This window comes from Pogona vitticeps, chromosome 3, assembly GCF_051106095.1.
Source record: "Pogona vitticeps strain Pit_001003342236 chromosome 3, PviZW2.1, whole genome shotgun sequence".
In the NCBI taxonomy this organism is placed as follows: domain Eukaryota; kingdom Metazoa; phylum Chordata; class Lepidosauria; order Squamata; family Agamidae; genus Pogona; species Pogona vitticeps.
This window is the reverse complement of record NC_135785.1, coordinates 243,450,764-243,552,814: the sequence shown is the minus strand read 5'-3', so window position 1 is coordinate 243,552,814 and position 102,051 is coordinate 243,450,764. Positions and strand designations below refer to the sequence as shown.

The 102,051-nt window shown below is 39.8% G+C and overlaps 2 protein-coding genes and 1 long non-coding RNA gene across 3 annotated transcripts; 2 read left to right on the top strand and 1 right to left on the bottom strand.

Annotated features, from left to right (window-relative positions):
- The first annotated feature begins 15,124 nt into the window (after positions 1 to 15,124).
- Positions 15,125 to 78,060, top strand: IFT88 (intraflagellar transport 88). The gene is made up of 26 exons (XM_020802049.3): positions 15,125 to 15,561; positions 16,945 to 17,040; positions 17,577 to 17,639; positions 18,800 to 18,856; positions 20,321 to 20,374; positions 21,825 to 21,888; positions 21,966 to 22,035; positions 23,971 to 24,061; positions 25,466 to 25,570; positions 26,020 to 26,122; positions 27,145 to 27,259; positions 27,940 to 28,171; positions 32,226 to 32,296; positions 33,654 to 33,740; positions 34,926 to 35,025; positions 50,812 to 50,898; positions 52,501 to 52,687; positions 55,021 to 55,129; positions 55,390 to 55,540; positions 57,631 to 57,746; positions 62,361 to 62,413; positions 64,726 to 64,791; positions 65,922 to 66,028; positions 69,956 to 70,016; positions 76,679 to 76,780; positions 77,795 to 78,060. The coding sequence occupies exons 2-26, from the start codon at positions 16,951 to 16,953 to the stop codon at positions 77,914 to 77,916; spliced, it is 2,463 nt and encodes an 820-aa protein (XP_020657708.3). The 5' UTR covers positions 15,125 to 15,561; positions 16,945 to 16,950; the 3' UTR covers positions 77,917 to 78,060.
- On the bottom strand, positions 36,594 to 40,427 carry LOC144588056 (uncharacterized). Its single transcript, XR_013543384.1, has 2 exons — positions 40,295 to 40,427; positions 36,594 to 36,712 (listed from the first exon to the last, which is right to left on the bottom strand). It is a non-coding gene; the product is annotated as an uncharacterized LOC144588056 (long non-coding RNA).
- Positions 78,061 to 84,276: 6,216 nt separating the features above from the next.
- On the top strand, positions 84,277 to 99,817 carry IL17D (interleukin 17D). Its single transcript, XM_072993693.2, has 3 exons — positions 84,277 to 84,488; positions 88,691 to 88,986; positions 99,260 to 99,817. Exons 1-3 carry the CDS (start codon positions 84,474 to 84,476, stop codon positions 99,579 to 99,581), a joined length of 633 nt encoding a protein of 210 aa, XP_072849794.2. The 5' UTR covers positions 84,277 to 84,473; the 3' UTR covers positions 99,582 to 99,817.
- Positions 99,818 to 102,051: the final 2,234 nt, after the last annotated feature.

Below are 102,051 nucleotides of genomic sequence, written 5' to 3'. Positions count from 1 at the left end.
ACAAACTACTATGCAAAATAAAGAACTTGTTTTTAAAAGAATCACTGAAAGTCAAAAATTAATTCCTTATTCAACGGCATAGCTAAAAATGAAGAAAGAAGCCAGAGTCCACATCTGTTAAATATAAATAGAATGGGTTAGTTAGTGATTACTTCTCTAGATTGCTTAATACTGCCCAAACCATCCACTCTGCTGTAACCCTTGATGGAAGGTGTTCGGAAAGCAGATTTCAGATGATGCCAATTACATTACATTGATGGAAGCAGCAATAATTTAGCTTTAATATGGAAAGGGTCTCTTACTTGAAAACTGATATAGATGTAGAAGATTTACTTTGGAGAATTGAAGTCTAGCAAAAGAATTTGCTAGACTGAGCAAAAGAATTTGGAAGGCTGCCAGCCTTCTACTTCTAATATCATCAGGCTTCTGACAAATAATTGAAATGCTGAGTTGTAACCCACAACAAGACTGTGTAGGTCTACACTGCATAAATCATTAAATTTTATTTATTTATTTATTTATTTATTTATATCCCGCCTATCTGGTCGTGTTAGGACCACTCTAGGCGGCTAGCTTATGGAATGTTCTGAATGAAATGTGAGTGCTGCAATATTTTGATTATCCTTATGTATGACCTGTACTGTGGTCAAGAGACTACTATTAAGGCAATATGGAAAGACAGAACAGTTTCTAACAGACAAATGTGTCAAAGATTTATGTTATCTCCCTAGTTATTCAATTTATATGCAGAACATACTACAGTGGGGTCTTGACTTAAGAACGGCTCGAGTTAAGAACATTTTGACTTAAGAACTACTCTCATAGGAAAATATTGACTTGACTTACATACTTAGATTTGAGTTAAGAACTGAAAAAAAACCACGTGGGAGGCAGGGAAAGTGCAAAATTTGAACTTTCAGTTAACTGTTGGCCAGTGAAAAGGGTGCCTGTCTGCTTCCTCACTCCTCCCAGCATTTAGAGAGTGGATTGGGAGACAGTCTTCGGACTGCCTGGTACTGTCCTGCCTGGACTGTATTTTCCCTGCCTTCCCTGAACCTTTCTTGACCTAAGAAAAAAAGAAACAAAATATCCCCCTCTAGTGGTCGAAGGCGGAATAGCAGCTTCCCATTAGTTTCTATGGATGGAAAAGAGCAGATACGGATCAAATGGTTTTCAATGCATTCCTATGGGAAATGCAGATTTGACCTGAGAACTTTTTGACTTGATAACCGCCTTCCAATACGGATTAAGTTCTCAAGTCAAGACCCCACTGTAGTCAGAATCTTACTGGTGTTCACACAAGGTGCACCTAACATGCTGTGGTTAATTACAACCAATTGATGAGCTAATCATATGCCTGACTGTACAACTTGAGAATCATCATGATGTCTTGCCCATTGGCCATACGGAAGCACTATAGGATTCTAACCTTCATTGAGCAAGATCAAATAGATTCAGAGGAGGAAGTGAAAATTAGTGGAATTACACCAGTAATTTAAAATATGCAGATAACACTGTATTACTGCCAGAAACTGGCAACGCTGTAAAACAACTACCTATGAGGATTAAAGGAAAAGGTTCAAGAGAAGGCTTCCAGTGGAACACTTACATAACTCTTACACTGACAATGAAGAATTTGAAACAGTTAAAGATTTACATCAGTTCGGTCAGCAATCCAAATGGAGACTGCAGCCAAGAAATCAAAAGAAAATTGAGTCAGGGAAAAGCTGCTATGAAGTAGAAAAGATCCACAAGTGTAAAGATATGGCATCAGAGACAAGGCTTGAGATAATCTATACTTGATTACTATGTGATATATTGATTATATTATTGATTATTATGTGCAGATGTTAAAGCTGGACAGTGAAGAAAACTGACAGGAACAACATTGAAATGTGATGTTGAAGGAAATTTTTATAGATAGCACAAATCAGATCAAGGGGGAGGCCTTTCTCTTGTTCCCACCATCCTTTGTATTTGGTGGGGACATGGGAGAGGGCCTTCTCTGTCGCTCCTGCCAGACTTTGGAACTCTCTTCCACAGCAGGACAGGCTGGCTCCAACATTGCTGCCATTCTGCAAGCCTACAAAGACAAGCAGTCTCCTCTTCACACAGGCTTACCTTTAGTGACTGGCTGTCTCACAGATTTTTTAAAAAATTGATAGTTAAGCCTTGTTGCTTTTAAATGGGTTTTTAGTATTAATTTTATTTACTGACTTTAATATAACATTTTAATACTTTTTAAATATGTGTATACTTACTGTTTTTGCTTTTAAACTTTGTCTTTTTATTTATGTAAACTGCCTTGGAGAAAGGGAGGGAGATGTAAAAATATTTTAAATGAATATATAAATAATAAACACTCACCAGAAGCTAAAATAGTTATATAAGACATAAGACATAAGAAATTTATTTGTCATTGCGCTCACAAGTGGGTGCAACGAAATGAGGTGCTCTTTCCCAAGGTAAAACTGGACAACACTACAAAAAAAAAGTTAAAATATACACAACTTTCACCATCCAAATATAGATACCCCGTTTTCTCTCAGCAATTAAAATTCCACCAAAAACCTATGGCCCCCGCATTTCAACTCAATACTGCACTTGGGTAAAAACTGTTCTTGAATCTGCTTGTCCTTGCTTTCAATACTCTGAATCTCCTTCCTGATGGTAATAGTTTAAAGAGCTGATATCCCGGATGAGAGGAGTCTTTCAGTATGTTAGATATCTTCCTCTTACATCTGTTCTTATACAATTCTTCCAAAGAGAGGAGTGAACAGCCAATGATGTTTTGGGCCGTCTTAATCACCCTTTGAATTGCCTTTTTCTCTGCAGGTGCAGCTCGTGAACCATACACAGAGACAGTAGGATAATATGCTCTCAATCGAACTCCGATAGAAGGTGATTAACAAACTCTCAGTCAATTGTTGCTTTCTAAGAATCCTTAGAAAATACAACCGTTGTTGTGCCTTCCTGATTAGCGCAGCGGTGTTTGCACTCCAAGTCAGGTCATTTGTTATGATAGTCCCAAGAAACTTACATTCAACCACCTGTTCCACACAAACTCCATCTATATACGGTGGCTGAATGTCTGCTCTTTTTTTCCTATAGCCCACTATGAATTCCTTGGTTTTTTGGATGTTAAATAAAAGATTGTTTTTTTTTGCACCAGCGGGATAGCTGTAATACCTCGTCTCGATACGCAGACTCATCATCCCCAGAGATACTGTAAGTCCTACTAGTGTAGTATCGTCTGCAAATTTGATAATCCTATTACTGGGATGGTTATTGGTGCAATCCGATGAATAAATGGAGAACAGTAGTGGACTAAGGACACAGCCTTGTGGAGTGCCAGTGCTGAGTATCTTGTCAGTAGAGATGTAGTCATTCAGTTTAACCCTTTGTGGACGATTTGTTAAAAAATCCAAAATCCACAGACAGATAGAATCTGGAAAATCAAGATCTTTAAGTTTGTCTATTAATCTGTGGGGTATAACGGTGTTAAAAGCAGAGCTAAAGTCCGCGAACAGCATTCTTACATAATTCCCTTGTGTTTCCAAGTGGGATAAAGCCATATAAAGCACAGTATTGATCGCATCCTCGGTTGATCTATTTTCTTTATAAGCAAACTGAAGCCCATCAAAGGGATCAGGAAGGCAGGAGATAATATATTTCCGAACTAACTGCTCAAAGCACTTCATTAAGATTGAAGTTAGTGCCACCGGCCTGTAGTCATTCGGACTGTTTGTAGGCAACTTTTTAGGCAGTGGAACGATGACGGAAGCCTTGAGACAGACGGGAACTGCGCATAGTGTCAGGGATCTATTAAAAATTACAGTCCATATCCCGGCTAGCTGATCAGCACAGTCTTTTACCACCCGACCAGGAATTAAGTCGGGTCCATCTGCTTTTCTGGAGTTAACCACTTTCATAGTCTGTCTCACATCCTGCTCATTCACAATGAAGGGGGGACTCTGCTGAGTAAATGATGGCAAACGAACAGTTTCAGTTTGATCGATCTCGAATCGAGCAAAAAAGTTGTTCAACTCCTCAGCCACCTCCACACCTCCACCCGAGGAAACCTTTTTTGCTTTGTAGTTTGTTAGTTGTTGAACCCCCTGCCAAACTTGCCTCATGTTATTGCTGAGAAAGCAGTCTTCAATTCTCCTCTTGTATTGGGCCTTAGCTTGCTTAATGCCTCTACTCAAATTCGTTCTTGCTGCACTGTAGTCTAGATCATCCCCAGACTTAAAAGCCTTATTTCTAGCATACAACAGGCGTCTAACCTTCCCGGTCATCCAAGGTTTTTGATTTGGATAAACCCGGATATGTTTATCCACTGTGACCGTGTCAATACAGTGTGCCATATACCCTAACACTGCAGCTGTATGTTCTTCCAGATCAGGATGGTCAAAAACTTCCCAATTCGTTTGTTCAAAACAGTCCTTTAACTGCTCCATTGCTCCCTCCGGCCAGCTTTTCACTGTCTTGACTACTGGCCCTGACTGTTTTCTCAGAGGAATATACTCCGGAGCTAGAAACAGGGACATATGGGCAGACTGGCCCAAATGTGGCAATTGTAATATCCTGTATCCATTTGCAATATTCGTGTAGACCTTATCTAAGGTGTTCAGCCCCCTAGTAGCACGAATAATACGAATATGAATACCACCATCTCTAATCAAGGTCATTGTATATTGGACCTACCATGAGATAACATACTGGAAAAGACAAAATGCTAGAAAATAAGGGAGACTGAATGTGGGATGGATTGAGTCAGTTAAACCTTTTGTTTGCAAGATCCAAGCAAGGTTGCTGATATCAGAACTTTTTTTGGAAATAATTAATTCAAAGGATTAATATAAACTGAAAGTAACTTGAGACTACACACCAAATAAGATTAGTAAACGAAATTATAAATCAGCATATATTTCAGATTCAGTCATGTTACTTTTTTTCTACCCTGTTTGCCCAAAAATAAGACCTAACCTGAAAATAAGCCTTAGTAGGATTATTCACACCTTCACAGATTGCTGCCTTGTCGTGGCAAAGGGGCTTGAGTAATTCAGAGAAGCTATGGGCTATGCCATGCAGGGACACCCAAGAAAGACAGGTCATAGTGGAGAGTTCTGACTAAAAGCAATCCACCTGGAGGAGGAACTGGCAAGCCACTCCAGTATCTTTGCCAAGAAAACTCCATGAACAGAAACAAAAGGCTAAAAGATATGATGCTGGAAGATTAGCCCCTCAGGTTGGAATGTGTCCAACATGCTACTGAGGAAAAGCAGAGGACAAGTACAAGTACTGTAGCTCCAGAGCTAATGAAGTTGAGCTGAAAGGATGCTCAGCTGCGGACGTGCCTGGAAGTGAAAGGAAAGTCTGATGCCGCAAAAAAAAATATTGCATAGGAACCTGGAATGTAAGATCTATGAACCTTGGTAAGCTGGATGTGGTCAAACAGGAGATGGCAAGAATCAACATTGACATCCTGGGCGTCAGTGAACTAAAATGGATGGAAATATGAATCAATACGACCTTTCAACATCACAGTAATCCAAGTTTATGCACCAACCACCGATGCTGAAGAGGCTGAACTTGACCAATTCTATGAAGACTTACAATACCTTCTAGAACTGACACCAAAGAAAGATGTTCTTCTCATTATAGGGGACTGGAATTCTAAAGTAGGGAGTCAAGAGATAAAAGGAACAACAGGTAAGTTTGGCCTTGGAGTTCAAAATGAAGCAGGGCAAAGGCTAATCGAGTTTTGTCAAGAGAACAAGCTGGTCATCACAAAGACTCTTTTCCAACAATACTAGAGGTGACTCTACACGTGGACATCACCAGATGGGCAATACCGAAATCAGATTGGTTATGTTCTCTTCAACCAAAGATGGAGAAGGTCTATACAGTCAGCAAAAACAAGACCTGGAGCTGATTGTGGCTCTGATCATCAGCTTCTTATAGCAAAATTCAAGCTTAAACTGAAGAAAGTAGGAAAAACCACTGGGCTAGTCAGGTATAATTTAAACCAATGATGGTGAACTTTTTTGAGCCCGAGTGCTCAAACTGCAACACAAAATCAACATATTTATTTCAAAGTGCCAACACCGCAATTAAAACCCGAAAACTGAGGTCTTAGTTTAGAAAAAACAACTGCTCCTGCGCTGCAAGGGTTAAATGCTTATTTGTGTGTTTTTCCTATGGGTGGTATTACCAAAGAAATAATTACTGGTCCTCCAATCCCCCATTGCATCCCTCCGCTGGACCACTGCAACAGCAGAGGAGAGTGCCAAAATCCGGGATCAGAGGATAGATTAAGTATTTCTCGATGGCGACTTATGGCTCGGGTGCCCACAGAGAGAACTCTGCATGCCAGCTGTGGCACACGTGCCATAGGTTCGTCATTGCTGATCTAAACCAAATCCTTTATGAATACACAGTGGAAGTGAAGAACAGATTTAAGGAACTAGATTTGGGGGAAGGGGAAGATATGGAGGCACTGACAGATTTTACTTTCTTGGGCTCCATGATCACTGCAGATAGTGACAGCAGACACAAAATTAAAAGATCCCTGCTTCTTGGGAGGAAAGCGATGACAAACCTAGACAGCATCTTAAAAAGCAGAGACATCACCTTGCCAATAAAGGTGCACATAGTCAAAGCTATGGTTTTTCCAGTAGCGATGTAGAGCTGGACCATAAAGAAGGCTGACCGCCGAAGAATTGATGCTTTTGAATTGTGGTGCTGGAGGAGACTCTTGAGAGTCCCCTGGACTGTAAAGAGAACAAATCTATCCATTCTAAAGGAAATCAACCTTGAATGCTCACTGGAAGGATAGATCCTGAAGCTGAGGCTCCAATACTTTGGCTATCTCATGAAAAGAGAAGACTCCCTGGAAAATACCTTGATTTTGGGAAAGTGTGAGGGCAAGAGAAGGGGACGACAGAGGATGAGAAGGTTTGACAGTGTCATTGAAGCTACCAATATGAATCTGACCCAACTCTGGGAGTCAGTGGAAGAGCCTGGCGTGCTCTGGTCCATGGGGTCACGAACAGCCGGACACGACTTAACGATTAAACAACAAGGATTTTCCAGGATGCTCATAATATAAGCCCCACCCCCAAAATAAGCCCCAGTAAAGTGAAACCCCGACCTCCACCATTGTCCAGCAAGCAGAAGATGATATGACTGTATTTGAATAAATGTGGATTGCTGTACATGAAAAAAATAAAACATGCAGCAACAAATTGCTGACTATATAAGCAGTCTTCTGATTAATTATAGCCACTGCAATTCCATTCCTACCATAAACTTCGAAGCAGAACACAAGCATCCAAATGAGTCTACACCCATTGATCTAATACTGTATAAGAATGTTCTACTGTGCTCAGGAAATGTTAAGAACTTTGAACAAAAGATGCTGCCGTATGATACACTGAAATAACACCATCCCATTCCATCCAAAGTATTTCAGTGTTTCTAGTTATTCTAAAATCTCCAAAAATGCAAGTTAGGACACCAGGATCTGCCCATTTCTAATATTTACTTGATTCAGATTATGTCAATCATGCATTTTTATAGATAAATCAACATACCAATACAAAAGTCATGCGAAAAATGCTAAACTACATAAACTTGTGATAGCTGTATTAAGCCATACTGCGAGCTTCGTTAATATCTTCATAATGCGGGAAGATACTACAAATCTAAAATGCAAGCTATTTCCCTAATCCATCCCATTGCCACCCCAACCCCAGAATAAAGACATGAGACAGTAGATTGGATTAAATGCGGGCCACATTTTATTTAAATAATGAATTCAGGAAAATTGCCTTTCGGCCAGTAAAAGAATATGGGGGCCTGCTGTAGTGCGGAAAGCCGGTTAACTGGGGGTATTCCCATACCCCCTGATCAATAAATGGGCGAGTCCCCGGCCCCCAAGCTCCGGCGGTCCCGAGACCACAGGATCCTGGCTAGCCGCTAATAAACACCCCCAGACCTCAGGACATCTTTGACTGATGACTGTTGGTCCTGAAGTGGCCCAGCGCATCCTCCCCCCACAGGTACTGTAATTGCACGATTCGCAGCACCGGAAGGTCAGATGTGCTGTTGGCTTACCTGATTTTACAAATTGGGACACACCGAAATACCGGTTATTTCCGCACTACCCGCCACAGCATGCCAGCTAGCCCAGCTATGTCGCATGCCCGCCACTGAGCCCCTTGAGCTCAATAAGCAGGCCCCCTTTGATATCATCCAGAAATATTTCCAGACCTGCCTCTGACAGGTGCACACCATTGCTTCGAATTAATTCAGGTTTTGAAACTTGGATCCAATGATGGCTTATCACCGATCCGAGGCCGCCGCCTCAGACGCCTCTACAAACTTCTTTATTAATGCCCCGCTGGGCCTTATTTACCGCATCAGTCCTCCCTGAGCCTCTCCAGGCTAACCGAGGAGTGATATTGGACCATAAGATCCTCAGATGGACACCATCGCATCGAAATAATTCAGGTTTTGAAACTTGGATCCAATGATGGCTTATCACCGATCCGAGGCCGCCGCTGCAGACGCCTCTACAAACCTCTTTATTAATGCCCCGCCGGGCCTTATTTACCGCATCAGTCCTCCCTGAGCCTCTCCAGGCTAACCGAGGAGTGATATTGGACCATAAGATCCTCAGAAAAGGATACTTGCCTTTCAGCCGCTTCAGATCGTGGAGAATGTTCAGTATCAAGGCCTTACCAGCAAACCTGGGCAAATCATTGCCACCTCGATGCAGTACCAGCACGTCCGGCAGGGATTGTCCAAACACTGGCATCCGGTTGAACTGTATCCACTGCATCCCACGGAGCCCTTTCCAGGTAATATGTGCCCAGGCTCCGAGCCCCAAATCACTCCCCCATGGGGAGATGGCAGCAAAATGCTCTGCCCAATAAATATAACTATGACTGATGATCAAAACGTCCTTTTGCCTTCCTGGCTTCCCAGGACCTGTAAGACACAAGTCATGCCCTACCTACACGTTATGTAAATTCCTAATATATTTCTTATAACTCACAGCTGACCATCGACCTAATTTCTTCAGGGCTGTAACCCAGGGCCACTGCAGAGGATGCCTCCCCGATTCTAAAAGAATGTGTGCCAAGCCTTATTCCCTGCACCCCTACTTTACCTAAGGCTAGATCTGTCAGCTTCCAAAATTGGTACTTTGTTAGTGGAGACTTATCGGCGTGTTGAAAGAAATATCCTTCCTCCTGTCCTTGGTGATTTGTATATACCTTCGCTGCCCTTACAGGTCGTATATCTTCTATACCGCATTGCCCCAATACCCGGCACTTCCCTTTGCCCATCTGGTCCGTATTAGAACGTCTGATAAACAATTCCAGCCTACTGTCCAGGACTCTGACGTCCCTCCATTGTAAGGCCAACTTTGATTTGTCCTCATTACCACCAGCTAATTCACTAATCCAAAGGGCCCCAAAAATGCTATTAACGAGGCAGCCTTAAATAGTGCTCTTTCGTATTCGCTGTTGCACAAGATCATCCATTGCTCGCCTAATCATTCTAATAAAGGGAGAGAAATGGGTGCCCTGGAGTCCTGCACTCTCCCTCTCTCCTTGGACCAACTCTCCAACATTTCCTTAACCCTATAGTCCCTCAAGAAATCCCTAAAGCCATTGACTTTAGAGTGAAATGCCAGGGACGACAATTTACCCTGGATAGTCCCTGGAGCTATCCCCTTCCTATGTAGATAAACCATAAACTGCTGCAGATGTACCACAGGCAGAGGCCACACCTGCTTCAATTCCACCACTTCTAATCTCTAAGAACTCTTTACTCATGGCTGAGTATCCCTTTCTTGTCCTTGCCGCCAAAGCCAAACCTATTGCTTCGGATGCGTCATGACGCAAATTTGCCAGACCTCTGGGAGCAGAATCTTTGGTAACTCCCTGGCCTCTGGCGCCAATTGCCTGAAACGGTCCATCTGCTGATGTGACAAAGTATCGACAATGCTATTATCCAAACCAGGGATATGCCGTGCATGTACTAAATTATTATATTAAAGCGACGTTAATGTAAAGGCCCTAACCAGGCCCATAATCCACTCTGACTGTGATGTGAGACTATTTATAATGCATACCACCGCTTTATTGTCACACCAGAAACGGACGACAGAATCGGCCCATTCCTCTGCCCACATCCAGAGGGCCCCACAATGGGGAAGAATTCTAAAAATGTAAGGTCTCTTGTTATACCTTCGCTGTGCCATTCCTCCCATGAACCTGCATACCACCTTCTTCGATGATAGATGCCAAAGCCGTAAGCTCCGGCCGCATCTGACTGAATTTGAAATTCGACCTGTACACTTCTTTTGAACCTCCAAAAAGAAGATCCCATGAAATCCTGTCAGAATTGCATCCAAACCTTTAGGTCCTCCTTCACACTCCTCGTAACTCTAGTCCTGTATAGCGGACGTTTCAAACCTGCCATAGCTGCACTAATGCGCCTGATAAAGGCCCTCCCCGGAGCCACTACTCTACATGCAAAATTAAGATGTCCTACTATCCCTTGCAGCTCCCTAAGTGTCATCTTAGACTTTTCTAATAAAGATCCTATTCTCGCCTTCAGAGCTTCCAGTTTCTCCAATGGCAACCTAGATGTTTGCTGTACAGTATCTATTTCTATACCTAAGAATGTTAGCACCATGGCTGGCCCCTCGGTCATCTCCTCGGCTAAAGGCAACGCCAGCTTCATAGCTAATCCCTTGAATGTATTTAAAATGTACTGGCACCTTCCTGAATCTCTCTCCTGAAACTTTCCGAAGGCAGCACACACCACCGAGCAGCCCCTGGGCAAGGCCCTGTCTACATAATATGAGCCCTCAAACTGAAATCCCAACAAATTAAAATCCCGTGGGTGAACTGAGAAGATCCGAAATGCAATCCCACACTTCTAAACCATATCAACTGCTTCGTCAAATGACTTGTACCTAACTGTGCAAACCTCTGGAGGAATAGCGTTTTTAACTGACTCCCCTTCTGGAAAAGACAGGTGGTGAATAAGACGAAATTCACCCTGTGCTTTTTAATGGGGAAACCCCGAGGTTCTCAATGGGGGGGGGTCAGGGAAGGGGCCTAAAACCCGCCCTTCCTTCACCTCCTTGCTTATTTTCTTCCACACTATACTCTCCATTCCTTTTACTGACCGCAGGTTTGCGCAAAATACTCTGTGTTTGCCTACAGCTGGTATCCTAAAGCCATAGTTAAAACCCTCTAAGAGATATCTAGCTTCATCTATCATTGGGTACTGCTCATTGCTCCAGTACATCCACCTTAATTGGGCTGGGCCCCTTTTCCAGGGTTATCCCCGCCCCCATTCTGCTTCTTGGGACCTCCGGCCCCTCTATCCTGCCTCTGAGCACCTGCTTTGAAGCAACTTGAGTTTAGGTGCTGCCCCCCGCAGGCAAGGCACTCGTGCCTAAATTTACAGGGTCTTCTTGTGCAAGAACCTCTGGCGTTGTGTTGGAAACACAGCAAACGGGGTTGAACCACCTGACCTGCCGAAGGGTGGGCAAGTTGTACTTGCCTCAATTTCCAATTCAAATGACCACTGTTGAAGCTGTCGCCTAAGTCAGACTTAGCTGGAGTCATATGTTGAAGCCACAAACCAGGATGCAGTTCATCCCAACGAAGGTTAGGTTGAATAGCACTCCTCATTCGCAAAGCTCCGTCGTATCGCAAGCAGGCTTGGCCTTCAAAGTCCGAATAAGCCCTGATCATGATATCTAAATATTGAAATAGGGCAGGTGCCTTCCATGGTTGCATTTTAATCAAGACACCAGCATAAATCACCCTCCTACAGGTGTTGAATAATCGGCATGCAGCAAGGATCCCACCGACACAGTATTATAGCCGGTTGCTAGCCTGCCACGCTATCATAACTAACAGGCTGAGGCGGGGAAGTTATTACTCCCCATGGCATGCCCCCAGACTCCCCATTGAGACCTCTGTATGGCCAGACTGTGTTAGGGACCCCCTCATCCTATTGTTTGTGGTTTGTTCGTGTATGATGTACCAATCGCTCCACCAGCCAGGGCCAAGCAGGCAGAGCTGATTGTACTTGTGGGGCTTCCACTTCCATCTGAAGTGGAAGCCACACAAGGCTCCAACGGGGCGCCCTGCCCCTCTTGTCCAACTGTAGATGGGTCCATGGCCTTGAAAGATGATGCAGCCCCTTTCTCCCTGTTCCTTGACCTAGCGCAAACCGGCGACCTGGCAACTTCTGTCCTCTGAACTGTGTAGACTTAGTAGAAAAGCTTCTTTCCCGTGATGGAGAAGGAAATGTTAAATGTTAATCCAGAGAATGTTTCAAGGCTGGAACCACCTAAACCAGTGGTTCTTAACCTTTTTGAAAGAAACGCCCCCTTGAGCCATTGAGTAAGTTATCATCGCCCCCCCTCCCCGCATTGATATTTGTTTGTTTGTTTGTTTATTATTTAAGACACTTAAATCCAATGACACCTGAAAACAAAATTCAATTCCAAGAAAATGAAATGCCCCCAAAAAGTAACATTTAATGATTTAGTTGCAAGCGAATTTTAAGACAGAAAAAGAAATATAAAAAAGCATAAAAACAAACCGCAATGCAGGAACTAAAAATTTCAAGATGAAAACTCTGAAACTAAATTAAGATTGGAGGAAAATATATATTCATGCATATTGTAAAAAGGTTGCAGCCATCTCCACAGGTTTGGCTTGCTCCAGTGCCCCCCTTCCACCCCCCTTCTGCTCCAGTGCCCCCCTGCTGCCCCTTTTCGTTCTACCGCCCCCCTGAAAAATGAAATTGCCCCCTGGGGGGCATTATCGCCCACGTTAAGAACCACTGACCTAAACTATGTCTTGAGTGAACTGGTAGAAAAACAAAAGGGGGATATTAGACATTATGCTGCTAGTTATGTAAAATTGTCTGGTATGATGACTATTTTAGTTGTCCTTTGAAAGAGTACAGCCCTCCTAACATAGTGTATTAGATTGTAAAACTTTTAACCCTATGTGCAGCATTTGTATGGCCTACATAATAAAGGAAAAACAGAAACATTTGGCAGTATTTATTTTTAACATTCTCTCCTTTCAGGCTCTAACACCTGCATGGGCTGTTCTGACTTTTGCTGCCATAGCTTAAACAGTGATATTATATTGTACCCAAACAATTATCTCAGCTTCACCTTTCCCACAACTTAATTTCTTTCTTTTAAATATATATATATATGTGTGTGTGTGTGTGTATTTTTACTGTGAATGATCAGCTGTAACACTCTGTACTTTTAGTTCCAACTAAGTGGGTTACATAATTTGTACTATGTGTTTTGTGATTACATGGAGTTTAACCATTTCATATAAAATGCTTGAACTCCTATAGTAAAAGCTGTCTTTTTAAAGAATCACACCCACTTAATGTAGCCTAGACCAGTCTGCTAACTTCTACAATATGTGGAGCTTATTCTTTTATGGATTGGGCTGAAGTGCCCTAACTCTACAACACAATATAACAGTGTTGTCACAAAGGGAACATGACTAAAGCAACCCTACAACTTAATAATAGGACATAAAAACTCCTGGTGGTAAAAGTCTTCACTTCCCGAAGCTACCACCCCGAATAAACAACACAATTGTACATTATTAAGACAAACCGTTCTGGCTTAATTCTCCCACTTATAATAAACAATTCCAAATTAATTGCCAGTTAATTAATTTGAACATCTGATTAACTTACTATATAATAAAAATTTGATTGATCAGATAATTAATTCAGTGTTTAAATTTAATGTGTAGTGTAAAATATTGATTCCTACTGTAAAATATTGATTCCTGGATAATGTTGAATCAATTGGTGTATATAATACTGATAAGTTATCAATTTTATTACCTATTATTAAATATTATTTAATATGGTTCAACTATAATTTATTATATTTATCTTATTATATTCCAATAGATTCATTTTACTTAATCCTTATTTCGTTGCTTATTTTACATATATGTACATATCTATAAACACATATGCATATGTATATATACATATGCATACAATATCCCTTTGATTTTAGTTTGTATTTTTATTATTAATATTTTTTACATAACTTTGTCTAGGCCCCATACAAAATGGGCCCTACCTATATCTCCCCTCCCTTTTCAAGCCCACCACCAATGCAGAATGTGGTGCTAGCTGTGAAGGGGAGGGAAGGTGGGGGATGAGGAGAGAAGCTGGCCTGGTTTCCCTTTACTACCAAGGCCTTGCTGACGCACCTAGTTCTTTTCCCGGCAAAAGTTATCCCAGCCAGGAGGGGGGGAAGGGCTCAGGACCAGCCAAAGTCTGCTAAATGCACCACTCTCCCACCCCTGATACTCTTCTTGAAAGCAAACTCTGCTCTGTTAATCAGAGTTTGCAGCACGGCCAGGCAAGGCCAGCTACACCCGCTTCCCCTTCAGTCCAGGCACTTTAATAAAATAAAATAAAATAATAATTTAAAAAAAAACAGCAAAAGGGGAGAGGGGGCTGACCCTGCAATACAATACAGTAAGTGAATGAAAGAGGAAGAGAGCTGGCTCAACCGGCTGAGGCTCCCTTCCCCCCAAAGCCCTCTACGAGTTTAAGGAGTCATAACAAAAGGAGATAAACATCTAAAGTAAACAAAGGAGACAAAGGCAAAACCCTGGGAGAGAGCTGCTGCTGCTCTCCAGTCCTTTAGGAACACGGGAGCCCTTGTGACGCAGCTGAGCTAAACAAGGGAGCGAAGACCTGTTTCCCTTGCAATGCCCGGAAAGAAGAGGTTTCTCTCTCCCCCTCAACCATCACGTGTCCCTGTGATGTCTCTGCCTTTTCTGGGGTGGGAGGCAAACCACACTCACTTGCTCAAAGTCTGCAGACTTAGCAGCGAGCTAAATCTTCCCTAACTAGATTTCACCGCATTTTCATTCCTTTCCCCTATTTGCTATGCTTCCCCCACACCCCAGAACTTTAGCTTTCTAACCCATACATTCTTAACAGCTCCACCCCCGACTTTGGCTCGCTCAGTTCTTCTACTTAGAAAAGCAGGATATGACGAATCACCTAGTGAGAATAAAAGTCCTGCGACCTCGCGGATGGTACTACGCATGCTCAGATTGTTCCCTGTTGTTGTTTCCCCACCACCAAGCGTTCCGGTCTCTTAGCAACCCGAAGAGATGCATTATGGGTTTAAGGGTATAGGCCTTCACAGTTGTTAGCACCAAGCGTCTTTCCTCTTGAAATCTTCCCCATCTCTCGCCCATCTTCCTCGGAAAAAAAAGAGAACGAAGAAGCTTCGCTGATGGGAGGGAGATTAGCCGGGCAGTGAAGACAGCAGGACGCCCCACTCATTCCGCGTATACCTGCCATAGCTGTCAATCGTGTAGCTTAAAAAAAGAATTAGAATTATTTTACGTTTCTGGTTTTCTCGGGATTTTTTAAACAGATACTGTTAACCTGAGTACTAGTTTTAGCTCCCGACTGTAAACGGCCCAGCCATTTGTTAAGGTAGGCACTAAATCGAAATATATTATCGATTTTGTGGTGTTTTGCTTTGTCAAAATGTCAAATAAATGGATTAATATAAGCGTGTGTCTTAATGCATTCAAGCAGGGTTTCTAGCTCTGTCTCTTTTTCTCTGTTACAGTCATAGCATTCTTATAGTTTTAGAAAAAAACATTTTCTTTGTGGTTGCAGGGAGTGGGAAGTCAGCAGATCTAGATAAAATCAAAGCTAATTCCCCTTGAAGGAATGAGGTTGTATCCTAGGGATGCTTTCAAACTCATCGGTGCCTGGTGAGTTGAAGATAGCAGCAGGGATGGCCAAGAGTACAGTACTTGAATCCTTTTTAGGAGAAAGACAGGAGAAAAAAAATATCTTAAATAAATAAATACAAGTTGTGGCTTACACTTGGCTTTATTTTTTTCTTAAAGAATCTCTGTGCCTTGCTTTCCCTGGCAAGGATCTCTGGAAAGCGTTAATACAACTCTGAAATCTTAGTATTTTTTTAGTAATGGCATCCAAACTATGGAACATCCTTCCAACTGATTTGTACCTTGTTACTTCTGTACAGATGCAGAGGCAAGGCTTGAAGTCTTTACTATTTTTAACTTTCAGGAAAGGGGGCTTCTCAGTTTAATCTATGTTGCTTTGTGTGGGTATAGCAACTCAGTGTGGTGTAGTGCAGCCATTCTTAACCTTTTTATTTGGTCAAGGCCATAAATACAATATGAAAGAAATATAGGCTGAATCGTGATTGTATAAGTTGCATAGTGAACCTTAACAAGGTGACGGATTGTTTCCAGTCGGTGGCTCCCTTCAAATGTGTCATATGCCTCCCCCCCTTGAGAATAGCTGGTAAATAGATTGATAGGAGACTGGATTCAAATACAGATTCCCTTCCTCACTTTACCCACTTGTATTGGCCTTTGCAGCCACACTAGACACTGTTCCAAGTCCTCCGTACAGAGCACATTACCATAGTCTTGAGACTGAAGGATGCCTAATCTAATCTAATTTAGAATTCCATTTGTTAATTCCTCTGAGGAAACAGGTGCCTGAACTGATATGGCTGATACATAGATCTTGAATTTCCTGAGAAGTTGGAAGCAATTGGTTTGCAGCCTTCTGAAGTCAAAGAACTCTGGATTGGAGCACTTCTTTCATGGCTGTTAATAGTCTTGCTTTCCTCCTTAGCCAATTAGGTGAACTGTAATTTAGATGCTTATCTATTGGGCAGTTAAAAGTGAGCACAATTTATGTGTTTTTCGTGAAAAGAGATCAGTTATTGTTCTGTTTGTAAGTAAAACAAAGCAAAAAAGCAAATATAGATAAATATTTGGTAACTGGGGGACACAAGGCCAATGTTTGACATATTCAATGTTTAACTAGGTTAAAATGATGAAAAATGTTCACCTGGCACCTGAAGCAGATGAAGATGATCTTTACTCTGGTTACAATGATTATAACCCCACTTTTGACACAGAGGTAAAATATATGTTTTGTATCATGTTTGTATTATGATGACTTATTATTTTGATGGTAAAGACGATTCAGTTAACAATATCCTCAACACATTGTATTTTTAATGTAAGTAGAAATGTAAAGAGAAGTTGGCTGGATAGCTCAGTGAGTTAGGTATCTGACTGTGGAGCCAGAGGTTGGAGTTTGATTCCCTACTGTGCATCCCAGAAAAGCTATCCTGTATGGCCTTGGGAAAGCTGCACATCCCAGGGTACACCCTGAAGAAAGGAATGGTAAACCAGTTCTGAGTAGACTCTGCCTAGAAAACTCTGAAAAGGATCCCTATAAGTCAGAATTCACTTGACAATTGTCATTATAATAAGTCTAAACATTCAGAGCAGTTTGTATCAGTTATTCATATTTGTAATATGAATAATCTAGATGTACTAACAAAATATGAAATTTCATGATTTGCATGAATAAGATTTTAAATATGGAAATGAAATACCTGGCTTATTATTTAGCTCCTACAGTGTTTATATTTTGTTGTTTTACTTTAGGATTTAGAGAATGATCCAGCTTTTCAGCAGGCTGTAAAAACAAGTCATGGTAGAAGACCTCCAGTAAGTAAATGTTTATTATATAAAATTAAGCACCTATGAACACAGTTGGGAGTGGTTCTTCCATTGCAATACTTTTAGCTTAACTTCACATATGCTTATTTATAAATAAAGACTAATTGAATTTATTGGGCTTTACCTTCTGCTTTCTTCACAACAACAGAAGTAGTATTTGTTTATGCTCTGAAGGTTCATTTCCGTTGCCCTGTATGTTACTGAAGGCTTTTATAAGGGAGGTTCCAATTTTTCTCTTGCTGTTGCTGTCTCCATTCCTCTGTAATTTTACTCCATATATGAGACTCTCAGTTGTGTCTAGAGTTTCTCACACAGAAAATTTCTAAATTATTGAAAGTATGTAGAATGCAACAGAAGAAATAGATAAACAAGTGCAATGAAAGCTTTCTTAGCTGCACATAAGTAGCCCTCTGGCATAGCACTATCAATATTGATTAGCAGTAATTCTTAAATCCAATTCCTGAAGGTGTAGAGTGGATTTCCCCCCCAAAATTTGTTGTTTCAGATGCCTTAACTGGAGATACCATACTGGGATGAAATCTGTAGCTTCATGCATGCAGTTTATATACTCATTTGCTGAGCAATAGATGATTTTGCATTTAGTCTTGAATCTGATCAAGTAATTTGTAATACAGTGGCCAGAATCCTGTAATATATACCTACCTGCAAAAATTGAATAGTGTAAATATCAATGATGAATTGCTGTTTGTTAAGAAATTGTCACTTGTCATGTCATACACCAGTCTTGTGACTTGGTGTACAATACAAATGCAAGCATTGACTTTTTACATAGTGACAATTCACTGCTCAATTCACTGTTAACTTTAAGGTAGCATAAATATTCAGTTGGATTCTGGCCAGTAATTTTTCAAGTCCACCTAATAAAGTGTTCTCCCTTTTGACCAGTAGGAGACAGTCTTGTCTGAATTCTGAAGACGATTCACCCTTTCTTACTGTCTTGTCAGGAGGTTGTATGTGATGATAACATTAAAAAGCCATTTTTATGTCAATAATAAAGGGAAAATATAATGTTATATAAATCTATATATAGCTTTGTTGTAATTTTTGTGAAAATTGCATTTAAAATATGCTGGTTTCTGTTAAGTAATGAATAATTCTTCATTAATTCTGAATTTTCTTCTTACAAGCTTACAGCCAAAGTTCCAGGTACATCTAGTACACGGACTTTAGCTACTGGATATGGGGTAGGTTTTTATTTATTTGATTTATATTTTATTTTTGCTCAACACACCTTTCTTTGGCTGCAGTGACCAGTAAACAGTGCTTAGTTTTGAAGCTTTTGATCCCAGACATTGTATACTGTCACTTAACGTGGGGGACATGTACACTTGGATGTGACAAGGATCAGGGGGATTCTGTGGCTAATTTCATTGTGACTTGCAGATACAGTGGTGCCTTGCTTAACGGGTGCCCTATTTAGCGACAAAACCGCATAGCGATGATTTGCGATCGCAAAAGCGATCGCATTGCGATGTTTTAAATGGGTTTTTTTCGTTTTGCGATGATCGGGTCCCTGTTTTGCTTACCGATCATCGCAAAGCGGTGATTTTTTAACAGCTGATCAGTAGTTCCAAAATGGCCGCCGGGTAAAAAAAATGGCCGCCCGCTGTGTTTAGGGACGGATTCCTTGCTTAAGAGGCAGCGAAAATGGCTGCTGTATGGAGGATCTTCGCTTTAAGGTTAGTTTTTTGCCCATAGGAACGCATTAAACAGGTTTTAATGCATTTCTATGGGCTTTTTAAAATCGCATAGCGACAAAATCGCTTAGCAACGATTTTTGCTGCATGGATTAACGTCGCTATGCGATGCACCACTGTACAGTGGTGCCTCACTTAACGGGCGCCCCGTTTAATGATGAATCCGCATAGCGATGAAGCTTTTGCGATCGCTTTTGCGATCGCATTGCGATGTTCCCTATAGCGAAAAATCGCTTTGCGATGATGGCTTCCCCCCCAATCATCGCAAATGCCCCATTTTTGCACAGCTTGCGATGGGGGGGGAAGCCATCGTCCCAGAAAAGAGCCGGGAGCCATCTTCCCCGCTGCAGCCCCTCCCCGCCTTAAAGCTGATCGGCTTCCTGGGGCTTTTTCAGCAGTGCAAATGCACCTCTGAAAGCCCCACTTTGCCGTGGGGGGTCGCGTGGGGGTGGTGGCAGGGGGTGACAGGCTTTTAAAAACTCTTAATCTGTGTTTATTTGTTTTTTTAAATGTGATATTTATATCTTGTTTTTTAAATCTGTAGTTTTATCTGCTATGAGCTGCCTTGGATCCCCTATAGGGAAAAAGTTGGCATATAAATAATATAAATAAATAATTATGTCTAAGAATGAAGGATAATGAAAAGTTGAGGCAATTTAGGAGAAAAAACCCCAAGACTAATAATGTGGTCTGTGGAGTTATCCCTACTGAAGAAATTGTTTATGGATACTGACCTTGAATGGATCTTTGGCAGCCTCCTTGCATAAAAGAAGTTTCCATTGAGCTCCTTCGAATCAATGTTAATTTTTATAGCAATAAGGAACCTGATTTTTTTTTCCTGCACGACTAAGTCTGCTATCTGAAGTGAGAGTTCCCATCCTTTTCACTGTTGTAAGGAGTGTTCCCTTGATAGTGTTTATTGACTCTAAATATTTTCTTACATTGTGATAGTCAAAGACAACACTCTCTTCATCAATTGGCAGACCAATGACAGCAACAACACAGGTAATATTCTTACAATTATTTATAGATTCATAGATGACCATTAATGTATTATATAGAACTAGTCAAGAGACAGGTCATAGTGGTGTAGAATTAATACTAAAATTAAGGAATGAGATGCAGGTGGAAAATAAAGATATACTGCCAAGACTTCAGCCTTAGCATTAGTAATTATTTCTTCAGAAAACCATAATTTTTATGTCAAGCTGTGTAAAGAAAATTGCAGTGTGTGAAAAAGACATACTTTTATTATTTTGTATATGTTTTCCACTCTGATCAGTGGGGCTTGCTTTATCATGGGATTACACTTTTAACAATATAATGGTATAATTAGTGAAGGAGAGTTCCTTCTGAATGCAATCCTGTTCTCACTTACATTGGAGTAAGTATTACTGAATTCTAGAGGACATATTTCCAAGTAGATGTGCATGATTACACTGTTTCGCTTCTTAGCCAAAGACCAAATACTGAAAATATTTGAATGTTTAAAAAAGGGAATAGATAATTAGGTTTAATTTGAAGGACTTCTAACATTTGTGTGAAAAGGTCTGTAGACAGCAATAGACATAGTGTTCCTTTCAAATGTAAAAAGCTGGTGAAGCAGTGACCTTTCAGATTCCCTCAAAATGATTCAGAAGAGCAGAAAAGTATTCCATCACATGATTCTAATGGCAATAGATGACTGACTGTCATTGCCATCTTCTCCCATTCAATTGCCAGAAGATGCTCTTTGGCCCAGAGCTAATGTCATGTTGACACTGCAGAGTCAGTGCAATGCAATTCTTCCTCCCCTGTCATCCTTCAGAGCAACCTGGAAGATTTCCAAGTACTCAGGAACAGGTTTTGTCAGAATATGTTTGGCTCAGTTGGGACAAAACATTGCCTCCTCCTATATTTATGATATAAGCAGTTTCCTCAGAAAATATCCCTCATTATATTTAAGCCATACTAACATATTTTTGTGACTTTATCTAATATAAGCATCATCAGTATCAAATATAGTAAATATTAGAACAATTTAGAGAACATTACAAGGTGTTACATGTATGTGAAGAGCTGATGCATTTTAGTAAATTGTGTTACAGAGCACTCCTTTGAATACTTACTCGTCTCACTGTATTCCATGGGTGTTACTTTCAACTAAATGTGCACAGTAATGCACTCTTCATAATTTTTATTCTGAATTTACAAAATAATACAATTTAGTGCAATCAAACTTCATCTCTGACTTTGGCCAGAATCCTGTTGGTATTTGTGGCATAAACTGGAAAGGATGTGATACATAGCAGGCAAAGCATAAAATCTGTTTGGGTGTTTGCCCTTATGCATATTTCATTTTACAATAGGATTTTGGTCTCTTGTGTTCCGTTATTTAACATGAACATTGTTCTGCATTCTAATGCTTGTTGCCCCATGGTCATCAGCATAACCATGTCTTTGTTTTTCCCTTAAGGATGGGGTTGCTCGACCTATGACAGCAGTACAGGCAGCGGGTTATACCAAAGCAGCTTCACGAGGTACATCTAATTAAAATCCTTGGCTATATTGCAAAAGTGCTTTTGCACAGTTCTCAGGAATATTTGTTCATCTGCAGGTTCTGCATTTGATCCTCTTGGTCAAGCAAGGGGCCCAGCTCCTCCCCTGGAAGCTAAAAATGAAGATAGGTATGTAGACAATTTTTGTATGAATATGGAAATCGTTGTACAACTAAAGTTTTGTGATTTTAAAGATTTGCAGTAATATTTAATCAAGATCCCATCATTTATGATGTTTGGAGTAGGAAAATACAATTAGTTTGGAAGAGTTTCTTTGCTGGATCTGTCTTGAATGTGTCATGTATGCTATTTGGTTTTAACCACACATCACTATAGTTCAATCAAATTAACATTAATATTGTGGAAAAAAATGCATTGTTATCACAGGATATCAGTACTGTGTACTTTCATAGGGCTTGGATGCACATTGTTCATTCATTGATTTAAAAGGACAAACTGTTCATGCTTCCAGCAGAAAAAAATGGAAACTTTGAGAAACAGAAAAAACTCCAGTAAAATTGCTGTAATTTGAAATGAGTGAAATGCTTTTTAATACAGGATTTTAATTGCTCAGAATGCCTGAAGCTGTACGGTGAGAAGATTTGTACAGAAATATTAATATTTATTGAATATTTAAATATATTGTGTGAAGGTATAAAGAGCTTTATGTAGAAAGAATAATACAGTGATGCCTCGCATAACAATGTTAATTGGTTCCAGAAAAAAAACCGTTATGTGAAAACATCGTTATGTGAAGCACCATTTCCCATAGGAATGCATTGAAAACCGGTTAATCCGTTCCAATTGGAACGGATTATCCGGTTTTCTCTCTCCCCCCGCGACTTGGATCTGACCCACGGTGGCTACCTCAGCCATGGCTGGACTCCCTAGAGTCCGAGAACGGGCTGGGTAGGCGGCGCGGGGAGGCTTCAAGCATCGGGGACAGGCTGGGGGGTGAATCGGGAAGCTTGAAGCCTCTCCGCGCTGCTTACCCAGGCCGTTCCCGGACTTCTGGAAGTCCGGGAACGGCCTGGGTAAGCAGTGCGGAGAGGCTTCAAGCTTCCTGATTCACCCCCCAGCCTGTCCCCGGAGCTCGGAAGGGAATTGTCGGCAGGGGACGGTGGCTTCGGGGTCCTTCCGAGGCCACAGCCCACTGCCGACATTTTCCCCCAGCTGAGCAGCGGGGCTTCAAAGCTCCCGCCGCTCAGCTGGGGGGAAATGGTGCCTATGGGGAAAAATCGCAAAGCGATTTTTCCCCATAGGCAAGATCGTTGTGCGATCGCAAAAGCGATGGCAACAAAGCCATCGCTATGCGATTTTTTCGTTAAACGGGGCACTCGTTAAGCGAGGCACCACTGTATATGTTTGTTCATAGGTATGATGATTTGTGTGTGAGACAATCTGTAGAATTAGAGGGCAATAGTTCTTATGTATTCTTTAGACATATACAGTACTCACACCCAAGATACACTTCTACACCTAGTGTGTGCAGTTGGCAAATTTCATGGGAGGAGTGTGAGTTGACCAGCTTCTTTGCTTGTAGTTTGCTGACTTCCTTCTAATAGCACTCTTTTTTCAACTTTGATAGAAATGATCACAGTAAAAGTACAACTGTTTCTGTCCAAAGAATACACTGAAACACTTGCTTTTTTCATTATTGTTCCTACTTCTTGGATTTAAAAAAGCAAGATACATGTGCCACGGTACCGCAAGGCACAGCAGTTTCCAGTTCTCTTTTTACTGTTGGGTATAGTCACAGTTTTTGTGTACAAAACTCAAGGCTTTTGAATATCTGAATTTGAAAAATATGCCAAATACAAATAGTACAATTAAATTATGAATGAAGCATTTTATGCTGTTAAATCAGTGTAGAAAATAAGTATTGCAAATATTTAAACTTTCTGCCACATATCCAAATCTGGAGGTTTTCCAGAGAAAAACCTGAAAAACTCTGTCCCCCAATAGGCTTTAAAATTTCCATTTATTTTACTTCTCTCATCTTGATATTTGTGGATCTGTGTCTATTATTATGACGTGTGATTCTATTCGGTATTCTAACTTTAGCCCTGAAGGAAAGATTAAACAACTGGAAAAAAAAGTAAATGAGTTGGTTGAAGAAAGCTGCATTGCACACAGTTGTGGAGATTTAAAATTGGTAAGTCACTGACTTTAATTTGCGTTTTGGTCTTCTGCTTTTATAGTTTTAAAACTTCCAGCCTATTTGTATATTGAAGATTGAAAGAGATTGGATGACTTCCCCAAATAAAATCTTTGCTAATGAAATTGTTTTATGTACATCATAAGATATACAAAAGCACCTACTCTATGAATTAATACATTTGGGAGTAGAATTAACACACTGATGCTAACACACCTACTGGGGCACCTGTGAATATGCTGATTCACGTAGCAAGAATACATAATAGGTTATGTGTGAAATATTAGTTAAGTATAACCTTTTCTTTCTGGCCACAATCCCGTGCCTAATACAGATTCTTTGGGGGAAACTGAACTGGTAAGGACAATTGTAAATGCTTACCAACAGATAGTGTTACCAACAGTCTACCAGCCATTGATTTTACATACAGTAGTTGCATGTATACACTTATTCTGCAAGTGGGTTTGTAAAGGAAGAAAGCTTTAGGGTTGAGAACCTAACTTCCTATGAATCTCGATGCTCATACTTTAAAAACAGCAGTGCCTTAGTCTGTATGTCTGCAAAGACCTATTAGCAAAAACATCAGAAGGCAGTTCTATGAAGTGTCCAGTGGTTGTGGGCACAGCTTTGGTGTTATACATGGACCCTGTTGCTTGTCACTTACCAAACCCAAATTAATTATTTACAATAAACCTGTTTTGTGCATTTTTTCATTCTGGAAAAAGCTTAAAACTGGTTATAGAATGCGACTTCATTCATTCATTCATTCATTCATTCATTCATTCATTCATTCATTCATTTGGTGCAAAATGCCCCACTGTTCATATTTTAGTAACATTGCTATTAGAATTGAGTCAACTGTTCAAAAGCACTTGGAGATTTTGCCCAGAGTGCCTTGTATAAAACAGTAGTGGTTTGGATGTAGCTGCATGAGCTGAAATATGTTTCTGCTCATGCAAAGGAGGGTGGAGCAATTTTCAGTTAGTTGTCCCCTTTACCATGCCCTGCACAATTGCCTAATCTGATTATTGACTTTTGACAGCATGCTAGATGTTGTAGTTGGAAAGAAATGGCAGGAATAGCCTGTTCCATGTGTGGTTCATAGTTCTTCTTTAGCACCCAAGCCATCACAAATTTTGGGGCCATTATTGTTGCTAAATAAATGTTATTTGTTTACATTATGGTTTTCTGAGCTCTATTGGCACATTATTGTAGGTCTTTCCTCTGAAAGTTGTGTCACTAAACTGAACTGGATAGTAAACTTGTAGCCCCTACTTACTGCAGTATGTCTGTATGTGTGTTGTTGAAATAATTTTGGATATGTAGAAAGAATCTGTTTTCTGTGTTGTTTTCTAAAGAACTTCCAAAAGTGCTACTTAAAAGTAAGAATTTTTTTTTTAGGCTCTTGAGAAGGCAAAAGATGCTGGACGAAAAGAAAGAGCATTAGTAAGACAACGTGAACAGACCATGTCTCCTGCCAACATCAACTTAGATCTTACGTATACTGTAAGTGATTATACCTTATAGTTCAAATATCTACCATCTCTTCTCAAGGGCCTGGGAATCAGTTTAAGAAAACAATATTCATGCTGTTTTGGAATACCACGCTGTGTAATTCCATACACATGCATGTTCAACATTTGAAGAATGATAATAATCAAATGCTGTCTTTTGCAGGAAAAAAATTGTGAATACGTGAAATAGGACATATACATTTCCCTACTTTTCAGGCATCCATCTTTGATATTTAGATGACTGTTAACTTTACAGTCTTTTTGTTTTCAGACCTTTTCAACGATTTGATGTTTTAGATATCCATTAACTAATTTATGTAACTGTTTTCTTCTGCTTTGCTGGGGGAAGCTCCCCTCTTCTTATTTTGCTCTTTTAATGAAGCAATTTTAATTCATTTGCTTTTGTCTGATTGGGGAATTTTCCAACATGATCTCTTTCAGGTGCTCTTCAATTTGGCTAGCCAATATTCTGCTAATGAAATGTATGCTGAAGCACTAAATACCTATCAAGTTATAGTGAAAAACAAGATGTTTGTCAATGGAGGTAGGTTAAATTTACAAAATCAAAATATATGAAATGGGAAATTTTCATCATTGGAGTTTGAAATTTTCAAACTCCCTTTGAAAGCAGTGGAAGTTGAGGATCAGCTCTGTCTCATGAGCCAAGCCTGAATTCTGGTCATTTCTGTGTGATTTGTCTGAAGTCATACTTATTTGTTAACTTCATGACAGAGGCTATTGATAGATATTTTCAATTGCACCTTCTATTACTAGTTTTCACTGTTTCAAAGGTAGTTTTTATCTGCTACAAAAATAATTTGATATATAGTCAACTTCTCTCCTTTTTCAAAGCAATGTTTATTCCACACACAAATGCCCCCTCTAATTATATTCTTAGGGTTACCTCAGACAGCTTGAAGGCCTCAGGATTATCTGTACCCTTCCCTTCTGTATGTGTACAAACAGCTGGAAATTAGCACCTGTTCCAGCACAGACTAGGTTAGTCTGGATTTCTGTTTCCCCTGAGTTCATGTTACAACAGAAAGATAAATAGTCATGGCAGATTCAGGGGCAACCCAATTGGGTCAGTCATCTACCGCATCAAATCAGATTTTTTTTTCTCATGTAAAGGGGTCAAGGGGACAGTCCACCAAAGTCTTCTACTGTACTCCCTACAGAAAATGCTAAAGGTCAGACCTGCGGATTAGAAGTAGCTGTGTTACTCTGTGCTAGCATATCAGGCCAAAAACAAAAGAAAAATAAAAAATAAAGAAGACAAAAACATAGTTGCACCTTAAATACGAACTGCTATATTTTAATATGAGCTTTTTTGGACAAAAAAGGAAAATGTCCACAACAATTATAGTTCCTGTTCAAATTATTTCATAATGATTTCATCAGGAACTTGGCTTCACTTACCTTTTAATTCCAGGAATCAAGAGATTTATTTTTACCAGTATACTTATAACTCAATTAGTTTTCCTTTTTTATATATTCTTCTACATTCAGGGGATAGATATTCTATATGTGTCTGTGCTATGCCTCATTCTGTGTATTGTTTGGTAGGCATGCTAAAGGTGAACATGGCAAACATTTATTTGAAACAGAGAAACTATTCAAAAGCGATCAAATTCTACCGAATGGCTTTAGATCAGATTGCAAGTGTCCATAAAGAAATGAGGTGAGTCCAGTAAAGGGAGGCTCTTTTTATTGTTTGCTTTTATGATTTCCTATATAGGAAAGCCTGCTTGCTATTTTTCAGAAACAGTTTAGGACTTTTCTATGTTGAAGCAGTTTTACCTGATTTCATTGCTATCTTAGGTTTATCTTCACTGGATGAAAGCAAGTATATGTCATATCTGTCTGCTGTTTTCACATTTGGAATAAGGATGGGGAATATATTTAATTTAAAAGTGTGAATGGGTTGGGTGGGTATGTAGCTCTGTTCTGCTTCTTTCATCTTATTATTCCATGTTGTGTCAAATGTGTATTTTTATCTCTCTGCCTAACTCTGATATAAGAAGACAGCCAGGCTGGGGATTACATTATTCAAAAGGCAGAATATGGGGAGATATAGTAGGGAAAGACTGAACTTCACTCTTGGTCATATCCCTTTTTGGTGTAAAACAAAAAAGTCTTTGCTTTCCATCTTAGTTTATATAACGGAATAGGCCCATGGCTTCTGTCAGTGTACCTATTTAGACTCCTGATTGATTTGTGTTCTGTTGTTTAATGTTATTTAAATTTCATTTTAGTTCTTTTGTTACAATTGTTTTTGCTGTTGCCCATGCTGTTAGTTAAAGGATGAACATTTTTAAATGTAATGTAATATAGGACTTTAACCTTGATTTATTTCTTTAGGATTAAGATAATGCAGAACATTGGAATTGCTTTTATTAAAACTGGCCAATATTCTGATGCCATTAGTTCATTTGAGCACATTATGAGCACATCACCAAACCTGAAAGCAGGCTTCAACTTGATCCTCTGCTATTTTGCTACGGGAGACAGAGAACAGATGAAAAAAGCCTTCCAAAAATTGATTGCAGTTCCGCTAGAAATTGATGATGATGATAAATATATTTCACAAGGAGTAAGTATACATAAAGTTATTGATTTAATTTGTAGAGCAACAGAGTTTGAAATGTTGGGACAAATTTTGCTTTTAATGGTGTATTACTGTTGCAATTATGATAGGATACCTTACAACAACATGTTTGCAGCAGCTGAAGACTAATGCTGTCAAATGCTGTTTGAAGCAGGATTTCTTTGCCCAGTTAGTGGGCAAAATCCTATTGCATAACTTTGTGCCAGCATAACCCAGATTGGGCTTCAGAATCATTTGATTTACATTAATTAAAGCTTCCTATCCTCCTCTTTTTAGGTTCCAGTGCTTACTAGGGCTCCCTTTTGCCCTGGGGAAGCCTTTGGGAGTTTGAGATATGGAAGTGGTAAGCTTTAATAGGTAAAAAAATCACCACTGAATCACCATTGGCAGTCCCAGTTTCACTGATGACAATCTGACAGTGATTTTTCACTATTAAAGGCACTCTCCCACCCTCATCCTTAGTCTCTCAAAGGCTTCTTCACTGTGAAAGGGAGCCCAAGGGAGCCTTGAAACCTAAAAGGAGGGCGATAGGAAGCTTTTAATTGTAAGGTCAGAGATTCTGATGCCTGAACATCTTCCCAAGAGACATATAGTACTTTATAGACTATGGAAAAATCAGAAGCCTACATTAATCACAGCTGCCATTTTATCCCCAAGAAAGGGTTAATTCCACAATTAAACCAAACAATATTTGATGATCATATCAACATTGATCTATCACTATTGCAATAATTCCAGGCAACCTTGGCTTGTCTAATTCTACAGCCTTTATTTATCTACATTGCTTCTTTGTTCCATATGCAGAAAATACTTCAGAACAGTTGTAAAACTACAAGTCTTACAGCTACAAAAAAATTGTAGGCCAAATGCTTAGACAGAAATCCATCCTTGCAATTTGTGAAATTGTATGATTTCCATCAACATTCTTACAACTATGAGAAGCTGCAAACAAAAGTGCATTCAGCTTGAGTTGTAGGCAGAACTTAAATTGTATTTGAATCAAAAATACAGGAGCTTATTATTGAGGACATTAGCAGAGTTAGGAGATATTAGTTTGCATAGACAGTATAACACTGTGAGGGTAAAATATCAACTTAGTCTATTAATATATATAGAGAGAGAATAGACATTCATCTGGCAGCATAACATGATAATGATACAACACATAACAAAGAAAAAAGTGACCTGACTTACAGCAGATATACATGGCTTATATACAGTTCTGGGACCAATCAGAAAATAGTTTACTTTATTTTCCAGTTACATAAAGTTTCATCATGTATCACAGCTGTACAACATTAAATCTCAAACCTTGATATCCACACCTGAATACAATCAGTACATGACTCAGGTAAAATCAGCCATTTATACTTTCAACTATACAACATTTTGCTTTCAACTATACATATTCATATCAAAATCTCAGCACTTATAGCCTAAAACGTATGTTTAAAAACAAAAGAATCCTTCTCCAAACCACCAACATTCTTAAAAGTAAAAATAATTTTTAAAAAATAATAATGTTCTTAGACTCTAAGCATATTAAGAAGACAAAAAAATTACTTTTGGTAATGTTCTCACCCACCCAAAGCAGACTTGTGCACTTTACATATAGAGAGAAAAATCCATGTTGACTGTTGTTTCTGTCTGGTGTGTGTGGTATAGCATGGAGCTGCCTTGTGATGATGAATTGAATTCCTAAATTTATGTGCGTGTGTCTTACTTCCTTTTATTTATAATTCAGTTGTCCACATCTCCCCTGAATATGTAAATAATTTCTTTTCCAGACGACTGTTTGTTATGCCAAGAATAATTTTTCGATAGGAAATGTTATTGTTCCTGAAATCTTTGTAATCTCATATGTTTTGTAACCTGATAACACCATTGTTATGACTAAAAACAATTTGGAACTTAGAATAATAATGCTCTGTACCATTAAGCATTTTTTCTGCTGGGATAAAAAAAGGTAAAGGTTCCCCTTGACAATTTTTGTCCAGTTGTGTTCGACTCTAGGGGGCAGTGCTCATCCCCGTTTCCAAGCCATAGAGCCAGCGTTTGTCCGAAGACAATCTTCCGTGGTCACATGGCCAGTGCGACTTAGACACGGAACGCTGTTACCTTCCCACTGAGGTTGTCCCGATTTATCTACTTGCATTTGCATGCTTTCGAACCACTAGGATACTGTCACCCTAAAATTCTGAAACACTAAACCAGTGGTTCTTAACCTTTGTTACTCGGATGCTTTTGAACTGCAACTCCCAGAAACCCCAGTCAGGACAGCTGGTGGTGAAGGCTTATGGGAGTTGCAGTCCAAAACTCCTGAGTAACCCAAGGTTAAGAACCAGTGCACTAGACCATTGTGAACTGAGAAAACTATAATCACCAAAAAGGTGCACTAAGACTTAAAGATGCCACTTCATGTTTGCACATTGTAACATAAACAAGTTCATTATAACATAAAAAGTTCAGTTATCAGGAATGTTCTTGCTCAATGACCCTGCTCAGCTTGAGAGCTAATTGTTTTGGAACAACTATAGTAAACTATTACTCAAACATCAAGCCACTTTAAATTTCAGGGCTACATTCAGGGCTACTTTTTCAATACATTTTAATTATTTTAACATTTTATATTCACCAAAATTCAAACCTTGACATAATTACTTTAAATTAAATTGTCCCAATGACTAATCCAAGCTGCGCTACACAAAGTTGCCCCAATAGGATTTTGCCCAGAAAATGTTACAAATAAACATAGTCTGTGTCATCCAATATAGTATATTTATATATAGACCTAAACATATATTTATGTAGGGATGAATTAAGAAATGATGAGGTGATAAGGTATTGCAAGTACAAGAAGCCCATAGTAATATAAAAAGTATGTTTTTAAAACACCACTAAAATATGTTTTCATTTTAAACTCCCCCTCCCGGAAAAAAAGCCTTTTCACGTTCTAGTGAAAATTTAATTAAAAAAAATCAACATTGGACATTTGGGGTCAGGAGCCCACGGGTACTGCTCAAACATGGCAAAAATAACTCTTCATTCTCTAGAGCAGTGGTCCCCAACCTTTTCTGAGTTACGGGACCACTGAGTTGGGGGAGAGGGGTCCATTTGCAAGGAGGCACCCCCCTGCACTCATTGGGGATGGAGGGCCCTTGGGGAGGGGAGGGGCACATTTGCATGCCTGTGCAAAGGTGCAGAGTGCGCTCGCAGAGGGGCGGGGCACCTGTTCGTGCGGGTGGCGGGCCGTGCGGGTGGGTGAGGGGAGTGCGTGTGGGTGAGAGGAATATGTGGGGGGGGGGGCGGGAGATCTGTCTCTGCAACCCAGTACTGTCATGGCCACAGACTGGCACTGGGCCGCAGACCAGGGGTTGTGGACCCCTGCTCTAGAGTGTTCCCTAGAGTAAAATTCTTCTTTACAGTGGGGTCTTGACTTAAGAACGGCTCGAGTTAAGAACATTTTGACTTAAAAACCGCTCTCATAGGAAAATATTGACTTGACTTAAGTACTTAGATTTGAGTTAAGAACTGAAAAAAAAACCACGTGGGAGGCAGGGAAAGTGCAAAATTTGAACTTCAGTTAACTGTTGGCCAGTGAAAAGGGTGCCTGTCTGCTTCCTCACTCCTCCCAGCATTTTCGGACTGCCTGGTACTGTACTGCCTGGACTGTATTTTTGCTGCCTTCCCTGAACCTTTCTTGACCTAAGAAAAAAAGAAACAAAATATCCCCCTCCAGTGGTCGAAGGTGGAATAGCAGCTTCCCATTAGTTTCTATGGACGGAAAAGAGCAGATACGGATCAAATGGTTTTCAATGCATTCCTATGGGAAATGCGGATTTGACGTGAGAACTTTTTGACTTGAGAACCGCCTTCCAATACGGATTAAGTTCTCAAGTCAAGACCCCACTGTAATTGTTATTTTTTAATTGTATGAATTCTGGTGGACCGCCAGCATTTTTTGTATGCACGTCTGTGTGTCTATGCATTCATATCTGCTGTTTATATAATTGCCATGGATTTTCTTTTCCTTATTTAGGATGATGCACATACAAACTTACTAATAGAAGCTATTAAAAATGACAGCTTGCGGCAAATGGAGCGTGAAAGGTAAAAGTGAGCATCATTCTTCTTGCATAACCTCAAAGGATCTTACGTTTTATTAAAATGTTTTAAAAAAAGCTGAACAAAGGTGTGATCTAATTCAGTGAATGGGAAATTCAACATTTTCTCTCTTTCCTTTATGTTTATGTTATCTACCCCTAGGCAATCAGACAAGATCTTGAAGCATGACAGCAGTCAGCAAATGTTTATGGCAGGCTTTATCTCCTCCTCTTAAATCATAGTAACATTCTCTGGCGATAAACATTTGTCTACTATCAACCCACACACATATGCACACAATCAGTTTGCTCTATATTTTAATTTGTGGTTTTTGTATCGCTCTTTCTGACCAAAGTAAAGAAGAGTCTGTGTGATAAAATAGGATAAGGAGGATCTATAATAAAGCATTGCACTGTGGTGTGCCCCTGTTCAAAGCTCCTGCCAGACACATTCAGTTTTCTCTCCCTCTTGGATCTTTTATTTCTCTTCTTTCCATATTTCTCCCTAGCAGCATTCCTTGGCTACTATATGTACTCTGTCATTATTAGGTTATTTGGGTTCCCCAAAATCATTGGGGATTTTTGTATGTATATGCTTGGGGGCTTAATTCTTTCTAAAAAACAGAGGAAGGGAAATTTGCTTGTGAAGATCTCTCTGGAGAGAGGGCAGTAACTAGTTTTGCTTATATAAGAATCCATGCTTATAGAATGAATTCTGTATCAGTATACAGCATGCACATGTTGCTGCTTGTTTATATATCTGATGAGACGGACTATACTGCACAAAAGTTTATCATAGGGGGAGGATTTCTATGATATGTCATATTTTTTCTGTAACCTGTGTTTAAGCTTATGGTGTTTTTGTGTGTGTTTAAGTAATCTGGTGAGAAAGGCCAGATTACTCATAAACATGTTTGAACTTGCTTGTGGGTTCAAATGTAGGTTGCAGAGAAAATGTGAAATGTCATCAAAATCCTCCCTGTACAAGTTACCATATACAGTTTGTAAAAGGTTGCAGGGTTTCTGGTGGTTTTCCCTGCTAATAATCATAGAAATCATAGAAAAATGAAGTTGGAAGGGGCCTACAAGGCCATCAAGTCCAAATCCCTGCTCAATGCAGGAATACAATGGCCGCTATCCTCTTAGATTTTCAGGTTGCAGAGTGAAACTTGCAGAAGTAGATGCTGCTATTTGGTGAAGTGCCAGTCATGTGACCAAATAGCCATAATTCCATAACTGCAGTTCTATGCCTGGAAAAACGAATAAGATAATGTTGAATTTTTTTAATACCACCTTTGTCATGTTCAGACACTCTGTATGTGAGAGGTTTTTTTTCTCCTGAAATAATTCCTTGTGTTTTTAAGGAAAACTACAGCAGAAAAGTATATCATGACAGCTGCTAAATTAATTGCACCAGCAATTGAAACATCATTTGCAGTAGGCTATGACTGGTAGGTGGCATTTTTCAGTTGACCTGCTATTCTCAAATCACATGATCTGGAATAGTCCCATGGAAATTAGTGGCTCACAACTACATGCTGAACTTGCCCGTTCCTACTTTTTTTTTTAAGTCTTACATTTTAAAATGCCATATTTTCAAGTATTTAAACATCTTTTCTTAATTATGCATCCAAATGATTTTCTCTCTCGAGGGCTGTGGTTCCCACCATTTTTGAGTCACAATCCCCCTTTATAATAACTGAATAACCCCTACCATGTTTGCATAAAAAGGTATTTTTAATGGGGGTAAAGTTATCCCTTCTCAGAAAGTAGAGGCTTTTATCTCCCCCAAAGGGTGTGTTTATCATACATGCACCTACATGCTAACTTTAATATATGTCTCCAAAAGGTCAAGAAAGAAATAATTTATCAAGGGCTACAACACATAGAAGGTGACCCATGACTCCCCAGAAAACACTTTCTTGACTTCCTTGGGGATCATGACCCCCATATTGGCATACCATGCTTTTGGGTCACAGGCAGTGCCTGAAATTAAGTGAAAAACCTAATTTATTCATTGCACATATTGTTTTCAAAGCTTCCTAATCTTATAGGTCAGTGGTTCCCAACCTTGGGTGCCCAGATTTTCTTGGACTACAGCTCTCAGAAATCCTGACCAGCACAGCTAGTGGTGGTGGTGGCTTCTAGAAGTATTAGTCCAAGAACATCTACAGACTCAAAGTTGGGAACCACCGTTATAGGTGATCCAGTTAGTGTCTAGGAATATAAAAGTCGCTGATTCAAGTTCACCATGATGTAGAAGTTCCTAAATGGTCCTTGACAATTGACCAAGCTCAACCTCTGCCTCTGTCTGCAGTATATAAAATGATACTGAGCTGCAGTATAAAGTAGTTGTGAGGCAGGACTACGCAATCTTTACTTTGGCAGGAGATACTGGGTTCATCAGTTCCATGTGGTAGTCCAAGTGCTTAATGAGCCTCCCCATTATCTGTCTTGATCTTTGAAGGATAAGGATTTCTCAGGGACTTAGATGGCTTCAGTGCAAATTGGATCCTAAAACCAGTTCATACAACTAGCTGTTAATGGATGCTTGGCAAAGACTAAGCAGTTGCTTTCTTGACTTGCAGAAGCTCATTTTAACAAAGTTAATGTTTCTCTTTTTGATTTTGTCACAGGTGTGTAGAAGTAGTAAAAGCTTCCCAGTATGTGGAGTTAGCCAATGACCTGGAAATCAATAAAGCAATTACATATTTGAGGCAAAAGGATTTTAATCAGGTATAGTGTTTTCATAAAATCTTGGTAAAAGATTGCACAGAAGCTTAATCAAAACAATTAGAAGAGTAAACTATCCCTCAACAACTGAGAGTAGACTGTACTGTTATGACACTGTAAAACAGAGAATTCAAATGTTTGCTTTTCCCATTTTCATTGGCATTTTCATTGGCATTTGAATTTTTACTGAGGTATGGACCAAAGGTTAATGACAGAACTAAATCTAATAACATTTCAGCATGATGAAGAAAATATACTTGAGTGGGATAGTAGTATTTATTTATTTTATTATTTATTTTATTTTATTTTTTTGATTTATATCCCACCCATCTGGTATATCATACCAGTATTGTACTTACAGCTAGATATGGAGCTGCTACATTGTTCTGTCTTCACTCATTGGGAGTATTTACTGTTCCCTGGATGGAGTGGGAATACCCACAAAATTTAGCAGATGTTTTCTGTAGCACTGGGAGGGCAGCCACCTCTTTAAATTTAAAGCTAATTTAAAACAATTGCTGTTTTCTAAACTGTAGAAATGTTTAAAAGCTATTTAACATTGTTTTTTAGAGAATGTAAATATTTGCTAAATAATTGGGGCCTTAATAAAATTGTTAGTCCCAATTATAGTAGACCCACTAGGCAGAACCCTGTTAGATCTTTACATATACTGGAGAGATTGCAGAAGTTGCAATGGCTGATAGATGAGTGCCAGCCCTATGTCACTTACATGACTGGTCAAACCCCTGCACCTTCTCAATTAGCTTTGAAAACTTCCATGATTCGTCTTGCCTGTGTATAAAAACTCAATAGGACTCTGCCCATTTAATTGAGAACTTTTGACTTACCATTCTGTAATTGATCCGGTAGGTCTGCTCAAATGGAGATTAGCAACTAGATTTATGCTTAAGAGTTTCAGCTTCAGAAGGGATAGATTTATTCACCCAAACAATATGACTGGAATATTCTTCTTCATTAGTTCTGACCTGCCCTCTATAAAGGACACATGGCAATCAACATTCCTCCTTCCCAAAGAGAGATCAGCCTGTACTTCCTTTTAAAACAACATTTATATGGTTTATTCTCAAAGGCTTTCATGGCCGGGATCCAGTGGCTGTTTTAGGTTTTTCGGGCTGTTTGGCCATGTTCTTCGGAACAAGGCTAAACAGCCCGAAAAACCTACAACAACCATTTATATGGTTGTTTAATCCTGTAAAGAGTAGAAGAACCAGAAGACTTCTAAGACTCAAGAATCTATGGCTTTTGGCAATCGTAGTCAAAGATAATCAGAAGTCCCAACATTGGGAACCACTGCTTTATAAAAGGCAGCTTATCACTTCCAATTACTGTATACTACTTCTATATAACACTATAAGAAACTTTCACTGAACATATAGAAGATACCACAGAACTTGCTATACCATTCCAAGTGGTTACCGAGCTTGTATTGATCAATTCCTGTTCATCCAAATCAGTTCAAAAGGTGTGTCAAGAATTTAATCTCCCATGATTAAAATTTGAAATAATGTTCTTTGGAGCAAACCACAACCCAGCAGCCTTTGTGCAAGATGACGCTGGGATGATTTGTAAGCATTTCTCCTAAAGTTCTCTGCATATTTCAAAAATGAAAAAAAAACTTACTGTGAAGGCCAAGTGAAACTGCCCATTCCACAGCTGCCTGTTGATCTGCCTTTTTGAATGAAACAGAAAATAACATGAAAAAGAAACAGGTCCCTAATCCAAGGTGGTGCTTTTGTAGTTACAAAATTTGGGGGAGGAGAACTGTGCAGTGATATGTGCCCTTTGCAGAGAGTAAACAGATTAATGTTTTAGTTACCGCATTCTCATTTTTAATTAACATGTTAAGTACATGTTCTGGGCCGGCAAAGCAAGAACCATCTAACTTTTGAAGAAGACAGAACTAGAAATAATCCTCCTTCAAAGCATTGCTTGCTAGCAGTGATATTAATAGGAGTAGCCAGGAGGTTCTTGAGACACTCAAATTAAAAACATCTCACAAAACACTCCAAATGTCAGTAATCTTGTTGGGCACCTATAGTGGGCTGATGGGCAAACTGCACTCACTCCAGCTTTAGCGAACAAATTATACCATAAGAAAAAAAATTAAAAACTAAAATGATCCTTGGGGTCCCTTTCAGACTTACATTTCCATGTTTTTATGATTCTGTTTGGCAAGCTCATATTCTTGAAGCATCTGGCAATAAGGTAATCAGTATACAGTATTAGCCAATTGACAATACTGTATTTGACTAGTCAGCTGACAAAATATGACTGTTCAGTTGACTAGGGTTGCTAATTGGATAGGTTTAATTAATATAATGTTCGTGTCCTAGATGTTTCTCTTCTGTTCATGTATTTTATTTCTTATTACTCAGATCAGTTGTCTCTGTGTTTAAAAGTTATTCTTTCTTTCCTTTAATTATTCTTTTCTTCTTTTGTACTGTCTTTCACATTTCTTTGGTGTTGTAAGTATGATGAGGTAGGTACTGAACCAATATTAATCACAATAACAGTTTCCCACAGGTTTAGCATAGGGGCGCCAGCACTGCAAGGACAAAATATACTGATGTGATGTGTATAAATGGATAGGCAAGTCACTGGGAACTTTCCCCCCTACAACCCGAAACCAGCTTTCCCTGTCTAGTGAACTGATTACTAATTTACTCATTTGTTTGTTTTTTCGTTTCATTTATAGGCTCACAACATTAAAAGAATATAATGAAAAACATAATGAGATAAACATAAAAAAACAAACTACAGTGGTGCCCCGCATAGCGATGTTAATCAGTTGCAGGATTAATGTCGCTATCTGGAAACATCGCTATATGGAATGTAAAACCCCATAGGAATGCATTAAACTCCGTTTAATGTGTTCCTATGGCGTGAAAACTCACCAGTAAATGAAGATTCCCCATCCGGCCGCCATTTTCGCCGCCTTGGTAAGCGAGGGCAGGGCGCGAAAATGCTGCGGGCGGCCATTTTATTCTTCCGGCGGCCATTTTGGAACCATCAATCAGCTGTTTTTAGATCATCACAAAGCGATTTTCGCTCATTGGAATCATCGCAATGCGATCGCATTAGCGATCGCAAAAAACACGTCGCTATGCGGATTCGTCTTTAAACGGTGCGCTTGTTAAGCGAGGCACCACTGTACGGTATACTAATTAAAATACAATTGAATAATTAAAGACATTAAGAATGATAATAGAAAAGGCATTCAGGGGCTCAGTCAAGATTGCTAAAAGCCTGCCTGAAAAGATGGGTTGTCAGCTGTCAGCGGAAGGATAAAAGGGAGGGGGCAGGCTGATCTCCCAAGGGAGAGCATTGCATAATCTGGGAGCTACCACAGAGAAGGCCCTGTCTCTTGCCCCCATCAACTGTCCCTGTGCTGGCATTGAGACCTCACATGAAGTGTGTTATAGTAATCCAGGTGGGATGTAACTAAGTCATGTGTCATTGTTGTAGCCAAATTAGACATCTCAAGTGAACGGGTGCAGCAGGCACACCAGTTTTAATTGTGTAAAAACACTCCTGGCTACTGCCGAAACCTGAACATTCAGGGTCAGGGATGAATCCATGAATACACCCAAGTTGCAAATGTGAAAATTTTTAGGGGGAGTGTAACCCCATCCAGTCTGACAAAGTGGTCTTGTCCATGAAAGCTCCCATTAAAAATATAAAAGCTAGTCTTTAAGGAACCACCATGTTTTGTCTATTTTTTTAACTCTTTATTTTTATTTTGTTTTTACGTATAAAATATACCATGTATCTTTATAATATCAGATACCATTAAAATAGAAATGTGGAGTCACAGAAAAACCACTTCAGGGAAGGTAAAAGGATGTGGAAGAGAGGCCAGTGATAGTAGCCATTTGCAGGAAGTGAGCAAAGTGCACTTGGCTGTAAATAAAGAGTTTCCTCTGAGTTCAGTCACAGAGGAAGCCTGGAAATACAACTAAAACATTGTGCAGACACAGTGAGGAAGCCTTAATAGTAAAATAAATAAATAAATAAAAATGATCAGCACTGCCAGCAGTGATCCAGTGGCAACCTTTTACTATGAGAAGTTTCTCCCTCTGTCCCGAGGCTCCCAAAGGCTTCTCCAGGGCAAAAGGGAGCCCAAAGGAACCTTGGAAGCTTTAAATTGGCTTATAGTAATTATTTATGGTGCCTGGATCCATTTAACCCTGGTGGAACTGTGGCAATAGGATTTTGTCCACTATGTGATATATTTACTGTCCACACTGCTGTTGTTGTTCATTATGGACAGTTCTCAGCAAGATAAATCAGTGATAATCTTAGAATTGCACTATTGCATAGTAACCTTTTTCAGGATGGCCACACAGTGATGACAACTGTCCTGTTGCGTTTCCTTTTTTTAAACTTTATTTATTTTAAGCTTACACTCAGGCATTTCTATTTACTCATCATACTATTGGGGTGTCCTGAGGGTATCTGAGTTTTAAACACCTTGATTACTGTGGATTGTTGGAGCTCAGAGAACTGGCATAATGGGGAAGAAGAAGAAACGGCAGTGGACTGCTTCTAACTCTCCTCCCAAGGTCGCTAAACAACTGCGGCTAGATCAGATGGGCCTATTTGTGATGGAAATTTCAAGTGAGTCAGTTATAAACACCACTCGAAATAAGTTCTCTGTTTTGGCTACAGATTCCCAGGAATCTAATGAGAAAAAGTCTCAATTATTGAAACCCTCTCTTACTGACTTGAAAACAGCAGGGCCAGCCATGAAACAAACTGTATCTATTCAAGCTGGTGAAGGGTTAGGAACCACAGAGGTGGGTGAAGATTTATTGACCCTGGTGGATAAGGGGGCGATAGATCTCCAGCTATTGAGACTATTGGGAGAGCACTGCATAGCTATGGGGAAGATAGTGAAGGCTATTTTTTCAGAAAATCCAGCATATTGCTGATCAGCTGGACTCCTTTCTGGACTTACTAAAACAAACGGGAAAAGAGTCTCCACATCTCCACATCTGACAGCTCCAGGCACAGGGGAAAAGTAAGGGTGCCTGTCCCAGCAGAGGGGAAACAGCACAAGACTCCTTTAAATCAAACATAGTCAAAACAACCACTTCTCAACGCCTTCTCGTAACTCAAATAATCATAGAAGATTTGGACAATCATATAAATAAAGGAAAATGGACAAACAGGCAAAAGGTTCTCACCTCCCTGAGTAAATTGTTGCAAACAGAGGTAAGCCAACTTGATCTGAAATCTATTGAACGCTTACCTGCCCCTTGCTGTATACTAAGGCTACGGATGGAGTTTTACAAGCCCATGATTCCCCTCATGCTTTGCAGGATGAAAAGATTTCTGAGCACCTTCTCCATTGCAACAAAAAGAGTCTTTTCAGATGTGTCTCCAGATCCTGTGTCTTATAAAACAGACACAGCAAACTTCTGTGGAGCAAATAGTACTAGCTACTCCTCCACTGACCACAAGGTCACAGCTAATGGGCTCTCTGCCAAAACACAATGTAGACGAAGGTCAGCTTATGGCACAGCAGCAACAGGAAAGATTACAGCAGCCACCAGCTCCATCTCTACCAGCAGTCAGAGAACTAGTCTCCCTGGATAAGCTGGAGTGCCTGACCAAGTCTTTGGAAGAATCTCTAGTAAATTTAAGAGGTTTCCCAGCTGTGCATAGCTCAAAAATAATGCCAGCAGGTGGGATGATACAAAAACCTCAAATTGAGTCTACTCTAGAGCTCTTTAAGGTCCAGAGGAAGACTCCCAACTCGGGTAGTGTTGCAAAGCGGGTAAACAGTATTACTCAGATGGTAACTGGACAGGACAAATCTGAATCACCATCCAAGGACTTACTGATGCAACTGGATATTGATGGAGATGAACTTGTGGAAGAAGCCTCGGCCACTTTTAAAGATTTACCCAGGGAGGAACAAATGAAAATTATTACTAGCCTGAAGAAAGTGAGGACTGACTTAATTAACATCACAGAAGTTCCTATATCACATTCGATTCTTTATGCCACAGAGGGCACCACCATGCTGGCTGATCCTTCATCGATCATTGAATTTTCCATGCCACTCTCCATTCCTTTAGCTCCCTCTGGTCTGCATCAGCCCCTAGTCTGAGCATCTACTCACCTCTTCTCCATTCCCAACATTATAGGAGTGGCACAAACTCATCCAGGAAGATCCACCGTGGATGATCTGCTATTTCATGACCCAGTAAACTCACTTCCAGAAGCCACAAATCTAGACCTTCTTACAGGTCTGAGAATTGACTGAATAACATCTCCTTAATTCCTGAAAATAGAACCTCATTTAAAATTCTTTCATGGAACATAACAAGCTGGAAGGGTAAATGTAAAGATAGCTCATTTGTGAATTACATTAAAAATTATGATATTATACTATTACAGGAAACATGGGCTGTAGACCAAGTACTACTAGGAGAGTATAAGGTGTATTGCGAACCTGCAATTAAGGTAAATAACAAAGGGAGACCAACTGCTGGCCTAGCTGTAATGGTTAAAACTTGCCTAAATTCAGAGTATATTGAATTGCCTACCTCTCAGTGTCATCTATTGGTTATTAAGATTTGTACTCCTAATATAGTATGGATTCTAGTCAACATACATGTACCCCCCGGGTCTTAATAATCTACAGCAGTTTAAACAAATGCATAGAGGACCTTGAGAAGAGTTTCCCACTGGCTGAGTTCATCTTGGCAGGTGATTTCAATGCCCACGTGGGAAAAGATCATTGGATATTTCTGAAAACGTTAGATGTGGGCTGCAATACTTCCCTTCCCACCTGTTGCACCTTCAGAAGACAGTCCAAGGACCATGTCAGTAATACAGCAGCAATTTCATTAGCTAACCTGAGCATCTGATTCAATTTAATTTGGCTAAATGGTTCAGCAGAATTCCTGCATGCAGGGGAATACACACATATAGCTACCCAGGGTTCCAGTATTATTGATTATATTTTGATATCACTTTCTCTGAAACCATGTGTGGCACATCTTGGGATGGGTGATTTCACCAGCAATGATCACGTCCCTTTGTTTGCAGAGATGGCCTTAGGAGTCAATATGAGGGCTGCCTCCCTGATTCCACAGAACAAGTCAGCAATTGGAATCAAAATTAACTGGAGTAACCTAACATTACAAAAGTTCCAAAAATTACTATCAAGGAATGAGTGTAACAACAGTTTGATTTCTTTAATGAATGTGCCAGAACCTCTTGAAAAAATCCAAGCTTTCAATGATTTTATTTAGCTCCTATTCTCTGAGTTAGGGTGTACACCAACCACCTTAAGGTGTAGTAATCCTACACATAAAAGATCCAGGTTTTATGTACTCGCAAAGGCTTTCACGGCCGGGATCTAATGGTTGTTGTGGGTTTTTCAGGCTCTTTGAGTGCTGTCCTCTGAAGATGCTGGCCACAGAGACTGGCGAAACGTTAGGAAGAACAACCTTCAGAACATGGCCAAAGAGCCCAAAAAACCCACAACAACCATCCTGGTTTGATTCGGATTGTAAGATCCTAAAAGAATGTATCTGTAACTCCTATAGAACATATAAACAGTCGGGCATCTCTCAAGCACTATTTAAATATCTATCCCTAAAAAAAACATTTAAAGGACTGTATAAAGAAAAAAGGCAAAGCTTCATTTTAGTGCAATGGAACAATGCTATTACAGGCAGTGACCCTGAAAAATAACAATTTATTTTATTTATTTATTTATTTATTTTATATCCCGCCTATCTGGTCGGGCAAGGACCACTCTAGTTTTTCTGGGCCATTGTGGCTGGTTCCTCTAGGACGGAGGAGCACGGCCCTGCCAAAATATTATCTCAAAGATGGGTCCAATATTTTTCCAAGCTTCTCTTTAACAAAGATATATAGTGGTGCCTTGACTTACGAATGCCCCTACTTACGACCATTTCGAGTTATGACCGGCTCCGGCCGCAAAATTTTGTTTCAACTTGCGGCTGGAGCTTCGACTTACGAACAGAAAAAAGGCAGGGGGAAAAGGCGGGAAATTCAAACCATAGGTGGTGAAGAGGCTGCTTCTTTGTAGCTCTTTCGCCCCAATGGTTAGGGAAAGGGATGCGGTAGTGGCGACGGCTGAGCGCCGGGAGGCTGAGCCTGGCCAGGGTGCTCACCTCGTTCCAGAGCTGGAGGCGGCATCGGGCACCACCACCAGCAGTGGCATGGGCTTGGGACTGCCTGGTAAGGTAAGGTGCCGTTTTTTAAAAGCTGTTCTGGGTCAGTTTTGCAGGGTTGGGGGGGTTATGTTTCTGTGGTGTTTGTTTTTTGGTGTGTTTGTTTTCAGTCCCAGCGTGGGACTTCCTCTGTTTATATATATATTTAGTTTTTGAGGTTTTTTTTGGGTGGAGGCAAAACAGATTAATCACATTCCCATGCATTCCTATGGGAATGCATGCTTTTACGACCATTTCGACTTACATTCCATCTTTTGGAATGGATTATGGTCGTAAGTCGAGGCACCACTGACCCCTCCACCTTTTCCACAATCAAACTCACACTCTGGCCTCCAGCATCTACTGATGAGGTTAAAGAGCTAATAACCCAATTAAAAGCAGGAAAAGCGGCTGGCCCCGATGCTATTCCACCAGACTTAGTGCAGTGTGATCCGGATTGGTGGGCTTCAATATTTGCCCCTCTCTTTTCTGCTATAGACAACACTGGGTCAATTTCTAAAGCCTGGACCAATGCCATTGTGCCCCCATTTTATAAAAAAGGGGATTCCTCCCTCCCAGAAAATTATAGGCCAATTAGCTTACTATTAGTGATTGGGAAATTATATGCAAAATACCTATTAAACAAACTCACCTCTTGGACTGACAATCAATCTATTCTTGGTCCTGAGTGAGCTTGTTTTAGGAAGGGCAAGTCCACAATCAACTCTTGATACTCTCGCACATTATTAATAAAACATTAAAATATGCTAATGCTAAACTGTACGTGGTCTTCCTTGATTTAAAGGGCAATTTTGATTCAATAGACAACTATTATGGGACAAATTGGAAAATTTGGACATTGATAAAAGACTGCTCATAAAAGGTTTATACTCTGCTACAACATGCCAAAATCGACTTTCTTGAAGAGGGGAAGTAACCAACCAGGTCCCAACTAACAAGGGAGTGAAACAAGGCTGCATCCTGGCTCCCTTATTGTTTAACCTTTTTATGAAAAATCTCACTCCCTTTTTGACTAACTGATGACCACCCTTCCAAATTGGGAACTCATCCCATCCCAATACTATTCTATGTGCAGTCATCAGTTCCTGCACTCATCCAGGTCTAAAACACCCAATTAATGGATGTGCAGAGTATCTGAGCAAAAATAAAATGCAATTAAGTTATAATAAATAAAAATACTGTTTTTTGCCAAAACATGGAAACAATTTCAATGGAACCTAAATGGAAATCACATAGAACAGGTTAAACAGTATAAATACTTAGGTGTTCTTTTTCATTATAAACACTCTTGGGTCCCACATCAAAAAATGGCTATAAACGCAGCTAGGATCACTACTCAATCTATTTTGCGTTTTTACTATAATTCAGGAAATCAGTTTGTCCCAGCAGCATTACAAGTTTTCAAGTCCAGCATTATTCCACAAGCCCTCTATGGTTTCCCAATTTGGGCAAGTGCTATGGATCGATCGATTAAACAGCTACAACCCTCCTCCTTATGCAAAGCCTTAGGACTATCTAGATGTGTGCCCTAATCGGTACTCTGCCTGGAATCCGGAGTATCTTTAATACAGGCTGTAGCTTGGTTGAGATCGTTCAAATTTTGGTTCAGTATCTATTACAATTCAAATATGGACAGTTTATTATACCAGCTTCTGCAGGACTCTGTCCCTCCTTTTCAGTCAACGGTCCTCTTGAAAAAATTGAAATCAATTGGTATAGATAGCGACTACTTTGGAGCTCTAAGTCAAGAGCTAGCTTTCCAAACTATTAAAAGAAGAATTTTGGATATTGAATTTCAGGACCTTTGTAGTGCTGCCACTAAATTCTGTTCACCATTGTTTTTCCATATTCCTCTTAAAATGGGTAAACCTGCTGCCTACCTTTCCTTGCTCAAATGCCCCCCAAAACGTAGGGCCTTTTCTTTGGCCAGATGCAATGTCATGCCTACTGCTATATTATATCGCAGATTTAATGCAGTTCCCTATTCTGAAAGGCACTGGCCATGTGAACAGGGGGTGCTGGAAACCCTTGATCATCTGTTTCTGCACTGCCCGCTTCACTTGATTGGCCCAAATTTTATTAAACCTGGAACGGAGGTCGGATCTGGGTAAAGTTCGCTATATGCTGACGGCCAAGATGACTGACATTGTAGAAAGAGTCACAAACTTCCTTGATACCATTGTTAGGAGATGAACCGTTGTCCCTTTAAGGATGTCTAACACTTTTCTGCCCTCTTGATGCCAATATATGTAGTTTCCCAACAAACCACTGTGACTATGTCCAATTTTTACTTATGCCAGTAAAGGTTTTATCTATCTATCTGTCTATCCGTTTGTCTCTCCTATCTAGCTTGAAGAGACCTCATGTTACTGAAAGCAGAGGTAGTATTTCAGCCCATCTCACTTTACTGTTGGAATATATAGTGGTGCCTCGAAAGACGATGTTAATTCGTTCCACAAAAAAGTCTTGCAAAAACATTGTCTTGCGAAACGCAGTTCCCTATTGGAAACATTGTCTTGTGGAACGTGGTTCCCTATTGGAATGCATTGTAATCTATTTAATGCATTCCAATGAGGAAAAATCGTCTTGCGAAAATCGTCCATAGAAAACATCGTCTTGCGAAGCGCACCAGTGATTGCAAAAAACAATCTTGCGGATTAATCGTCCTGCGAGGCAATCATCTTGCGAGGCACCACTGTACCTAGACATGATATGATCACTTCATATGATACAAAGTTTTGTAAAGATTCTTACTTTCTAATCCTTCTTGTCCTGTTTACTTGAAAACAAGCTTTTTGGTTTCAGTGGAATTTATTTGGATAAGTGTACATAGGGCTACAGCCAAAAAAATAATTATGATTTACAGAAATCTGAGTTCCTGAGATTCCGTAAACTTTTTATACTATTTGTGCCCATCTTAAATGTTTTCCCATTCTCTCTGAAATAATCGCTTCTGTAGATAATTCATCATAATAAGAAAAATATTCTGATGTAGATTTAGCATGTATTTCTTAAGTGGGGTGCTGGGGAGCAATAAACTTGAGCTCACTCCATGTGCTTTGCGTATATCCTCTTTCGCACTTCATAAATTAAGACAGTAATCCACTTGTGCTGAAACTGTAAAACTAAAATGCACTTCACATTCTTGGCTTGGTCCTCTCAGGTACAGAAACTTTATAATAAGTAACTAACATTTTGTGCTTCAAAAACTTCTCTGTGTGAGAAAACAGCCCAATGGATTGTAACAAGTATTTTTATATGGCGGGGAAGGATCAAGTTTCAGGTACAAATTAAAAGAAAGGTGTAAATTTCAGTAGATAAAATACAATGGCAACAGTGTGTGTGATTATGATCAATATTCTTCCATACCACAGAATACTACACTTTCTCTTATAAAATATGTCCCTTTTATTTATCTTTGCAAGCTAACATTATTTAAGACACACATATTTTAAAATGTAGCACCTCCTTCAATTATATTATTTTGCTAGAGTAAACTTGGAACCAGAAACACTTTTTTATAACCACATAGATTTCTGCTGGTACGATCTTTGCTGCAAAGTAAGATGAGAGTAACTGTTGGTCACTTTGTTTTTGAAAGCAAACAGCTGTATAATACAATACCAGAAAAGGGGTACACACAGGTCTCAGTTATTTTAAAATTAAGAATGAAGTGGTGATGCATGCTCAGCACCTAAAGAAAGAACATGAAAATCATTTGAACACTTGAAAAAATAATAAAATGGCATGGGCAGGAAAGTGAGACACATCATAGGTAATGCCATGGGTGCTGTCCAAGAGATTTCCGTAAGACCTCTATAAGCACATACCATGTGGCATTCACAATTACAATGGAAGTGCCTCTAGGAGAGAATAGTCCTTTTCCCAGTGACATATAAGCAAATTTCCTGCTGCTTAGCATAGTAAATCACACTAGAGTAAGCCCATTAAATCACTGGGAATTTAGTAAGTCAGCTCCACCATAAGTTCCAATGATTCAAATAGTACTAATTGTAACTTACTATGCTAAAATAAGTTGCAGACAGAGTAGGTGCATTTGATGGAACTTACAATGGAATTGGCTCACTAAATCCTCATTGATTCAGTGGGCCTACTGTAGTGCAATTTCCTATGGTAAGCAACAGGATTTTGGCCATAGTGTTCAAGAGGTGTCCCAGAGTAGATGTAGGATGTATTTCAATCAATGGAATGGGGCAAGTGGGGAGATATTGTTTCAGACATTGAAATATGTGATTTCCAAGCTGCATAGAGAGTTTGATGAGTCAACTTGTCTGTAAGTTCCAGTGATGTAGTAGTCATACTTTAGTTGCAACTTACTACTGGATTTCAACCATTGTGTTCTGGGTGCTGGGAAAATGTAATAAAATAGGACCCCTATGCCTGCTGTGGATTGGTTCCAAACCTCCCTGGTGGTTCTGGAAAACCGTGGATAATAGCAAACTAGATAGATAGATAGATAGATCGATAGATCGCCTATAGGGAAGCCATTTTGCGAGCGCCGATCAGCTGTAAAAATGACTGCCCTGTGAAGCATGGGTCCGGAAAACACAGGGCAGCCATTTTGCGAAGCCGACGATCACTGGAAAAAATCATCATCTTGTGAACAAACGGTTTGCGAAGCACAGACCTAACTGATATCCAGCGAAAATCCCCCATTGGAATGACTGTTTTGCGAATCTCTATAGCAATCGCAAAAAGTCGTCGTAATGCAGATTTGTTGTTTAGAGGGGTCAGCGTCTTGCGAGGTACCACGATAGACAGATAGAGAGAGAGAGAGAGAGAGAGAGAGAGAGAGAGAGAGAGCATGGTAAGAGGGGAAAAACAGAAACATTATTTTCACAAACATTACCAGAACAGGCCACTAGAGGATGCCATAGACATCTTCTAGTGGCCAGTTCTGGTAATACATGGGAAAATAGTATTTTAATTGATTAAAAAAATATTTTTAATATTTTCAGACCATGGGTAAGTGACTCAGTGGATACTGATCCCGTGGATAGGGGGCCCCTACTGTATATCCACAAGAGACATACTTCCCGTATTTTTCTGTTTATAAGGCGACCCAATGTATAAGACGACCCCCCCTTTCTAACCCCCAAATTAGAAAATTTGAAAGTTTACATGTTCGCATCTCTTTGATCCTGTAGCCCTTTCATGGCTGCTTCAGGATCAAAGGGGTGCGATCCTGCTGCCCTTACACAGCTGCTTCACCCTGTGGCTTCACAAAAGGCAGGAAAAGTGGCTGCTTTCATAAAACAACCCTCAAGTTTTTGTCTAAATATTTAAGTAAAAAGTGTCATTTTATACACGGAAAAATACCGTACTGGAAGGACAGTGTCTGAATCCACAACACTGAAACAACCATATTGCACAAATGGTGTTGGAAAGCCTGTATATACTGTATGTATGTTGGCACTCATTTATATGGTTCTTTGGACCTGCTGTGTACTTTCTCCATAGTTATTGAGTCACATATATTCAGAAAAGTGAGGCTTTTGGTAATTTTTGTTAAAATGTATAGAACAGTTAAACCTTTGCATGCCCACTTTTTGATCTCATTTGCTGTTATTTCCAGTTACTGAACCAGTGATCTACAAATACACACATTGCTAAGATCCTAGCAGTGCAGTTCTACGAGTGATTTGGGTTAATTCAAAGCTAGAAAAAATCTTTCCCCCTCCCCACATATAATCATTCCCAGAATCCTGCTCAAAGGCAGCATTGATGGCCACTAGCCAAGGTCGTTGTGGAGTCTAGGAACTGGAGTAAAAAAAAACTAAAAATGTCAAGGTCTTGGTTAATGTACCTCTAAGAATATTAACTTCAAGGAATGTCTGTTTGATTTCAGTGGAAATACTTCTTGTGAATCGTTTCATATACTGGTTTTAAATAGTTAGTGTAATATCATGGTTTGACGTTGCACTGTCTATTATGCCATAGAATCAGGGAATAATGGAATTGAAGAAGTCCTATAAGGCCATTGAGTCCAACCCCTGCTAAGTGCAGTAATCGAAATCAAAGTCTATCTGATGGATTGTAGTCTAATTTTCTGTTGAATGCCTCCAATGTTGGAGCACTGATAATCTCCTGAATTGGGTCCATTCTCATACTCCTGTAACACTGAGGAATTTTTCCTTGATATTCACCCAAAATGACTTCCAGTAACTTCAGACCATTATTACAGTCATACCTTGGTCTACGAATTTAATGCGTTCTCTGGGACGTTATGTAATGTGAAAAATTTGTAAACTGAAATGCGGTTTGCCATAGGAACGGGGGCGGTGCTATAAACCTTCAGGCACAATGCGTCCTGGGGAAACTTGCTTTGTACTGTGGAAAGAAATAGTAAATTGAGGCGTTATAGTATTTTCAATAGATTTATGTTTGTAAACTGAAAATTACGTAAACCGAGGCACTACTGCATGTGTCTTGCAGTTTGTGATGATTGACTATAGATCCTGCCCTCCTCTGTATGACAGTCTTTCAAGTATTTGAAAAGTGCTATCATATCTCTCTTTTGTCTTCTTTTCTCAATGCTAAACATGTCTAGTTCTTCCAGTTTTTTCTCATAGGGATGGGTTTCTCTGCATCCTTCCTAAAGTGCAGTGCCCAGAACTGGCCACAGTACTCAATATGAGGTTTAACTAGTAGCAGAATAGAAGAGAACTAGTACTTCATGAATTTGGAAACTACTGTTAATGCAGCCTAAAACAGCATTTGCCTTTTTTGCAGCCACATTGCACTGTTGGCTCACATTCAGCTTGTGGTCTACAATAATTCCAAGATCCTTCTCACTTGTAGTACTAGTGGGCAAAGTATCCCCCATTCTGTAACTGGGCATTTATTTTTGCCACCAGGTGTAGAACATTGTTGCTTATCCCTTTAAATTTCCTTCTATTGTTTTCAGCCTAGTGCTCAAGCCTGTTAACAACATTTTGAATGTCCTCTGAAGATGCCGGCCACAGAGACTGGCGAAACAGAGACTGTTAGGAAGAACAACCTTCAGAACATAGCCAAAGAGCTCGAAAAACCCACAACAACCATTAGATCCCGGCCGTGAAAGCCTTCGCGAATCCATTTTGAATTTTGTTTCTGTCTTCCGGGGTATTAGCTATTCCAACCAGTTTTGTGTCATCTGCAAATCTGATAAGCATTCCATGTACCCCCGCATTCATGTCATTAATAAAAATGTTAAAGAGTACTGGGCCCAGGACTGAGCCTTTTGGTATTCCACTTGTTATCTCCTCCCGGTTTGAGGAGGAACCATTGATAACACTCCCTAAGTACAATTCTGTAGCCAACTGTATATTCCTTTGACAGTTGTTCCATCCAGCACTCATACCTTGAGAATCAGAGTATCACAGGGCACTTCATCAAAAGTTTTGCTGAAGTCAAGATCTATTACATCTACAGCATTTTCTAAGAATTTTTTTACATTGTTTCCCACTGCAGGAAAATAACATTAAGTTCTGGGTTGTTGCTGTTGTTTTAGTGGTTTCACAATATGATTGACTTCATTATTTTCTTCCAGGCTGTGGAGACTTTGAAAATGTTTGAAAAAAAGGATAGCAGAGTTAAAAGTGCAGCTGCAACAAACCTTTCATTTCTTTATTTCCTGGTGAGTAACTATTTAGACTGGTGGTTAATTAATCTGACCCCAAGGGCTTATGATCTGATCTTTCCTTGTGTTTTCTCTTAAATTTAGTTAATAGTAGCAGAGAAAACAAATACATTTTGAATACTTTTTATTTATTTGAACTATTCATTATCATGATAGTGCACTCTAACATCATTTTTTTAATTTCCTAATTTAAAGCAGGGAGTAACACAAAATGTATTTCCTGTACCAAGGTCAAGAGTGCAAAGTTCCAGAAGTCTAGTTAGTCTGTATCAGTAATGTATGAAGAACAATGAGTTTATTTTAGATTCTTTGAGATCAACTGATTTATTGTGGTAGAAGTTATTGTGCCTAGAGCTTCATTAGGGAACTTCTTCATCGGATGCAAGAAATACACTTAGAATGGAAGAAAATAAAGAGTGCTTCTATTAACCCATGACAGTTTAAAGCAAGATCATTCTACTGTAGAAAGTGTTGTCTAACATAATGCAGTTAGTGCTAAGTAGAGAAAAAGATGGGCTTGCTTTGAGTCCTTCATCTCTTCCATGCATGCATCTAAGGAATGGTAGTGTGGGTATGGTTCACCTCTTGAGTAATATTCTGTGCATGATTCAGAAGTGTTACTCATGCAACCATATGTAAAATGTTCATGATTTTTCTGTTGAATTTTGCCACTATTTACTGTATTGAAGAGCCAGACGTAGAATGTAGAACAGCTATTTTCTTTTAGGACTTGCCATAGTTTGCTGTGGTCCACACAGTCAAAGGCTTTTGCATAGTCAATGAAGCAGAAGTAGATGTTTTTCTGGAACTTTCTGGCTTTCTCCATAATCCAACGCATGTTGGCAATTTGGTCTCGAGTTCCTCTGCCCCTTTCTTTGATTTAAAAGTGATCCAGGGGGCCTCACATTCGGATAGGATTGAGGCACTTCAGGAAGTGTGTTAGTGTTTCTTTTTTTTTTCTCCTTGTGCCATTCCTATACCTGACAAAGGTACAGCTGCTGTCAGCTGTTGATGGCAAAAAAATAAAAGACAAGCAGGATACCAACACGCTTCTTATAGCTCTTTTTAATCTAAGAAAACATCATTTGTAGATATGATTATGGCTTTCCCATGTTGCTCCTACTGGGGCCTTTAGAGAGAGACAGCTGTGAATGGAAGGACATTGGGAATGAAGATATTAAGCATTTTCAATGATTAATATTTTTAAGTGGACTTCAGTGCTTTTCTTCTGCCCTCTTGAAAAATGAAAATCCACTCTTACCTTTCTTAAGAAGGCCAGACTATTATTAAATGATTTCAGAACTAAATCTCTTTTATTTTCAGGAATTTGATCAATGTGCTGCTATGCTAGCACTACTATCTAGGGTGCAAAATGAACTGTTTTCATTGTGGCAGTTTTACATGTTTATAAAGCTTTTTGTTGTAATCTGCACAGCTAACTTATTTGTGAAAAGGAAACTTAGGATGTGATTAGCAGTGAAAGAACATAAAAATATGTTCTCGTTTTCATTGTATGTCTGTCTATCAATTTGTCAAACGTTTGTCTACTTGTTTGTCTCAACTGGTTAATAGACTATTTGTGTTTTGCATTTAATTCAGGAAAATGAATTTACACAGGCAAGCATATATGCAGATTTAGCAGTAAGTTCTGATAGATATAACCCAGCTGCTCTCACAAATAAAGGAAATACCATTTTTGTAAGTGGAGACTATGAGAAGGCGGCAGAGTTTTATAAGGAATCTCTAAGGAATGATTCTTCATGCACTGAAGCACTTTATAATATTGGTAAGTCAAAAATACTTGGATTACAATCTGAGTGGAAGTTTTGGTTTGGTGTGCTGATCGACGGTTTTGGACCAGCCAGAAATCCAGTGAATTTCCATTTCTTGAGACCTGATGAAGATAGGAAATCACTGAGGCCTTAGAAACTTCATTGTACAGAAAGTAGACATGGATTCAGGATGATACAGTATGGAGAAATAAAAAGCTGATGGTCTCGCATGTTGTGAAGCCCCATTGAGTTTAGTTGAGCATAGTCTTAATTTAAGTGGCGGCCATTCACATAACCACAGTTTCTTTCCTCCTGTGAGTGAAGGACTACCAAGAGCTGGGCACCCTGAAGAACTTTCTATACTGTAGCCTCCTTATGCTGAGACCAGCAGGGAGGAATGACAGTCACTCTTCCTGCAAGGCAGACAGGGGAAAAGGCTGTTACATCCTGAGAGGCACAACCTCCTTCTCTGACCAGGTCAACACTTACAACAAAGGGCTTGTAAATACAAGATGCCATGTGCAATTTCTTTCTGTACTCATCATTACTCTGATGACATGACTGCCAAGGTTTGAAATTTGATGTGTCTAGAGTGGTAAAAAAAAAAAATTAAGGGGGTGTAAAACATTGGGTCTGAAATAGCCCTGAAAATAAAAGCACTTCTAAAAATTGTGCTTAAATAATAGTTTACTGTAATTTCTCCAAAACAGTTAGCTAGCTTTCCTACCCAGCAAGATCACTGAACAAAAACAGTTCCTGACAGCTGAACTATTTATATTAAAATTAACTTGTATATGTTATCATGAGCTTGTTTATTTTACAGTGCTTAAATATGAAGCCAGATTTGTAAGTCTTATAATTTTGGTGATTATAATGTTGAGTTCACAATGGGCTAGCGTTTCAGGATTTTAGGATGATAGTATTTGGTGATCTAGAATCTTGGCATTATAAGGTTCTCATTTTACAAGGGCTTTAAGTTACAGAGTCTTACTCCTGCAAAATGTTAGTCAGAACAATAGCATAGTGGCAGCCTGACAGATTTCAGGTTACAGATTTTTAGAGTTACAAAAGCTGCAGGAACAATACAATTGCTTATTGAACATTTTTTGTTGGATGACAAGACCCCTGGATCTCTACTAAAGAAAGAGATGTTTATAAATTGGGGAGAGATGTGGACAACTTAAAAAATTACAGATATAGGGAGATAAGACATATACGGGCAGACAGGCATTCAACTTATCAACATATAAGGCCTTCTCGGCTGTTGCCTCCCAACTTTGGAACACTTTTCCTATAGAGATCCACTTGGCTCCAACACTTTTGGCTTTTTGGCACCAGACAAGGACCTTTCAGTTTAGCCAGCATTTGAATTAAATAGCATCCTTTAGCTGGCCGTATGAGCCGCAGGATTTATTAATGATAAATTAACTGTTTTAATGTAGAGAGTATTATTATAATATTGGGAATTTTAATGGTTTTAATATTTTTCTAAAGTTTTAATATTGTTGTATGCCACTCAGAGACCATTGGTAATGGCGCGGCTAAAAATCTTGTAAATAAATAAATAACAAGGCTTCCACACCACACATACTGTATACTATCCATCATGTAGCTGCACAGCAGTAACAATTATCACCATGGATTTTCCTTCATAGATGCAGACTGGCAGAAGGCTGGCTTGGCTGGGTGTGCTCTTGAGGCTATTTTTCTGTATGCATATCTAATATGCTTAGAATCTTAAGATTACTTAAAGTTACAATGCTTTTTACTTTTTAATGATGTGTTTCAGAGAAATATACTGTCTTTTTTAAAGTGCTCTTTTAGGCTATAATCTCTTTCATGTTTAGAATGTAATTGAAACATCCTCATTGTTCTTTTTTACTCATAAAATATATGTCCTGTATTTTGGAAGGATTTCTGTTTAAGCATATGCGTTTATAGTTTTTACATAGTGGTAAGACCTATGTATTTTAACAACAGTTATCAAATATTTTGTGTTAATGGAATATAGACGCAATGTAGAGGAAAAAAGCTTGTAGAATTAAACAAGGTGCTATTCCCTGGAATTATTGCAACAGAGAAAAGACTTATACTTAGATATTCAGATGAATTTTGATATGATTGTCAATTATTGTTTGGTTTCATTCTAGAATTATCCCTTTTTTGGGGATGATGTCAGCTAGTTTATTTCTGTTTGCCTTATTATTTATATTTATTATTTATTTAAAATATTTCTATACCACCTTTCTTGCAAAGGATCCAAGCAACAATGTCAGCTTCTCTATCTAGTAATTTTGGTGACACTTTCCATTTTGATGACCTTTTTCTCTCTTATTTTTCTTTTCAGGTTTAGCATATAAAAAGCTGAACAAGTTAGATGAGGCATTAGATTGTTTTTTGAAGCTACACGCTATCCTTCGAAACAGTGCCCAAGTTCTCTTCCAAATTGCAAGCATGTATCTTTTTTCCAACAAGTAAAGAATTAAACATTTCAAATGTCAAATTGTGGGATCACCAAAGTGTAGAACTGGGCTCATCTAATCCAGTCTGCAAGAAACCCACAATTAAAACATCTCTGACAGACATGTAACTTCTGTTTTACAAGCTCTGTATAGATCTATTATAATACAGTAGATATTCATGTAAAAATTGTATATCGGGTTACCATGTGTCACATAAAATAGAATAAGAAGTTTCTTAACTGATAGTGCTTCAGATATGAATTGATGGAGGATCTCAATCAGGCCATTGAGTGGCTTATGCAACTCATCAGTGTTATTCCAACAGACTCACATGCATTAGCAAAGCTTGGAGAACTCTATGATAATGAAGGAGATAAATCACAAGCTTTTCAGTACTACTATGAGGTATGTGTTTTTTCACATTATAATTCCACATGCATTTCCTAGGGTTACACAATACAAAGGAAAGCATGTTTTAAATTGATGTTTTGATGCCAGTAATTGGGAGGATTCTTGATAAACTTAAGTTCATCACATATTTGTATAAATGAAGACAACAGTATAAAGCGAATATTTTTATCAGTTAATAGCAATATTATTTTATCAAATAGCTTTATAATTTAATAAGCCAAAATCCTGTTGCTTAATGTAGTAAATTGCACTAGAGGAGATCCACTAAATCAATGGGAATTTGATGAGTGAACTCCTTTAATAAATTCAATTGATTCAAATGGGTCTACTCTGACTGTGATTTACTTTTGTATAATAAGTCTCAGTTACAGTAGGCTCAGTTAGAAATACAAAAAGAAAAAAGGAATGGGCAGATGATATTCTCTTGCTGCTTATGACTGATAAGACATAAAGCTTGAAAACTACCAGTCAAAACTGCCCTCAAAAGTCTTAAATGCTCTTTTAAACTAACTTTAAGAAATAACTAGAGAATGTTATTCATTATACAGTGGTGTCTCGCATGACAACGTTAATTTGTTCCGAAAAAATCGCTGTCGAACGAAAACGTCGTCATGTGATTTTAAAAAGCCCATAGAAACGCATTAAACCCAATTAATGCGTTCCTAGTGGCTTAAAACTCACTGTCCATCGAAGATTCTCCATAGAGCGGCCATTTTCGCTGCCTGTGCAGCGAGGAATCTGTGCCAGAAAACAGCGGGCAGCCATGTTTTTCACCCGGTGGCCATTTTGAAACCGCTGATCAGCTGGCCAAAAATCATCACTTTGCGATAATCGGTTAGCAAAACGGGACCGATCATTGCAAAGCGAAATTCCCCCATAGGGAACATTGTTTTGCAATCGCTTTTGCGATCGCAAAATCTTCGTCGTGATGCGATTTCATTGTCAAACGGAGCGCTCGTAATGCGAGGCACCAGTGTAACTAAAAAGTATCTTGGACCTACTTGTCACATTACTTTCACGATAACTGAAATTGCTGGTTGCACTACTCACTATCCCAAAGGAATGAATTATTTCTGAGTTTCAATTGCTTCCGCACTCTGGAGATCTTATGCAATTTACATTTGGGCAGAAACAAATGCCTCTGTCAATGTTCATTGCTTTAAAATTTGCATCCACTACCATTCTCAATTTGTGCTTTTAAACTCAGGCCTATAATTCTTAATTGTTTTCTTGAAAGTTCAGTACAAAACAAATAATTTTTACAATTTATGTACTTTCAGTTGAGACTAATAAGTAACCTTCCATTTTTTACTTTGCTTTTAGTTCTGGCATCTCTATAGAAATGTTTTTGGTTTGGTTTGATTTTCAGTGGCTCTTGCATTTACCATTCTCATTTTATTCCTCCTCTGACAAGAGCTATGGGTGTCCATTTGTTTTTACACAAGAGGTGGGGGCTGCTACCCTCTTTTTTCATATATATTCAGCAGAAATTGAATGAATTTAACCTGATATTTTACATTTTAATGGGCTCTAATCTTAAACACTCTCATTAGAACTAAGCCCCATTGAAAATCATTTATTTCTGAGTAAACATGCAGGTGATGGGTCAGTATATAAAGGCATTTTTTAAAACTCCAAGCAACTAAATAGTAGTGTTTAAACTATTTAATGTTTCCTTCCAAAGTACAAAATCTTTTAACAGAGTGATAGGAAACATATCCCAAATATATCTTTCAGAAAATGGCAATATCTTATTTTGAGCAAAATCAATGTCTGATGTAATGAACTGAGTTTTGTGAAGTATTACTTCGTTTCACCACATTCAAACATTTGAAAATTGTATGTATGGAAAATATGGCCCTCGTCTCAGCAAATTCTTCTCAAGCGTTTTCTGTTAATGGTAAAACATGCCACACTCTCTTTAGGGATTAGTTAGGGTATCAGCACACTGCGCTCATTCATGTATTACATATTTTCAGCATCTGGAGAATTAAACACACAAATGAGTAAGATATTCCAGAAGGAAAATAAAGATGTTGTTTATCACTAATGTTGTGTTTCATTCATATTCTTTATTTTGTCAGTCCTACCGGTATTTCCCTTCAAACATTGAGGTCATTGAATGGCTTGGAGCCTATTACATTGACACACAATTTTGTGAAAAAGCCATTCACTACTTTGAAAGAGCAGCACTTATTCAGTAAGTAATTGTAATTGTTCTCTATTTAGAGCAGTATCATTCTTGGGGGAACTTTTGGCAATATAACTTGGGCATAAGAGGAGTAAATTGAGTTATGTTAATGGAACAAATAACACCAAAACAGAAGTGTATGTGTTTTATTTGTTTGGAAAATTTAAAGAGGCAATCCTGAGATGTGAGCTTAGGTAAAAAATTGACAGCGAGCAATGGCATCTAATCAGGTCTAGAATATTTGTTAATCAATAGCAAGTAATCAAAAGATCCAGGTAGTTTTGGTTTGTTTAAGTTTTTTGTGTGGGTAATTTGTTGTCTTAAGCATTTCTTTTTTAAGAAATTGGCTCAAATCTTGATGCCTAGTGCAGTAAGTTACAACTACAGCAGACCATTGAATCACTGCAGATTTAGTAAGTCAAAAAGTCCATGAGATCCATTTATTCAATGGCCCTAGTCTAGTTGCAATTTACTACATGAAGCAATAGTACTAAATCCAATTTAGTTTCAACTAGAATAAACCCATTGAAATTATATTACTATTGATTAACAAGTCCTGCCCATTTTGGTGGTTTTCCTGTAGCTGATACAAGAACTAGACTTAGCCATTCATCCCACCATTTAAGTCAGATGATCTCCAAAGTATGTTGGCACAATGGCAATACAGTACAGTATAAAGCAATATCTTGGGATGGGTGGTCTTGGGGGGGTGAGTCAAGAGGTACTGAGGGAAATACGTTGATTACAGGAGCACTACTGCTGTTTTATGGGCCTTGCAGCAAAACCAGCAGAAATAAAATACGATTGCAAATCAAACATTTTGGGGTACCCTGAAATTTTCCAAAGGCATTGTCTTCTGCCTCATGTCAATGCAGACCAATTGGGGAACCCTATTAGGACATGGTGGCACTGCGGGGGACGTGGTGGCGCTGCGGGCTAAACTGCAGAAGCCTTTGTGTGCTGCAGAGTCAGAAGACCAGCAGTCGTAAGATCGAATCCACGCGACGGAGTGAGCTCCCGTCGCTTTGTCCCAGCTCCTCGCCAGCCTAGCAGTTCGAAAGCATGTAAATGTGAGTAGATAAATAGGTAGCATCTCGATGGGAAGGTAAACAGCGTTCCGGGTCTAAGTCGCACTGGCCACGTGACAACTGAAACTGTCTTCAGACAAACGCTGGCTCTACAGCTTGGAAACGGGGATGAGCACCGCCCCCTAGAGTCGAACACGACTGACTAAAAAATGTCAAGGGGAACCTTTACCTATTATAACACATGTGAGGTTCCAACTTTATGCTTCCCTTAAATATAAATCCCAAGTTCGTCACATTTCCAGATTAGTTCAACTGCCTCTCTCTCCATGTGTTCCATATAAGAGAAATATACTTTTATATATTCACCTTCAGATAAGTGGACAGCAATCACCATCTTGGTTTTTTGTTGGAAATTTGTTGTCTAAATAACTCTGTCTGAAGACTCTTAAGAGCAGGATGGATAGCTTGGTGAGTTGGAGCCAAGGTTAGGGAGTTAAATTCCTCACTATGCCTTCCAGGAGAATGGCAACCTTGTGTGGCTTTGGGCAAGCAGTACAGTCCCAGGGCCTCCCCAGAAGAAAGAAATGCTAAACCATACCTAAGTAATCTATACCTAAGAAGTCCCGGGAAAGGTCAGCATAAGTCAGAAATTACTTAATGACACATAATTATTAGTAATAAGATTCTTAAGAGATTCTGTGCACCTAGGTGACAGACATTTCTTCTGTTGTTGTTTGTTACATTTCTGCTCCACCTTTCCACTACACTAAGAGAAAACATAAAAACAACCAGTGAAGAGAGAGGTTTGGGACTGAGGGCTCCTCCTTCCAGTTAAATGCTACAGTTTATGTCCTTGGTACTTTGCAGAAACAGATGCAGCAGGCCTGTGCTACTTTGTCTTATGATAAAACTAATGTGAGTTTTATAATACCTCACATAGCATCTATTTTCCTTGATTTCTTGGCGCTTAAGACCAGGCAGTTTCTCACCTCCGTCATTTTCCAGGAAGTGCCCAAATTCTTTGGCTTCATTTGCTCCAGGGAAGTGATTAGTTTTTAAATGGATACAGACCAATGAAAATATTTTTAAAGCAACAACTCACAAGTTTTGCTGACCACATCCGAAGTGTAAAATGCAGTCTTGTTATTGTATTATTTACCCTGGCACACTTTGCCCATTGGAAAATGCATGAGACAATAGAGTGAACTTTGGCATATTCAACTGAGTATTGAAATACTTTTTTCTAGCAAAGATTCCATGATATTTGGGACCCAGTGTAGCAAATAAACCTACAGGTGTTTTTCTTTATTTACATATTGATATAAACTTTTCCTGAATGAGATGTGTTAATATAAAATATCTTGCTTCTTGGAATTGTAGTGGTTACTAAATATTTAATTTCTGTATGCAGATTTATGTACTGTATTATTATTCATAGAATGCATAAAAAGGAATCCTACTGATTTTCAACAAATACTATCTTATCTTAATTCTTGATACGTTTTTAATTTTGTTTCATTTGAGTGGCAGTCATTCTATTATTTTGAATATACAAGTATTTTCCAATAAATTTTAGTATTTTAGGATATATCTGATTTCAGATATTATAAACTTGAATAGGTAGATTGTGCAGTGCCATAATGGAGGCTATGTAAAATTAGGCAATTGCCAAAATTGAGATCATGTCCCTTGCAGGACCAGTCTGTGAGGCCCCCAAAATGGAGGCCTATGTAGGAGTGCCGTCGCTCCCATCGAGGGCCCAGCACACACAGACATCTCCACCTCCTTTGCCACCTCGTCAGGAAGATAAAGGAGTGGAGACCCCTGACTGGGGGAAGAGCAGCCCGGAGCCCGTTAAAGTGAACATAGGGGTGGATACCAGCAATCTGGAAAAGCCGCTGAAGGAGTTAACCATCATCCCGAGGCCCGGGGGGGAACTTTGGCGGGAAAGGGAGGGGAGGAGATTGAGGCAGCAGCCGGGGAGATAAAAGGCAAGTGGGAGGAGATCCCGGGGGGTTGGGAATGGATCTGGCTCGAAGATCCATGGACCCATAAGTGGGAGCAGGTGAGGGTGCCCCACGAAGAGGCGGAAAGGAGACGCCAACAAGGTCTTAAGCCCCGTCCTTCATACTGGGGAGAGACAGAGGCCAAGGAAGAAAGTTGAGGGAAGAAATGGAAGCCGTGGCACGTGAGCTGGAGAGGAAAAAGGCATGGCACATGGCGGAGTTGCAGAAGTTGGGAGTCTTCCCGGGCCATGGGTGGCCGGTACAGGAGAGGGATCGTCCTGGGGGAACTGTAGCGGGGATGAAGAAACATTACCCTTAATTCCCCTGGAGGGGGAAATGGACAATGACTTAGGTCCTGTGAAGCCGATAACAGGACCCTGGAACCTAGAAGACAGCAACCCGTTTGTTAACAATCTATGGTCACCCTTGCAGCCAAGGTTAGAGCTACAAGAGACGTTAAACCCGTTTATTAATGAAGTTCCTGTTCATGTTAACGTTGCAATAAATACAGAACCAGTTGATTTGTTACAACCGTCTCGGCCTTTATTGGAAGTGCCAGAAGCCCCAAAAACCCTCACACAGTCCTACTGTGAGACACACAGTAAAGCGGGGGTGAGGCAATCACCTCAGGTGACAGAGGTTGTGGTGGGAGCAAATTCAACAGCTTCAGCCGTCTGCCTAAGGAGACCCTTTCTTTCATTGAAGATTTGCTGTTGTTACATACAGTTCTACCACTGGCTATTACTTTAGCCTGAACTCCAGCGTCTTCTTGGAGCCGTGGCCCAGTGGGATGGGTACACTGGAAAATTCTAGGTGGTTGCCTTCTCTTCATCCTTCTCCTCTTTCTCCTATGGTAGAGGAGGGCCACCATCATTGCTGCCACCACCTTCATTGGCAAGGGTCTGTGTGGCAGCATTGGCCGCTTCCTCGTCCTGCAGAAAGCAGCCTGCCATTCTAATAGAGTGGAGTAGATTGACTGTGCTTCTGCACTCAAGAAAGAGTGGTAGGGGGCAGTACATTTTTCCACCGCCTCATGCAACGGAGAGCTTGTGTACCACATTTCCATTCCAGTAAAAAAGGGAAAGGATAGTTCAGGGAGAGAGCATCTTTACATGCAAAAGTTCCCAGGTTCCACTCCTGGAATCATCAGGTAGGACGAAGAGACACTCCCCATGTAAAATCCTAAGAAGTCTCTCCAGGTCAGTGAATAGAATTCAGGAAAATATTAGAGAATGATCCCAGTATATGACAGATCGCTTGCCTCTTTTAAATTTCTCAATATGTGCTTAATACTCTCCAGCTGATATAATTGGTACCAGAAAACACTTAACTGATGTAAAAGAATGTTGGGTTTGTCCATCAAGCATGCTGTACAATTTTAATAGTATTTGTGCCAGATTAAAAGCTGTTGTGAATACTTAAACTCGATGTACAATTTATTTCATCCTCATAATTTAAAAACATTATCTCCATATCCGAGAAAGAATTAATTTGGGATACAGTTCATTGGGTGGTGGATGTTCTTCATATCTTTGAAATCTAGAGGAAGTAGTTTAAGATTTATCGTATTATAACATATTTATTTGCAGACCAACTCAAGTGAAATGGCAATTGATGGTTGCTAGTTGTTACAGAAGAAGTGGTAAGCCTCCTTTCATTTCACCTGCTGGTTTTGATTATTAGTCTCTTTCTCTTTAATAAACAAATTAGATCAGGAGTTTTATTTTGTAATATGTGTCATTCCTAGTTATTCTGTCTAAAAGTTTGACATAATGATCCAATGCATATTTTCAGAGGGACTTATTCTCAGATGAATGTGTATAGGATTGCAGCCCAGTTTTATTACATACTTTTAATTTACATTCAAATGTTAACTGCTATTATGTTTTGATTATTTATAGAATAGATTATTCAGTTGATCTCATTTGCCACATGTCTTTCAGAGCACAGGTGCTGGTCTTTCTTCTGTATGTGTTATACTTTCAAGGATATTTTGTCAGAATACCAATGTGTAGCCTGTATAATTAAAAATTGTAAAACCGCCCGGAGAGTGCTTGTAGCGCTATGGGGCAGTATATAAGTCCAATAAATGAATGAATGAATGAATGAATGAATGAATGAATGAATGAATGAATGAATGAATGAATAAATAAATAAATAAATAAATAAATAAATAAATAAATAAATAAATAAATAAATAAATAAATAAATAAATAAATAAATAAATACCAGTGGTCTTTCACTATAATTAATGTTTTACTACTGATTTTTATTGGCTGAAATCCTGTTGATGTAATTTTATTCTGTACAAATAGGAAGATGTCAACATTATACAATGGTAATATTTTATTTAATTTATTTGAAAGCTATCTATCCCCTGCTTCATGTTCTGAGGCTCCCTCGGGGTCCCTTTCAATTTGAGGAAGCCTTTTGTACCCTTGGGATGTGGGGGGAGCCTTTAGTAACCAAAGATTACTGCTAGATTGCTGCCAATGTCACCAATCTTAGTGACAGCAATCTGGCAACAATTTTTGGATATTAAAGTCTCATCCTGAGGGTCCCAAAGGCTTCCTTGGGTTGAAAGAGAGCCCAAGGGAGCCTCAGGACCTGAAAGGGGGGATAGGAAGCTTTCAATAAATTAGCTTAAGTTAAATTGAATTCAATAGCACCCTTGTCGGATAATGGCATCATTTTACTTGTGTGAAAAGTTGAACAAGAGGACATTAGACATTGCTAAGTAGTAATGGGAAATGTGACCATCAGAGTTTACTTTTAAAAAGCAGGAAAAAAAGCCATGTGGTGCTTCTACAAAATTGGGAGGGGGGAAGGTAGTAATATTTTTGTCAGACCATTCAAATATCAAAAATAGGTGAATTTGAAGGCCTACAGTGAAAGTCCAAAAATCAGCTTGGCCAAATGTTGGAGCTTCAGGTTCTCCACCGTAAAATCTCAAGATGGAGGCTGCTGTTTAAGGCATCAGGAGTCAATTTATGGGACATAGATTTGTGGTTCCCCATTTTGTAAACTGGGATGAGCAAAGTGTGATCCCCCTGCAGGACCCAAATGTGCCCCTAGCATCCCTGTGCCCCATAAAATGTTTCATTTTTTTCTTGACTTGCTGTGGATTTTACTCTGAAAGTCACTTTGTGCCTTCTAAGGGGCATGGGAGCAATTTTGCAATTTTTGTGGGGACCCAGCAAACATGCCCATACACACTACCAATGTTAAAAAACACACAAAACTATTTTTCTCATTAGAGTTACAAGACAGCTTTTTAGACTTAAAAGGTCCCTTTGTGCCTTCTAGAGGGTAATTTTGCCAGGCTTTGAAGGGACCCCCAACCCTGTCCCTCCAAACCCCCAATTTAAAAAAAAACTATAGCTGTCACCAAATATATCATTTAAAATGTTGTTAAAATATTTTAGAGATGGTGCAGCTTTCTTCAGATCCATATGGCTATTAAGCCCTTGGGCCTCTGGAGGTTGTTTATCTCTGCTGTAATCAAACCGTTGACACTCAGTAATTTTTTTTTATTCCTTGACCTCCCAAAAGGGTCTAACTAGATGTGATAAGGGAACCAAAAGTTTTGATCCTTTAGTATCTTTTTCTTTGGTTAAAAGCAGCTATGATATCGATGAGAACAGGGTTGGTAGCTGGGGAGAGTTGTTTAACCTCAACCCATCACACTTCCTAATATAAATGGTCTCCACAGCTGTTAGCTGCAGAGGAGGGAAGAGTACATGCTGATCAACCCCAACTCAGCAGCTAATAACACTTTTGGGTGGGTTGAGGAGAGGAGGATTTTATGCTGAGAAAGTAGTATAAGGGGAAAGAGTTAAGCCCTCTGTTGCTATGATGTAAATCACTGGGCCTTCCAAAACTAGTGAAAGTTGAGATACCTCAGGTTCTGAAGAAGGGTGGCTTATGTGTGTTTCATGTTCATTTGGCAAACAGGGAACTACCAGAAAGCACTGGATACATACAAGATGATTCACAGAAAGTTTCCAGACAATGCTGAATGTAAGTGATATTGTACTGTGCAGATTTATAGGTGCCATACTGTGCCTTTATAGGCGACTCACCTTTTGTGTTAGGTACAATAAGTTATGAGCCCTTGCTGTTCTGTTTAGCAGTTTATTATAACCCAATCTATGACTGTTCTATGCTGCTTCTGTTGCTATTAGGAGTAAACTTATCACAATCATCTGGAGCCCTATGTGAGTTCTCTATTCTCTCCACTTCTTTTCAATGGAAGAAGCAGAACATTCATTCCCATGTGAACATTCCCTGAATTTGATACGCTGCCTTTCTAAATTTTCAGCTTTCATGCAAAAAGAGAGTGAGTGTTTAGTCCTTTTATGACAAGGCACATAAGGAAAACTTGCAGGCAAGATTCTGTCCAATGCCTTCTCCCCAGGTCTTGATTTATTACCTCTGATGATGTGGGCTGTAGTTTGCGAAAACCTATGCCATAATAATTTTATTAGTCTACAAGGTGTTGCAAGGCTATTTTTGCCACAGTAGACTAATATGGCTACCTCTCTGGAAACTGCCATTTTAAATTTTTTTTATTAACATTATCTAATAAATTTAAAAATAACTTTTTAACATGTTAGATGTCTTGCATTTAGGTTTTTAGTTTTGACTTATAGTTGCTCACCAGTATACCCCTGCACCAGTGTCAGTGTATGGCCTGTGACTTATTATATCCTCATATAGGAAAGTATTTTTAATAAAATCCCACACAATATTTATTCTTTTATGGTTGTTGTGGGTTTTCCGGGCTGCTTGGCCATGTTCTTAAGGTTTTTCTTCCTAATGTTTCGCCAGTCTCTGTGGCCGGCATCTTCAGAGGAGTCAGAACTCTGTCTGTCATTCATTCATTTACTTTTCTTTCTTTTTCATGGCTTAATTGCTGGACATTGGAGAAGAAAATTAGCTGTTTTTATTCAATTGTTGTAATGTCTACTAAATCATATTGTCACACCATAAATACATTGATTAGAATTCTGCACTGAAATCACTGGGCTTAAGTGCACTTAACTGTGTGTTGGATTGTGGCCACTGTTGCTAGGCAGTGTGTTCTGCTTATTTTTGCAGCTGCTTTTAAGTATTAACGGTCATTAATGTTATGGCTATTATACCACCAGGTTTACGCTTTTTGGTCCGACTCTGCACAGACATGGGACTGAAAGAAACCCAAGAATATGCAACAAAACTTAAGAGAGTGGAAAAATTGAAAGAAATGAGAGAACAGGTACACTGGGTTGGTTTATCCACGAAAAACATTTTTTAAAAAAAGATTCCCAAAGAACTGCTGCTGATGCCCCATGTGATGTGGGGTTTCAGGTAATTTAGTTCCTCAAGGCCCTATAGGCTTCCTAGTTAAGCTCTTCCATCTGAAGCCATATGCTGAACTGTTGTTGTGCATTCACACATGCATACATCTATAAATGGAAAACTAATACAAAAACCTGCATTGACTTTTCCCCCTTTCTATTATCATAGGGCCACTCAGAAAACAAATCAAGACAAAACACTTTGCAGTGTAGGGATGGGAATTATTGTAGGTCCAGACACCAGTTTCACCTGCATCCAATGACCTACCATGGGCTACTGTCCTAACCAAAATATGTTGTTTTCAAATACAAATTTGAATACTTTATTGCTTTGTAGCAGGCTGTACATATAAACAGAAATTAGACAACTCTTAAAATACAGTATTTGGTATCTAATCAAAATACATATGAATAATCAGAAAAGCATAAAATGAGATAATAAAATAAGCATTCTCAATCAAGTATCAAGTTGTGAAATTAACTTGAAAAGATTGTGAATCAGGTAATAAGTTCCATCTTTCCATGCCTCTTTTAATGAATTTAGCCAGCTTGCAGAAATAAAACAGTACATAAAGGGAAATTGTTCTTTGATCCCAGTTAAGGGCTGAAGATATTGATCCCTGAATATTCCTCTCTGCATATAGAGAGTATTCTGCTATAAAATGCACCATGTCCTCCATCTTAGAGTATCCTGCTGGGCAATATCTGCCTATACCATGTTGATCTGTATAATGTCCCTGAATCTCTTTAAACTGCAATGAGTTCAGTCTGCATTTAGTTAACAGTTGTGTCAACTCATGTGGGCTAATAAAGGACCAATATGGGGACACCTTTCTAAAAGGGAAGTAAAAGTCTTTGTATATCCTATTGGAGTGGCAGCCCCAGGTAGGTGGGGCTCGTCAGCCTTGGAAGGCAGCCCATCTAAGAGAAGGAAGACTCTGATTTCAAACCTCCACTGCCTTGTGGCTGTATCCACTGATGGAAAAGGCTTCAGGAGTTAACCTCGAGGCAAAATCTGGAGCTGGAGTCCCGGAGGCAGTTCGTGTAGTTCTGTCAACTCCTGCGACATCACTGGAACCAGTTGTATTGGCTCTTGCCTTTCCATTGGACTATTTCAGCAACGTGGAGAGTGGAGATTTGCTGCTTGGGTCACAGCCTATCCGCCATATGATTTTACCCAGGCTTCGTGCTCTGGAGAGGACATTCCAGCTCAGAGCACATTACCATAGTCTCTCGAGACTGAAGGATGCCTAAGAAGGCAGCTAACTACAGATGCCACGGTAGTCTAGATATCAACATCATATAATCTTTTAATGACATATTCTAGGGTAACCTCACATCCCCTCCTGTTGGGACGGGCTGAGGAGTAACTCTGCTTCGATATAATTGTGGATATCTTCACTGTCCATGAGTCCCTTCCCATTTCTTCATAGGCCAATGAAACCAGCAGTGAGGCCATATGGTACACTATCTTGAGCCAGAACAACTTTCTTAGCAGGGGTACCCACCGAACAGCATGATATCTCAGAGTGAACTGTGGCCATGGAAGTAGATTTTGGTACCCTAGTGCTCTGGTTAAAAATTCATGTTGACAGATTCCAGTATTTTAATATTTGAAAAAGCTCATTATGTTGTTTTCATTTTAGCTGAAAAGTGATCAGAAATTCCAGAGGTTTTTTTTAAAGAAAATATTACAGAAAGACAATTTTCCCTACAGCAGGCCCTCAGTTTGTTTCAGCAGAGATTTGACATGTAAGGAGATTTCCAGCAACATTTTGAAAGGCAAAAATCCAATAGTTGGAGACTGACAGGCCCACAGAAACTGAGCAGGTAGCAGCATGCTGCTTAAAGGGCCCCATGTTCTCCATACCAGTTTGCAACCTCCTTTAACAGGAACGTACTAACTCTTGATAAGACTGACATTACTGGGAAAGATTAAGCAGCAGCTTTGTGGTGGACTGTAGTTTGCAGTACGTCACAAAAATACCTGTGTCTTTCTAGGCAGGCCTGGGTTATCCATTCACAATAATTGGTGTAGTATCATTATTTTAGTGTGACATGGAAATATATCACCTGTGCACTTGCAGATTTTGTACTAATGTTTGTACTAGAGATGGGGATATTTGTCCCAGGTGCGCCTAATGTGAGTCTGGCCCTCGAAACCAGCCCATCCACTCATGCATCACCAGCCTCCCGCTCTTCCCACCAATCATGGAAGTAGTCTCCACTGTCTCCTGGCTTGGCTGGCCATTCCAGGCAGGGGGAGGGAGGACAGGTCTCCCTGCACGGTTGCTGAGTGGCCAGACCCGCCTTAGGTGCACCTGGAATGTGGATATTTGTATTCATTTACAAATATGAATATCCCCATCTCTAGTATAAACATAACTACAAAAGGTGCAGGTGCACAGACGATGTATTTCCATTTACGAATACAGTACGAATATCCCCATCTCTAGTTTATACTGTTAGTTAAAGGCATTTCCATCTGTCTACAAGTTCAAAGCCCTTAGACCTTTAGGGCCAAAGGAACTTACTTCACCTGTTTTTAACAATAACTGCATCCTCCTGACTTTGGAGTCTTAATACTTATACAGTATTAAATAGCAAAGAAAATAGCATTGTTGGTATGCACACTCCTTGAGTTGAAACACACACATTACTCGCACATTTTTTATTATGTTTGCAAACTGTGCATGGGACTCACTGTGGTTTTTTTTTTAAACTTGAAAATAAAGGATCTGTGTTTCACACATGTTTGTGTGGATCTGCCAAAAAACCTAATGTAGAAATCCCAATCATCCACAACATACAGATTAGTAATTATAAAAGTAATTCAGTTGGAAAAATCTTAATGTGTCCCTCACTTGAAGAAATGATACTTTCCAAATAACTTATAAATTAATAGTTTTTATTTTTGAATTTACTGATTGCAGCAAATTAATTAAAGCTTTTTCGCTTCCTGCCAAGAAACATAGAACCTGCAGGGTAGCAATTTCTTTTCATGCATTCCTTATAACTGTTTGAATGTTTACGGTAGTAAAACAGTTTAGGATTACAAGTTTTTAAGACATTCTTTGAAGCATTATGGAGGAGCACTTTTATTATTTTTTCAGCTGAATGTTTTTACTTTTAATGTAAGATGTGTCGTATATGAACCTGCTATAAAAGAGTACACATTTTCTTGGAATCCCTCTGCTGAACTTTCCAAGTCTATGACAGCATTGTGTTAGATTTGAGGTTTTTATTATGTGCAACTTTTAACACCATATTTTAAATTATGCCATACAGTGACAACATGTAAAGTCACTTTTAATGCTATTTTCATTACTTGGAGAAGTAAATGGTATTTTTTACATTTTAGCAGTTTTGTATATAGAAGTGGAATTACAATGATTCTCAGGTATACTTGGAAAATAAGGTGATTCATATATGCATGTTCATACAGTGACAGCAAAGTCCAGTGATAACCTACATTTGTGAATAGATTTTGTTTATATAAGCAGTTTGGTGCAGTTGTCAGAGTATTTGACTAGGAGCTTGAGTTCCGGATTAAAATTTCTAATCAGGCATGAACTTCACCAAGTGACTATGGACTAATTACTTTCTTTGAATGTATTCTACCTTACAGACTTCCTGTTGTATAAAATGAGTGAGGGAGGGAAGGATGATATTTACCTTCCTGAGCTCCTTAGAGGGAAAATATAAATGCAAGAAATATAGCTTGCCAGGTAGCCTTACTTTCCACAGAACTGTGAGATGAGTCTCTATATGTGAACAGTGCTATAGGAAATTATAGCAAATTGTATTAAACAACACTTTTGTATTTTTCATTTGCTACTGTTCAGCGTGTCAAGTCTGGCAGAGATGGTAGTGCTCGTGCCCGCAGAGAAGGCAGTGCTTCCGGAGGTAAGTTCCTCTGCAGTTTTCTGCACATTGATTGTGTGTTCATGTGTGCAGCTAAATGCATGATCTAGATATGATCATTGGTATGATAACCAGAACAGGTGCATACAACATTGCTTATTTATTTATTTATTTACACTGTGCAGGCTCAGTAGGATTCTGGTTGGTATGGCTGAAGTACGACAGCCTCCATTTAGTCATTTGAGCTTCAAGTAAGAGTTCAGGCTTGATTTGATCTAGAACACCTTTATTGCTCTTTCTGACATTTTATGATAATTTTATGCAGAACTCTCCTCCAGTACCACACTTCAGAAGAATCAGGGTTTTTTTTCCATTAGCTTTTATTATTATCCAACTTTATTATCCATAAATGGTAACTGGGATTATCACAGTATGGATGATCGTGGTCTTGATTTTCAGTGATATACAGTGGTGCCTTGACTTACAAAATTAATCCGTATTGGACCGGTGGCCATAACTTGAAAATTCTGTAAGTCGAAGCACCATTTCCCATTTCACCCTTGTAAAATTTATCCACCCCATCACCACTGAAACTATTGTTGTCTTCTGCTGATAAGATTATTAAATCTGGGAGAGGATGGGTGCATCTTGGTCTGATGTCTGTGCTCTGACTGTTACACTTTGGATGTCCCTGCTTGTTGTCCAGATTTGTAATGGAGCTAGCCTCCTGACGATATTGTTTCAACACTCTGGTTCCATACAGAGGTGCAGGGTGAGGAAGTTCACAGCTTTGGAGCCAAATGGGAGAATGACTGAAGTCTGGAATTTGCCACTTCAGTCCAAAGAACCACCAGAAGTCTGGAAGTTATGGACCAAGTCCTCTTAAAGAGGAATATACCATGCCACCAGCACTGTTAAATAATAGGTTTTAAATGTTGAGACAAGGAGTTTAAAACATGTCCTTGCCCTGACAGGTAGCCAACATCAACAATTATTTGTGAATTATCCACTATAAAGATTTTAAAACATTTGGTTCAATTAACCCTCTGACCTTTACTTTCAGTGGGACTTTGCTCACAAGCACCACTTTGAAGGGTTGAGGGATGTTTGCTAACTAATCTGAGAAAATAGCTTATGATCCGAAGTTCTGTTTTCACTTTAGCAAAGAGCTTGGCCATGTTTCATGAGATACTTGACTTTTCCGTAACAGAACAACAGATCCTGCCCTGCTGTATCACAAACTGTTTTTAAGCTCCCCTGTTTCAAATGAAGTTTGTCCTGTAGCACAGAGTGCTCTGTTTCAGAAACACATGTTCAAAGCTTGCTCATTGGGACATGTAGGGCAAGTCACATCATTCTTTGGATCAAGGCCATTAAAACATTTGTGAAGAAATTGGAGCTCTTTCAAGCTGGATGTTTTGTGCCAAGAGTTAAGAATGAAAAATATGCTCTGTTTTGCTATAGTAATCCCTCTCCGGTACCAAAGCAACTTTCCCTCTACGGTTTGTTTTTAATTTCTCTTTCCAGCAATGTGCATCGTTACTAGTATTAGGTAAAAGCATTTCTGAAGTGAAAGAATGGGGAAGAATAGCATCAGCTGTTCATGAATATAATTCAGTTTTCTTTATTTATGACATATATTATAACACTAACATTACAGTACCTCAGTAAAGAGAAGCAGGGGAATCCAAGTCAGAAGCACTGATGTACTCAAAGTTCACATGGCTCTGTGTCTTTAAAGAGACAGAGCACTGCATGTTTTCCTTGGCTGAATATATTCATAAAAGTACATATTCCTTTATATGATGAGCAAAAATGCCAGTGAACACTAGAATTAAGCATGGGTGCACCAGTTAAAGTAGAAGCTCTGCTGCAGATAGTGATACATTGCTTGTAAATCTATGGATGGGAAGGAGGAAGTCCTTAAAATTCCCCTCTCTAACATACTATGCAAGAAGCAGAGGATAATTTTACTCATAGACTGTTTAGCTTCAGGGTACAGTGGTGCCTCGCTTGATGACGTTAATTCGTTCCAGTGAAATAGCTGTAAAGCGAAAACGTTGTTAAACGAAATAAAAAACCCCATTGAAATGCATTAAAAACTGGTTAATGCGTTCCAATGGGTGAAATACCTAATCGTCCAGCAAAGAGCCTCCATACGGTGGCCATTTTCAGGTGCCTGTTAAGCGACAAATGGCTCCTAAAAACAGCTGGGAGCCATTTTGAGCAGCCAGTGGCCATTTTGAAACCCCGACGGTCAGCTGTTTTGATCATTGTAATCAACCAATCGTCGCAAAGCAAAAAAACTCCATTAAAACATCGTTTTGCAATCGCAATTGCGATCGCAAAAACATTGTTGTGAAGCGGATTCATCGTTATGCCAGGTAATCGTTAAGCTGGGCACGACTGTATTTGGCAGAACAGTCTTACAACAAGGGTTGCTTCTTTAGACAGTGTTCCTCACCATTTGTTAGGATACATCAGTATCATGTTGTATCTACGGTAGTTAACTATAGTGAAGTACACAAGTCCATTAAAATCCTGTTCCTTACATTATTTGATCTGCCTCAAACTGAGAGTTGTGATAGAGGTGCTAGCTGATTATTTTGATCTGTTGGAAGAGAATACGGAGTAGCAGTGAATTTGACAGGAAGAGCATGACGTAAGTGTTTGGCATCAGTAATGGATTGGATGAGGACAAATAAACTGAAACTGTGTATCTAGACAAGATGGAGGTACTCCAGGTTTACACTCCCTCTGAAAACATAGGTGCATAGCTTTGGGGGTGCTCCGGATTCATCTCTGAGCCTGGATGCCTAGGTTGCGGGGGTGGCCAGGAATGCACAATTAAAACTAGTGCACCAGCTGCAGCCGTTTCTTGAGAGATCTGGCCATGGTGACACATGCCTTAATTACATCCTGACTGGATTACTGCAATGTACATGGGGCTGCCTATGGAAAATGTCAGGAAACTTCAGTAGGTCCAAAATGCAGCAGCCACATTGTTGACTGGGGCAGGTTACAGGGATCACTTAACCCCGCTGTTGCAAGAGCTTCACTGGCTGTTGATCTGTTTCCTGGCCCCTCTCAAAAACTGCATCTCCCATTATGACCCTGCTTGGGAACTAAGATCACCAGGGGAGGCCTTTCTCTTGGTCCCACCACCTTCACAGGGACATTTGATGGGGACACGAGAGAGGGCCTTCTCTGTTGCTGCTCCAACACCCTACCAGAGGAGGCTAGGTTGGCCCCATCTTTGTTGTCCTTCTGCAGGGGAGTGAAAGCCTTTCTCTTCAGGCAAGCTTTCCCTCATGACTGGCAACCTGAGCATGATCTTTTTAGGCATTACTGCTTTGACTGTGTCTTTAGTAATGCTTGTGTTTTCCATTTCTAAGATGGGTATTTCTTTCTAATATAGCTATACTTAGTGTTTTTAACTTTAAATATTGCCTTTTAATGATATATGTCACCTTCGTATTCTCATTGTTTTGTTCTTAAATATTGTATTTAAATTCTTTAAGCTGCCTTGGGTCCTTTTGTAAGGGGAAAGGTGAAGCAAAAGTATTTTAAGTAAGTTGAAATAAATTGTAGAGCTGTATTCCTTGTAGGATGGATACCTGGTGCTAGTTCAGTTTTGGGCTATAGCTCCAATTATATTTGAAAGTTTCAAAGCCCAATCCTGTAGGCTCCTCTCCAGAATTTATTTATTTTTCTTTAAAATATTTTTATTCCATCTTTTCCTTAAAAAGGACCCAAGATGGCTTATATAATTAAAAGACAGTATTTAAAGTTAACAACACTGTGTATACAAACACTAAAAAGAACCAAATGAATACTATATTAAAAAACATAACCAACACCAAAACATATTCACAGCAGTAAGGTACAACAATCCATTTAAAAACACTACTGAAGCAGCCAGTCATTAAGGGAAAACTTGCCTGAAGAAAAAAGTCTTTGCCTGCTTGCAGGACAGTAAAGATGGAGTCAGCCTAGCCTCTCATGGGAAGGAGTTCCAGAGTCTGAGAGTAGCAACAGAGAAGGCCCTCTCCCATTTACTGACCAAACATACCTGTGAAGGTGGCGGGACGAAGAGAAAAAGGCATCTCCTGGTTATCTTAGCACTGGATCTTAGCACAGGTTCATAAAGGGAGATGCAGTCCTTGAGATAGCTTGGGCCCAGGCTATTTTGGGCTTTCTAGGTTAAAACCATCACTTTGAATTTTGTCCAGAAACAAATTAGCAGGCAGTGTAGCTACAGTAATAGGAGGGTTATCTGATTCCTGTGAATAGCATCCAAGAGAAGATTGCACACATACCAGAATAAGACATGCTTATAATTATACATGATTGGAATCCAAAAAGGAGGAAACAAAGCAGAACCAAATGTTGTTAGCAAATTTGGCCTAGGAGTCAGAACCAAAGCAGAAGAATGACTCATAGATTCTGTGAAGCTGACAATATTCTAGTCACAAATACATGCTTCAAGAAATCAAATAAATGTATACAGAAAAGATAAAAGGGTGACAGGTTCCTTAAAAGAAAAATCCTATGATGAAAAACCAGCAATTCTAGAAAGTGAAGTGAAAGCTGCTCTGAAAGCATTAGGAAGAAATAAATCACTAGGCCAAACATGTTGAAACTAAGGCTGCTTACTTTGGGCACTTAATGAAAAGGGAAGATTCTCTGGAAAAGAAAAAAAATGCTAGGAAATATTGAATGCATCAGGAAAAGAGGAAGACCAAATATTAGATGGCCCTGGCAGCCAGATGAGTGGTATAAAAGTCAAATAGATAGACAGACAGACAGACAGACTTCCACAGGCTTGAGTTCACAAGAGCTGAGCAGGGCTGTTGAAGACTGGACATTTTGGAGATCAGTCATTCATTGGGTCCCATAAGTCGGAAGCAACTTGATTGTATTATATAACAATAAATACACAATAAAGTTAAACACACATTTTAAAAAGAACAACTCTCTCCTTAAAAGCCCTTCCTCAGGAGCAACTTACATATTAAAAGCCTGCCTGAAAAAGAAGGACAAAAGAACAGAAAAGAGGGCTAGCTTGATCTCCCATCAAGCTAGCCCTCTTTTCTGTTCTTTTGTCCCATGGAAGGGAGCTCCGTAGCCTGGGGGCAGCCACTGAGGTGTAAACAAGTTCTGCCTTCTATGGCAGAACATATTTGGAATATAATTTGTTGCTGTTTCATGTGTGGAAAATACCATGCATCAAATATGTGCCTCAGATTTTCATCATTTGTCATCTACAACAAGGAAAACCTATTATTTCTGTGGACTTTCCTTCATTATTCTTGGTCTCTATTCCTTATGGTCTGATGATGTTTGTCATGCAGTAGTTTCTCGTGTGAATGCACCCTGCTATTGCTCTTACCTTTTCACTTTTCTTGCGTTTCATTCTTACTTTTCATTCTCTAGCCGCCTCTTCTCCTGAAAGTAGGCATAGTCCAGTTTTGGAAGTGGTAAGAGGTCAGTGTAGTTTCTATTACATAGAGAAGTTTGGTGTGTTGAAATTTAGAATAATATTAGTACTTAACAAACATTAAACTGTGCTTCTGGTTTTAATTACTATTATTTCTTCTGCAACAGTTAGTCAATAGAAGTATATTCTTCACTCTAGGAGTAGTTACATTATTTCTTTTTTAAAGAGTAACTTTTATGCAGCTTAAAATCAGATGCACCTGCAGTAAGTAGATGAGCTGCATATGAGATAAAACATACTGTACATTAAAAATCCTTATTTTACTGGTTGTCTAGCAGTGTGAAATGTCAACTTTTCTTCCCTTTTTTTCTCCTGCCTTCCTTTATCACATAGAACAGGGAAGCAACAGAAGCCATCCACAGAAATTTGCATTCAGCATTCAACCTGTATTTGGGCAGGACTAGGGTGGAAAAAAGTCAGAAAACTAACACAATAAATGTCACATGCACTCGCGCATGTTTCTTCTGTGCATCATATGTTTATTTTAAATCATATGCTGTATTCTATCTATATATTAAATTATGATTCATTTTTATACAAGATATCCAATTTACAAATAAATTCTGAAGAGCTGTAACAGAATTAAAACAGTACAATCATTAAACTAGCTTGAAAATACAATTAAAAGTAGCCATCAGAACTTTAATTTATGGCTTAGCAATACATTAAGCAACCTGAACTGTACTCTAAAATAAAATATTTGTACAAGGAGAAGTGCAAAGTGATGATGATGAAAGATTGTGGATAGGGGTTTAAACTGTGAGCCAGTACAATCCTGTTTCAATGCAGATTTGAACTCACTGCGTATCATTGTGGTAGCATGCTGTCAAGTTGCATCTAGTTTACAGTGACCTCCAAAATGTCATGTCATAAGCAGCCCTGATTACCTCTTCTACACCCCTAGTGAGTTACCATGGCTTAGCAGGGCTTCAAACCCAGGCCTCTTGGGTCCTAGTCTGTCACTCTATCCACTACACCACACTAGGTGTTCCATTCATTTATAGGGTCACCATAAATCGGAGGCAAATTGATGGCATGTAACAAGACAAAGAAGATATCATTCAGTTTCACATTGTAGATTTAGCTGTAATGGGAAATTAATCTGTCTGAACACTATATAAATGCCTGATTTTGTTATACTGAAAATTAATATCTTTATATAATCTACATAATATTTCAGATAAAATTTTCTCTGTTCTTTCAGATCCTGGTAGCATCACTGTTAAAGGAGAGCGTCTGAGTGCTAAACTGAGATCTTTGCCAGGGTCTAATGAGCCGTATGAAAGCAGTAACAGCAAAGAAATAGGTTTGTAGTGATTCTAACAGCTTGCTTTCATAACCTTGGGTGGATGAAGCAGATACATAAAAGTTCATATTTTCAGATCATTTGTGCAATTAAATTTTATTGTGGGGAAAAAAGAGGAAAAGACACAATTTGGAAATCTACCCAAAATACTTGTTCACCATACACTTTTTAGCCAGAAATGTGTTGTCACAATTTCATGAGTCTTACATTATGGCTATTATGCTGTCTGTTATGAACTGTACACAGTGCTGTCCATTCTGCATGTGGCTTCTTTTCATGCAGCACTTATACAAGGGTGTTTGCATGGATCTGTTGTTTTCAATATGGTGATCTCTGGGTTGAATAACAGCTCTGGGCATTGTGTCGTTAGTGCTGTGCATTTCTAAATAAGAATATGACTTATGTGTGTTTTGAAAGCTTTACAGATCAGATATGGATATACTGAATGCGATTCTGGCAATATTACTGTATTTTGTAGACATGTCTAATATACATATTCAGAACAAGGGCCAAGAATACTTACAGTGCATATTTACTTAGAATTAAGTTACACTGACTTACAGCGGGTTTTGAGTAATCATGTAGTAATGGCTGCAATCTTATGCATGCTGTCTTTGTATAAAACATGCAATTTATACTTATTTCTGTGTAAACATGGATATGATAGAAGCCTTACTTGCACCACAGAGCTATAAAGAATATACAGTATTCATGTCAGTTCAATTACAGATTGCACGGTGTACCATATGTAAACATTTATAGCAACAGGGTTTAGTAATAGAAATGAAGCAAAGGTGCAAGATTGGATGGAATTCTATGCTGAATGTAGAAGAAAAAGTGGGATAATAGGCCTCTGCAGTTTGGCAGTTTGTGGTATTGTTTGTGGTAGAGAGTATGATCAATGGTGATTGTAAAATATTAATTTAGTCTCTTGTAATAGTTAATATTAGAGAATGCTGCTGCTGTTGGAAGAACTGATGGTTTTGTTCCTCCACCTTTCCTTTTTAAAACTAGATGCTTCCTATGTTGACCCCCTTGGACCACAGGTCGAGAGACCAAAAACTGCACTAAGGAAAAAAATGGATGAAGACGAATTTGCTGATGAAGAACTGGGAGATGATTTGCTTCCAGAATAACTTGAAGTCCAGTTTAGTAATTTTAGAAGAAAAAGAAAGCAAATGTTTCAAATAGCTTTTGATACAGTTATGAGAATTCCTGTATTTATTTTAGTAACATGTATATGAAGTGTGGATTTTAAATAAATTGTTTTTATATTAATAGCTTACAGTCTTGCCTATAGATCTTACTAATAGCAGCAGTCTCAATTTTTACATCATTTCACATTCTTTTGTGCCAAAGATCCTTAAATGGCTGTGATGGTGCAATTATCACTAAACCCTTGGAACCTAAACATTGTGCATGTCACAGATTTGGAGATGTAGTTACTTATCACCATTATTAGTGGTAAGAAATTACTCACATCATCATCATTTGAGTAGGAGCTTGTTTCTAGTCAGTTGCTTAAAATGGTGTCACTGAAAATCAGTCCCATGACTGCTTTTGTTCCTAGAAATAAGATCTTTGCATAGGTGTCGAGAGCAAATCATGTATATTGGAAACTGTGGTCATGCACACTTACATATAAAGCCACAAGAAATAGACTTTACTATTTTGTAAATTGCTAACTTGCGCTGGATTATGGAGAAAGCCAGAGAGTTCCAGAAAAATATCTACTTCTGCTTCATTGACTATGCGAAAGCCTTTGACTGTGTGGACCACAGCAAACTATGGCAAGTTCTTAAAGAAATGGGAGTGCCTGACCACTTTATCTGTCTCCTGAGAAACCTATATGTGGGACAGGAAGCAACAGTTAGAACTGGTCATGGAACAACTGAGTGGTTCAAAATTGGGAAAGGAGTACGGCAAGGCTGTATATTGTCCCCCAGCTTATTTAACTTATATGCAGAATACATCATGCGGAAGGCTGGACTGGAAGAAACCCAAGCCGGAATTAAGATTGCCGGAAGAAATATCAACAACCTCCGATATGCAGATGATACCACTCTGATGGCAGAAAGTGAGGAGGAATTAAAGAACCTTGTAATGAGAGTGAAAGAGGAGAGTGCAAAAAACGGTCTGAAACTCAACATCAAAAAAACTAAGATCATGGCCACTGGTCCCATCACCTCCTGGGAAATAGAAGGGGAAGATATGGAGGCAGTGTCAAATTTTATCTTCCTGGGCTCCATGATCACTGCAGATGGAGACAGCAGCCCTGAAATTAAAAGGCGCCTTCTTCTTGGGAGGAAAGCGATGACAAATCTGGACAGCATCTTGAAAAGCAGAGACATCACCTTGCCAACAAAAGTCCGAATAGTCAAAGCTATGGTTTTTCCTGTCGTGATGTATGGAAGTGAGAGCTGGACCATAAAGAAAGCAGACCGCCGAAGAATTGATGCCTTTGAATTGTGGTGCTGGAGGAGGCTCTTGAGAATCCCCTGGACTGCAAGGAGAACAAACCTATCAGTTCTAAAGGAAATCAACCCTGAATGCTCACTTGAAGGACAGATCCTGAAGCTGAGGCTCCAGTACTTTGGCCATCTCATGAGAAGAAAAGAGTCCTTGGAAAAAACCTTGATGTTAGGAAGGTGTGATGGCAAGAGGAGAAGGGGACGACCGAGGATGAGATGGCTGGACAGTGTCTGCGAAGCAACCAACATGAACCTGACACAACTCCGGGAGGCAGTGGAAGACAGGAGGGCCTGGCGTGCTCTGGTCCATGGGGTCACGAAGAGTCGGACACGACTAAACGACTAAACACACACACATTTTGTTATTAATAGAATAAACTACATATAGCTTTGTGATCAATCAAGAGAAGGCTTTTCTGGATCTTTTAGGAAGATATGGATCTGGCAGAATCACTTGTAGTTTTCCATGACTTGTTGCAGTCTGGCTCCCATTTAGGCTAAGGCTGAGGGCAACAGTCGTCAAAAACATCTGGAGGACACTAGATGGGGAAGGGCTCCCTTTTAGGTTATGGGCACAGGAAACAATATAATGTCTGCAATTATAATGTTGTCTTAACATTAGGGCTTTAAAACTATTTGATTATTACATGATGATACAGTACTTGGAAACTCAACAGCTTTTTTTACGTGATAAAGTGAATAATCCTACTTCATATTTGATAATCCTGTTACCCTGATGTCTGTAGCGGTTCAGTCAGATCATCATATTTGAACAATTTACTCATTGAAAAAAAGCCCTTTCCAATTTGTTTTGACCAAGCAGACTGCTCCTCTTAATAGTTTAACTTTCCATACTCCTTCCCATACCTATCGAGTAGTCTGTGCCATAATTGTCTTCATAAATGTGAGATAACGATGACATAATCCATGCCTCCTGTGGAGCATCTCACAAAAACGTGTTGATGTTTTTAGTTCTCGGGTTCCAATTGTTATATGATTCACATGCACCAAGATTATGGATGTCACTATGTGAATTACTGTTTTACAGATATCAGAAATTATAGATTTTAATAGAAGGGGCATAATTGATTTGAAGGTGGCATTTTGCTGTTTCCAGTTAGCTTTGTTGACATATTATGGAAACCTCTACACATTTTTTTCCTTGGCACATTAAAGCAGGTCTTTAGCTATAGCAGAAAAACGCAGTTGAGTCAGACCCAGCTCAACAAATCTTTGGGGAATCATAAATTATGCGTTTGCTTCTCCTGTACGTAACAAAAACCCTTTCAGCTTGGTAGAGGCCCCTTGTTTTCCTTTCTGCATTTCTGTCATACTTATTTGTAAAAGGCACCAATTTTTAAGTACGCTATGCAGGAAAACCTAAATACCATCCTTTTGTTTAAATAATCCATGTTCTTGCTAGCTAATGCTGATTCACAAATATAATGTTTTGAACAAGAACAAACTGAAGCTTCTGTTCTGTCCATTTCAGTGCATGAACACATGAGATTTTAAAAATGGGGAACAAAGTATACCCAAGAACAATACTGCCTTTTTCCTTGCCTAGTTTACAGAAACAAAGTTGACATTATAAACTGGAAACCAAAGGGCAGCAAGATTATTTATGATTAGTTTATCGATGCAGGTATCATGCTTCCTAATTAAATAGATCTAGGGGCAAATCAGACATTCAGCAGAAGACATGTATAGGCTGTTGTTGGGAAGATACTTTTCTTAGTCCTTGGAGGACTCCTGCTTGTCATAATTGGCATTGTATTCTCGAATGCTTTCACAGTAGGGATCCAATGATTGTTATAGGTTAAGGTTTTCGCGAGGGCTTTCACAGCCGGGATCTAATGGTTGTTGTGGGTTTTTTGGGCTCTTTGGTCGTGTTCTGAAAGTTGTTCTTCCTAACATTTCACCAGTCTCTGTGGCCAGCATCTTCAGAGGACAGTACTCTGTGGTGTGGTGCAGTTTGTTTGGGAGATGAGTATTTATGGCTGTGAGATCAGTTTTTGTCCTTTTCAGGACATGGGTGATTATGGTGATCAGTGTGTTTTTGTTGTGGGTGTATTGTTGTGATAAGGAGGAAAGATTATCTGTCATTGTGATTGATGGGTATCGTTAGCTGGTCTATTGTGTGTAGTGATCACCAGTCCTTGTAGCTGGGTAGAGTTCGTTGACCTTTTGCACGCTGTGTAGAGTTCGTTGACCTTTTGCACCAGCAATCACTACATTAGACTGCACAGGGAAGCCATTGAAATCCACAAGCATCAGCAGAACTTCAACAAGAAAGAAGAAAGTTTGAAATTCAGCAAAACTTGGCTCCCAGCACTGAAAAATGCAGCGTGCAAAAGGTCAACGAACTTTAGCCAGCCACAAGGACCAGTGATCACTACACACAATAGATCAGCTAACGACACCCATCAATCACAGTGACAGATAATCTTTCCTCCTTATCACAACAATACACCCACAATAAAAACACACTGATCACCATAATCACCCATGTCCTGAAAAGGACAAAAGCTGGTCTCACAGCCATAAATACTCAATTCCCAAACAAACTGCACCACACCACAGAGTGCTGTCCTCTGAAGATGCCGGCCACAGAGACTGGTGAAACATTAGGAAGCATAACTTTCAGAACACAGCCAAAGAGCCCGAAAAACCCACAACAACCGTTTTTCAGGTTGTTTGGCCGTATTCCTAACGTTTTGCCAGTCTCTGTGGCCAACATCTTCAGAGGACAGGAGTTAGAACACAGACAGATCCCACAGCTGTAAGTACTCAACTATCCCACAAAACTTCACCAGAGCACAGAGTTCTGACTCCTGTCCTCTGAAGATGCTGGCCACAGAGACTGGCGAAACGTTAGGAAGAAAAACCTCCAGAACATGGCCAAACAGCCCGAAAAAAACTACTACAACCATAATTGGCATTGCTGGCCAAATGAATCAAATGTTATAATTTAGTAGAAGGGAGCTTTAGTAGAAGGGAGCTTCATCAGTTATGAAAATATGTCTCCTCATGTTAGAGCGTTTTCAAGTGACACCCCCATAGAAATGAAAATCACCACCTCAAAGAATAATCTCAGCAATGATAGCTAGTCACTTGGGACCACAGACAGTTTGCGGGTAGAGTGTGTGTAAAATATTCAATTGTATTAAAAGTAATATACCTTTTAGGGCATCCCTTGCTGCTATAACTGAGAGAAATCCAGAGTGCCCATCTTCAGCGGGCTCCCTATGACATCTACAGTACTTATACTGTACTCATCTCTGTTGCTGCTGCAGGGATTACAGTATAAGATGCCTCAGCCGTAGGGCACAGAGCAAATACTGGGCATCCAATTGTGACGGAGCAGTGTGGGAGTCTTTGGAGTCTATGATGCTGCTCTCAGCTACTTAATTAGTGCTTTTAGGTTTCAGGGGTAGTATTTGTCTAAAACTGGGAGCAATGGTACCCCAACCATTTCCCCTTAATGGTGCCTTTTTAGGTGTAACAGGAAACATTCTTGGTATAAGCTTGCTATGGTACAATTGTAATGGATGCTCACATTGTATTACTATGCAAAATTCACCATAAAGTCATAGCTCAAGTCCTTACTGAGAGACATGACCGAAACAACAAAAAGAATGACAACTTCAGTCCATGTTACTGCCATGGCGCAAAAACAAGTTGAAACACAGATTTAACCTGGAGCCCACAAATGCAACTATCCAATTACAGTTCCCAACCAGGTCCATGGGCTTGTCATAAAACATCATGAGTACAACATTCTCAGGAGCTGCTATGAATCCAAGAGAGAAAACCTCCTGGCTTTTATATCTAACATTTCCTCCACCACATTTTGCTCCATTTGCAGTTGTACCACCAGTGAAGAAACAGGTGTGCAGTTAGGCCCTATTGAAAAGTGACCTGAGAAATTTATCTTTAAATGGAAAGATACAGGAGCCATCATGCTTTTACCCTGACAGTTTAGAAGCAATTTGTTAATCATAGAAGATGTCACAGGGGTTTTGGTTATGATTGTAGTGGAAGGATATTTCCATACAAAACCATGAAAATCCACAAGGGGACTTTTGCACTATGTGATGACATACTGCCCAAAATTCCACTGTTTGGCACAGTAAATAGCACTAGAGTTAGACCCACTGAATCAATGGGGATTTTAGAAAACCCAAAAGGAACCCATGTGGTCATTACATAATATAAATGTAGGAGAATGTGGCATTTATTAGACCACTAAAAATCAATTAATGCAAGCTTTTGTGGATTAAAAATCCACTATGCTGAAGTAAGTGGCAGCTAGAGTAGGCTCATATGAATCAATGGAATTTATGGAGGAGTTGATTCACTAGATCCTTATTGATTCAGTGGGCCTACTCTAGAGCAATTTATTGTGCTTAGCAACAGGCGTTTGGCTACTGTAAGGAATGTGGTTGTGGTTATTTTAAAAAAATCAGTGCGTAAATGATAATAGAAAAAACAAGACCTACGCTTTGTCCCATCGAAGCACAAAACCTGGGACAGTGTTTCAAGGGTGACAGTCCGCACGTAAGAATGCAAGCCGTATGTTTGGTTTGGTGGCTTCCGAGAATCTCGAGCGTAAAAAATCCACCCCAATCACAAGAACTGGCTCAGGGGGTTCTGGCGTGGCCTGCTTCGCTCTTGTTTCGTGGCCTCAACTTTGAATCGATTTATTGCGACCTTAATGGTGCTTTCAAGTAAAGTGAGATATTTATAGGCTGGTTTTACCAGTTCTGTTCTCCCCGCGCCACAAGTGAGCGCCCATGGCTGAGTGAGGATTCGAACCCAGTTCCTATTCGGGCCACTCCATCCACCACACCACGCTGCTCCACACTAGGCCGCCCCCCCTCCCCGCACGCGCGCGCGTTTTATTTTCACCAACACATTTCACCTGCTGCCCTGGATTCCCGCGGCCTCGCCTCGCCTCCTCCCCAACCCCTCAAGTCACACCTCAGCCAAGGAAGCGCTTGGAGAAATAGCGACCGCCGCTGAGGCCAGTCCGGAACACGGTTTTGGTCCCCGGCGGGCCGGAGGGGCGACGCCGGGAGAAGCGGGGCACGCTTCCAACTTTGCCCCCCCCCCCACTCGCTTCCTCCGCCGCGAGAGAGGCGAAGACCTCAAGTGCTGAAGGAGCCACCGCTGCCCTTCGGCTCCTCCGCTCTGGTTCTCGCCGACCTATCTCCGCCGCCATGCAGCCGGCTCAGGTAAGGGCGGGACGGGGGACGAGGGGCAGCCGGGGCCGCCACGGCGACGAGGAGGGGCTGGCAGGCAGGCGGGCGGGCGGTCCCTCCGGCCAGGGCTGCCTTCTCTCCCGCTCGCCTGGCGTGTGCTGCGGGGCAGGGGCGCCGAGAGACGCGCTTTGGCGCGGAGCTCCGAAAACTTGGCGGGTCTCTCCTCCGTGCTAGGGCGTTGGGCGAAGAAGCGAGAAACGCTGGGATATTCAGGGTGTGTGTGTGGGGGGGGGATGCGTGTGCGAGCGCCCTAACCTCGGGCATGCGAACTGGCCGGGCGCACGTCGGTAGGGGAGCCTGAAAACCAGCCTCGCTCAGTGGCCGGAGAGTGCCCGCGGAGGGCCTTTCCTCCGGTTTGCCGAGAGACGCGCGACGCGAGGATGCGCGCAGACCCGCTCGCTACCAGAGAGGAAAGCGTGAGTGAAGCTGCGCGGACGCTACGTGGGCGAGCTCAGTGTTGCGCTTGTGGAAAGCCGGACGCCTGCCTGTGCTTATTGAAACGGTTGAACTTGGGCACTTTCACTTTTGGACTACAGCTCTCGTCATCCCCGAGCCAGTAAAACAGACAGGCAGCGCGTAGAGGGTGCTGGAGCTGCCCGGTGAATTTGGATCCAGCCCTACTCAAGAATAAACTGCTGAGGACACCTGTTCCAGCCAAGAACGTTTTGAGGCAAAGGTCCTCATTTGTTGTTTGTCCTTAAGTCGTGTCCGACTCTTTGTGACCCCGTGGACCAGAGCAGGGCAAGCCCTCCTGTCTTTCACTGCCTCCCGGAGTTTAGTCAAATTCACGTTGGTAGCTTCGATGACACTGTCCAACCATCTCGTCCTCTGTCGTCACCTTCTCCTCTTGCCTTCACACGTTCCCAACATCAGCATCTTTTCCAGGAAGTCTTCTCTTTTCACGAAATGGCAAAAGTATTGGAGCCTCAGCTTGAAGATCTGTCCTTCCAGTGAGCACTCAGGGTTGATTTCCTTTAGAATGGATAGGTTTGTTGTCCTTACAGTCCAGGGGACTCTTAAGAGTCTCCTTCAGCACCACAATTCAAAAGCATCAACTCTTCGGCGGTCAGCCTTCTTTATGGTCCAGCTCTCACTTCCATACATCACTACAGGAAAAACCGTAGCTTTTACTATGTGGACTTTTGTTGGCAAGGTGATGTCTCTGCTTTTTAAGATGCTGTCTAGGTTTGTCATTGCTTTCTTCCCAAGAAGCAAGCGTCTTTTAATTTCGTGGCTGCTGTCACCATCTGCAGTGATCATGGAGCCCAAGAAAGTAAAATCTGTCACTACCTCCGTATGTTCCCCTTAGATTCGCCAAGAGGTGATGGGACCAGTGGCCTTAATGTTAAGGTTTTTTTCTTATGTTGAGCGTCAGACCGTTTTGTTTGTTTTTATGTTGAGCATCAGACCATTTTTTGTGCTCTCCTCTTTCACCCTCATTAAGAGGTTATTTAATTCTTCCTCACTTTCTGCCATCAGAGTGGTATCATCTGCATATCAGAGGCTGTTGATATTTCTTCCGGCAATCTTATTTCCGGTTTGGGATTAATCCAGTCCAGCCTTCCACATGATGTATTCTGCATATAAGTTAAATAAGCAGGGAGACAATATACAGCCTTGTCATACTCCTTTCCCAATTTTGAACCAATCAGTTGTTCCATACCCAGTTCTAATTGTTGTTCTCCCTCATATAGATTTCTCAGGAGATAGATAAGGTGGTCAGGCACTCTCATTTCTTTAAACATTTGCCATGGTCCACACAGTCAAAGGCTTTTGCGTAATTAATGAAGCAGAAATAGATGTTTTCCTGAAACTCTCTGGCTTTCTCCATCATCCAGCGCATGTTAGCAATTTGGTCTCTAGTTCCTCTGCCCCTTCGAAATACAGCTTCTACTTCTGGGAGTTCTCAGTCCACATACTGCTGAAGCCTACCTTGTGGGATTTTGAGCATAACCTTGCTAGCGTGTGAAATGAGTGCAATTGTATGGTAGTTGGAGCATTCTTTGGCACTGCCCTTCTTTGGGATTGGGATGTAGACTGATCTTTTCCAATCCTCTGGTCACTTGAGTTTTCCAAACTTGCTGGCATATTGAATGTAGCACCTTTACAGCATCATCTTTTAAGAAGGGGAAATGTCCTCATACTTACCAGCAAAGCCAACGGGGCTTGTTGAGCCTGACTGAGTCTGTGTCTTCCATACTTTGGGCAGTGGGGATCAAAAACATAAAGGATACCAGTGGTATCCTGCTGCAAGTCCCGAAGGAGAGTAGACTTTTTCTCTCAGTGGGGTTTATGTAAGTGCTGATTTGTTGCTTCACAATTGATTCAATGGCTGAAATCACATGTGTGACAGAGATAGTGTCATCAGCAGTGGCAATTAGCTGCTGATTAAAGGCAATTTTAGGGTGCAAGCCTAAAATTCATACACAGTGGGATGAAGTTGCATGCACCATGAAATCCCTGAAGGCAGCCTTTAATCAGTGGCAATTTGTTGCTGCTGACATAAATTCCATCGTTCATACAGGACTGCACTTCAGGATTTCAGCCACTGAATCTACTATCTGTCTTGAGACTAGCAATAGGAGCCTGATTTTCTCCTATGGGACTCCATCCATCCATCCATCCATCCATCCATCCATCCATCCATCCATCCATCCATCCATCCCTGTCTGTCTGTCTGTCTGTCTGTCTGTCTGTCTGTCTGTCTGTGGTACTTCTATACCACCCCATTAGTGCATAGCACTATTCTGGGCGGTTTATATTCAAACAGGATATTTAAAGCATAGATATAGCATAACATAAACAACAACAACAATCAACCCACAGCCTCAGACTGTACTTCTAGGGATTCACGATCCTCCTCCACTTTGGACACCTGAATCTCCGAAAGGAAGTAAGTTGTCCTGCAATAGAGCTTTGAACTTGGTGTTCTCTTCTAGTTTGGAAGCTAAGCAGGGTCAGACTAGTTTAGTACTTAAATGGGAGACAGTTGGAGAATTCCAGGGACTTCTTACAGACTGTAAATAATTCTGCTTCACTTGCTGGAGTGAAGAATACTAGACTAGGTGCACCAGTAATCTAAGGCAGTGGTTCTTAACCTTGGGTTACTCAGGTGCTTTTGGACTGCAACTCCCAGAAGCCTTCACCACCAGCTGAGCTGGCTGGGGTTTCTGGGAGTTGCAGTTCAAAAACACCTAAGTAACCCAAGGTGAAGAACCACTGATAAGGTAGCTTTCATCGTTTGGAGAGTGTATGGAGAAGTCCATACTCCTTTGACATAGTATATGGTCTTTTCAATGTTTGCTTTTATTGCAGTGATTTAAAAATTATATTGCAGTGATTTAAAAATTATATTGCTATAATCTGCCCCAGAATTATTGTGTGTGTGTGTGTGTTTAGTCGTTTAGTCGTGTCCGACTCTTCGTGACCCCATGGACCAGAGCACGCCAGGCCCTCCTGTCTTCTACTGCCTCCCGGAGTTGTGTCAGGTTCATGTTGGTTGCTTCGCAGAATTATTATATATTATATATATTCTGCCCTTTATTTTTAAAGTAATTCTGGAGTTGATTATAATATTATAATTTTTAAATGCATAAAAACATAAGCATTTTGCATTTGAGGACTGAAACTCTGTTCAAGTGAGTGTCCTACAAGTGTGAGTATGTCTTTTTAAAGAAAAATGTTTTAATTATTTACATAATGTAAACACCATCCGATTAAGTTAACCATCAAAGCTGAAAACTGTAAAAGCACTACGAACCCTACAGAATAAAACCAACCACAGTACAAGACTAACTGAAACTAGCAACATTATAATATGAAAAGAGGAAACAGCATAGCTAACAGCACTGAAGATGTTACAAGGAACTAAAAACACCTGGAAAACCTGAAAGACCGTCAGAAGCCATAGACTACCAGCAGAGCCAGTCCTACCATTAAGTAGAGTGAGGTGGATGCTCCAGGCAGCACATCCGAGAGTGTCATGAAAGAGCAGCAGTTATTTGTTATTTAATTTGAATTGTGTTTTTTTCAGTGCAGGGCTGGAGTGAAATGTCGGTGGAAATTTCTATCAAGTGCACTAGTACTTTAACAGTTCAGTGCAAATGCTGAACTAGATGAAGGCACATGTTTTAGAAGTGAGCACCTTATCGATATTGTCTTCTGCTCCGTTACAGGTGTGGATGTTAGCTTGCCTTCTCCTATGTTGGCTGCCTTTCCCTGGATTTGAGGCTGTCAAGGTAAGCAAGCGCCCCATGAGGACTCGAGCTTGTGCTGACCGACCTGAGGAGCTCCTGGAACAGCTGTATGGAAGACTTACCGCAGGGATGCTCAGTGCCTTCCACCACACCCTGCAGCTGGAGCCTCAGGAAAGAGATCACAATATAAGTTGCCCAACAGGAGGGAGGCCAACTAATGACAAGAAGTATCGACTCCCCATCAATCTCAGCAGTGTCTCCCCTTGGTCATATAGGTAACTTGAACTCAGTGCAGCTTTTTTGTTCTTTAAAACCTTGAAATGCTTTATTTAGTTGTGTTATCTTTCCTCCCCAGGTCAGTAACTCTAAAGGTTGAAGTAAGAATTAGAAAGTCACACACATAATCTTTGTTAAACATGATCAACAGTTCAAACGCTACACGCTTTTCATTGCTGTTCTAGTCTTAGAACCGTTGGCCTTAGGCTAGAGTGGAGACTTGAGTTATCCTTGTAGCTCACATAGTACCATGTTTTTCATTAGGGCCCCACTATGAGATGTGTAGTCTAGCTGATTCCTTTTCTAATATACTAACTACAAGAGCTTTATGGTTAAAAAACAGAATAAAAAAGCAATGTGGGTGTTCCAGGAAGACGTGTGTGTCCCAGCCTCTTCCCCAAAATTTTTTTACACACCTATTCTATTTTTAGCATAACTTTTAAATTTGGAAAGGTGCTGTTTTAAATATATCAGAACAACAAAAACAAAGTTTGAAAGAAATGCATTCAAATTGAGATGGTTTCTACATTGGGAATGATGAGTACTTGTTCTATGAATGTAGTGAGTGAATCGTAACCTTCGTGTTTACATTACGTACTTTGCACAGGAAATGCAAATATTGTGTTTTTAATGACCACTATGGGACATTTGCTTTGTGGCTTAATTTCTGTTTGGCTTTGCTTAAAACCAACAAGAACATTGAAACAAAAATTATGGCTTTCTTAGTAGAGTATTTTTTAAAATAAATGCATATATTTAAAAATAGTATTTACATGGAAGATTAATTAACTCTGTGCAGAAGCTCCACATATATGGACATTTCCAAAATATACTTTGCACGACTACAACAGTGCACAATATTTCACCACCACCAAAAGTCATGTAAAGTTGGCATAATTGTGTTATCTGCTAAAAACTGTGACCTCATTCATATATAAATGTAGCCAGAAAAATCAGAAACATATTTAATATAAATGGAAATCTTCCTATCAGCGCTTTTGGGTCCTGAGGCTCCTTGGGGTTCCCTTTTGCCCTGGGGAAACCTCAGGGAAGGGAGAAAGAAGCCTTTTATAGTCAAAATATGCTGCCAGATCGCCATGGGCAGGATGAGATGTCCCCATAGTGATTTTTGATTATTAAAGGGTTTCCCCTTCCCGTTCCCAAGGCTTCCCATGAGTAAAAGGGAACCCTAGTGAGTCTTAGCACCTGAGGGGGTGGGGGAGATATAGTAAGCTTTCAATTTGATTAAATTAGATATTTCTCATGCCAGATCCAGGTTATGCTTACATAGCTTAATGCAACAGGATTTTGTTGGGTGTCTGGCAAAAGAATGTAAGCTCCCAACATCCAAAGAGCATAGCCCAGATGTTTATCCTGTATTCTAATGGATCAGACCTTCCTGAAACATTTTGTCACCCAAGATGTCTGTTGATATACCAACCTGATGCCTTTGTCTGGTCCACCTGTGGAAACAGACATGCTTTGTTTTACAGCACATGCTCTTTGCAGTTCATCTGTGTGTGCCCAAAAGTCCTGCTCCGGTCTTTGCTGGTTTCCCTTCCACGTGGCCCCCTTCCTATCGCTTTTTATCTCCTTGTTGACTAGTTTGCCAGATCTCCTAGTGATATCATCTCCAGATGTCATTGGCCTGATCTATTTCGATTCCAGATTATGAATCATGATGCATAAATCCAGGCCTGAACACTTCTGCCTGGACACCTACTCTAGTCTGATACACAGTCGTTTATCACTGCTTTTTGTGTACAACTTCTCATTTATGTGTCTGGATTCCTAACTCAAGCAACTGGAGTGTTTCATAGGAAAGATTCAAGGCAGCTGTTGAACTCCACATGTGGGATAATCATGATGGGCCAGGTCTGACCTAAGCCTTTGGACTTCCAGCCCAGGAACAGCGTGTGTTACCTCTCTAATGGATACACTTTATTGCAACTCCTGGCCTTATGGAGTCCTTAGGGCTATGTTCTGCACATCTAGAGGACACAAGCATCATAAAAATGCTGAGAGGCCCAAGTCTGAAATTGTGCTTTTAGAATAGATAATAATGCATCTCACAGGAAAAGAGTTTTATTTATTTAGAAGGCTTGGGCAGAATCCTTTTCAGCTCTGCTGATGCAATGATTTGTTTCAAAAGCTATTTAAAATAGTTTAAAACATATAAAACAATGTCAGCAAGTTAAAAATCATTTGGAATTTTATATTAACTATAGACTTCATACCCTACTCTATAGTTCACTGTTCGGAATTTAACAACCTATCATTAGAGCCAAAGCCTTCAAGGAGCAACATTATAACTTGATGTTGTGATAAGGTCACTGTCAGTCCCAACTGAACCACCAAGGGAAGAATGTTCCACAATCAAGGTGCCACAACAGAAAAGACCCTTTCTCGAAGCTCCATGTAATGTATAATTTTTGCCGGTGGCTAATATTAATATTAGCATTACCAGTAGTATTAAAAGTTGTCTTGATAGCTCAGCAAATTGGGTACCTGGCTGCTACAGGTCTGGAGTTTGACTCCACAATGCGTCTTCTAATTTATTTATTTATTTATTTATTTATTTATTTATTTATTTATTTATTTATTTATTTATTTATTTATTTATTTATTTATTAGATTTTTACCCCACCCCTCTAGACAGTGTCTACTCAGAGCAGCTTACAAATAAAACACAGCAATATAACATATGTAACACCTTAAAATTACAATTAAAATTACAATTATAGCAATTGATTACAACCAAGACATTACCAAGATGGCATACCATAAGGACAAAGAAAAGAAAGAGATAAGGGTGAAAATCACTTAATTGACTGGAGGGAAGGCCTGCTTGGATAGCCAAGTTTTTATTGCTTGTAATGCTGTTATATTATCTTTAGCACATGCTTTAATAGAAGGTTAACTGAGTGGGGTGGGGGTTGTTTATTCTGGGTTTTAACTGATTTGAACCACCAAGTGAGCATCACAGAACCCTACTTGCTACTTCTGTGCCGTGTCACCTTCACTTAGCAAGGCGAAGTACAGTACAGTACTAGCTGCTGCATAGGAAGTGTGAGTGGCTTCCAGCCATATTTCCCATAATTGCTTGAGTGCCACTTTCGGAGTTAACTCAACATGGCATTCAGAGGTGGAAGCAGCAGATGGAGTCCTGCGCCTGTCTGGGTGGCATAAGACTCTTGTTTAATCATTAAATGAATGGCAGACTCCTTCTCTTCTACCCTAATGGGTCTTTATAAGGAGAAAGGTGGGGTAAAAATATTTTAAATAAATTTAAATAAAGGACTGGGTGTTATAGCAAGGAGGCTAATGGTAAAGGTGGTTATTTTGTTAATTTCCAACAGTAGCAGTGTTATCCCTTAGTACAGTACTAGGGAAAGTAATGAGTTGTGGATAATTTTGTCATTTAACACTGAGAGAGGAAGATGGTTCAGTTCTCTTGGAGATATATTCTATCAAACTATACAAATGGAGGGGATTGTTCTTCTGAAATCAGGTTTGTATGTTAAATACTGCCTTCAAATAGGAAATTAACACTGAAGAAGAAGAAAAAGGGTAGCTCAGAGGCAGAAGTCAGCAAGTTGTGACTCTTCCGTCAGTTGTTCCCATCCCCAGATGTTCTTGGACTAAAACCTCCGGAAGCCTTCACCACTAGCTGTTCTGGCCAGGATTTCTGGGAGTTGTAGTCCAAGAACATCTGGGAGCTCGGTAGATATTGCTCTACAGCTCTAATCAGCCATAGCCAACATGGCCAGTGGTGAAGAATAGTGCTAGCTGCTGTTTTTATTCTTTTGTGAAGTTTGTAAACTGCCTTGAGTGGAAATGCAAGGTATACATTTAATAAATAATAAATGATCTTCTAGAGGGTGCAAAGTAGCTTATTGCCTCCCCCCAGCTATCCTGATGAAGGAACAAAGTCACTATGTATTGTTCTCATGCTGAAATGATCATTTAGAGTAGCCAAAAAATGGTATCTTCTGAATTCTCCATCTTCAGCATTTACAAAGATAGCAGATATGCAAAGCATCGCACTATTAAACAGAAATATACATAGACATTAATTCTGCCATTGTAATCCTGCTGGTAAATCCCTGTATTTTAAACTACATACACAGTAGCATCTGTGTTATATAGAACATGTTTACAACCTGGATTTATATTAGAGCTTTGAAATATTTACTCAAGAGTAAAAGAAACATTGGCTCCAGTAGCACTTTTTTTTAAAGTAAATATGTTTGAGATTCCAGAATGTTTTCCCCTACTGGAAATATTTATTATAGAGGATAGTGGAAATGTTTGGGATGCATAAGTGTGAGATATTATTTATCTAGATCACTCAAGTGAGTGATTTATGTTACAGGAGAATCAAAATACAAAACAGACAAATCAAGACGTCAATCTAGGAGAAAAAAGCCTTCATTATTCCAGATGCAGTAAACTCTTAATCAGTTTTGTAGGAATTAGAACATCCTTTTTAAGATTAAATATAATGTAGTCCTTAAGCATGACCCTGAGAGTTTCAGAAGTGTTAAAGGATTTTGGAGATTGATCTTAAGACATCTCCTTTATTTAATGTATCTCAAGGGAAACAAGCAAGCATTTTGAAACATTAAGCTCCCACAGTCTCGTTAACACTGTCATTCCTACGGCCCCTGTCCAATGTTGCCCAAACTGTGGCAGCTGCTTTTTGCATTTTTCTTCTAGAATAAGTATTTTTAGTGACTGATTCCAGACGTCCTGAACAGAATCCAAGTTGTAGGGAGCCTGTGCAGACTACAGTCATCTTGAATCACGATTAATACACTTCTGACACTAAGCAACAAAACATGTATGAATTGAATTGGGTCTAATTTTGTTAATAGCAATAGCAACAGCAACTAGATAGCCTCTTGAGACACAGCCCTGTTTGCCTTTTACAGATCAGTATGTGCAGTTCATGAATCTGAAAGGCAGCAGTTCTGTTCTCTTTGCAATATACATACAGTAACTCAAAGGCAAAGTTGCTCTATCCCTTTGAGTGTGCAACCAGACAAGAAAGCTGGATCACATTGGATCACACTGAAAGGGTTGTTTGCTGGGTAAGATCTCCTTTAAAGCAACCCTCCTATGTTCATATGACCCAATCCCTGTCACTCCAGCCCAGCTTAAAAACAAACTAGTCCTGCCACTGGAACAGAAAAGACCAGATTAAGGCACAGAGAAGAGTGGGCTGGTTCATGGTTTCCTGCACATCGTTTAGTTGCCAGCTCAAATCAGACCATGCCACCAACAGCTTAAAACACGAGCTATCGATCACCCAAGAGTTAAGGGACATTTTTAGTATAATTGATCACAAGTTTAAAATGTGAAAAATTACTTCTAAAAAATTAGTTAGCACTAACACATCTTGCCAGTCATTGCCACCAAAGCTGTAAAAAATTGTTTGCAGTTGTTGCTTTTCTTTTTCCTTGTTTCAAAAGACTAAGTGTGCCTTTACATTGGGAAAAAAATTCTCAGTTTGCTTTGGGATTGGCATGAATGAATTCAAAGTGCTTCTCAATTATCACAAGACATAAAGGTCAATGTAAATCCGCCTGTCCTTTTTCTTTCCAGTCTGGACTTTTCTCTCTGCTACTGAGGGTTTCTACTTTTCTCTAACTGCAAGCATTTGAACAGTGTTTTGCCTCTGTGATTGTTTGTTTTGTTCTACAAAAGGCCTGAGAGGTATGGACACGGGCGGTTTTATGGTGATGTAATAGGTTGGGAGTTGGTGTTTTGGGACAGTGGAAACATCAACCTGTGATCATCTTCCTTAGTCACCCCAAAGTATATTTTCAATTTGTTTTTAAACAAGCAATTGAGTCTAGCATTAGATCAGCTTATGACTGCATGGCTACATTAGTTTAGTGCTAGATAATGCTGTACAGACGAGGGAAAAAGATAAAAGGCAATATAAAATCTAAACAACTCCATCAAAATCCAGAAGACTGCAGTGTTTCCATGATATTTATATATGTTTATACATGTATGGAGAACTTTGGAAAACTGCCTTTCCCCCCCTACCATCATGCAACCCTTTAAGCAATCCCAGCGGCTTGATGGAAGGCCATAAAAGGAGAGTTGGTGATCAGCAGGAGGACAGTATCAAGGGAAGGAGGACTGTGGGTATGAATCGAATCACATGAGATTGAAAGGCCAGTGTGGACACTGGTGCCTAAAGAACCTGGAGTCTTCATGTGGTCACGTAAACGTAATGCAGTGATAAAAGAGACAGAGAATCAAGCTGGCTGTGTTAGGGTGTACTGTAGTCGTACCCTAACACAGTTCCTTGGAAAGTTTTGGAAACAATAATTTTAAAAGCTTCTTTAGCAGATTTAAATTGGGGAAGTAAGGAGTCTCCTCCAAATGCCCAAGAAAGTATTTTACCTACCCCTCCACTGCAAGTCAGGAGAAAGGCAAAGGATAAGTGATACTTGTTGGATGGACAAAAGCAGCTATAATACTAGTCATTACCTTTAAAAAAAAAAAAAAACATTGTTATTTCTGCATTATCCCCCAAAATAATTTGTTGCAGACAGGTAACACAGATGCCTGCAACTTCCAAACATTATTCAAGCTTCAGTGAGCACGAAATGAACCCTACTCATAAAAATCATGAAATAATTGAGTTGGAAGTGGTCTAAAAGGCCATTGAGTCTAACCTCCCTGCTCAATGCAGGAATCCAAGTCAAAGAAGATCTGACAGATAGTTGTATAATTTTCTTTAGAACGGCTCCAGTGTTGGAGTGCTCACCACTTCCTGAGGTAATTGGTTCCATTGTCATACTGCTCTAACCATTAAGAGATTTTTCCTGATATTCAGCATCCCCACCTGCCCCTTTAGCTGTTGTGCTTTTAAGCCACTGTGGCTCAGTTATCAGATTGCCCAGACAGGACTGGAGGAAACCTCATTCAGCTGCAAATCCTGCTGCTCCCAAAATTAATTCCTGGCTCTAATAAGGTATGGCATCAAGTATACATAACTTAACTGCATGTAATTATTACAACAAGATATATATGTATCTGACTTTGGGGCATGATCTTGCCAAAATACAGTAAAGCCCCATTGACCTCACTGGGAATAATATAAAACACTCAATAAGATTTTGGTTGACTCAGACCTTTTTTTCAAAGGAATCTAACCCTAATCCAAACATTTTCTCTGGGCCAAGGCACTTTCTTACCTAGAATCCTAGATACTATTTCTATACATATTGAGTTGATGAGAAGTCATGTTGTAACATATTGCAACCATCAGTATATCTTTTGGTTCATAGTTCATAGCTAACATAGGCTGGATTGGAGCAAAACAGTAAGCATGCTTAGGAATGCAGATTTATGTGAACGAGGCCCATCAAATAAAAAAAAAACTGTTTAGGAATGGATGTTCCAATCTGTTTGAGAAATTAAATGTTCTATTGAAACTGTTGTCTTCCAGTTATAGACTACAATAAATTCCCCCAAAGGCCTAAAACTTGGCTTTGTGTTTACTTATTGCCCATATTTTGTCTAGGGATGAATTTGTATGTTGGATAAATTATATGTTTGTTTCCCAGTCATAACACTAGACTTGCTTAAGCTCCAAAACAAATTTGCCTGCAACGCAAATTTACGTGCCAGTAATGAAAGCCAAAAAGTGCTTTTAGGTATACATGCACTAGAGTGAGTATAGTTATGAACTGCAGATCAGCTTCATGTCATTGGCTGCTCTCATAGGCCACGCTAGCTGTGGTACTAGCTCTTATTCCCTTCCAACATTGTTTGACCCTGCATGTGGATAATGGGTCCTCATTTTCAGTACTTCATTTTTGTTTGACCAGTTATTGTTTCTCAGTTTGTATCAGATTATGAGTCAGTGGATGGGATGGTCTTTAATTTTTTATATCATTCTTCTAGGATAGCTTCTGAAGAAGTAGCTAAGTTAGTCTGTGCAAGCATATTACACAAAACAAACAAAAGAGACATAAATATTGTGATGGCTCAAAAAGTTGTTATATTTTAATGTGTGATTTTTTGTGTGGATCAAGCCACTTACTCAGCATAAGATTGGGACTCTATGACCATCATATTTATACATGTCCCATAATCAGCTGGGGATACAGCCTCATGGACAAAGTGATAATCGTTCATTAGTAACAGAACAGGCTATCATACTATGAATAATGTCAATTATCAGTCTACAAGGTAATAGTAAGATGCCTGATACAAGTGGCAAACTGAATCAATGTAGGATTTCACACTTGGGAACGACTTAAGAACCCTTGATTGATATTCCGTCCTCAGATAAACCTTGATGGTTTATCTTAAACTTAGGCAGTGGGGAAAAGTAACAGATTATGTATAGCACAATAGAAATTCTTTGTTATAACAAGAATTGACAATGTGACCTAATAACCCATGGCCATGTAGTATTTGTTTTTAAAGTGGGGTAGTACTTCTGCACAAAGACAATGAGAGGATTGATTGTGCCATCTGGGAAAGCTTTCTCAATAGAGAGTCTATCTTCCTCACATATGGAAAAATTTGGATCCATCTTTATGTTCCATCTGAGGCCAGAGGTAATTTTAAAGTGCAACCATCCATGGAATGCCAAAGCTCTACGCCAACCTTCTCCCCACAGTGTGTATCTAGACATATGGCTTGGAATTATGCTTCATGGTCAGAATCTTACTGTGGATTTACACGTGCATAAGGGAAATAGTATAAATCTTGATAGCAAAATGCTGCCTGTTAGCAAAGCACTGAATGTGTCCCTGAGTCCTAATGTTGAGGTGTAAGGAATGAGTAGGACCTTTGGAAAAACAACCCTTTCTCTCCTTGTAATTTCTTAGAACATTTTAAATTGGAGGTCTCCCCGGAGCAGAGCTTCTGCTTAGTCACAGTGGCACCAGATTTGCAAAACCTGTACCAGAAATCTGGGAATCAGAATAGCAAACACCTAAAGATGTGGTTGCCTAATTCAAGGTGTGCATTCCCCAACTGTTACCATAAACAGATGAGCAGAGGTATATGTTCTCAGTTTGATAGTTCCTACACACAGGAATAGACCAAGGTGGTCTAGTTTGTCTGTCAACAACTTTAAGCATCAAGCAGGGAGCAGGTGTGTTCCAGCAGAACAGATGGCTCCAAAGAGTTGAGGAAAGACAGCCAAGTGGCATACAGTACTGCAAAAGAAGGCAACACCCTCTTATGTCTTGTCCTGTTCCTTAAGCTGAGACAGAAGAGACAGTAAATCTTGCTCATCCAATATTTGTTCTGGGTTAGGTGGACTTGATCCAAGACTGAGATCAGATCCATTTGTTTTATCGTGTCTCCCATTTTCTGGAGGCCAGACTTGTAGGTTAGTATTTTAAATCCTGTCCTTATGGAAAATTTTCCACTGCTGGCTTTAACATTTAGGTTAAATGTGAGGAGGTAAAGTTTGCTAATATGGTAGAACTGTCCTAGGGAAAATGCCTTCCTAGAATGAAATATAGGGACCTTTGTAAGGATTGATGTGGCAGAGGCAGAGCTGGGAAAACAACAGCTATGCTGTTTGGAAGGATTTGGATGTATTTATAAAAAGATGTGTTTTTAAAAAGTAACAATATTTGATTTGATTCAAATGTTTTCAAGGCATGCATATGTACATACTGTGCAACAAAATGCCATGAGAAGAATTAATTAAGTAGCAAAACATAATTTTAAAAATAATGAGCGATAATGTAGACACAGAAACAAGAAGTGGTGCCTTTGACCAACTGCAGTATGAACTTCCAAACTTTGAGTGCCAGGAGGAATCCATGCCCACCTACCTTTCACTTTCAGAGAATACTAACTGGCACTAGAAAAAAAGACCCTTGAGAAATAACTTTTCTGGACTCTGGGTAGAGACAGTCATTGTTGGAGTAAGGTTTAGTCTGCTTATGATTTATAAATTTTGAAGTGGGTGCGGGGGGGGGGAGCATAATCTCAGTGGTTGCTCCAAGCAGCAAAATATCTTGGGCTGACCCTGAGGCGGGCTCTTGTGGCATTTGACAAACATCCGTTCTGCCATCTTTAAGAACAAGGAAAACAGAACTTATAATTGATTTAGATGCAAAATACATTTAGAGAGGTGTCCTGTCAACATTCTGCTATAATCTTTTCCAGCTGGTATTAAGTAAAGAGCTAGGAGCTAGGAGCTGAGGAGAGGAAGGGGGACGAATTATGTGAGAAAAGGCACCAACTCTGAGTCTTTTTTCACCCCCTTTGGCACAGAATCTCGTATGACCCTACAAGATATCCAAAGTACATCCCCGAAGCCTACTGCCTCTGCAAAGGATGCCTCACTGGTGCTTACGGTGAAGAGAGTTTCCACTTTCGGAGCACTCCGGTGTTTATGCCGACTGTCATCTTGCGCCGAACCACATCCTGCACGGGAGGCCGCTATGTTTACACTGAGGATTATGTCACTGTCCCTGTGGGCTGCACTTGTGTGCCAGAACATGACAAAGAAGCTGAGGGAGTCAATTCCAGCATCGGCAAGCAAGTAGGAAAACTGCTGGCCAATCATCATCATGACAAGCCAGCATCAGAGTGATAAAGACAAAGGTAATAAAAACGACAGTGGCCAGACCTAGCCCTGGACATTTTGTTGCCTGGGGCAAAGGACAAGGTGGTGTCTTCTCACACCATTGCACCTACAGAAGCCAAGAGGACTGGGAGTTGAATTTTATTTCAGCACTGGTGTAAGGAGAATGGCTTTTCACACATGTAAAGGCAACAAACTATTTAGTGGGACACAGATGTGACATATGCAGGTTTGTCCAACACTAACTCATTATCCTGTCTTGTTCTGTCAGTATCTGCTGCCTGAGCCAATTGACCATTATGCCTAATGGTAGGATTGGTTCCATTGGTTTCCTTGGTGCTTTAATTCCATAATTTCCTGGCTCATTCACACATGTATATGTAGCATGGTGCTACAACAGGAACTAGTATGTGTGCAAAAGCACCATCATGGAAAAAATTGCCATACAGAAAGATAATCATACCCCAGACACCACTTCTTTCAGTGCATTCAAATGCTGTACTCAGTTGTGTCATCCAGTTATGAGCAAGTGATGCTTGTGCATGTGTGAACCAGCCAACACAAGTACATTTTGAAAATACAGAGATAAATGCTGAAGCCAGAAGGTTCATGGAGAGGGAGAGCAGAGTTCAGTCACCTGGGGGCCATGACAGTGGAGGTGTCTTATAGGACAGAAAGTTCATCGCTGAGCAGGATGAGATTCACAAACTGGCCTAGGAAACACGTGTTTTCAACCTTCTGATATCAGTTCAGCAGCTCACGGCTCAAGATATTTCTGGCTTGGCTCTAAAGCAAAGCTGTTATTTGTAATAATTACTAAGGCTTCTCCAGAGCTCTGGGAAATAATTTTTGGAGTATTATTTTGACTAAAACTGTTATTGTTCCAAGCACTAGACAACAGAGAACTTGAAGAGGGTCGATTATGTTGATCTGGGGCACTAGAAGCACTATAGTGGTTCCCAACCTTGGGTCCCCAGATGTTCTTGGACTAAAACTCCCAGAAACCTATAGGTGCATACTGTTCCCTTGCTCCAAAGACTAGAGAAGTTTATAAGGTCTTCTGTCGGAGAGTGCCAAAGATTTGGGAAGGATCCAGAAGAATATCATGCATTAGGGATGGATAGCTGTGGCTCTCTCTATATTTTTGAATAGTAACTCTCAGCAACGTGTACCATAGGCTATGCTGCACACAGCTGATGGGTGCTGTAGTCCATTGGCATCTTGAGGACCACCTGCTCCTTATATCTGCCATAAACTGCTACTACAGGGGTTATGGGAAGATCTGTATCATTAAAGTATGCACTTCTCATCTTTTAAGGTCTTTGGATATGAACAAGATTATCTGAAAATAAAAATGCACATATCCTACCCATGAAATCCATCCAGTTTCAGATTTTTTTTTAATAAAGGAAAAATACTGAGACCACTAGTCTATTGCCTAAATGTGCAGCAGAAGGTAATCATGTAAATATCCTCCTGGCTGTAACAGGCTCTACAGGGTATGCATATTCCCACACTGGTTGCAAGATTGGTTAAGCAACAGGTTATGCAATAGGAAGCCCACTGGAGCAGGAGGGATGTTTATAGGATTCTACCTTTACTGAAGGGCAGCAGAATATTGGCTTGTTTATTTGTTAAATATAAAGAAAGATCAGCAGGGTTATAAGATATACCTTATTATATACTGAGCGACATTGGACAGGACTACAAGCTGTCATATTACTTATGCAGAAGTGCAATTCGGCAAATGTAAGTGAAGCTTTCAGTCCACTGAAATCAATAGAAATACAACACATTTTAAAGTAATTAACACAAATTAATGTGAAAATCCTACACATTTCCATGAACTTTCTCTCTAAAAAGTTGGATGTAGGGCCTGGAATAATGCCTGTGCTGCAAGGTACTTCCATCCAGTTTCCTTGGACACATCTCTCACTGCCTTTCAGCTCACCTCAACCACCAGGCTCCCTTGCTCCTCTGTGTAGAATTTTCTGAGGGCTACAAGGGGCAAAGAAATCTGCTTTCCTTAGCCCATTGCCTGCATCAAAATCTGGATCCAGGACATGAAGCAACTTTGAGATTGTAGCTTTGTATAAGGGACCATCTAATGCAGTGGCTCTCAACCTTGAGTTCCCAGATGTTATTGGACTACAGCTTCTAGAAATCCTGGCTAACACAGCTAGTAGTAAAGGCTTCCGGGAGCTTTAGTCCAAGAACATCTGGGGACTCAAGGTTGGGAACCACTGAGCTATTGGAATTCACGGCCAATTTGTAAGTTGGACAGCAAATGCACTTCCCACTTCCTTCTGGTATTTGCATCTGTGAACCTCATGTCAAGTGTGAAGAAGAGTGAGACCCCATTGCCCTGTGCAGTGTTTTATTTTGATAATACCAGGGTATGTACAGCAGCCACACATCTTATGCACAGATTGACGTTCACATTCTTACCAACTTAGCTACATCACACTGTTACTGGCAG

What these genes read in the sequence shown, in the direction of transcription:
- IFT88 (XM_020802049.3), top strand. Translation starts at nt 16,951, where the DNA reads ATGATGAAAAATGTTCACCTGGCACCTGAAGCAGATGAAGATGATCTT. An exon ending in GGCAAAAGGATTTTAATCAG is followed by an intron (nt 35,026 to 50,811) that starts GTATAGTGTTTT and finishes ATTTTCTTCCAG; the next exon opens with GCTGTGGAGACTTTGAAAAT. An exon ending in TGAAAGAAATGAGAGAACAG is followed by an intron (nt 66,029 to 69,955) that starts GTACACTGGGTT and finishes GCTACTGTTCAG; the next exon opens with CGTGTCAAGTCTGGCAGAGA.
- IL17D (XM_072993693.2), top strand. An exon ending in GTCTCCCCTTGGTCATATAG is followed by an intron (nt 88,987 to 99,259) that starts GTAACTTGAACT and finishes CCTTTGGCACAG; the next exon opens with AATCTCGTATGACCCTACAA.